The sequence below is a fragment of the Pinus tabuliformis genome, chromosome Q (genome assembly GCF_031772625.1).
Source record: "Pinus tabuliformis cultivar Carrire ecotype Pingquan chromosome Q, CPIR1, whole genome shotgun sequence".
NCBI lineage: Eukaryota > Viridiplantae > Streptophyta > Pinopsida > Pinales > Pinaceae > Pinus > Pinus tabuliformis.
Window position 1 is genome coordinate 495,546,108 of NC_142296.1, and position 144,179 is coordinate 495,690,286.

The following is a 144,179-nucleotide window of genomic DNA, read 5'->3' on the forward strand; positions in this document are numbered from 1 at the left end:
CTAGTAGATGAAAAACTACCAGCACGCTCGGAAACTGCAACAGCTTCAGGATTATAACCTGTTTCTAGACCTTGGTAATCTGGATGGACTACCAACGACGATTCTCCTTCTTCAAGTGAACCTACTTTACTGCCACCAGGAGTTACAAGGACTTTCAAACCTTCGTAATGACCCGGAACCTCTTCAGGAGGTTCGCCCCGAAGTCTACGGGACTTCCTCAACAAATCGGCCACGGTAACAATCTCAGAAGACTTGCCCCGAAGTCTACGAGACTGTCTTGGTAATTCAGCCACAGTTAAAAACTTTTGACTACTGCACATGCAAACAAAGTAAAATCTCAAAGCAAACCACCTAAAGTCTCTAAAGAACCAAACAAATTTGAAATACATGCCTAAAGAATCTAGGGCGTCAAACCATACACAAACAGTAGCCTTCCGGACCGAAAACACTAGTTGGAGATGAAACCCAACATCACCGAATTCAGTACAGAAGTGGTGGGCGGAACAGTTACCCCAACAACCTACTTAATGAATAGACCGGCACAAGTTCCTCCACTTTAACCGTCTCGAGTGAAGTGAACCCCCCGGAAAATCCAAGTGAGTCTAGCCGATGTCTGCTCCAGGTACAGTGGGATCTTCCCTCCACCGTCACCTCGGTAGAATCCTAAAGATAATGGTCACTAAGGTTACCAACAGCAACAAATGCACCTGGGGGAACAGTCTACGACCCGATAGCACGCAAGGGCAGAGTAACAAGCTCAATCCCCTTGCCGGTTCCTTGACAATAATCCAAGGTTTACCGACAAGTGACCCCAGGCTCCTCGACAATAATCTGAGGTTTACCGTTTGTAGTACGTGCGTATCTGGCGTCTTTCCCAATGAAGGAGGATTGATCCCCTCACTGGTTCGGACACGGTCTCGTGCTTCTCCTTTAAGAGGAGCTTTCCCAGAGTATAAATGAAACAGTTGGATTTATCCTACCACAAGATGAGCTACTTGTTTGGTTTTACTGTCTTGGAGAATTAATTACTCTCCTACTCCAAGACACTAGCCTGATCTATATTGGTGTTTCAGAGCCCTAGTAAATAAAAAGTTACTAAGTTGATTTTACTTTAAGCGTTAATTTTATGGCTTTTCTTTAAGACAAAAGGTAGTGGAGATGAAACTGATGGTGTGTAGACTCGACCGAAATCCACTAAAAAGATGCACTTAGGATGATTTATACTAATTTTTCTTTTTCGATGAATTTCCTAGCTAAGAGAGTTGGAGAATGCAAAATTGATATAAAAACAACTTTCTTGGCAATGAAAATCAAAGAAACAAACTCTTTATCTTTTCAAAAACATACAATGCATGACCACTAATCACTTCACGAAAATTCCTTTTTCTTTCAAAGACTCAAATGCTACCAAAGCAAACTTTCCTTCAAAAGATATTTTTTGTATTTTTTCCTAATTAATAAAGCATGTAAAACTTACTTTAACAAAAATCAAAGTTAAAAAAGCTATGGCAATCAAATCAACTCAAAAGCAAATCTAAGAGAAATGCACCTAAAAGTAAATCTAACGAGGCAAAAGCCTACTAAAGATGATTCCTGGATGTTTTACTCAGTCAAAATGTAACTAAGGACTAGTTAATGCAGAACCAAAAACCAGTCAAAAACAAAAATCAAAATCTTTTGTTCTTTTTCTCAAGAATAAAATTCAAAGTTCAATCAAAAAACTTTTTCGAGATTCGCAAAGAGAAAACACAAAGGTAGGTTTCTCACAAGGGTGGATTCTATGAAAGGCCCGACTCCTAAGAGGACTGAACAAAACCAGGGAGATCCAAGGTTTGACAACCTCTAACGCCAAAGTCACTATAGGACCAGTCAAAAAATCAAAACCTAAGGCAAAATCTCTATGAATTTCACTAAAACTCTCGACACTGACGAAACAAGCTTAGGTGAAGATTGATGGCAGAAAACCAGTGGATCTGGGTAGAAAAAACAAATTAAAACCAAAATCTAAAAGGCAGAAAGAAGAAAATTGAAATTTTCTTAATTTTGACAGGGTACGCAGGCGACCTGTTTGCACAGGTGCGGGTATGCTCTGTGCACAAAGCAACAGTGCGTACAGGGACGCACTGTGCTCAACGCAGAGGCTGCGTACTTCTAGCAAAACAAAGAGAAACTAAAATCTAATTTAACCCTAAGATAGCCCACCCAAAAACACAGTCAGACAGCCAAAAACCAGAAAACAAACGACTTTTCTCAGATCAAAATTTCATACAAAGGAAAAAACATTCATATCAATGGAGTCCCCAGTGGAGTCGCCATTTTGTCATGCGGAAAGAGTCGATAGTGCAGACACAACCGACCTCCCTAGAAGCAAAGGCTTTCTAGTGACAAACAAGACAAATAAACACTACTTTTCTCTAAACATGCATCGAAAATACAAGTAATCAGGTGAATGTAACATACCTTTAGTCCAACGCTTTGTAGTAGTCCAGCTTCGCCGATCCGGATGAGCTCCTCCTTCTCTTCGAAACCTGCATTCACTAACAAGCCAAAATATTAAATAGCACCTGATAAACTCATAAAACAATACATATCCATCATACAGACCAAGGAGTATATGAAACAAATCATGAATAACAATCTGTTGAGAAAAATGAGTTCATTTGTATTAAGTGGAAACAAAAGAAACCATTACAACCTGAGCCTTGGTGTTGTGTAGGTCCCTCCTAGGGTCCAGCAAGAGTTTTCCTTTACTTTGATCAGCTCAACCACTCTCAAATAAGGCTAGGAAAGGATGGGAATCTCTCCTCTCAAGCTTTACAAGGGAGTCCTAATTCCAGCAGCATCTACCCTTAGGAATGTTCAGCTTTCAACCTCCCCTCCCTCTGGCCCAATGCCTGTATTTATAGTGCTCTAGAGGAAGTTATTTAGGTCCACCATCAATGGGATAAGCCTCTCTTTGGATGGGATAGCTCCCCTCTTGATGGGATAAGTTCCTCTTTGATAGGGATACATGAACCATCTGGAGGTGCTCCATACACGTCAAACAAGCTTCTAGAATGCTCTAGAAATGACTACAAGTAACTTTTTTGGAGTGAAACTTGCGCCTTTTGACCTTTATAGGAGTACGCACCCTCCCCTTTACATACAGAGCGTACAAATACGCAGGTATTATGAACTTGGGGTGCGTACACGCAGGTAAGGCTAAGAGAAACTGCGTACCCAGAGATATATAGATTTTTAATGACTTTCTCTCTTTCTTGGAGTTTTGACATGGAGAGCAGAGGTATGAGGCTTGCCAAGGAGGATAGTATGACAGTTGATGGAGCCATACTAACTGCAAATAGTCATGGTGACAAATTTTAGTGTAACAAATGTCATGGACCTGCTGGCGAATATGTTGGATGCGCTCAATGAAGCTGGTGGCCTTATCTGTTTCGGACTGGACATGAGCTGAATTTATGTGAGTAGCTGCAAGTGGCATGGCCACATCAATGGGGCACAGTGGCTGGAATCCGATCTGAGATGATAGACTGTGGGATCCCAAAGTGCACCCACACCCGTTCAAAGAAGAGTTTAGCAGTGGTTTCTGCTGTGATATTCTTCTTGCAGGCCGCCATAATGGCCATCTTCGAGAACATGTCGACGACCACAAAAACACAGTCATTTCCATGCTTAGTGGGAGGAAGGCCTGACATGTAATACATGGAGATGGATTCCCAAGGTCGACTAGGGGTAGGCAACGGGGTATAGAGGCCGTGCTTCTTAATGGTTGGTTTGGCAATGGCACAGGCAATACATGATCTGATGTACTTCCCAACATCCTGTCAAAGATTCGGCCAATAGAAATAATTTTGCAGTACTGCCACTGTTTTCTCGACCCCGAAATGCCCAGCAGCCCGACTGTAGTGTGCTTCCCAAATCATCTTGGCATGCTCGCTTGAAGGAACACAAAGGTGACCCAAGTGGCATAACAGGGCATCCTGGAGGTGAAAATCTGGAACATGCCGACCCTCCAAGAGTGTCTGGTATGTGTGGCCGAATTCTGGGTCGCTTTTGTAGAGAAGTGGCCAATCAGAAGTCTCGTGCCCACAAGAGTTGAGCATGGTGGTTAATACCATGATCGGTGGTCGACTGAGGCAATCTGCAACATTATTGGTGCTGCCCTTCTTATACTTGATATTCAAGTGGAACTGTTGCACGTATGTAGACCACTTCTGATGGTGATCATTCTACAATTTCCCTTGGGTCTGTATGAACTGCAGGGGTCGGTGGTCTGTGTGGATGACCATTTCCTTCCCCAAAATGTAATGCTTCCATTGTCGGCAGGCCTGTACAATGGAATACATCTCTTTATCATAAGTGGGGTACTTGCGGACTGTGTCTGAAAGTGTTCCACTGTGATATGCCACTGGATGTCCATGTTGAGTAAGGACTGCCCCAATAGCATAGTCAGAGGCATTTGTCTCGACCTCAAATGGTTGTTGTAAATCTGGTAACGCGAGCACTGGTGCCGTGCAGAGGTGATCCTTCAACTCCATGAATGCCTTCTGTTGAGATTCAGACCAAAAGAATTTTGCTTTCGCCCCTCCCTTGGTGACTTGACTCAAGGGCCAAGTAATATGAGAAAACCCCAACATGAACCTGCGGTAAAAGTTGGCAAGACCTAGAAAGCTACGGAGCTCTGTTAGAGTGGTTGGAGATGGCCAATCCCGAATGACTTGGATATTGGCTGGATCGACATGCACCCCCTGTTCCTCAATGATGTATCCCAGATACTGAACCTGGGTCATGCCAAAAGTGCATTTCTCCAAATTGGCACATAGCTTGTGTTGCCGCAGTGTTTGGAGAACCTTTCGGATGTGGTGGAGGTGCTCTTCCCAACTCTGGCTGAAGATCAGAATGTCATCCAAGTATACTACTACAAAGGAGTTGGTGAATGGCCACAAGATGTCATCCATTAGCCTCATGAAAGTTGCAGGAGCATTCGTCAATCCGAAAGGCATAACCAACCATTCGAAAAGGCCCTCCTTGGATTTGAAGGCAGTCTTCCACACATCAGAGGGTTCGATTGGTACCTGGTGATATCCTGACTTCAGATTGATCTTGCTGAAATATTTTGCCCCCTTTAGTTGGTCCAAGAGGTCATCAATCCACGGGATCGGGTACCTATTACGGACAGTGATCTTGTTCAGCGCCCGATAGTCAATATAGAGTCTCCACATCCCATCCTTCTTCTGTACCAACACGATCGGGCTCCCACAAGGCGATGAACTCGGACGGATGTGACCTTTCTGCAGGAGCTCCTGAATCTGCCTCTTGATTTCATTTTTCTCTAGAATGGAGCGCCGATAAATTGGTCCATTGGGTAGCGGCGCACCTGGGGTGAAATCGATGGAGTGCTTGACCTGACAGTGCAGAGGAACCCCTGCAGGGGAGGTGAAGATGTCCTCGTACTCCTCCACAACCTTGTCCATCTGTAGTTGTCGTGGAGAGGGACCCCGTCTGGAGGCCGCGACCACCGTCTTCTTCTTTCCTTGAGGGCGTATCATTAGGAAAACAAATTTCCTAGTTTTGGAAATGATCTTACTGCATTGTTTTGCAGTAATCAAAGAGATGGCGGTAGGTGGTGCTACCTCTGGTATCCCGTACAACTTATTTCCCAATGTAATAATAACAACACGGGGCCTTGATTCATACACAGCATGTCACTTCCACAAGTATGGCTGTCCTAATAATACATCACGAACTTCAAGGGGAGAAATGTCACACAATACCTCATCCATGAAGGGCTTGATGTTGTATGGAAGGCGACACTGCTGGCTCACGCGAAGATCTCGTCCTTGGTGAAGCCACCCAATGGTGTATGGTTGTGGATGTGCTGTGGTCGGTAAGCCCAACCGCATCACAACCTTTGCCGAAATGAGGTTCTTTTGACTCCCGCTATCAACAATGAAATGTATCGGGGAGCCCTTTACCCACATCTGGGAGTGGAAGAGACGCTCCTCCTCCTCTGGATCTTCGGGTTCATTTTTCTGGATCTTGGCGGTAGCAACAATGGCGTTGGGATCCGCATCAATGATCTGCTTCCCTTTTTCATTCCCCTTATCAGGTTCTGACTCAGAGTCGGAACATGCATCTGATTCTGAAACCTTTAGCTCAGCCACCAGTGACTGCTTGGCCCGACACTCACTTGTGTTGTGAGTGGAGCTCTTACGGAATTCACACCATTTTCCAGTGTCCTTTTTCGGCTTCGCGGCGCTGTTCTTTGCTTGTAGCTTCGGCGAGTTGTCTTGGGCTGTCCCGCCTTGGCTTTGTCCTTTGTTCTGTGGTTTAGGGGCACCTTTCCCCTGCTTTGGATTCGCAGATCCAAAGTCTCGCTTCTTTTGTTTAAGCTTCTGCTCGACCTTGACGACATATCGGTATGCTGCGCCGAGCGAGGAGATGTTCAGGAATTGTATTTCTTCCTGAATGTACTTGTGCAGGCAGCCACAGTATTTGAGTATCAAATGTTGCTCCAAATCCTTGATACCCAACTTTGTGCGAAGGGTATGGAAAAGATTGGTGAACTCCGGCATGTCTTGGTCCCTTTCCTGCCGCAGCGTGGTCTAGTTTATGTATTCATCCTCATAGCTTCCGACAGGGTAGTACTGCTCCTTGATGGCATCCCGGAATGAATTCCAGGTGGGTGCGGCTGAAAATAGTGAGCCAGTACTTTCATCCTTCTGCTCGCAGTAGGTTTCCCACCAGTCCTTGAGGTGGGGGGCTGCTTTGAGAAGAGCGAAAACAATCTTTTCTCGACTCAAAAATTCATGAACAGAAAAATAACCCTCTAGCAGATTTAACCATTTATCTACAGCATTTGCGTCTATCTGACCCTCGAATATGGGGATTTCAAAATTAACTTGTACCTTAAAGGGTGTGGCGTTTCCAGAGTAGTTGCTGGAAGCCGATGCGTCGCTTCTGGGTAGCCGCTGAAGGATCTGGGCAAAGTTGTCCATCATCGCGTTCCGTTATCGCTCGAGGGCTTCTTTGAGCAAGATTTTGATGGGATCTCCTGCCCCTCGTCTTTCTTCTCATCCGCCATGGGAGGCCGTCGGGATTTGCGAGGCTGGTCTTGCAAAGGTTCAACAAGTTCAAGCCCTAACTCCTTATATCCCGACCTTGTTGGGGACATGCAAAGAAAAACAGAGAAAAAGCAGACTGCTCTGATACCACTGATCCGGATTTAAACAGGAACACAACGAATTACAGAGATAACCATATACACAAATATGCAACAGAAATAATACTTCATTTCATTAATGGAAAATACTGAAATATGCTTACAACCAGAAATGGAAATAAACCAGCTAGGTCGCTGGTAGCTTATCTCTGAGAAGAGATGTGGTGGCTACATGCCTCTGAACTGTGTTACAATGAGGCTCAAAGGCCTATTTATTGTTGAGAAACAATGGAAAACCCTTAACATTCCAAAATCTAGCCCTACGAGATGAAACGCCAAACTGTGCGCCCCATTTGGGTAAATTGGTACATCAACTTCCCGGGGTCGTAACTTTGGCATACGATCTCCGTTTGACGCGTACAATAGCTCGTTAGAAAGATCTATCCGAGCACTATCACTTTGGGAAGGGAAAAATCAGTCCATGGACCCATGTTGCCCCCAGATTTCCCAAAAAACGTCGAGCGGCTCCAGAAGTTCAGGACCCGAAAAACTGCTAAAAATAGTAAGTTGTGCTAGAATTAAGGAAACTGAAAATGCTGAGAGAAACAATGGTGGGGGTCCAGGTGGACTTGGCAGGTGGCCACCAATATCCCCCTGGATCATTCCTCCCCCCTTAGGAAGCAATGGTCCCCATTGCGTTGAGTTCCTCCATGAGATGAGGAAACTTTTGCTGAATTTGTTCCCTGGTGAGCCACTTGCCTTGCTGAAGGAGTTGGCCTGCTTTGACAACTCGATACAGTTGGATATTCTGTTGGCGAGTGTTCTTGATCTGTGTGTCCATGATCCGATCAGTTGCAGCTTGTTCCATGCAATCTGGATTTAATTCTGAGCTCAAATGCATTGCCTCCCATAGCCTTAGTAATGGTGTAAGGACCATATCGGAGTGGTCTCAATTTCCGATAGGCTCCAGTAAGGCGTTCCTTTTCAAATGCAACCAGACTTTGTCGCCCACCTGAAACTTGTGTGGCACCCGATGTTGATCATGTCGCTGCTTGTACTTGGCATTTGATTTCTCAAGAATGTCATGGACCTGCTGGCGAATATGTTGGATGCGCTCAATGAAGCTGGTGGCCTTATCTGTTTCGGACTGGACATGAGCTGAATCTATGTGAGTAGCTGCAAGTGGCATGGCCACATCAATGGGGCATAGTGGCTGGAATCCCAAACCCACCTGAAAAGGGCTATGGCCAGTGGAGCTGTGAAGAGCTCGGTTGTAGCTGTGTTGAACATAGGGGAGGCTCTCGTCCCATGTGCAGAATGTGCACAATCATCCTATTGACAACCTCTGTCTGGCCATCAGTTTGAGGATGGAATGCTGTGGACTTCGTGAGTTTGGTGTCCAGCATTGACCAGAGATTGGACCAAAATGTGCTGAGAAACCAACTGTCCCGATCTGAGATGATAGACTGTGGGATCCCAAAGTGCACCCACACTCGTTCAGAGAAGAGTTTAGCAGTGGCTTCTACTGTGATATTCTTCTTGCAGGCCGCCATAATGGCCATCTTCGAGAACCTGTCGACGACCACAAAAACACAGTCATTTCCATGCTTAGTGGGAGGAAGGCCTGACATGTAATCCATGGAGATGGATTCCCAAGGTCGACTAGGGGTAGGAAACGGGGTATAGAGGCAGTTCTTCTTAATGGTTGGTTTGGCAATGGCACAGGCAGTACATGATCTGATGTACTTCCCAACATCCTGTCGAAGATTCGGCCAATAGAAATAATTTTGCAGTACTGCCACTGTTTTCTCGACCCGAAATGGCCAGCAGCCCGACTGTAGTGTGCTTCCCAAATCATCTTGGCACGCTCGCTTGAAGGAACACAAAGGTGACCCAGGTGGCATAACAGGGCATCCTGGAGGTGAAAATCTGGAACATGCCGACCCTCCAAGAGTGTCTGGTATGTGTGGCCGAATTCTGGGTCGCTTTTGTAGAGAAGTGGCCAATCAGAAGTCTCGTGCCCACAAGAGTTGAGCACGGTGGTTAACGCCATGATCGGTGGTCGACTGAGGCAATCTGCAACATTATTGGTGCTGCCCTTCTTATACTTGATATTCAAGTGGAACTGTTGCAGGTATGTAGACCACTTCTGATGGCGATCATTCTGCAATTTCCCTTGGGTCTGTATGAACTGCAGGGGTCGGTGGTCTGTGTGGATGACCATTTCCTTCCCCAAAATGTAATGCTTCCATTGTCGGCAGGCCTGTACAATGGAATACATCTCTTTATCATAAGTGGGGTACTTGCGGACTGTGTCTGAAAGTGTTTCACTGTGATATGCCACTGGATGTCCATGTTGAGTAAGGACTGCCCCAATAGCATAGTCAGAGGCATCTGTCTCGACCTCAAATGGCTGTTGTAAATCTGGTAACGCGAGCACTGGTGCCGTGCAGAGGTGATCCTTCAACTCCATGAATGCCTTCTGTTGAGATTCAGACCAAAAGAATTTTGCTTTCGCCCCTCCCTTGGTGACTTGACTCAAGGGCCAAGTAATATGAGAAAACCCCAACACGAACCTGCGGTAGATGTTGGCAAGACCTAGAAAGCTGCGGAGCTCTGTTAGAGTGGTTGGAGATGGCCAATCCCGAATGACTTGGATCTTGGCTGGATCGACATGCACCCCCTGTTCATCAATGATGTATCCCAGATACTGAACCTGGGTCATGCCAAAAGTGCATTTCTCCAAATTGGCACATAGCTTGTGTTGCCGCAGTGTTTGGAGAACCTGTCGGATGTGGTGGAGGTGCTCTTCCCAACTCTGGCTGAAGATCAGAATGTCATCCAAGTATACTACTACAAAGGAGTTGGTGAATGGCCGCAAGATGTCATCCATTAGCCTCATGAAGGTTGCAGGAGCATTCGTCAATCCGAAAGGCATAACCAACCATTCGAAAAGGCCCTCCTTGGATTTGAAGGCAGTCTTCCACACATCAGAGGGTTCGATTGGTACCTGGTGATATCCTGACTTCAGATCGATCTTGCTGAAATATTTCGCCCCCTTTAGTTGGTCCAGGAGGTCATCAATCCGCGGGATCGGGTACCTATTACAGACAGTGATCTTGTTCAGCGCCCGATAGTCAATACAGAGTCTCCACGTCCCATCCTTCTTCTGTACCAACACGATCGGGCTCCCACAAGGCGATGAACTCGGACGGATGTGACCTTTCTGCAGGAGCTCCTGAATCTACCTCTTGATTTCATTGTTCTCCAGAACGGAGCGCCGATAAATTGGTCCATTGGGTAGCGGCGCACCTGGGGTCAAATCGATGGAGTGCTTGACCTGACAGTGCAGAGGAACCCCTGCAGGGGAGGTGAAGATGTCCTCGTACTCCTCCACAACCTTGTCCATCTGTAGTTGTCGTGCAGAGGGACCCCGTCTGGAGGCCGCGGCCACCGTCTTCTTCTTTCCTTGAGGGCGTATCATTAGGAAAACAAATTTCCTGGTTTTGGAAATGATCTTACTGCATTGTTTTGCAGTAATCAAAGAGATGGCGGTAGGTGGTGCTACCTCTGGTATCCTGTACAACTTATTTCCCAATGTAATAATAACAGCACGGGGCCTTGATTCATACACAGCATGTCGCTTCCACAAGTATGGCTGTCCTAATAATACATCACAAACTTCAAGGGGAGCAATGTCACACAATACCTCATCCGTGAAGGGCTTGATGTTGTATGGAAGGCGACACTGCTGGCTCACGCGAAGATCTCGTCCTTGGTGAAGCCACCCAATGGTGTATGGTTGTGGATGTGCTGTGGTCGGTAAGCCCAACCGCTTCATGACCTCTGCCGAAATGAGGTTCTTTTGACTCCCGCTATCAACAATGAACTGTATCGAGGAGCCCTTTACCCACATCTGGGAGTGGAAGAGACGCTCCTCCTCCTCTGGATCTTCGGGTTCATTTTTCTGGATCTTGGCGGTAGCAACAGTGGCGTTGGGATCCGCATCAATGATCTGCTTCCCTTTTTCATTCCCCTTATCGGGTTCTGACTCAGAGTCGGAACATGCATCTGATTCTGAAACCTTTAGCTCAGCCACCAGTGACTGCTTGGCCCGACACTCACTTGTGTTGTGAGTGGAGCTCTTATGGAATTCACACCATTTTCCAGTGTCCTTTTTCGGCTTCGCGGCAATGTTCTTTGCTTGCAGCTTCAGCGAGTTGTCTTGGGCTATCCCGCCTTGGCTTTGTCCTTTGTTCTGTGGTTTAGGGGCACCTTTCCCCTGCTTTGGATTCGCAGATCCAAAGTCTCGCTTCTTTTGTTTAAGCTTTTGCTCGACCTTGACGACATATCGGTATGCTGCGCCGAGCGAGGAGATGTTCAAGAATTGTATTTCTTCCTGGATGTACTTGTGCAGGCAGCCACGGTATTTGAGTATCAAATGTTGCTCCGAATCCTTGACACCCAACTTTGTGCGAAGGGTATGGAAAAGATTGGTGAACTCCGACATGTCTTGGTCCCTTCCCTGCCGCAGCGTGGTCCAGTTTATGTATTCATCCTCATAGCTTCCGACAGGGTAGTACTGCTCCTTGATGGCATCCCGGAATGAATTCCAGGTGGGTGCGGCTGAAAATAGTGAGCCATTACTTTCATCCTTCTGCTCGCAGTAGGTTTCCCACCAGTCCTTGACGTGGGGGGCTGCTTTGAAAAGAGCGAAAACAATCTTTTCCCGACTCGAAAATTCATGAACAGAAAAATAACCCTCTAGCAGATTTAACCATTTATCTACGGCATCTGCGTCTATCTGACCCTCGAATATGGGGATTTCAAAATTAACTTGTACCTTAAAGGGTGTGGCGTTTCCAGAGTAGCTTCTGGAAGCCGATGCGTCGCTTCTGGGTAGCCACTGAAGGATCTGGGCAAAGTTGTCCATCATCGCGTTCCGTTGTCGCTCGAGGGCTTCTTCGAGCAAGATTTTGATGGGATCTCCTGCCCCCTCGTCTTTCTTCTCATCCGCCATGGGAGGCCGTCGGGATTTGTGAGGCTGGTCTTGCAAAGGTTCAACCAGTTCAAGCCCTAACTCCTTATATCCCGACCTTGTTGGGGACATGCAAAGAAAAACAGAGAAAAAACAGACCGCTCTGATACCATTGATCCGGATTTAAACAGGAACGCAACAAATTACAGAGATAACCATATACACAAAGATGCAGCGGAAATAATACTTCATTTCATTAATGGAAAATACTGAAATATGCTTACAACCAGAAATGGAAATAAACCAGCACGGGCGATGGTAGCTTATCTCTGAGAAGAGATGTGGTGGCTACATGCCTCCGAACTGTGTTACAATGAGGCTCAAAGGCCTATTTATTTTTGAGAAACAATGGAAAACCCTTAACATTCCAAAACCTAACCCTAGGAGATGAAACGCCAAACTGTGGGCCCCGTTTGGGTAAATTGGTACATCAACTTCCCGGGGTCGTAACTTTGGCATACGATCTCCGTTTGACGCGTACAATAGCTCGTTAGAAATATCTATCCGAGCACTATCACTTTGGGAAAGGCAACATCGGTCCATGGACCCATGTTGCCCCGAGATTTCCCAAAAAACGTCGTTTAGGGCCTCAAAGCGGCTCCAGAAGTTCAGGACCCGAAAAACTGCTAAAAATAGTAAGTTGTGCTACAATTAAGGAAACTGAAAATGCTGAGAGAAACAATGGTGGGGGTCCAGGTGGACTTGGCAGGTGGCCACCAATATCCACCTGGATCATTCCTCCCCCCTTAGGGAGCAATGGTCCCCATTCCGTTGAGTTCCTTCATGAGATGAGGAAACTTTTGCTGAATTTGTTCCCTGGTGAGCCACTTGCCCTGCTGAAGGAGTTGGCCTGCTTTGACAACTCGATACAGTTGGATATTCTGTTGGTTAGTGTTCTTGATCTGTGTGTCCATGATCCGATCAGTTGTAGCTTGTTCCATGCAATCTGGATTTAATTCTGTGGGTTTGAGCTGTTCTGCAATGTCGGATGTGTCTAGCAATGGTGGAAAGTATGGCCGAAGGCGGTCCACATTGAACACTGGGTGCAGGCCAAGGAATGGGGGAATGCTGAGCTCAAATGCACTGTCTCCCATAGCCTTAGTAATGGTGTAAGGACCATATCAGAGTGGTCTCAATTTCCGATAAGCTCCAGTAAGGCGTTCCTTTTGCAAATGCAACCAGACTTTGTCACCCACCTGAAACTTGTGTGGCACCTGATGTTGATCATGTCGCTGCTTGTACTTGCATTTGATTTCTCAAGAATGTCATGGACCTGCTGGCGAATATGTTGGATGCGCTCAATGAAGCTGGTGGCCTTATCTGTTTTAGACTGGACATGAGCTGAATTTATGTGAGTAGCTGCAAGTGGCATGGCCACATCAATGGGGCATAGTGGCTGGAATCCCAAACCCACCTGAAAAGGGCTATGGCCAGTGGAGCTGTGAAGATCTTGGTTGTAGTCGTGCTAAACATAGGGGAGGCTCTCGTCCCATGTGCGTGGATGCTTTGAGTTATACATGCGCAGAATGTGCACAATCATCCTATTGACAACCTCTGTCTGGCCATCAGTTTGAGGATGGAATGCTGTGGACTTCGTGAGTTTGGTGTCCAGCATTGACCAGAGACTGGACCAAAATGTGCTGAGAAACCGACTGTCCCGATCTGAGATGATAGACTGTGGGATCCCAAAGTGCACCCACACTCATTCAGAGAAGAGTTTAGCAGTGGCTTCTGATGTGATATTCTTCTTGCAGGCCGCCATAATGGCCATCTTTGAGAACCTGTCGACGACCACAAAAACACAGTCATTTCCATGCTTAGTGGGAGGAAGGCCTGACATGTAATCCATGGAGATGGATTCCCAAGGTTGACTAGGGGTAGGCAACGGGGTATAGAGGCCGTGCTTCTTAATGGTTGGTTTGGCAATGGCACAGGCAATACATGATCTGATGTACTTCCCAACATCCTGTCGAATATTCGGCCAATAGAAATAATTTTGCAGTACTGCCACTGTTTTCTCGACCCCGAAATGCCCAGCAGCCCGACTGTAGTGTACTTCCCAAATCATCTTGGCACGCTCGCTTGAAGGAACACAAAGGTGACCCAGGTGGCATAACAGGGCATCCTGGAGGTGAAAATCTAGAACATGCCGACCCTCCAAGAGTGTCTGGTATGTGTGGCCTAATTTTGGGTCGCTTTTGTAGAGAAGTGGCCAATCAGAAGTCTCGTGCCCACAAGAGTTGAGCATGGTGGTTAACTTCATGATCGGTGGTCGACTGAGGAAATCTGCAACATTATTGGTGCTGCCCTTCTTATACTTGATATTCAAGTGGAACTGTTGCAGGTATGTAGACCACTTCTGATGGTGATCATTCTGCAATTTCCCTTGGGTCTGTATGAACTACAGGGGTCGGTGGTCTGTGTGGATGACCATTTCCTTCCCCAAAATGTAATGCTTCCATTGTCGGCAGGCTTGTACAATGGAATACATCTCTTTATCATAAGTGGGGTACTTGCGGACTGTGTCTGAAAGTGTTCCACTGTGATATGCCACTGGATGTCCATGTTGAGTAAGGACTGCCCCAATAGCATAGTCAGAGGCATCTGTCTCGACCTCAAATGGCTGTTGTAAATCTGGTAACGCGAGCACTAGTGCCATGCAGAGGCGATCCTTCAACTCCATGAATGCCTTCTGTTGAGATTCAGACCAAAAGAATTTTGCTTTCACCCCTCCCTTGGTGACTTGACTCAAGGGCCAAGTAATATGAGAAAACCCCAACACGAACCTGCGGTAGATGTTGGCAAGACGTAGAAAGCTGCGGAGCTCTGTTAGAGTGGTTGGAGATGGCCAATCCCGAATGACTTGGATCTTGGCTAGATCGACATGCACCCCCTGTTCATCAATGATGTATCCTAGATACTGAACCTGGGTCATGCCAAAAGTGCATTTCTCCAAATTGGCACATAGCTTGTGTTGCCGCAGTGTTTGGAGAACCTGTTGGATGTGGTGGAGGTGCTCTTCCCAACTCTGGCTGAAGATCAGAATTTCATCCAAGTATACTACTACAAAGGTGTTGGTGAATGGCCGCAAGATGTCATCCATTAGCCTCATGAAGGTTGCAGGAGCATTCGTCAATCCGAAAGGCATAACCAACCATTCGAAAAGGCCCTCCTTGGATTTGAAGGCAGTCTTCCACACATCAAAGGGTTCGATTGGTACCTGGTGATATCCTGACTTCAGATCGATCTTGCTGAAATATTTCGCCCCCTTTAGTTGGTCCAGGAGGTCATCAATCCGTGGGATCGGGTACCTATTACAGACAGTGATCTTGTTCAGCGTCCGATAGTCAATACAGAGTCTCCATGTCCCATCCTTCTTCTGTACCAACACGATCGGGCTCCCACAAGGCGATGAACTCGGACGGATGTGACCTTTCTGCAAGAGCTCCTGAATCTACCTCTTGACTTCATTGTTCTCCAGAATGGAGCACCGATAAATTGGTCCATTGGGTAGCGGCGCACCTGGGGTGAAATCGATGGAGTGCTTGACCTGACAGTGCAGAGGAACCCCTGCAGGGGAGGTGAAGATGTCCTCGTACTCCTCCACAACCTTGTCCATCTGTAGTTTTCGTGCAGAGGGACCCCGTCTGGAGGCCGCGACCACTGTCTTCTTCTTTCCTTGAGGGTGTATCATTAGGAAAACAAATTTCCTGGTTTTGGAAATGATCTTACTGCATTGTTTTGCAGTAATCAAAGAGATGGCGGTAGGTGGTGCTACCTCTGGTATCCTGTACAACTTATTTCCCAATGTAATAATAACAGCACGGGGCCTTGATTCATACACAGCATGTCGCTTCCACAAGTATGGCTGTCCTAATAATACATCACAAACTTCAAGGGGAGCAATGTCACACAGTACCTCATCCATGAAGGGCTTGATGTTGTATGGAAGGCGACACTGCTGGCTCACGCGAAGATCTAGTCCTTGGTGAAGCCACCCAATGGTGTATGGTTGTGGATGTGCTGTGGTTGGTAAGCCCAACCGCTTCACGACCTCTGCCGAAATGAGGTTCTTTTGACTCCCGCTATCAACAATGAAGTGTATCGGGGAGCCCTTTACCCACATCTGGGAGTGGAAGAGACGCTCCTCCTCCTCTGGATCTTCGGGTTCATTTTTCTGGATCTTGGTGGTAGCAATAGTGGCGTTGGGATCCGCATCAATGATCTGCTTCCCTTTTTCATTCCCCTTATCGGGTTCTGACTCAGAGTCGGAACATGCATCTGATTCTGAAACCTTTAGCTCAGCCACCAGCGACTGCTTGGCTCGACACTCATTTGTGTTGTGAGTGGAGCTCTTATGGAATTCACAGCATTTTCCAGTGTCCTTTTTTCGGCTTCACGACACTGTTCTTTGCTTGCAGCTTCGGCGAGTTGTCTTGGGCTGTCCCGCCTTGGCTTTGTCCTTTGTTCTGTGTGTTAGCTCTCAGGTTGTTCCCTTTGACTCCTAAGGGAATACGGCCGAGGCAACCACAGACCAATCTTTGGATCACAGGTTCTAGCCTACCTACAATCAGAGGGGGCTCTCTCTTTAGAATTTAGCTTTGTTTTAATAATGTTTTTAGGCTAGTTATAATGCACTGAATTTTGTTTAAAGTTTTGGTTGAATGATATTTTCTAACAGCTAAAATGTAATCTTCAGGGGTTTCAGTCCATTGGGCATTGGAGTCTGTGATTATGTGTTGTTTGAGGTGTTGAGTGAGAGTGATGAAACTGCAGGGCCATATGGGTACTCATGAAACAATCTTCAAATTGTGGAATATGGACTATTTCCAGCCAGTGAGAAGGCAACTAAGAATCTTTCACTATACTGGTGATATGGAGAAATGAAATATTACTCAGGAGCAGATCAGAATTCCTGAACAGTATTTACTATGTAAGATTCAGTGTAAATGTGAGCAATTAAGAATTTCACATTTATGACTAATTCTGAAGAAGACATTCATAACAGCAGAGATTGAGTTTAGGGTGTTCAATGAACAAATCCTGAACTATTCTTTTTCTCTAATGCTAAGCCTATGAAACATACAACATAAGTGGATTATGAAAGAGTGAAATACATAATAACATGGTTCAGAAAACTTATTGTGACATGAAATAGCGCAGGAATCCTGTAGCAGCAAGCAAGCTCATCACAACACTCCAAACAACTCAAAACATCAGAAATTCCATTAGTTTCTTCTATTAAAGTCTGAAATTACAGTATATCTCTTCAGAAGAAAAATCAACAACCCCAATAAGTTTATGCGTGGGGATATATATACAATCGTTTTACAAAATATCTTAACGATGAGTCATTTGCTCAATAACTGTCTTTACCAACTTTCAAGAATAGCAGATGCAGTAGTTATTGCTACTTTAAATGAACAATGAATGACTGTTCACTTCTGTCAGAAGTTCTTTGACTTTTGGGGGCAACTGGGTCTGTCGGGTGCTTCGCATTGATTCTGAGAAATATGCCCTTTACTGCTTTGTCATGGTGCGGCTATCTCAGCCCCGTCATCTGCATCTGTCGGTCCTGCTTTGGTGGCCAAATTTGATTGCTGAGTTGGCCTTTTCCACTCCTTTCCCAGTCAGAGCAAATATATTAATTTTCTGAAAATGCTGACTTGTGATCGATACACAAAAATTTGGTGAAAAACCCGTTTCTTCACAGCAGTGTTTGTATCATGCCCATCCACCATTCCTGTGTAGGCAATTGGTGTCTTAGGATTTTGCCTAAAGTCTCATCTACCTCAGTGTATTTGTAATAGTTTGGAGGTACTTCAAAAAGATGTCTAATCTCATTCACAATAAAGAATAAATTCTCCAGTTTGTCATATAGACTTTGCCTAGATGGAGGCCCTGTTTCCTCTGGGGCACTTGCTGATGTAGTGATCTGGTTTGTGGCATATGTGTTGACTCTTTTGGCATAGTTTTCATGAGATAGTAACCTTCCTTCACTGGTTACCAAGCTGGGAAGACCTCTGTTATGTAATGCTGTAATTTTCTCAATGAATTTGTTCCCATCTGCCTGCATTTCTTGGCACCTTCTGTCCAATGTCTGTACATGATTTCTCAAGGTAAGCACCCTCTTTACCAGTAAAATGGTATCAGTTCTGCTGGTGATACCCATTGCTTCCAGATGGGGGCCAGTGCGATTGTTAAGGACATTGATCATCCTATTGGCTATTTCAGGAATATTTCCTAGAGATGCTCTTGCTCTTTGATTTTCTAATTGGGCCCTGCCTATGAGATCCATATGCTCGTGGATAGTTTCAATATATTGCCACTGGTCTATAATAGATTGACCAATATTGGCCCACAGGATTTTCTTGATTTCAACTACAACCTTATCAAGAGAGAGCTCTTTTTCCAGTTCCTTTATTCTCTTCTCAAGAGCCCTTACCTCTCTTGTTTTTTCAGCTATGCTCTGCTTTGATTTATCATACTTTTCTTCAATGGCAGCCAATTTATCCTTGGTCTCTTGCAGTTCGGCCATCTGTGCTTCTAAAGCTTCAAGATCCTTCATCATGTTCTGCATCTGAGGCTGGGTCCCTGTTCTGGTGTTGTTGCTGGCGCTGATATTCTTGCAGCTGGTACTGATGTTGAAGGGCCTGCCTTTGATGTTTGTTCGGTGGGAGGACCTGTTGCAGATGTCTGTGCTGGCTGCATTGGTATTTCAGCTTGTCTTGTTTTCAATGCTACCTCCAATGCACTCTCTGTTTCCATCAATCTTTTGTATAAACTCAGGAGTAAAGCAACCACATCCTGATCCTTCTTTTGCTCTGCCACCTCTCCAGTCTGAGGGTGAAGGGTAGCTGGCAGCTTGATATGCTTTCTCATAGCTGCTATATCTTCATCTCTTTTCTTTAATAGTGCCTGCACACCCTTAGGGTCCTTTGGATCATGACCCAACTCTATAATGATCTCTTCCAAGGACTTGATTCTGTTGTCCTTGGCTTGAGATGATGCCTTTTCTAATTCAAGCTGGGCAGCAGTATTGTGTAAAGAATTTTGTAATTGGTGTGCCAGTAGGGTCTTATCAGCTAATGTGGAATAGAGCATCTCCCCGGTTTGCCTGTGTAGCTCAATCTGATCCATGGGGTGGATGTCTTTGGCAAAAATTTCCAAATTAGTTCTGATATAATCGGCAGCTGTTTGAGGTTGCTGCATAGTAGGCCTAAAATGACTAAGAGTCATTTTTTGTTCTTGAATGTCATAGGCAGACATTAATCTCTGCTGATTAGTTGGTGCCATTTTCAAGAGTTGGTTGTAGATTTGGTATTTGAGGGGCTCATTGCTTTTCTTAATATATATGAACTGTTGCTTGATGCTAGAGTCTGCCTTAGATCGCTGCCTTGAAGAGCTCACCTCTGGCCCATGTGGCATGTCCTGTCCTTGCTGTAAGGAGCTGGCCGATGTTTCAATGCTAGGAGGGGGCATAGTATCAATTGGTCTCTCTGGTAATTCCTCCTCTGAAAAGGGATTTAGCCTCTGTCTTTTTTCGCCTTGCTGGTCCGTTGAAGTAGTAAGAGGAGTGTCCTCTTGCCTATCCCTTTTCCTTGTTCTTTCCTCATTAGCAGGTGTTTGTAAAACTGAGGATTCAACTGTTACCTCCTGCCTCGGAGGGATTTGCTCTTGTGTTTGCTGTTCTGTGGAGGCAGGTTCCTTGGCTGTACCTTCCTGCTGCTCTACTTGCTGTTCCACATTTGGAGGTGACTCCTCTTGTTGTACTGCTTTGCCTTTGGCCATGTTTGCTGCTTGATCAGTTGTTTTGGCAGGGTGCTGGGGAACGATGGATGAAGAGGCAGCTTCTCCAAGATGCTGAGGGCCTGAAGACCAAACTTGTCCAAAATATTCCAAGTCAACTAACTTTTCTAAAGTTTTAATGGCTCTTTCTGCTAATTCTTCTTCAGAATAATCCTCCACTAAGGTGCCTTCCCTCCACTCTAGTTGGTTAGCATGTTTTTCAATTTCTGGAATGCTAAAATGATCATAGGTGGCAAGCCTATACTTGATTCTTCTGAGGCTTATGAAATGGTTAGGGTCATAGGGTGCCCAGTAGAAGCTTGTCTTGAGAAGGAGGCCTTTTAGCATTTTGTCTGCCTCTTCCCAAGCTTCTTCCCTCTTATTAAAGATGAATGGACCCAATTGATGCTTAATTTTCAGCTGTGCCTTTTTGTTTCTGCTATGGAAGTGAATCATATCTGCATTGCCGAACTGCCTGAAGTATTCTAGTGCAAAGAGTCTCATGGGAACATACTTTGGTAGCCTGTATGGTGCTAACTCATAGCCATATATTCTGATCACTGTGTGGTCTCTGTAAAAGTACCAATCTCCAATGTTATAGTTCTTAGAAAGTTGGAGGATTTTCTGCATATCATCAGTGAGTCTAGGAGGAGGGGAACTCTGCAGCAGTGACAAGGCTGGGTGAATGAAGAGGTCAATAAACTCACAGTAATTGTATGGTGAGTAATGAATATGATGGCAGACTGATGTCCAGAACATTACAGATCTTCTGTTTCCCTTTGCATCTAGTTTCTTGAGAAAAAGAGGAAAGCCATCAGGTTGATTGTATAATAGCAGATGATATATATAGGAGGTGTACTTGAATACCCTCTCTCTCTCCAAGTTCATGAACTTTGTTGGCTATAAATGTAGCATAGTCATACTGGACAACAGGGGGCTGTCCTGGGGTAAAAATGGATAGCACTACCAATGTTGTCTCATCCACAAACTCACTGGTTTTGAACCCTAGGATGGAGAATATCATGTCTACTAGCAGTCTCCCTATGTCATTGAACCAAACATGCAGATAAGGGGGAGGCTGTCGGGGCTGGAAATCTGGAAGCATAAACAATTGGCCAATTCTTGTAATTTGTGAGTTGGAGAGCTTGGCACCCTACTCTAGTAAAAGCTGCATAGTAAGAGGAACCAGTGGCTTTGTAGGTCGAAACTGTAGTATTTGGTTGATGGCTTCAGGAGTAATATGGAATAAGACAGAACCTGAAGGACTCAGAACAACCCTTTGATTGGGGTCATAGTTTGTGCAACACTGGTGAATCAAGTCAGGGAACTCATTGACCTGAGGGAGATAGTAGATTGGCAAATGGGATTTCCAGATTCCCAGGAGGTCTGTACCATCTCTGTGTTTCTTCCTTAACTCAAAAACTGTTTCTATGTGGTATTTGTTACATAGCTCTACAGTTTCTCTCATCTGATAATCTCTGTCTACAAGGGCCAACCATTCTAGGTCCTTATGTGGGGCATTCAATGGTGCAATGTTTAATGCCACAGGGGTCTCCATTGTCAACTGATACTTGGAATTGTATTTGAACTTGATTTTGGGCACAACAATACAGAGCAGTGGATTTCAATGAGCCGGGCAATTTGCAGAGAGAACAAGGTAAATTGGGGTGAAACTGAGTTGAAATGCTCCTAGGAGAGATTTAAAGAGCAAATGTTGGGACTGAGAATTGCTTTTCGATGGATTTGTCTGGCAATGGTTTAGATTTGCGAATGCGCAATAAGCTGTGAATTTGTGATAATTGTGCACAATGGGGAACCTCTGAAGGAGAATTTAGGATTATAGTGGGGAAATGAAGCTCCAGTTACTGAGGATTCCTAGTAATTCCTATGTTTTCCCTCTTTTCTTTTTTGCTTTAGTGAATTAAGCAAGGACCAAGGCATGCAGAGGGAAACTGATAAATACCTGGGCACAATATGACGATGGTGTTGAAAGTCAGGTGGACACACAGCGCCAGCAGCGAGAGAGCAAGCTTCAAAGTTGGCAGATAAGCAACGTAAACAGTCATGCAGGAGCACAATGCGTATTTCGACGAAAAAAGGGGAAAAACGATATTTTGCGCACTTAAATAAAAAATTTGGTATTTGGCGCCTTTTTAGTGGATGACGTCAGTTGTTCGACAAGGTACGGAGGAGTGACGTGGCGGCTGGTGGTTGGGAGTGACGTGGACGGGCGATGTGGCGGACAGGTCTGAGGAATGGCGGGGAGTGGGGTGAGGTAGAGCTGATGTGGAGATGACGTGGGGCGGGAGCGGGACAGTGGTAACAAAAGCGGTTAGTGGTATTTATCGGACCGCTAAGAGTACGGGCCCGGTAATGGTCAGAGGTCGCCCGCTCCAGTAACAGGCGGGCACGCGTCCTCAGTCCTACGTCACCCTCTGACAAATTTTGGGCGGTAAAGGGCGGGCGGAGGGAGCGGTCCGAAATCGATGTGGGCCATCGGATGGGAGGGCCCGGATCCGACAGACGACGGGCTGTGGATGTGTGAAGGCGATATGGCGGGACCCAGGGATTTTTAAATATTTTTTGTTTTTTGGTGGGGCGCGCCGAAATACAAACTTTGGAAAAGCGGAAAAAGTGGGTTTTTACAAAATTTATACAATGGCGGGGATAATGCAATGTTGTGGGTTTGCAAAGTGGATAAGGGTAGGAACGGGTTATTGAACTAACCAAGTGTTAATCCAATCCCCAATCTTCAAAATGAACCAAATACAAGAACCCTTTGATTCTGTAGCATTCTCCAAACTTTTGAAAATATGGCTATAATGCCCAAAGGGGGGGTATTTATATATTTTTTGGGCTATTTTCACAATAGTGCTATAGTAGTAGGGGAAAAGGGGCACTTAGGGAGTTAGATAATAGGGTTAGAAGTCAATGTGAATTGGGGATACGAAAGATTGGAAGTGAGGGATAAAAAACTAAGTTTAGTGAGTAAACCTAGATTTTAGAAGTTGATGGGGAATGATTTTACACAAGAAATGTGGCTTCTTGTTGGAGAAGAAGGTGAAAACTTGTCATGCATTTTTCCAAAAGAAATACAAGGAGGACTATTTTTAGGGAGGTCCTATAGTCCTCTAGGGGATGTTAGAAAGAGATTCTTTGGGGGAAAACAGGGGGAGTTAGACATGCTTCTATATTTTGCCTTCAAAATGCTGCATAGATACCTTTGCAACTACTAACATGTGCCTTCTTGATCAAGGCCAAAACTGAATAGGATCAGGATTCTGCAACTTCTGGCTACCTACCCCACTTAGAACCTAGCATTTTTTGTTACTTCAGGGAGGGTGAACTTAGACTTGCAAACCCTCATATGCTCTTTTCTTTTTGCTGCCCTCCTATCTAAATCTACCCTTATATCTTCCAAGGGCCCAGATTAAGCTAGTGGGCTCCTTCCTTTCTCTATCCAGCTAGTCATCTGTCAAGCTTGAACTGTTTGAACAGGTACTCATTCCCTACTCTAAAACAGGAAATTTAAAACATGGCAGGGCCCAGTTTGAACTGTTGAGCCATCCGTCAAGATAGCAGTGGCATTTTGATTGGCCACTTTGTTGGTCTTTCTTTGGGGTTCATTTAAATTATTTTTTCTTTTGACCAGTTCCTTTTCTTGCCTTTTGATTATTCTTTTAAGGCATACCCTCTTTACATTTTTTAACTTTTTGCTTTGTTCACAAAAATGGAACCTTTGTATCATCAAAGATGATCATTTTTAGCATTTCCACTGTCAATCATGAAATATGAAACCCTATTGGTATAGGAGGCTAACAGTGGCTCCACTTGGGGATGACTTTTCCAGATGAAAAGTCAAGATCAGCAGGTTAGATTGCCTTCTTTTTCACCCTTTTTGCAGTTTAACCTTTCCATTTGTTAAAGACTATACATCTGAATCCATGAAGCTTGCATGAAATACCCATTAAGCTGATCTACTGTGAAATTACAACACTGTTCTTACCCTGTTTGTCTGAGCGCTTTTCATCTCCTAGATAGTTTCCAAGTACCTTCTCTTATTTTCCCATGACAAAATGAGTAATATATATCAGGAAGAATGTAGCACCTTAGTCTTTCTCAAAATTTTACTTCATTTGGACCCTCATCTATCCGTTGTAAACATACATACTGAAAATACAAATATTTATGTACAATATTCAATTGAGCAGTGCTTGATCAGAGGGGGTCAAAATAATGCTTAAGCATCCTCCCATTGACTGGGCCTTCCTCAGTGTTCGAGCCATCCAAGCTCTTTAGAAAATAGGTGTTATTACCTTGTACAACATAAACTACATAAGGTCCCTTCCATAAGAAATCAAATTTCCCATGTTTTCCTTTGTCCTCCCTCCTGGAATCCCATCTTAGCACTTTGTTTCCTATAAAGAAGTCTTCAGCTTTGGTTCTTTTGTCAAATATTCTTTTGAGCTTTTCTTGCAGTATTTGGGTTCTTTCATAGACTTCCTCTCTTGTTTGCTGTAGGTGAATTGTCTGATTGATCCTTCTTTGAATGTCATTTGGCTCAGCTTGTATTTCTTGCAGCAACTTGATTACAGGAACACCTAAATATGAAGGAAACCTTGCTTCCATTCCATAAACTAGTTCATATGGAATTGTACCAATGGATCTCTTGGTGGTCAATCTATCTGCCCATAGTGCATTCACCAACTTCTTATGCCAATTCTTTTTGTTTTCCTCCAAAACTTTCTTGATGATGTTGATGAGGCTTTTATTAGAAGACTCAGCTAGGCCATTACCTTGAGGATAGTAAGCAGTGGAATGACCTAGGGTCATATGATACTTGTGACAAAAATTGATCATTTTTTTGGACTTGAAAGCGGAAGCATTTTCTGTGATAATTTTATCTGGACAACCAAACCTGGACATGATGTTGGTTTCTAGAAATTGTATGATAATGGAGTCATTGGCCTGCCTACAAGGGACAGCCTCTATCCATTTGGTGAAATAGTTTGTAGCAGTCAGAATCCACCTATGCTGGCTAGAGGATGGGGGATGAATTTCACCAATAAAGTCTAAACCCCATTGTTGGAATGGTCTCTTAGTCGAAACAGGTTTGAGTGGTAAAGGCAGCAGCTTTCTCTTGCCTTCAAAAATTGGACATTTGTGACAAGACATTACAAATTTCTTTACATCAGTAAACAAGGAGGCCAATAAAATCCAGCCCTTAGGATTTTATCAGTTGTGGATTTCCAGTATAAGTGTTCTCCATAGTCACCTGCATGAAATTCTTTGAGGACATTGTCAGTTTCATCCAATGTTAAGCAATTAAGTAAGATTCCTTCATGATTTCTCCAAAACAAAACACTGTCAATAATACAAAATTTTGATGCTTTCATTTTCAAGAACCTTTTCTTAGTTCTAGACAACCCTGGAGGAGCTTGCAGTTTTAACAATACAAAACATATATCAGTATACCAAGGGGATTGCATAATGGCTTGTTTGATCTGTGGAGTCGCCATCTCCTTGTTCATTGTCCAGTTCGTTAATGTCAAGGGCTTGGAAATTGGTTTCAGCCATCAGCTTGGCTAGACCTTGTCCTTTTATCAGTTTGGTAGGCTTGATTTCCATGTCATATTCTAATATTTTGGAAATCCATTTGCCCCTCCTACCTTCAATTCCTTCTTGGGTCAAAATGTCCTTCACTACTGCATTTGGGACATAGGAAATGATGTGGGAGTACAGGATATAGATTCTAAAGTCTTTGATTGCTTTTACCAATGCATAGGCTTGTTTTTCCATAATCTGATATTTCAAGGGGGCATCCCTAAGGGTTCTGCTAAAAAATGCAATAGGTTTTTCACAGCCTTGGTCATCTTTTTGTAACAGAACAACAGCAATTGTATGCTCAGATGCAAAATAAAAAATGATGAAATCTTTATCAAATCTAGGGCTTGTTAGGACTGGTGTGTTTGTCAATGCTCTTTTAATATCCTCAAAGGCTTGTCTAGCTTCCATGGTCCATTTGACCTTGGAGTCCTTTTTCAGCATATTGTTTAACAGTCTTGTGAGCTCGGTCAAATTGGGAATGAACCTTCTTAAGAAGTTGATTTTTCCTAGAAAGCTTTGTAGTTCTTTGATGTAATTCTTGGATTTAGGTGACTTGTTAGAGATAGCCTTGAATTCTGTCTGTGTCAATTTAATGCCATGATTTGAAGAGCATATGTCATTGGAGTTTGGCCTTCTCTCCCCCCAATGACAGGTACATTTCTTTGTCCTTAATTTGTATGCCATGTCCTCATACACAATTGTGAAAACTGCCTGAAGTGTTCTCCTGACTTCTTGGAATCTGATTAGTTGAGAATAAAGTAATTTGATCTTCTTGTGTAAAGCCACTAGATGTTCATGAAACCCTTAGATATTTTCTGTGAATTGTGTGTGCCTGTTGTTGATCATCTCCAGTGGTTGAGTCATGTTTGCCAGAGAATTCCTCTTTTTAGATGGTGAAGCCTAGTTTTTTATGTTGTCTGGAACTGCAGGTCATTCAGCAGTAAAAGTATGATTGGGTTTGAAAGGCAGCTTGCAAGTGCTGGCAAAGGTTGCCAAAGGCATGTAGATTGAGTTCTCTGACAATTGTGATTGTGAAAATATCAAGTCTGAATAGCACCCTTATATGCTCCAGCCAATTTGTGGTAAAGTTTCCTTTCATTTGTTGTATGATCAGGAATCTCCTAAGATTTTTGTTCTTGAGTTTCAGACCTAGCAACAGGGGGTGCACCGAAAGTTTAACCTGCATGACCCTCAGCCTGGTCATTGTGCATATTGTTGACTCCTGCCCCAGCTCCCTTGTTTGAGATTTTCAAGACTTGAATTGGGGTGTTTAGAAAATTGTATCTGGGCAGATGCAAGTTGCTTGATACATCATACTCCTTCTTTATATCAGTTATCCTCCCCAAGTCTGTCCATACCTTTGCATGATTGCATCCTTTTCTTGAATGATAAGGGTTCTTCCTTAAGTGGTTCTTCTTTTAGCTCTTGAGGTTTCTTTTACCAATTACATCCATTATTGTCTTGGTTGGGTATTCTACACTTAACAATCCTCTGACTTGGCTTTCAAATGAGAATAGATATTTATAAGGTCTAGTGATATCTGTCTTTCCATTACAGATTTGGGCTGAGAATCAAACATTGCATTGTGGCTTATCATGAATGTTTAAACTGACATAGAAGGGTTGATTAATCAGGGCCACTCTGGTTATAGGACATTCACAACATCTTTATTGTCTGAACCTTGTTAATGCTGGAAACTGATTACTTATTTCTGCTTAAAAGGCTTTTCTACTTGAATCTTGGCATTAAGTGCAGGTTTCAGCTGGGTTATCAGTGGTCTTTTGTTCATAATGATTTTGAATGAAATTGGTACCATAGTGGACAGTCTGTTGTTATGAGTTCCACAGTGACTCTTGCCAGCTGGAAGAGCAATTGGTCTTTTTTGGCTGCTTACTGTCCCTTGGTTTAAGAGGTTCAGGATCTATCGTTCTAGTCCTTAATTTGTACTTCATACACAGCTGGTTTTCTCCCTATCGTGTATATTCAGATGAATGTGTGAGGTCATCTTTTTCTTTTGATCTGCTTCATAGTCCTGATAAAGGACGCTATGAGTCAGGTATAGAATTTGCAGCAAGTGCTCTGAACCAAGTTCTTACTTCACCTGTTAAACTTTGTACAAAAATTTTCATTCTCACATCATCATCATCTATCTCATAATTTTCAAAGTAATCTTGCATTTTCTTGGTATGCTGCAAGGCAGTGTATGTATTGGTTCCATCAAAATAAGTAATCTTACTTTGGTAGTCCTGAGGCATAGCCCCAGGATTACCAGGTAGCTGAAGAGGAGCATAACGATTAGCCATATTTGCAGGGATAAATGGGGCAACAGGTAGAAGGGGAACAACTGGAACAATGGGGATAACAATAGCAGTTTGTGTATTGGGTGGGGGTGTGGATAGTATGTTTTGGGAAGTGGATGAGGAAGAGGGGGAAGAATGGGTTATATGAAGATGAACTGATGGTTTGGCAGGGGTTGGGATATAACTTTGCTGAACTGCCTCAGGGCTGGACTCAGCAGATTCTTCTGGTTCCTTTTGGTTCCTGAGAGTCCTGGGAATCAAATTAGGATTATCGAAAACAGGTGGAGGATTTGGGTCAGGATTTGACCTGGTATGCCTAGTTCTCTTTTTAGGAGCCAGCTTCTGAACTTGTTTTTGGTATTTTTGAGAATATTTTTAGAATGATCAAGGGATTGCTTAAATTTTGAAACCACTATCTAAAGCCGACAACAGTTTGAAACATTCGTTCTTTCCCCAGTGGAGTCGCCAGTTATGTTAGCACTCAGGTTGTTCCCTTTGACTCCTAAGGGAATACGGCTGAGGTAACCACAGACCAATCTTTGGATCACAGGTTCTAGCCTACCTGCAATAAGAGGGGGCTCTCTCTTTATAATTTAGCTTTGTTTTAATAATGTTTTTAGGCTAGTTATAATGCACTGAATTTTGTTTAAAGTTTTGGTTGAATGATATTTTCTTAACAGCTAAAATGTAATCTTCAGGGGTTTCAGTCCATTGGGCATTGGAGTCTATGATTATGTGTTGTTTGAGGTGTTGAGTGAGAGTGATGAAACTGCAGGGCCATATGGGTACTCATGAAACAATCTTCAAATTGTGGAATATGGACTATTTCCAGCCAGTGAGAAGGCAACTAAGAATCTTTCACTATACTGGTGATATGGAGAAATGAAATATTACTCAGGAGCAGATCAGAATTCCTGAACAGTATTTACTATGTAAGATTCAGTGTAAATGTGAGCAATTAAGAATTTCACATTTATGACTAATTCTGAAGAATACATTCATAACAGTAGAGATTGAGTTTAGGGTGTTCAATGAACAAATCCTGAACTATTCTTTTTCTCTAATGCTAAGCCTATGAAACATACAACATAAGTGGATTATGAAAGAGCGGAATACATAATAACATGGTTCAGAAAACTTATTGTGACATGAAATAGCGCAGGAATCCTGTAGCAGCAAGCAAGCTCATCACAACACTCCAAACAACTCAAAACTTCAGAAATTCCATTAGCTTCTTCTATTAAAGTCTGAAATTACAATATAGCTCTTCAGAAGAAAAATCAACAACCCCAATAAGTTTATGCATGGGGATATATATACAACCGTTTTACAAAATATCTTAACGATGAGTCATTTGCTCAATAACTGTCTTTACCAACTTTCAAGAATAGCAGACGCAGTAGTTATTGCTACTTTAAATGAACAATGAATGACTGTTCACTTCTGTCAGAAGTTCTTTGACTTTTGGGGGAAACTGGGTCTGTCGGGTGCTTCACATTGATTCTGAGAAATATGCCCTTTACTGCTTTGTCGTGGCGCGGCTATCTCAGCCCTGTCATTTGCATCTGTCGGTCCTGCTTTGGTGGCCAAATTTGATTGCTGAGTTGGCCTTTTCCACTCCTTTCCCAGTCAGAGCAAATATATTAATTTTCTGAAAATGCTGACTTGTGATCGATACACAAAAATTTGGTGAAAAACCTGTTTCTTCACAGCAGTGTTTGTATCATGCCCATCCACCATTCCTGTGTAGGCAATTGGTGTCTTAGGATTTTTCCTAAAGTCTCATCTGCCTCAGTGTATTTTTAATAGTTTGGAGGTACTTCAAAAAGATGTCTAATCTCATTCACAATAAAGAATAAATTCTCCAGTTTGTCATATAGACTTTGCCCAGATGGAGGCCCTGTTTCCTCTGGGGCACTTGCTGATGCAGTGATCTGGTTTGTGGCATATGTGTTGACTCTTTTGGCATAGTTTTCATGAGATAGTAACCTTCCTGCACTGGTTACCAAGCTGGGAAGACCTCTGTTATGTAATGCTGTAATTTTCTCAATGAATTTGTTCACATCTGCCTGCATTTCTTGGCACCTTCTGTCCAATGTCTGTACATGATTTCTCAAGGTAAGCACCCTCTTTACCAGTAAAATGGTATCAGTTCTGCTGGTGATACCCATTGCTGCCAGCTGGGGGCCAGTGCGATTGTTAAGGACATTGATCATCCTATTGGCTATTTCAGGCATATTGCCTAGAGATGCTCTTGCTCTTTGATTTTCTAATTGGGCCCTGCCTATGAGATCCATATGCTCGTGGATAGTTTCAATATATTGCCACTGGTCTGTAATAGATTGACCAATATTGGCCCACAGGATTTTCTTGATTTCAACTACAACCTTATCAAGAGAGAGCTCTTTTTCCAGTTCCTTTATTCTCTTCTCAAGAGCCCTTACCTCTCTTGTTTTTTCAGCTATGCTCTGCTTTGATTTATCATACTTTTCTTCAATGGCAGCCAATTTATCCTTGGTCTCTTGCAGTTCAGCCATCTGTGCTTCTAAAGCTTCAAGCTCCTTCATCATGTTCTGCATGCTGAGGCTGGGTCCCTGTTCTGGTGTTGTTGCTGGCGCTGATATTCCTGTAGCTGGTACTGATGTTGAAGGGCCTGCCTCTGATGTTTGTTCGGTGGGAGGACCTGCTGCAGATGTCTGTGCTGGCTGCATTGGTATTTCAGCTTACCTTTTTTTCAATGCTACCTCCAATGCACTCTCTGTTTCCATCAATCTTTTGTATAAACTCAGGAGTAAAGCAATCACATCCTGATCCTTCTTTTGCTCTGCCACCTCTCCAGTCTGAGGGTGAAGGGTAGCTGGCAGCTTGATATGCTTTCTCATAGCTGCTATATTGTTGGTAAGGTAAATCCCCTCTGCGGACAGAGGCGATCCCACTAGCCTATCACAGAACTAGCCACAAACAAACCACACTGCTACGCAAGTTCCTAGTTATGCATCAAAGGTGAATCAAGAAGACTAACCTGGAGTCCAACGCTATGATTGAAGCGGAGTTGATATCCTCGATCCCTTGCTCCAACAGATCATAACGAATACCTGCACATGCAAAGGAAGAGACGGATACCAACATAAAAACTACCAAGGCACAACTATATTTCAGTCAGAAAGGAAATAAATCAACATATCACCATGACAGATAATGAGATTGGAACTATAATAGCAGTCGCTCATCAATTAATAAACAGGAAAAGTTACAACCATTGTTCTGACGTCGACCCTTCTCCTGGCTGGGTGAGTAACTATATGTGTCTTGACATGCATCTCCTCTCCGGCAGCATAACCTCTCTAGCACTCATTAGCATTCTCTCCATGACCAATAATCATCACTACTATAACTCAATTACCAAATCACTAGCATAACACTAACACCAACACTCTCGCACTCTAGCACTAGCTTGTCCAATGCATAATGACAAGCTTATATAGATGGAGAAGGGAGGAGGTTGCGATGAACCGGGACACCTTTCACGGATTTAGCAAAAGCCATAAAGATGGATAAAGCTCGACAAAAACTGATTTTCTATCCTCAGAAAAGCTCCATGTAATGAAGGAAACAACAGTCGGACGTGCATTAAGGCAAAAAGCACGACTAAATTTGGTTGGCGCGACTGTTGCTCTAAGATAGAGCGCCAATGGTCGCGCCCTCTTTTGAGGATCTCCATCATTGGCGCGGGTAGGATACTGTGGACTTGCGCCAATGGAAAAAGAGCACTTTTTAGGGATGATCTGCAGAAGGTGTCTTCAGGGAACATGGAGTACATACTCAGGGGAACATAATGCAAGTGTTTTTAGACTTTGTCACTTCTTATAACTCCCGGGATGGGTCCTCCAAGGTACGACAAGAGGAGTAACAGGGATGGTGACAAATTACTGTGTAACAGATGCCCCCTAAAGCATGAAGTCCGAGAGGTGGAGAGGGGTGAAATGCTTTACAAGAACACACACAGAAGAGCACACAAGAGCACATATAGTTACTGCCGCCGAGGAGCTGTATTAAGAGACATGACTGATAGTTCAATTACAAGATGTATGTGGCATGGTCGCAGCCATCCATAAGAGAGTACATAAATAATCTGGATCCATAGTATGGACGCAGCCATCTGGTTAGGATCAATGAACTGAATCAGGTATGGTCGCAGCCATCCAGTGAATGAGTCAAGTACCAAGAATCACGCCTGGATTACGACAGACACAATCCAGGGTCTTGCGCTCCATCTCGACCCGAACAAAAGTACAAGTCCAAGCATGTGAATATATGAGTTGAAGTCGAACATGCATGAACATTGCCTGATTACCAGTCAATAATGGAAACTGTTAACAGACGCGAGAGGTACCACCAATAATGACAATGGCCCTCAAGGTACTATAGGTACAATCTACGGCGTGTGAATCAATGAGCTGAAGTCGAACACCCGTAGAATCATTCGATCGGAGGCCAATGATGAAAACCTCACGTCGAACACGAAGAACCTGCCATTGAGGCATGCAGGCTTCAAGGCACCGGAAGGGAGTCTCTAGGTCAACTTCCTGGATAATGAGCTGAAGTCGACAGGGAGTGACCTTGATCGAAGGTGGGCCATAATGTTTCCCACATCATCGACACGAGACAGAGAGATAATGTCGTGAATCAAGATTGTACGAACTATCAGAGGGAGGTTGTTTATTTGCAGAGGTCAACTTCTCTTGAACATATCGGCGGCACATTAACGGAATTGGCAGTATTTGACATCAAGGTATCAAGGGTCATGATGACGAGGCAATGAATGGATGAGAGGCCAAATAAGGTACCCAAGTCCATGGAAGCAAGTGAAAGATATGAGATGAAATATCCCCACCCTGGACACGAAAGCAAAAAGTGCCATGTTCAAGAGCGACATACTGCCGTTACGGTAACAATTATGGTTCAAAAATTTTATTTTCCCCCACCATTTCTGGCGAGTACCCCAGTTATTTTTAACAAGCTTGATGGGGATAGCATATGCTTGTGTTGTGACAAAATCCGATGTCATTAAGTTTAACGAATCTGACAAAGGAAGAACTCGACGTCTTTTCTTGTTTAGAGAGTTTGAAAAGACAGCAGAAAAGGAAACTCCAGGGATGTCCTTTTTCGTACAGTTGTGTCTCTCGGGCCCGAAAAAGTATAAAATAATACCCGAAAGAACCGCCCGATCATTACGATCGAGGAGTACTTTTCATGATTAGTGACTTTGACCTGAAAAAGTAAAAAAGCGGTCAAAACCACGTCGTTTCGTAACCACTAACGAGTTTGAAACGACAAAAACCTGGTAATCTTTTTATGTTTTAACGGTCGACAAAAAGAACTTAAAAAGACCGCCCCTTATTACCATTTAACGAGTCAAGAGGAGCGACTCGGCAATCTTTTCCTCTTTAAATGGTCAGAAAAGAGCTGAAAGCGGACCTCCATTTTTATTTTCTTTAACGAGTCAAAAAGGAAAAATACTCGGCAATCTTTTCATATTTTACGAGTCAGAAAAGAGCGTAAAGGCGACTCGTCCTGAAGGAACAAGTGGTATAAAGGATAGCAACTGGTTCCGGTAATGGTGGAACTTGCTCGAAACATGTAAAGGTTAAGAGGCTGGCTAATAAAACCACTCATCGCTGCGGTTCCTCGGGAAAGGAGAAACAACCAAGTCAAAGCATATGATCGGCCAAAGAGATGGTGGCGATGGAATGAAACAACCAAGGCTCATCTAGCAGAATTTTAGCGGATAAAAGGCAATCACGGGATGTAACTGGGTTCATTTTTACACAAGCTTGAACCATGAAGAACTTTGCTTGGATTCGGTTTCATTTTTACACAAGCTTGAAATGAAAAACTATGCTTGGGTTCGGTTTCATGTTTACACAAGCTTGAAACGAAAAACTATGCTTGGGTTCAGTTTCATTTTTACACAAGCTTGAAACGAAAAACTATGCTTGGGTTCGGTTTCATTTTTACACAAGCTTGAAACGAAAAACTATGCTTGGGTTCGGTTTCATGTTTACACAAGCTTGAAACGAAAAACTATGCTTAGGTTCGGTTTCATGTTTACACAAGCTTGAAACGAAAAACTATGCTTCGGTTCGGTTTCATTTTTACACAAGCTTGAAACGAAAAACTATGCTTGGGTTCGGTTTCATGTTTACACAAGCTTGAAACGAAAAACTATGCTTGGGTTCGGTTTCATGTTTACACAAGCTTGAAACGAAAAACTATGCTTGCTATAAATTTGCATGCCCCCAGCATGATAATGCAAATCGAGGTACATGCCCCCCAAGCTTCATGGCATTCACGGAGTGGATGGAATGAGCTTCACTCTCAAGATCTATCAAAAGACTCGATTTGGAAAGGGAGGTGTTTCATTTTTTAATGAGGTTGACACAGTAAAAGAACTATCCTCATAACCCTTGTTTCATTTTTTAACGAGCTTGACACAAGAAAAGGAACTATGCTCCGACCGAACTTCATCATAATGAACAGGAAGTCGGGGCTTCCAAGAGTTCCACTTCCGGTGGAAGGATAACGTCTCGGAAGTCAGGACCCAATGCCCCCAGGACACTATGCACGATGGCAGCATCACTGGATATAGGCACGGGATAAGTGGCCACGTAGTTGACCTGCGGTGGGGCAGATGCAACTGGTGGATGACAACCAGGAGGGGATGACGATTGCGTAGGAGGGACCCGTGGACGAACGAACGATAATTGATCGATAGTCACAATTCTTCCATCGTGTGGAAAGCAAACCACACGGAAAAGTGAAGAGACAAGGGCCCCCATGGCATAAACATAGTCACGGCCAAGGAGAAGATTGAAGTCTAAAGCACCTTGGGTAACCCATACGTCTAGATAGACGGTCTTGCCTCCCAAAGTAATAGGGAACTTTGGAAGGAGCCCTAATGGTTGGCTAGTTCTTCCGTTAAAAGCAGTCAGATTCGATGCTACAGGCACAAGCTGTGGGGAACCCAAAGCTTGCCAAATAGTGGCAGACAGAAGACTAACAGATGCGCCCTCATCCAAGACAGCGCCAGGTATTGCCTTGTCATAGGCGTGTACCGTGACCCAAAAAGGCACATGAGATGGGAGGCGGAAGGTAGTCAAACGTCTCCAGTCGAAGGAAGCGACTGAACTACTTGGTGGGGGAATCGTATGATTGCCCCCCTGCTCGAGAGAGAGCGCAGTAGGACTCTCAGGTGTAGGGGTATTTGCGGATGTAGGAGAATCTGAGGAGACGAGAAGAACAGGAGAATGATGCTCTTCCGAAATAGAGTGGTCGGCGGGTGGTGAACGCGAGTCGACACTCTTTCCGACCAATGGTTGGTCTGGAACAGGCTTAGCAGAGCCAGATTCAGGAAGAGGAGGCTGGACAAGAGAGGAATCTTGGTTGATTTCTTTGTCAGCAGGGGAACGTTCTGCAATTGCAGAAAGACGTTGATAACCAGTAGGAAGTTGGGTTGAGGGAGCTGTAAGACTTTCCAATACAATAGAGGCTCTATCCATGAATGGAAAAAGGTGAAGGGGATGATTGCCTTCACAAAGTTTACAAGGGATTCGAATCTTCTCTTTCCCCTTACCGTTTCCAGGTGATAAGGTAACATCGCCATAATCTACCGAGGACGATGCAGGGCGGTCCGGATCATGAGACCATACTTCTAAAACCCTGGGAATACCAGGACAATCGCGGAGAAGATGGTTTTCCTTGCATAACTTACAAGGAAATTTGACCTTCCGCGGAGGAGCACAAGGTGGCTCGACTTGGGTTATACCTTTAACCTCTGGTTTAGGGGTCTTCTTCTTCTTTGTCTTCTTCTTCTTTTTCTTCTTAGCCACCTGGTTACTTGAATCCAGAGGTTCACCAGGTGAAGTAGAAGATGAGGACGCAGTAGTAGGCGAAGAAGGGGAAGGGACCACCTTGGAATCAGCAAGACGTTGTTCAGGTGGAGGAGGTGGTGGTGGACCCGAACTGAATGGAGGAGCACTAGAGGGTATCTCAGGCTCCTTCCCGGTAGATGGCGGGTAATCTTTTGTTCGAGTACTGATATTGATGGGTATCGTTCCAGCCATGAACACTTGAGAACCAAAGGAAGAGGGAGGCTGAGATGGGTCAGCCACCATTTGAGTTTTTTGAGTTTGCTGTGAGGGAAAGGGTTCTTTAAACACCGCAGGAGTCCCAGAGGTGCCTTTTAACAAACGACTAACTTCGGACCGCCTCGGGCAATCCTTGGTATAGTGATCCTCATCACAGATAAAACAAGGATACTTGGGTTTGCGTTTAGCGCCGTCCTCAGGTTGAGGTTTTGGGGTTTCCTGTTTAGGTTGTTCTGGCTTATTCTTCGGTTTCCCTTTCTTCTTTGCTTTCGAGGCTTTGTTTGCCGTGGTGGTTTGGACGACATTGACCTCGGAAGTAACATTCGAAGTGGGTATTACCTGGGAGGTGGGTGCATTCGGAGCAGAAGTTATCACACTCGAAACCACCGAGTTTGAAAACAACCATACGGGCAAACCGATGGTTAACCCAGGCAAAGACAAAGTTGCGATATACTGAACACCAACATTTCCAACAGAAGGAAATGGGCGAGGGTACCCATCAGGAGGAACACCTTGGCCGGTGGGCACCGGAAAGGCTGCCATTGAACGAGAAATAACCCTACTCAAGCTAACGCAAAAAAAATCTAATTGGGTAATATTATCGTGGCCAATAAATTTTAAGACACTGAACTTAACCTTTTCATTTTTTAAGAGTCGAGAAAAGGGTAAAAGATGACTCTAGTCTCCTTCGAATATTTAATGAGCATGAAGTGACAAGACGCTCACAGGCACCTTTTCGTTTAGGGAGTCCGAAAAGGATCAAAAGTGACTGCTCTGGAATTCTAGGTAGAGGGTGTGCCAAACTTTTCGCAAAACCACAGAATACTTTTTAGGGTACGGGTGGTCGATCTTCGTGAATGCTGTGTTCACTGCATTGCGAATCGTAGGGTGGCAGACACGGCTTCCTATGGATAAAGGCTTTATTCCTATAGGGGTCTCCCAATATATACTCGACGGTACGTGGGAGCACAGTCCGTATTGGCAGCTACCGTTTCACCGTGGAGGAATCACCCAACCACTCGACGATAAACTACCAGGTTTAACGACGCCGGAACACGTCTCTAACCTAGACCTCTAGAGTGTTTGCGTTATGTTCCAATGCGTTGTTATGTTCATTGAGTTCATTTTAAAGTTTATCTTTGATTATGTTTCAGTTTTTTGGTCCTACCGTATGTGATATCTCGAAAACTTCTTACATGCAAACTATATGTCGGAATTAAATCATTTGATTCGATGAATTCTATCTACAGGAGGGTTGAGATCTTTTTCACAAACGAAATGATCACTTCAACAAAGAACAAAGATCCTAATGCAGCTAATAACAAGAAACGAAATTTTGTCTTTTTCTTTTTAATAGCAACAAATAACAATAAATACTAACTACTATAATGCAAGAGATTTTTTGTTTTTCTTTCCTTTAAGATGGCATGATGCATGTAAACAAATTCTAAGAGATATGCACAATCCAAGTTCAGTCAATGAAATAGCACCAATTCTAAAACACAAAATGAACCATGCAAGCAAGGAAAAACACAAAAAACTAGTGAACTTCAAAGAGGCTAGAAGTGAAGTATTCAGAGTATAGAAGATCAAGCCTTAACAAAGCACTGGATAAGTGTAGAACAATCAACAAGCTGACTGGATGATCAAGAGACCGAAACTTCCCACAGAAGGCTAGACATGCAAAGTCACTGGAAATAAGCAAACAGCTGAGGGATACAGGCTAAAACCAGTCAAGCAGAGGTTCAACACAGTTCCAGAGGCTGAAAGAGATATATAAAGAGACTGAATGAGCTTTCCACCCACACACAGGCAAAATTTACAGAGCTGGCGCGACTGTCAGCCTGCAACTTGCGCTACCACAGAATTGGCGCGAGTTGCTTTTGAGCAACGTGCACCAACTGGCGCGACTGTCAGAGAAATAACCGCGCCAATTAAGCTTGCCAACTAAAAGGATAAAAGATACGACCTCAGGTCGGGTTGACAGTGCTCAGATGGGTCAAACAGTAAAGAATCAACTCAAAACTGACTCAGGAAGCTCATGCACTCAAGCAAGCAGAAGAAAATTAACATGCAAGACAAAAATCAAAGAGTTACTCCCCAGCGGAGTCGCCAATTTGTTGGTAAGGTAAATCCCCTCTGCGGACAGAGGCGATCCCACTAGCCTATCACAGAACTAGCCACAAACAAACCACACTGCTACGCAAGTTCCTAGTTATGCATCAAAGGTGAATCAAGAAGACTAACCTGGAGTCCAACGCTATGATTGAAGCGGAGTTGATATCCTCGATCCCTTGCTCCAACAGATCATAACGAATACCTGCACATGCAAAGGAAGAGACGGATACCAACATAAAAACTACCAAGGCACAACTATATTTCAGTCAGAAAGGAAATAAATCAACATATCACCATGATAGATAATGAGATTGGAACTATAATAGCAGTCGCTCATCAATTAATAAACAGGAAAAGTTACAACCATTGTTCTGACGTCGACCCTTCTCCTGGCTGGGTGAGTAACTATATGTGTCTTGACATGCATCTCCTCTCCGGTAGCATAACCTCTCTAGCACTCATTAGCATTCTCTCCATGACCAATAATCATCACTACTATAACTCAATTACCAAATCACTAGCATAACACTAACACCAACACTCTCGCACTCTAGCACTAGCTTGTCCAATGCATAATGACAAGCTTATATAGATGGAGAAGGGAGGAGGATGCGATGAACCGGGACACCTTTCGCGGATTTAGCAAAAGCCATAAAGATGGATAAAGCTCGACAAAAACTGATTTTCTATCCTCAGAAAAGCTCCATGTAATGAAGGAAACAACAGTCGGACGTGCATTAAGGCAAAAAACACGACTAAATTTGGTTGGCGCGACTGTTGCTCTAAGATAGAGCGCCAATGTTCGCGCCCTCTTTTGAGGATCTCCATCATTGGCGCGGGTAGGATACTGTGGACTTGCGCCAATGGAAAAAGAGCACTTTTTAGGGATGATCTGCAGAAGGTGTCTTCAGGGAACATGGAGTACATACTCAGGGGAACATAATGCAAGTGTTTTTAGACTTTGTCACTTCTTATAACTCCCGGGATGGGTCCTCCAAGGTATGACAAGAGGAGTAACAGGGATGGTGACAAATTACTGTGTAACAATATCTTCATCTCTTTTCTTTAATAGTGTCTGCACACCCTTAGGGTCCTTTGGATCATGACCCAACTCTACAATGATCTCTTCCAAGGACTTGATTCTGTTGTCCTTGGCTTGAGATGATGCCTTTTCTAATTCAAGTTGGGCAGCAGTATTGTGTAAAGAATTTTGTAATTTGTGTGCCAGTAGGGTCTTATCATCTAATGTGGAATAGAGCATCTCCCCGGTTTGCCTGTGTAGCTCAATCTGATCCATGGGGTGGATGTCTTTGGCAAAAATTTCCAAATTAGTTCTGATATAATCGGCAGCTGTTTGAGGTTGCTGCATAGTAGGCCTAAAATGACTAAGAGTCATTTTTTGTTCTTGAATGTCATAGGCAGACATTAATCTCTGCTGATTAGTTGGTGCCATTTTCAAGAGTTGGTTGTAGATTTGGTATTTGAGGGGCTCATTCCTTTTCTTGATATTTATGAACTGTTGCTTGATGCTAGAGTCCGCCTTAGATCACTGCCTTGAAGAGCTCACCTCTGCCCCATGTGGCATGTCCTGTCCTTGCTGTAAGGAGCTGGCCGATGTTTCAATGCTAGGAGGGGGCGTAGTATCAATTGGTCTCTCTGGTAATTCCTCCTCTGAAAAGGGATTTAGCCTCTGTCTTTTTTCACCTTGCTGGTCCGTTGAAGTAGTAAGAGGAGTGTCCTCTTGCCTATCCCTTTTCCTTGTTCTTTCCTCATTAGCAGGTGTTTGTAAAACTGAGGATTCAACTGTCACCTCCTGCCTCGGAGGGATTTGCTCTTGTGTTTGCTGTTCTGTGGAGGCAAGTTCCTTGGCTGTACCTTCCTGCTACTCTACTTGCTGTTCCACATTTGGAGGTGACTCCTCTTGTTGTACTGCTTTGCCTTTGGCCATGTTTGCTACTTGATCAGTTGTTTTGGCAGGCTTCTGGGGAACGGTGGAGGAAGAGGCAGCTTCTCCAAGATGCTGAGGGCCTGAAGACCAAACCTGTCCAAAATATTCCAAGTCAACTGCCTTTTCTAAAGTTTTAATGGCTCTTTTTGCTAATCCTTCTTCAGAATAATCCTCCACTAAGGTGCCTTCCCTCCACTCTAGTTGGTTAGCATGTTTTTCAATTTCTGGAATGCTAAAATGATCATAGGTGGCAAGCCTATACTTGATTCTTCTAAGGATTATGAAATGGTTAGGGTCATAGGGTGCCCAATAGAAGCTTGTCTTGAGGAGGAGGCCTTTTAGTATTTTTTCTGCCTCTTCCCAAGCTTCTTCCCTCTTATTAAAGATGAATGGACCCAATTGATGCTTAATTTTCAGCTGTGCCTTCTTGTTTCTGCTATGGAAGTGAATCATATCTGCATTTCCGAACTGCCTGAAGTATTCTAGTGCAAAGAGTCTCATGGGAACATACTTTGGTAGCCTGTATGGTGCTAACTCACAGCCATATATTCTGATCACTGTGTGGTCTTGGTAAAAGTACCAATCTCCAATGCTATAGTTCTTAGAAAGCTGGACGATTTTCTGCATATCATCAGTGAGTCTAGGAGGAGGGGAACTCTGCAGCAGTGACAAGGCTGGGTGAATGAAGAGGTCAATAAACTCACAGTAATTGTATGGTGAGTAATGAATATGATGGCAGACTGATGTCCAAAACATTACAGATCTTCTGTTTCCCTTTGCATCTAGTTTCTTGAGAAAAAGAGGAAAGCCATCAGGTTGATTGTACAATAGCAGATGATATATATAGGAAGTGTACTTGAATACCCTCTCTCTCCAAGTTCATGAATTTTGTTGGCTATAAATGTAGCATAGTCATACTGGACAGCAGGGGGCTGTCCTGGGGTAAAAATGGATAGCACTACCAATGTTGTCTCATCCACAAACTCACTGGTTTTGAACCCTAGGATGGAGGATATCATGTCTACTAGCAGTCTCCCTATGTCATTGAACCAGACATGCAGATAAGGGGGAGGCTGTCGGGGCTGGAAATCTGGAAGCATAAACAATTGGCCAATTCTTGTAATTTGTGAGTTGGAGAGCTTGGCACCCTGCTCTAGTAAAAGCTGCATAGTAAGAGGAACCAGTGGCTTTGTAGGTTGAAACTGTAGCATTTGGTTGATGGCTTCAGGAGTAATATGGAATAAGACAGAGCTTGAAGGACTCAGAACAGCCCTTTGATTGGGGTCATAGTTTGTGCAGCACTGGTGAATCAAGTCAGGGAACTCATTGACCTGAGGGAGATAGTAGATTGGCAAATGGGATTTCCAGATTCCCAGGAGGTCTGTACCATCTCTGTGTTTCTTCCTTAACTCACAAACTGTTTCTATGTGGTATTTGTTACACAGCTCTACAGTTTCTCTCATCTGATAATCTCTGTTTGCAAGGGCCAACCATTCCAGGTCCTTATGTGGGGCATTCAATGGTGCAATGTTTAATGCCACAGGGGTCTCCATTGTCAACTGATACTTGGAATTGTATTTGAACTTGATTTTTGGGCACAACAATACAGAGCAGTGGATTTCAATGAGCAGGGCAATTTGCAGAGAGAACAAGGTAAATTGGGGTGAAACTGAGTTGAAATGCTCCTGGGAGAGATTTAAAGAGCAAATGCTGGGACTGAGAATTGCTTTTTCGGTGGATTTGTCTGGCAATGGTTTAGATTTGCGAATGCGCAATAAGCTGTGAATTTGTGATAATTGTGCACAATGGGGGACCTCTGTAGGCGAATTTAGGATTATAGTGGGGAAATGAAGCTCCAGTTACTGAGGATTCCTAGCAATTCCTATGTTTTCCCTCTTTTCTTGTTTGCTTTAGTGAATTATGCAAGGACCAAGGCATGCAGAGGGAAACTGATAAATACCTGGGCACAGTATGACGATGGTGTTGAAATTCAGGTGGACACACGGCGCCAGCAGTGAGAGAGAAAGCTTCAAAGTTGGTGGATAAGAAACGTAAACAGTCATGTAGGAGCATAGTGCGTATTTCGGTGAAAAAAGGGGAAAAAACGATTTTTTGCGCACTTATATAAAAAATTTGGTATTTGGCGCCTTTTTAGTGGATGACGTCATCATGACGTCATTGGTCCGACAAGGTACGGAGGAGTGACGTGGCGGCTGGTGGTTGGGAGTGACGTGGATGGGCGATGTGGCGGACAGGTCTGAGGAATGGCGGGGAGTGGGGTGAGGTAGAGCTGATGTGGAGATGACGTGGGGCGGGAGCAGGCCAGTGGTAACAAAAGCGGTTAGTGGTATTTATCGGACCGCTAAGAGTACGGGCCCGGTAATGGTCAGATCTAGTAACAGGCGGGCACACGTCCTCGGCCCTACATCACCCTCTGACAAATTTTGGGCAGTAAAGGGCAGGCGGAGGGAGCGGTCCGAAATCGATGTGGGCCGTCGGATGGGAGGGCCCGGATCCGACGGACGATGGGCTGCGGATGTGCGAAGGCGATACGGCGGGACCCGGCGGGGATTTTTTAATATTTTTTGTTTTTTGGTGGGGCGCGCCGAAATACAGACTTTGGAAAAGCGGAAAAAAGTGGGTTTTTACAAAATTTATACAATGGCGGGGATAATGCAATGTTGTGGGTTTGCAAAGTGGATAAGGGTAGGAACGGGTTATTGAACTAACCAAGTGTTAATCCAATCCCCAATCTTCAAAATGAACCAAATACAAGAACCCTTTGATTCTGTAGCATTCTCCAAACTTTTGAAAATATGGCTATAATGCCCAAAGGGGGGAGTATTTACATATTTTTTGGGCTATTTTCACAATAGTGCTATAGTAGTAGGGGAAAAGGGGCACTTAGGGAGTTAGATAATAGGGTTAGAAGTCAATGTGAATTGGGGATACGAAATATTGGAAGTGAGGGATAAAAAACTAAGTTTAGTGAGTAAACCTAGATTTTAGAAGTTGATGGGGAATGATTTTACACAAGGAATGTGGCTTCTTGTTGGAGAAGAAGGTGAAAACTTGTCATGCATTTTTCCAAAAGAAATACAAGGAGGACTATTTTTAGGGAGGTCCTATAGTCCTCTAGGGGATGTTAGAAAGAGATTCTTTGGGGGAAAACAGGGGGAGTTAGACATGCTTCTATATTTTGCCTTCAAAATGCTGCATAGATACCTTTGCAACTGCTAACATGTGCCTTCTTGATCAAGGCCAAAACTGAATAGGATCAGGATTCTGCAACTTCTGGCTACCTACCCCACTTAGAACCTAGCATTTTTTGTTACTTTAGGGAGGATGAACTTAGACTTGCAAACCCTCATATGCTCTTTTCTTTTTGCTGCCCTCCTATCTAAATCTACCCTTATATATTCCAAGGGCCCAGATTAAGCTAGTGGGCTCCTTCCTTTCTCTATCCAGCTAGTCATCTGTCAAGCTTGAACTGTTTGAACAGGTACTCATTCCCTACTCTAAAACAAGAAATTTAAAACATGGCAGGGCCCAGTTTGAACTGTTGAGCCATCCGTCAAGATAGCAGTGGCATTTTGATTGGCCACTTTCATGGTTTTTCTTTGGGGTTCATTTCAATTATTTTTTGTTTTGACCAGTTCCTTTTCTTGCCTTTTGATTATTCTTTTAAGGCATACCCTCTTTACATTTTTTAACTTTTTGCTTTGTTCACAAAAATGGAACCTTTGTATCATCAAAGATGATCATTTTTAGCATTTCCACTGTCAATCATGAAATATGAAACCCTATTGGTATAGGAGGCTAACACTGTGGTTTAGGGGCACCTTTCCCCTACTTTGGATTCGCAGATCCAAAGTCTCGCTTCTTTTGTTTAAGCTTCTGCTTGACCTTGACGGCATATCGGTATGCTGCGCCGAGCGAGGAGATGTTCAGGAATTGTATTTCTTCCTGGATGTACTTGTGCAGGCAGCCATGGTATTTGAGTATCAAATGTTGCTCCGAATCCTTGATACCCAACTTTGTGCGAAGGGTATGGAAAAGATTGGTGAACTCCGGCATGTCTCGGTCCCTTCCCTGCCGCAGCGTGGTCCAGTTTATGTATTTATCCTCATAGCTTCCGACAGGGTAGTACTGCTCCTTGATGGCATCCCGGAATGAATTCCAGGTGGGTGCGGCTGAAAATAGTGAGCCAGTACTTTCATCCTTCTGCTCGCAGTAGGTTTCCTACCAGTCCTTGACATGGGGGGCTGCTTTGAGAAGAGCGAAAACAATCTTTTCCTGACTCGAAAATTTATGAACAGAAAAATAACCCTCTAGCAGATTTAACCATTTATCTACGACATCTGCGTCTATCTGACCCTTGAATATGGGGATTTCAAAATTAACTTGTACCTTAAAGGGCATGGCATTTCTAGAGTAGCTGCTGGAAGCCGATGCGTCGCTTCTGGGTAGCCGCTGAAGGATCTGGGCAAAGTTGTCCATCATCGCGTTCCGTTGTCGCTCGAGGGCTTCTTCGAGCAAGATTTTGATGGGATCTCCTGCCCCCTCGTCTTTCTTCTCATCCGCCATGGGAGGCCATCGGGATTTGCGAGGCTGGTCTTGCAAAGGTTCAACCAGTTCAAGCCCTAACTCCTTATATCCCGACCTTGTTGGGGACATGCAAAGAAAAACAGAGAAAAAGCAGACCGCTCTGATACCACTGATCCGGATTTAAACAGGAACGCAAAAAATTACAGAGATAACCATATACACAAAGATGCAGCGGAAATAATACTTTATTTCATTAATGGAAAATACTGAAATATGCTTACAACCAGAAATGGAAATAAACCAGCTAGGGCGATGGTAGCTTATCTCTGAGAAGAGATGTGGTGGCTACATGCCTCTGAACTGTGTTACAATGAGGCTCAAAGGCCTATTTACTGTTGAGAAACAATGGAAAACCCTTAACATTCCAAAACCTAACCCTAGGAGATGAAACGCCAAACTGTGGGCCCCGCTTGGGTAAATTGGTAAATCAACTTCCCGGGGTTGTAACTTTGGCATACGATCTCCGTTTGACGCGTACAATAGCTCGTTAGAAAGATCTATCCGAGCACTATCACTTTGGGAAGGGCAACAACTGTCCATGGACCCATGTTGCCCCCAGATTTCCCAAAAAACGTCGTTTAGGGCCTCAAAGCGGCTCCAGAAGTTCAGGACCCGAAAAACTGCTAAAAATAGTAAGTTGTGCTACAATTAAGGAAACTGAAAATGATGAGAGAAACAATGGTGGGGGTCCAGGTGGACTTGGCAGGTGGCCACCAATATCCACCTGGATCATTCCTTCCCCCTTAGGAAGCAATGGTCCCCATTGCGTTGAGTTCCTCCATGAGATGAGGAAACTTTTGCTGAATTTGTTCCCTGGTGAGCCACTTGCCCTGCTGAAGGAGTTGGCCTGCTTTGACAACTTGATACAGTTGGATATTCTGTTGGCGAGTGTTCTTGATCTGTGTGTCCATGATCCGATCAGTTGCAGCTTGTTCCATACAATCTGGATTTAATTATGTGGGTTTGAGCTGTTTTGCAATGTCGGATGTGTCTAGTAATGGTGGAAAGTATGGCCGAAGGCGGTCCACATTGAACACTGGGTGCAGGCCAAGGAATGGGGGAATGCTGAGCTCAAATGCATTGTCTCCCATAGCATTAGTAATGGTGTAAGGACCATATTGGAGTGGTCTCAATTTCCGATAGGCTCCAGTAAGGCGTTCCTTTTGCAAATGCAACCAGACTTTGTCGCCCACCTGAAACTTGTGTGGCACCCGATGTTGATCATGTCGCTGCTTGTACTTGGCATTTGATTTCTCAAGAATGTCATGGACCTGCTGGCGAATATGTTGGATGCGCTCAATGAAGCTGGTGGCCTTATCTGTTTCGGACTGGACATGAGCTGAATTTATGTGAGTAGCTGCAAGTGGCATGGCCACATCAATGGGGCACAGTGGCTGGAATCCAAAACCCACCTGAAAAGGGCTATGGCCAGTGGAGCTGTGAAGATCTCGGTTGTAGCTGTGCTGAACATAGGGGAGGCTCTCGTCCCATGTGCGTGGATGCTTTGAGTTATACATGCGCAGAATGTGCACAATCATCCTATTGACAACCTCTGTCTGGCCATCAGTTTGAGGATGGAATGCTGTGGACTTCGTGAGTTTGGTGTCCAGCATTGACCAGAGACTGGACCAAAATGTGCTGAGAAATCGACTGTCCTGATCTGAGATGATAGACTGTGGGATCCCAAAGTGCACCCACACTCGTTCAAAGAAGAGTTTAGCAGTGGCTTCTGCTGTGATATTCTTCTTGCAGGCCGCCATAATGGCCATCTTCGAGAACCTGTCGACGACCACAAAAACACAGTCATTTCCATGCTTAGTGGGAGGAAGGCCTGACATGTAATCCATGGAGATGGATTCCCAAGGTCAACTAGGGGTAGGCAACGGGGTATAGAGGCCGTGCTTTTTAATGGTTGGTTTGGCAATGGCACAGGCAGTACATGATCTGATGTACTTCCCAACATCCTGTCGAAGATTCGGCCAATAGAAATAATATTGCAGTACTGCCATTGTTTTCTCGACCCCGAAATGCCCAGCAGCCTGACTGTAGTGTGCTTCCCAAATCATCTTGGCACGCTCGCTTGAAGGAACACAAAGGTGACCCAGGTGGCATAATAGGGCATCCTAGAGGTGAAAATTTTGAACATGCCGACCCTCCAAGAGTGTCTCGTATGTGTGGCCGAATTCTGGGTCGCTTTTGTAGAGAAGTGGCCAATCAGATGTCTCGTGCCCACAAGAGTTGAGCATGGTGGTTAACGCCATGATCGGTGGTCGACTGAGGCAATCTGCAACATTATTGGTGCTGCCATTCTTATACTTGATATTCAAGTGGAACTATTGCAGGTATGTAGACCACTTCTAATGGCGATCATTTTGCAATTTCCCTTGGGTTTGTATGAACTGCAGGGGTTGGTGGTCTGTGTGGATGACCATTTCCTTCCGCAAAATGTAATGCTTCCATTGTCGGCAGGCCTGTACAATGGAATACATCTCTTTATCATAAGTGGGGTACTTCCGGACTGTGTCTGAAAGTGTTTCACTGTGATATGCCACTGGATGTCCATGTTGAGTAAGGACTGCCCCAATAGCATAGTCAGAGGCATCTGACTCGACCTCAAATGGTTGTTGTAAATCTGGTAACCCGAGCACTGGTGCCGTGCAGAGGCAATCCTTCAACTCCATGAATGCCTTCTGTTGAGATTCAGACCAAAAGAATTTTGCTTTCGCCCCTCCCTTGGTGACTTGACTCAAGGGCCAAGTAATATGAGAAAACCCCAACACGAACATGCGGTAGAAGTTGGCAAGAGCTAGAAAGCTGCGGAGCTCTGTTAGAGTGGTTGGAGATGGCCAATCCCGAATGACTTGGATCTTGGCTAGATCGACATGCACCCCCTATTCATCAATGATGTATCCCAGATACTGAACCTGGGTCATGCCAAAAGTGCATTTCTCCAAATTGGCACATAGCTTGTGTTGCCGCAGTGTTTGGAGAGCCTGTCGGATGTGGTGGAGGTGCTCTTCCCAACTTTGGCTGAAGATCAGAATGTCATCCAAGTATACTACTACAAAAGAGTTGGTGAATGGCCGCAAGATGTCATCCATTAGCCTCATGAAGGTTGCAGGAGAATTCGTCAATCCGAAAGGCATAACCAACCATTCGAAAAGGCCCTCCTTGGATTTGAAGGCAATCTTCCACACATCAGAGGGTTCGATTGGTACCTGGTGATATCTTGACTTCAGATCGATCTTGCTGAAATATTTCGCCCCCTTTAGTTGGTCCAGGAGGTCATCAATCCGTAGGATCGGGTACCTATTACGGACAGTGATCTTGTTCAGTGCCCGATAGTCAATACAGAGTCTCCACGTCCCATCCTTCTTCTGTACCAACACGATCGGGCTACCACAAGGCGATGAACTCGGACGTATGTGACCTTTCTGCAGGAGCTCCTGAATCTGCCTCTTGATTTCATTGTTCTCCAGAATGGAGCACCGATAAATTGGTCCATTGGGTAGTAGCGCACCTGGGGTCAAATCGATGGAGTTCTTGACCTGACAGTGCAGAGGAACCCCTGCAGGGGAGGTGAAGATGTCCTCGTACTCCTCCACAACCTTGTCCATCTGTAGTTGTCGTGCAGAGGGACCCCGTCTGGAGGCTGCGGCCACCATCTTCTTCTTTCCTTGAGGGCGTATCATTAGGAAAACAAATTTCCTGGTTTTGGTAATGATCTTACTGCATTGTTTTGCAGTAATCAAAGAGATGGCGGTAGGTGGTGCTACCTCTGGTATCCTGTACAACTTATTTCCCAATGTAATAATAACAGCACGGGGCCTTGATTCATACACAACATGTCGCTTCCACAAGTATGGTTTTCCTAATAATACATCACAAGCTTCAAGGGGAGCAATGTCACACAATACCTCATCCGTGAAGGGCTTGATGTTGTATGGAAGGCGACACTGCTGGCTCACGCGAAGATCTCGTCCTTGGTGAAGCCACCCAATGGTGTATGGTTGTGGATGTGCTGTGGTCTGTAAGCCCAACCGCTTCACGACCTCTGCCGAAATGAGGTTCTTTTGACTCCCGCTATCAACAATGAACTGTATCGGGGAGCCCTTTACCCACATCTGGGAGTGGAAGAGACGCTCCTCCTCCTCTGGATCTTCGGGTTCATTTTCTGGATCTTGGCGGTAGCAACAGTGGCATTGGGATCCGCATCAATGATCTGCTTCCCTTTTTCATTCCCCTTATCAGGTTCTGACTCAGAGTCGGAACATGCATCTGATTCTGAAACCTTTAGCTCAGCCACCAGTGACTGCTTGGCCCGACACTCACTTGTGTTGTGAGTGGAGCTCTTATGGAATTCACACCATTTTCCAGTGTCCTTTTTCGGCTTCGCGGCGCTGTTCTTTGCTTGCGGCTTCGGTGAGTTGTCTTGGGATGTCCCGCCTTGGCTTTGTCCTTTATTCTGTGGTTTAGGGGCACCTTTCCCCTGCTTTGGATTCGCAGATCCAAAGTCTCGCTTCTTTTGTTTAAGCTTCTGCTCGACCTTGACGGCATATCGGTATGCTGCGCCGAGCGAGGAGATGTTCAGGAATTGTATTTCTTCCTGGATGTACTTGTGCAGGCAGCCACGGTATTTGAGTATCAAATGTTGCTCCGAATCCTTGATACCCAACTTTGTGCGAAGGGTATGGAAAAGATTGGTGAACTCTGGCATGGCTTGGTCCCTTTCCTGCCGCAGCGTGGTCCAGTTTATGTATTCATCCTCATAGCTTCCGACAGGGTAGTACTGCTCCTTGATGGCATCCCGGAATGAATTCCAGGTGGGTGCGGCTGAAAATAGTGAGCCAGTACTTTCATCCTTCTGCTCGCAGTAGGTTTCCCACCAGTCCTTGACGTGGGGGGCTGCTTTGAGAAGAGCGAAAACAATCTTTTCCCGACTCGAAAATTCATGAACAGAAAAATAACCCTCTAGCAGATTTAACCATTTATCTACGACATCTGCGTCTATCTGACCCTCTAATATGGGGATTTCAAAATTAACTTGTACCTTAAAGGGTGTGGTGTTTCCAGAGTAGCTGCTGGAAGCCGATGCGTCACTTCTGGGTAGCCGCTGAAGGATCCGGGCAAAGTTGTCCATCATCGCGTTCCGTTGTCGCTCGAGGGCTTCTTCGAGCAAGATTTTGATGGGATCTCCTGCCCCCTCTTCTTTCTTCTCATCTGCCATGGGAGGCCATCGGGATTTGCGAGGCTGGTCTTGCAAAGGTTCAACCAGTTCAAGCCCTAACTCCTTATATCCCGACCTTGTTGGGGACATGCAAAGAAAAACAGAGAAAAAGCAGACCGCTCTGATACCACTGATCCAGATTTAAACAGGAACGCAAAAAATTATAGAGATAACCATATACACAAAGATGCAGCGGAAATAATACTTCATTTCATTAATGGAAAATACTGAAATATGCTTACAACCAGAAATGGAAATAAACCAGCTAGGGCGATGGTAGCTTATCTCTGAGAAGAGATGTGGTGGCTACATGCCTCTGAACTGTGTTACAATGAGGCTCAAAGGCCTATTTATTGTTGAGAAACAATGAAAAACCCTTAACATTCCAAAACCTAACCCTAGGAGATGAAACGCCAAACTGTGGGCCCCGTTTGGGTAAATTGGTACATCAACTTCCCGGGGTCATAACTTTGGCATACGATCTCCGTTTGACGCGTACAATAGCTCGTTAGAAAGATCTTTTCGAGCAATATCACTTTGGGAAGGGAAACATCGGTCCATGGACCCATGTTGCCCCCAGATTTCCCAAAAAAACGTCGTTTAGGGCCTCAAAGCAGCTCCAGAAGTTCAGGACCCGAAAAAATGCTAAAAATAGTAAGTTGTGCTACAATTAAGGAAACTGAAAATGCTGAGAGAAACAATGGTGGGGGTCCAGGTGGACTTGGCAGGTGGCCACCAATATCCACTTGGATCAATCACAAGGTTACCTCAGGTGCAGGGGAAGGACTACATTTATGTAGTGGTTGACATGCTCACAATGTTTGTACACTTCTTCGCCATACCATTTCAATATCCAAAAACAAAAGTAGTGGATTTATTCTTAGGAGAGATATTCTGATTGCATGGACTGCCAAAGGCCATTATCAATGACCAAGAAAGAAAAGTCATGGGAGATTTTGGTAGGAGTTGTTCAGGTTGGTTGATATAGTGTTAATGCCAAACACTAGTTACCACTTGCAGATAGATGGGCTGATTGAAATAGTCATCAAATGGATGGGGGGTTATCTAAGAAACTATTTGTCAAGCCAACATAAATCTTGGATAAAGTGGTTACACTCAGGAGAACAATTTTATAACACCACATATCACATGTCAATTGGGATGACACCCTTCAGAGCCTTGTATGGGTATGATGCACCAACGTTTGTGGATCATGTATTTTGAGAGAGTAGGGCACCTAAAGCTAAGGACTAGATACAAGAGAGACAAGACATACTACGACTCTTCAAAGATAATTTTCAGATGGATTAGAATCAACAGAAGGTTCATGCAGATAAGCATCGGGTAGAGCGTGACTTTTAGGTAGGGGACCTGATATATTTTCATTTACAACCTGACCAACAATCATCACTTAAAATGAAGGGGCAAAGAAATTGAAACCCATATTCTATGGAACGTATAGGATAGGTGTCTTATGAGGTAGAGCTACCATAGGGGTGAAAGATACATAGTTTTTTTCGATGTTCCATGCCTCAAGAAGGCCTTATGGAAACGTGTTGTCACCTTTACTGAGCTTACTCCATTGGGTGAAGAAGGTCAATTGATTTTGGTTCTAGAAGAACTTTTGGAGGTAAGGGAATGAAAGCTAAGGAGTAGAACCATTAAAGAGTACCTGGTTAAGTGGAATAATTTACCCATCAAAGATGCCACATGGGAAGGAGAACATGTGCGCCAACAACCTGGATTGAAGTTTCCTGAGGACAAACAATCTTGGGCGGGGAGAAATGTAATGTCCCCATCTACTTAGGAGACACAAGGGGAAGATTTTTCTAGCCTAATTAAGTTCTCGTAGGCTAAGACAGGGAAAAATAATCAAGGGAACACTATTTTCCTAGGAGGAAACATTATAAAATCTAAGTGGGGGAAAATGGGACATATGTACTAGACTAACAAAAAGTCACCTTTAAATTATAAAGTGAAAGAAACCACTAAAGTGACTTTAGTAAAATAAAAGGTAAAAAGGTGACAAAAGGGTCAAGTGAGTTATAAAAAATGGAAATGAGGAGTCTCTCCTCATTCTTGCATTTGGCCACTTGAAAAATAGATTTTTGGACAACTATTGAGAAGATAGTCTAGTGTTTTGGAACTTCTCATTCTAGTTGTTGATTTTTGTGGTGAAACTATACACCCTAGCTAGTATTGGAGTGGAATCACTCAGGTTCTGACATTACACTTCATTTTTTAAAAAGAACAAGGCATTGGTAGAAAGGGATCAAATCTGAAGGCCAAATTTGTTACAACTCAAGGTTGATTACCTTCTTTGATTAACAGGTTGAAAGCATTCCATTTAGGAGGGTTGAGATTAGGCTTTGTGAAGGGGCCGAGTATCGACTTTAGCTAGCCAAGTTTGCTGTAGGATTGACCTGTGTTTCTTGGTTCCAGTTACTCTATGAGGGCTGAGTTCTTGAGCTTTTGGAGCTTAGATGGATTGTTGTGTGTGGGGGATAATTTTTTGAGTATGAAAACTAGATTTGAAGGTTGAACATGTTTTGTTGTCATTGCTTAAGAAATCCATTTATTGTTGGTACCTTTCTGAGTTATTTCTGGAGGGGAATAGGAATTATATTGTTGTTACAAGAATTTATTAGTGGTATGTAAATTTATGATTTTAATACAAATTTCACATTGTTGTTTGAAGTAAATTTTAGCATTGTGTTTACTTGTTTTAGACAAAATATAAAATAAATTCACCTACAACCATATGCATGCAAACTGTTTGATGAAATACCTCAGTGACAAACTAAAACAAACTCATAAATTTTAGTGGGGGATTTTGAAATATTCCTAGGGGGGTATTTTACATGTCTCATGAGACAAACTAAGTCTCAAAACACGTTTAAAAACTATCTCAGCTATTACCTCCATGTCAACTACTCTCTTGTTTATGACACCCAAATATATTACACTTTGGTAAACCATACTTAAGTTGACCTATACCAAGTCTGCCACTATCAAGGCAATGAAAGTTTGTCAAAGAAATTTAAAAATTTTATCTTTATTTATGGTTTCCTAATATATTTTTTCTATTTGATCTTATGTCAACGAGGATCATCGTTCATTTCACATTTCACATATTGAGTTTCCAACCCTTTTCTCTCAAGCTTTGGCTTATAGAGATGCATCATGTCTAATTTGTTAGATCTCAAGAGAATATTAAAACCAAATATATTCCAAAAACCTTGTCATAATTCATAAACTTAATAGTAGTGACAACATATTAATCTCTATACATATCTTCATAAGGTTGATGACACTTTTTTATCAATTGGGTGTAACTCAAGTAGTTGCGGGTAAAAGTTGTCACCCTCCCCACCTATGTTCAAATCACACTGACATGTTTTTATCTTAGTGAGTTGATTGTTGATGAACCATATATGATCTATTCATGTGGAAAAATTGAAGAAATTGATATGCAGGGCGCATTTCAGTGGTAGGTCCTAGTTTGGAAAAATGTGGTTTGAAAACAGAGACACTTTAAGGCATCAAATGTCGTCTTTTGAGGTTTTGGAATATAGAACTTGTGCACACACCCTCAACATTGATCTACACAACAATACCTCTCCAATTATGTGAAAATCACCTTAAGCAAATCTCCTATGTGAAAGTTATGCCTCCACAAGTTGACCTACCTTATTGACCAATATCGTATCGATGGATGCCATGTCAATGCCACCATTACTCACACAAGTGGACCTAGCCACATAGCTCCACGTGTGGAATTTCAAGAATATTATATAAGGTCAAAAAATTCATCATAGTAGAGGGTTTAGGAAGTAAAAACACTACCCCTATATCACTATCTGCCATGTTAAACATTGAGCCATTAGGATGAAAAGGGGTTACATTCTTTAGCATTGTATTTTGTTTCATATCTACGCAGAACAATTGATAAGAGTATTTAGTGATCATATTATAGAATGAGGAGGACTCTGTAGCAACCATTCAAGACAAAATTACAAAAGGTAGATCCATAGAGAGTTTCCATTCCTTTGGATGTGCATTTTACGACTAAATAAAAGAGAGTAGAGAATAAGTGTCACCTTTTAGTTGGGTTTTCTCACATATTGGGTTTCCATGATAAATATGTCCATTTGTGTAGATGATTTGTTTATGCACCTATTCTTTCCATTTCTTATTTCAAGTATCTCGTAAATTTGAGCAAAGCTAATAATTAATTGATTTAAGATCTAAGAAAATAAACATGCATAATCTAAGATTTTAGAATATTATAAGATATGTTGTGAAAAAATATTTTAGTGGAATATCCACCAAAATTTATAGATCACTTCACCTTTTAACTCTAATTCTTCACTGAAATTGGTCCTAATACTTTCCAATAGATTTCTCAACCAAAGCTAAATTCTCTTGCTCAAGTATTAGGGTTTTTTATATAGGGGGATTTGTTGTAGCGCTATTTTGTAAAAAAATATGACTTCATTAGACCATGGATTTGTAGTTTGATTTGAGAATAACTTCACACGTATGTGAGAAAACTCAGTTCATGCTTTGACATTACCTTCATTTGATGTTCCATTTACCTCAAATTTATCAACCTCATTGATATTAACTTTTCCTAGGCTAGGAATTAATATTGGAATGAACTCCAACCTTAGTCTCTATGTAACTGAGCATCTATTAATAACCACTCTTGTCCATTGATCTAGGTTAAGTCCATAAGGGATGCTTCCAAACCTAATACCATTAAGGGTTTCCTTTCTAGGGAAGGTCTTGAATGCCAAAAATTATCATCATTTATATGAGGAAGGAGAGTACTAATCTAGAATGAAATACCAACATAGGTACATGCCACTTTATCCAAGGCTTGTAATTAAAAAAATATATCGCATAGATAACAACCTCAAGAAAGAGAGACAACAAGGAATGACACAAAAATTTTCAATGATGTTAGTAGCAGAGTAAGGAAGAATTCTCTCATAACAACTCAAGGGCTTGCACCCTATTATTGGTCAACACTACACCCCTCTCTTTTCATCTGAGAAATATGCATTAAGGTATCTTAGGGTCAATACATTATAACACATGGTTTTAAGAGTTAGTGAACCACCAAAAAATAAATACTTCATTTTCATATCTCTAGGTTTCAAATGGGGACAATAAGATATGAGAACCATTGATTATCCCCACATCAACAGAGCACACAATTTGAAAGGATGTGATGGTATCAAATCCCCCTTTGTTATGTTCCCTTCATTATGTCAAAAGAGATATAGGAAGGGTAAGTTGTCTCGTGACAAATATACATCAATTATAGATCAAGGCCCTAACCTACCTCCTCTTATACATGGTTAGAAATGGCTCTTCATGGTTTGAATGATGGCCATTTTTTAGGACTAACACAACTTGTATGCATTGTTGATCAAAACTAAAATCAATGATGGACAACATGTTAGGGAAATATTTGTTTCAAAGTTTGTCTAGAATGAACTTATTGTTTGATTAAAAATGATAAATGATAGGGGAATGACCCACTAACACATATTCTTATCAACATGACAACACTATGTCGATGTCACCTAATCATCATATAAATTACATTTTGACACTTGGAAACCCGAACGACTCACTAAGGGACATGTTGACCTAAAGAAAATAAGTGTTTGTAGTCAACTTAGTGCACTTGGTATTATGTGGATTGATTATTGCATTACAAGATGGGAGTTGCATTGAGAATATATGCATTATATGCTCCACTATGTTGATGATAATTGGTAAAGAAGGTAGAACCGCCACTAAAACAATCCATGTTTGATGAAATAAAAAAGGATTCCTGGTACAAACCCTAATAAATGACCTAAAATCAAAACATGGGATAAGATCATTTTTAATGACTTGTAACCCCCACATAAATCATGTCATGACACATGGCCACTGGAAAATTATATGTAGAATATCATGTGCACAATGAATATAAGAATAATAAATAGAAATATTAAAATTTTGAAAAGAGAGAAACAAAAAACGCATGAAGCATAAGATGAAGACCTAAGTTTATGTTGGAAACCTTTCATTGGGAAATCTGTATTAATTCCTTGACAAGCTATGGTCAATCTGGCCAAAATTGGCCACTTCAAGCACCTTAGAATGGAGACAACAAACCTTGAAATATGCTTCAAAAGTGAATACCATGGGATAAATTCATGTACCACCAAATAACGTGGGCTCGTAAACTATCTACAATAAACCCATCAAGATTAACAAATCACCCTTGATTGAGTCAACATTAACCTAACAACCCTATCTTTAAACTTAACTTGGTACAAAAATTAATCCCCTTTAAGTTTCAATAGCTAACTAGAATTACAATAATCCAACCCCCTTCAATTTTATCATCTAGGTTTGTGGGATCAACCACCAACTTTGCAACATTACACTATTAATTGATTGAACCATAATTTTCACAACTGATTTCTTCATGTCTTCCATACATTGGCCTCCATATGTTTCTGCTAATGATTCACCTCAATTATCATGATATTTTTATAGCTACCAATGCTACTCTCTACAATATATATGAATATTATTGTGCTTGTTCCTATCAACATTGACTCCTAAATACATTTGCTAAAGGCCACAAAGTCCCCAACAACAACTTCTACAAAATAGTTGGAGACAATCAATTTCCACAAAAAATCCAATAAATCACCTTTTCCATTGCTATATCATAGATATCATGCCATTATAGTATATTTTGCATTGTCAACAAGGGTAACAATGTGTCAAACAATCTAAGAATGAGCAACCAATCAACAAATTATAAAGGTGTCAACAACAAAAACTATAGAGGTCCATTGAGGAGGTCCTTTTCTTCAAACTGCTTGTTCATCCATATGATCAATCTCTATAAAAATAACATTTTTTGTAACAAACATCTAAATCACTCCATTTCATTATCATCATATGCCAATAGAGATTAATATATAAGAGGCTCAACCAAATAATTAGAGTGCATTTTGTCACCAGTAAAAACCTTTTCTTCTATGAGATGCCTTGCTATCTTGGTTGTGATTTTAGAATTCAATAACACAGAGGAAATTCTCTATGTCATAAATGAGCCAAATAGAAGTGTCATATTCTTCTTTTAGTTATCCATCCAACTAATACATCCCTTTCTTCACCACCATTGCTAGTAACCTTGGGCTTTCTCCAGACCTCATACAACCCCAAGATTCTATAATACTTTCACTCTCCATGGTTAACTATTAGAGGTGCCTTCTCTTGGTTTGTTGTGCTCTAGCCACCTCTACTTCCATTTATTCTCTCTGTACAAATTCCTTGTAGATTCAAACTACAGATTGCAATATGCTAAAACAATTGACTTGAATATACTCTACTCATTAGCGGAAATAATAAACAATCGATGAAATTATGAAGCATAAAAGAGAAAGAATTCAATCACACATAACACAATAATTTTCTAGGGAAAGCCACAGCTAAAAGTCCCTGTTATCTATATATTGTATTAGTCAGAAAATATGAGAAGATTACAATGCTTTTCTCAAGGCTAAGCAACCTCTGCACTATCTCAAATTGTCTCACTACTTTTTACAAACGAGCTCAAGCCAATACTTAGCCAATTCTTCTGCATGCCAAGATCCTATTTCTTTGTGCAGTTTCCTAGGGAATCAACCCATATTTAACTGTGAAATTCCTTATCCATAACTGCGCAATCCATCATAGGCCTTCCTTTAATTGTTTGCACCACCTATACAATTCGAATGATTATACAACTGATAATACACTGTCCCTAAATTCCAATCTCAACTGGGTCTTTATCTGATATGACATGCATGAGTTAATTATGAGTGAATCTTCAGTTTATAGGTTGAACAATGTTGGTTACACCCCACTACTATAGGTTAAACCCAACTACTATATCTCCCACTAATTCTTCTGTCAGTTGGAACTAGTTTAACTAAATTTAACTTAGTTAAACTTAATTAAATAATTATAACTCAAAAGAACTCAATGTGGACCCCTAAAATTTAGGAACCACACTACATGACTCTAGATAGACTCCCAAATCAAATTAACCGATCCAACTAAGTCAAATTAACTTAGATAACTATTACAAGTTGCTATGAGAATTAGAATTACAATTTAATTCCTAATTTAATTCAAGGAAAAAATTAAATTAGGATTTTATTGTTGCATTTTTCAATACTCCCTCTCAACAAGAAAGGGATTATCTGCTACCTTGATATTGCCTTTGTGAAACTCTAATTTGCATCTTGACAATGCCTTTGTCAAAATATCCGCATCTTGCTCCTTTGTAGGAATGTACTCTAATAACATAATTCTTCTTTACACACAATCTCATAGATGGTGATACCAGATGTCGATATGCTTGGAACGATCATGAAAAACTGGATTCTGAGAGTTTGATGCAACTCTAATTGTCATAATAAATCACTGTAGGATCCATCTATTGATCGAATAACCCAACAAGGATATTCCTCATCCAGATAGCCTCACAAGCTTCTTGACTAGAAACCATGTACTCTTCTTCTGTTGAACTGCGTGAAACTGATCTCTACTTCCTGCTGTACCAGGAAACTATTGCTGACCCAATATTGAAGATTCCCCTTGATGTTCTCTTTCTATCGGATGGACTCCCTTCCCAATTTTCATCTGTGAAGCCTTGAAGCCTTAATCCCTCTAGCCATCTGTACCTGTTACACAACAATTTGTCACCCTTTGTCACCGTCCCTGTTACCCCTCACCTGTACACTGGAGGACTCATTCCAGGACCTGTGAAAAGTGACATGACCTGAAACCACTTGCATCATATTCCTCTTAGTATGAGCTTCATTTGCCCTGAAGACATCTCCTGCAAAATCTTCATGAAAACAACTCTTTTTACATTAGCGCGGGTTCACAGTTCACTGCTCGCGCCAATGAGGGAAATACTCTATAAAGGGTGCGCCATTGGCGCTCTGTCCCAGAGTCGCACTCGCGCCAACCGAATTGAGTAAAGTTTTCAACGACCAAACTCCCGAAGGTTCTCTTCAACCCATTCACCAACTGAATCTATGTTGAGCTAGGATGGTTTGGCTTCGAATCTCCATAGAAAGGAAAGTGGTTTGCCACCTTTCATGGAAGTTTCTAAGTGATAAAGCCAATCCCATGAACAATGTGGTTGATCCTATCTCTTTCCCTCTCCATCAATAAAATCTTGCCTCTATGCCTTGAGCAAGCTAGTCACAATAGTCACAAGAATTACAATAGTTCCAGGAGTTTAAGAGTTTGAAGCTGCAAGAGCCTTCTTTGCACCCATAAGGCCAAATCTAAGTAAGGAGATTCTTGTCACCCAAAGAGAGAGAGGCTTGTTCCTCACCCCAACGAGCTTTGCAAGACTTGTGTAGCTGATCACCCAGCCAAAGGAGGATTTGACGTCAAAACAATGGTTGTATTCTTCTTTGTTACTTATCAATAATAGATGACTATCATTATGGTTCCACTCTCATTGTTTCATGTTTGATGTTGAGTTATATCTTTTCTGACTGATATATCATTGCATCTACTAGATTTTACGCTTGTTTTTGTGTTGTTCTTTGCGTGTGCAGGTATCCTATCACGGAGATCGTGCGGATCGTGACCGGCCAAGGCAAAGGAACGAAGGCGACATCTCTTCGACGGACACTAGTGTTGGAATCCAAGTAGGTTCTCACCATCCACTTTGTATTTTCAATTAGGAACTTGTGTGATAGCATTGTGTGATTGTTGCTAGACCCGGTCTGGGCTAGTAGGGATCGTCTCTGTCCGCAGAGAGGATTTACTTCCTGCTGTACCAAGAAACTATTGCTGACCCAATACTGAAGATTCCCCTTCATGTTCTCTTTCTATCGGATGGACTCCCTTCCCAATTTTCATCTGTGAAGCCTTGAAGCCTTAATCCCTCTAGCCATCTGTACCAAATACCAAACTAAGTGGCGCCTATGAGGTATCTCAACACATGTTTCGCTACCTTCCGATAAAGCTTGGTTGGCTTAGCCATGGCTTGACTAAGCTAGTTAACTACAAAACACATGTATGATTGTGTGTTCACCAAATACATAAGTGAACCCACAAGTTGTCTATAAATAGTAGCCTCCACTGCTTCACCTGAAGTAACATCCTCCTTCCTCCAGTTACCTGCTAGAGGAGTTTCCATGGGTTTGCTTCTCTCCATGTGGAACTCCTTTAGTATCTCATTGGGCATACTTGCCGTGAGAGACAAACAGTTCCTCATCTCCTTGCCATACTTCCATACCAAGAAAGTAATGCATGAGCCCCAGGTCCTTCATCTCAAATTCTCTTGCAAGATCCTCTTTTCAAGATTTTATCAGCTTCTCATCACCTGTTAGAATCAAATCATCGACATATAATACTATAATAAACAATTTACCTTCAACCATAATGTGGTAAAGGTTTGCATATGCTTCACTTTTGATGAAGCCCAACCCGGTGAAATAGTTTTCAATCTTGGTGTACCAAGCATGGGATGCTTGATTTAGTCCATACAATGATTGCTTGAGTTTGTACACATGCGACTCTCTATTGAAGGTCTCAAATCCTTTCGGCTACTCAATGTACACCTCTTCCTCAATCATGTCATTGAGGAAGGATTTATTCACATTCATTTGATGCATATTCCATCCCATCTGCGATGACAATGATAAAATATATCTGATTGATGAGTACCTTTTAGCTGGAGCAAAAGTATCATCATAATAAATTATCTCCACCCGAGAGAACCCTTTGGCAAAAAATATGACCTTGTGTTTCTCCACATTCCCATCTGCTGCTTGCTTTACCTTGTAAATCCATCTGGAATTCACCACTGAATTTTCTACTCGTATTGGGACCACTTCCCAAACACCGTTTCTGATAATGGAGTCATACTCCTCAACCATGGCATCAACCCATACTGGTTGTTTCATTACTTCCTCAAATGAGGATGGATCAACCTCTACACTCTCACTCACCACCATAGGCATGTAGCTAGTGTACCGATATGGTGACCTTCTCTACCTGCGCTGTGATGTGGGTGCTTCCACATTCTCTCTAGCATCATGCATACATTTTTTCAGCCTCTCTGGTGCACTTCCTTCCATCTTTGGAAGTCTCTTTATGAGTGGGTGCTTCCACTCTTTTCTCCTTTGCATGTGGTTTCTCCACATCATCTCGAGGTTCCACCTTTAGAGCTAAAAGATCCTCATCTGCATATAACTGAAGCTACCTCTCAAGTGAACTTCTCATGGCCTTCTCTTCATCAAACTTCACATCTCTACAAATCACTGTCATCCTGGTAGATGACAAGTACACCCGATAGTTGTGAGGTGTATTAGTGTACCCCACAAATATGTCAAATTCAGTTGTTGGCTCTAGTTTTTTTTCATTCATCCTTGGTAACATGATAGTAGACTGATGAACCAAAGATCCTGAAGTGTGCCACATCTGGTTTCTTACCTGAAAAATATTTTTCTGGTGTACTCATCCCGAGGATTTGATGAGGGCTTCTGTTATGCAAATAAACATCTGCATTACATGTTTCAGCCCACAAGTGCAATGTAGGTCTTGATCATGTAACATTTCCCGTGCCACTCCCAGAATACTTATGTTCTTCTTTTTAGCCACCCCATTCCGTTGTGGGTTATGAGGTGCTAATAAGTCCCATCGAATGCCTTTTGATGCTAATCCAGGTGGATATTTGTGGCCAACTGCCTATTCCAGCTAGACCCCCCCGTCAATTTCATTTGTTTCCTTAATTGTAGCATAGTTTACTATTTTTGGTGTTTTTTGGGTCCTGAACTTCTAGAGTCATTTTGAGGCCCTAAACGACGTATTTTTGGAAAAATTGCTTCAATTATTGTTATGGAAATCATGTTAGTAGATGTAGTCCTTGAAGAGATCTTTCTAATGAGGTATCATATGCATCAAACAGAGATAATATGACCAAGTTACAACCCTGGGAAGTTGGTTGCCCAACTAACCCCAATGGGGCCCATAAACTCTTGGTGTTACATCTCCTCGGGTTAGGGTTTTGGTTGTTTAGTGTTTTCTCTTATTGTTCAATAATAAAAAGGCCCTTGAGCCTCATTTTAACTCAGTTCAAAGACATGTAGCCACCACATCTCTTCTCAGAGATAAGCTACCACCGCTCGACCTATCTTATTTCCATTCTGTTTGTAAGCATAGTTCAATATTTTTATATTAATGAAATGAACTATTTTTCTGCTGCAGCTCTGTGTCTATAATTATATCTGTAAGTTGTTGTGTTCTTGTTTACATTCAGATCAGTGGTATCAGAGGGGTATGCTCTTTCTCCGTTTTTCTTTGCATGTCCCTAATGAGGCCAAGGTATAAGGAGTTAGGGCTCGATTTGGTTGAACCATTGCAGGATCAACCTTGCAAAACTTGACGACCTCCCATGGTGGAAGAAAAGAAAGATGAGGGGGCAGGAGATCCTTTACAAATGTTGCTCAAGGAAGCCCTCGAGCGACAGAGGGACGCGATGATGGATAACTTTGCTGAGATCCTTCGATGACTATCCATAGGTGATGCATCTTCATCCAATAGCCACTCTGGAGGCGCCACTCCTTTTAAGGTACAAGTTAACTTTGATATTCCCATATTCGAAGGTATGATAGATGCAAACACCATAGATAAATGGTTAAATCTATTAGAAGGATATTTTTCAGTTCGTGACTTTTCCAATCATAAAAATATTACTTTTTCACTTCTCAAAGCCGCCCCACACGTCAAGGACTGGTGGGAAACCTACTGTGAACAAAAGGACAAGAGTGAACCGTCTTTGTTTTCAGTTACACCCACCTAGAATTATTTTTGAGATGCCATCAAGGAACAATATTAACCTATCGGGAGCTATGACGATAAATAGATAAAGTGGACCACACTACAGTAGGGAAGGGACCAAGATGTGCTAGAGCTCACAAATACTTTCCATACCCTTCGCACGAAGCTGGGTATCAAGGATACTAAACGACATTTGGTGCTCAAGTACCACGACTATATACACAAGTACATCCAAGATGAGATGGAGTTCCTGGACATTTCCTCGTTTGGCACAACGCATCGGTATGCTGTAAAGATTGATCAAAAGTTTAAACAGAAGAAGTGGGACTTTGGATCTGCGAATCCAAAGCAAGGAAAAGGTGCCCCCAAACCATAGAACAAGGGACCAAGCCAAGGCGGGGCTACCCAGGATATCCCACCGAAGCTTCAAGTAAAAAAAACACCATGAAGATGAAGAAGGACACAGGAAAATGGTGTGAGTTCCACAAGAGCTCCACTGACAATACAAGTGAGTTTCGGGCCAAGCAGTCACTCGTGACTGAGCTGAAGGCTTCTGATTTAGAAGCAGGTTGTGACTCTGAATTAGAACCCGATAAGGGGATTGACAAAGGGAAGCAAATCATTGATGTGGAGCCTAGTACCACCGTGGCCACCACAAAGATCTAGAAAATTGAGCCTGAAGATCTAGAGGAGGGGGAACACATCTTCCATGCATAGATGTGGGTGAAGGGTTCTCTGTTGTAGTTCATTGTCAACAACGGGAGCCAAAAGAAACTCATTTCAGCATAACCCTTGAAGAGTCTAGGCCTAAAGACTACAACACATCCAAAACCGTACACCATTGGGTGGCTTCACCAAGGATGAGATCTTCGTTTCAGCCAACAATGCCGTCTTCTCTACAGCATCAAGCCCTTCGCGGATGAGGTACTGTGTGATGTTGCTCCTCTTGAAGTTTCTAATGTATTGTTTGGACAACCATACTTCTGGAAATGACATGCTATATATGAGTTTAGACCTTGCTCTATGATTATTACTTTGGCTAATAAGTTGTATAGGATACCAGAGGTATCCCCACCTACTGCCATCTCTTTAATCACTACAAAGAAATGCTGATATGATAATCACCCCTATGAGTGATCTCAGTTAAGAATTATTGAATGAAGGTATTACAGACTCGTGCTAGTGTGTGTTTATGTTATTTAGGCAATAGATCGATCAAATTGCAAATACACAGACACTTGAAATGGAAAACAACAGAGAAATATAGTAAGAAAATATAAGAACACAAGAATTTAATAAGGAGTTCACCCTATCCTCTAGGGCTACATCTCCGGTCCAGCTCTTAGTGGTGGCCTTGTGTCTTAAAGCAGAGAATTACAATGAAGGAGCTCAATAGGAGTCTCCTGAAACAAAATTTCTTAGTAGGGTGGTTCTTGGATTCCCTAAGCCACTAGAGTGCACAGACTCTTTTCCTTACTAGCTCCTTGACCTCTCTAGTCTTTAATGGAAGGAGCCCAATGTGGTGCTCAGTCCTGATAGATCCTCTTAGGAATGGCTTGAATCTCTCAAGCTCTTTGGTGCTCGACGTTGCCTTTGGTTAGCTCGGCCCTCTGTATTCTTTCTGCTTTTTGCTTCATTGTCTTTTCTTTGTTTCCTCTGTCTTCTTCCCTTTTATTTTCTTCTCCGTATTCTGTCTTTCGTGTCTTCTGCTTTGTCTGTTCATGGATTTAAAGCTAGTCAATCTCATGGCTGTTCGATTCCTCTTCCACCTCCATCGGATCGCCTGTTGCAGCTTCGCTTGGAGTTCCTTGTCTCGGCGCCATCATCAAGCTCACAGGGAGTGGCCACTTGTCCTCCTACAACTGCGCCAACTTTGTTCCTTGTCGGTTCAATTCTTCGGTTATGCCGGGAAATAACTCATCCACCACCTCTGCATCAAATCGGACCTCAAATTATTATAGATCGTGGCTTAATCCCCTGTTAATTATGGTTTTCCCATCAGGCACGATCTCAACTGCTAGATCTGGAGCCCCCAGATTCAAAGCCATTCGCTCAGTTCGTGTGGTTGACTTGCTCGATTGTTAACGCGTGATGAGCGACAGTTTTCTCTCTCCTCCGCTTGCCATGCGTCGAGCGCTAAGTGGAATCGCTCCATTTTTTCCAAATCTGCTTACCGCCCAAGGGTGCCCCTGATCAATACCGCTGGTTTTTGGAGCATGAGTCCCGCCTTTTCCTTTAGCCTTTTCCCCACGGTTTTCCCAGCTCTCATGCGATCGAGTGCTCGAGGCCTCTCCTTCTCGAGGGGTTTTGCCCAACGATGCGCACTAATCACGGATCAAAAACTGCCTCCTTTTCCTGATTCGGGCTTCCCAGGGGCTAGTTTTGCCTCCTGCGCAGTCTCCATGGGCCTCAGTCAGCGCGCTTTGACCGAGGTCCTCGTTGTTCCACGCTGGCTGCCAACTGCCACTGTTCAGAGGTGTTTTTGATCGCTCTATGCTCTTTGAATTCGAAGTTTTTGTCCTGACTTGATACAGTCATGGTTCTCTGATTTTTCTTCATGGATCCAATTCGGATCACGACCTTCCCACTGGAAAAGCTTTTTGACCACCAAAATTTGGTTTTCAAGCATCGACTAAGTTAGGTTATTGTTGTGTCACTTGCCCAATCTCAATCCACTTTGCACTGCTCGGCTTTGAACCTTTGAGCCCTACTCTGAGGTACTCAACATCTCCTCTGTGTGTCGTTCTCACCTTCCTGCCCAGAACTGTGTCTTCCTGCAATTCATTAAGATATTCATGTAGCAGGTCATCAATAGAAGGCAATTGACTCTGCTCTTCGGGATCCTCAATTAGAGAGGGTTCAAACAATCTCAAGCAATCTGCATTTACAATTGAGTAGATGTGCATGTAAGTTGGTAGATCAAGGCAAAAAGCATTTTCACCAATCTTCTCAAGTATTTTGAAAAGTCCATACCTGATGGGCTTTAGCTTCTTACCTTCACCTTGCATCCTCTCCTTACTAATGTACAACCAACCTTGGTCACCAACTTGGAAACTATGCTCCATCCAATGCCTGTCATGCCTAGCCTTGTATTTGGCTTGGCTCTTTTCTAGTTGTTCCTGTACTGCCTAGTGGATCTCCTGGATTTGTTCGATGAACCTAGTTGCCCTGTCCACATCACTGTGTCCCTAAACTGTGGTATCTTTACCAAAGACAAAATCCAAAGGAGACCTCGGTGTGAAACCAAAACAGGTCTCAAAAGGAGATCTCTATGTAGAAGAATGTTTTTCTCTATTGTAAGCATGCTGCACATAACACAAATGTTCATCCCAAAGCTCAGGATGTTTGCTGCAATATCCTCTGAGTAACTGGATCACTGTCCTATTAACTAATTCTGTCTGGCCATCAGTTTGTGGACGAAAAGCTGTGCTTTTCTTCAATTTGGTGTCCATCAGTTCCCACAGACTTGACCAAAACTTCCCCACAAATCAGGTGTCTTGATCAGATACAATGGAAGTGGGTAATCCAAAATGAACCCATACATGTTCAAAGAACAGTTTTGCAGTTTGTTTAGTTGTAATCTGTTTGTTACAAGGTATCAAAATACACATTTCGCTAAACCTATCCACAACAACATATAGATAATCATGACCCTTCCTAGATTTAGGCAATCCTCCAACAAAATCCATGGAAACACTTTCCCAAGGGTGAGAAGGTACTGATAATGGAGTGTACAAGCCTAGTTTTCTGTTGTTGGGCTTGCTTTTAGCACACATAGTACACCCCCTTACATATCTAGAAACTGTCTCATTCGTTTTTGGCCAATAACAAAATCTTTGCAGCTGTGCAACTGTTTTACTTACCCCAAAGTGACCTGATATCAGAGAAGTGTGTGCTTCTCTAATTATATTTACTCTCTCAGTTTGTGGAATGCAGAGTTTCCCACAATGGTATAAGAGTCGGTCCTTCACATGATAATCCAATTCTTGCACTCGTTTACCTTGACTCAAAGTTGCATATGTATCTTTAAAGTCTATATCTTGAGCATATTGTTCAATGTAGCTTTCATGTAGCACAAAATTATGCTTAAGTATAGTAGATGCATTTATAATGGGTCTAGATAACATGTCTGCAACTTTATTATGTATGCCCTTTTTATATCTAATGACTAAATGAAACTGTTGTAGAAAACCCATCTACCTGTAGTGTCTTGATTGCTGCAACTTAGTTTGGGAGTGTAGATATTGAAGTGGTTGATGATCAGTATGTATTACTGTCTCTTTGCCCATTAAATAATGTTTCCACTTTTTCACACTCTTTACTAATGCATACAATTCTTTATCATATGTAGGATAGTTAACTACTGTAGGATTAAAAGTCTCATAATGATAACATATGGGTTTACCATGTTGTGTCAACACTACTCCCATGGCATAGTCACTGACATCCGTTTGGATCTCAAATGGTCTTTGTAGATCAGGCAGTGCTAGTACAGGTGTTGTACTAATCTTCTCTTTCAAGGTGTCGAAGGCTTTCTGATGTTTGCCTCCCCACTGAAACACCTTGTTCAATCCTGTTAAAGCATGTAAGGGAGCTGCAATTGAGGAAAAGTTAGAAATGAACTTCCTCCAATACTGTGCTACTCCTAAGAAGCTTCTCACTTCTATAGTAGACTTGGATTTAGGCCAGTTTACAATGACTGCCACTTTAGAGGGATCTATTTAGAGATGTTTTGCAAAATTCACATTTTGAGAGCTTAACGTGAAGTTTTTCTCTTTTCAAAACATCTAATGTCTGCTTAACATGATTTAAGTGTTCTTCCCACGTTTTACTAAAAATCATAATGTCATCCAGATACATAATAACAAAATCATCAAGAAAAGGCCTGAGTACATCATTCATTAATGTCATGAAAGTAGAAAGAGCATTAGTTAAGCCAAAAGGAATAACTAGCCACTCATACAATCCCTGCTTTGTTTTGAAATCAGTCTTCCATGCATCTTGCTCTGCAACTTTGACCTGATGGTGTCCATTGTGCAAGTCTAGCTTGGTGAAATAAACAACTTCCTTCAATTGATCTAAAAGATCATCTATGTGAGGAAGGGGATAATGGTTTTGATTGTTATCTTATTCAGTGCTCAGTAATCAATGCACATTCTCCACGAGCCATCTTTCTTTCTCACCAAAATGATTGGTGACCCATATGGTGATGTGCTAGGCCTGATGAACCCCTTCTCGAGCAACTCCTGCACCTGCTTCTTGATTTCAGCATTCTCTAAAGCAGACAACCTGTACATTCTAATGTTAGGCAATGGAGCATCTTGCTGCAAAATAATATCATGTACTATTTCCTTTTTGGGTGGCAGACCTTTAGGTTCTTGAAACAAGATATCATACTTTGAAACAACCATTTCTAAATCAGCTTGTTGTTTAGCATTACAACCCTCAAATACATTGGTTTTATCAGGTTTCTTTTCCTTTACAACCATCAGTAAGAATTGTCTGCATGAATTTATCATTCTTTTCATCTGTCCTGAGTTTATGAGAGTATATTTATTCTTGAGCTTATGAGCTCTTACAAAGTATTCGATTCCATCTTTAACAAGTAGATACTTGTTCTCAGCTCTATAGAAAATAGCTTTTCTATCATACAAGTAAGGACTTCCTAAAAAAATTCCACATATATCCAAAGGAATTATGTCTAACTCAACCTCATCTACAAATGCTGACCAAAAAGAAAACTTGAGTTTGCACTGTCTAGTCACTTGCAATTGTGCTTTATCATTCAACCATCCTAATGGGTATCGTTTCTTGTGGGGTGTAGTTGACAATCCCAATTTCTTTACAATTGCTTCAGAAACTAAATTTACTTGTGAGACACTATCAAACAAAGTATCAATCTTTTGATGGTTGGAAATAACTCGAATATGGAAAAGCTCATGTTTTTTTCTCTCATTTTCTTCATCAATAATAGATTGACTAGAATTACTAGTAGATGCTTCAGAATTCTTACCTTTTATACCTGTGGCTGTAATGGTTGTTTCATCTCCCGAGTCTGACCCCAAATCTTTTTGAATAGCTACAACAATCTTCTTCTTCTTGCCATCGAAATTCTTAGGTCTCAGCTCTAGATGTAGAATCCAACAATGCTCATCATCATGCCCATCCTTTTTACAATGAGTGCATGAAGCTTTGCTTTTTTGTGCAGTGTTAGCCTTCCTTGCTTTCCACTTTCGTTTTATTTTCTCCTTGCTTTTGCTTGCAATGGGTTAGGATGGTCCCCCAACTTCTGGATGTCCATTCTTTCCTCTAGCTTCTAGATGAGTAGCTTGTACAGATACCTCATCTATACTAGTGGGCTTGAACATGAGGATAATATGCCTCATGTAGCTGTGTAGACTACCAATGTACTTCAACAGAGTCTCTGGTGAGTCTAATGAGATTCCTAGAATCAATGCTCTCTTCCTAAATTCTTGAGTGTACCCTTGCACACTTTTCGCTTTCAACTGCCGAAGAGTTTGCCAACTCATCATGGCTTGTTGCATGTAGGCCAATGGATAGCACTGTTTTTTGATTACAGACACAAATTCACTCCAGACAGAGACAGTCTTACCATGTCTTTTCATGTTAGCCTGGGTTTTTCCTTCCCACCAAACCAAGGCAGTGCCTCCTAGGTGTAGGCTTGCCAGCTAAATCTTGCTCTTGTCTGAGTCGATGTTCTGTACTCTGCAATAAATATCAGTTTGTCTAATCCAATTGTCCAACTTTTCTGCATTTAGCTCTCCATCATAGATAGGCAAATCAAATTTAACATCCAGTTTGATTAAAGATGCTTTCTTGTTATGCAAAAGGCTATTAGGAGGTGTGAGAAAGCTTTCCTCTTTCTCTTTTACTTTTGAGTGGTCATGGAGGTGAGACTCATCTTCTTCTTTGTCTTGTGTAGAGCCTGATGAATCTTCATCCTTGTGCTTTCTAAAGTCCCTATACATTTCTTCTACCATGGACTTTATGGCTAGGAAAATTTCTATGAATTTAGGGTCTGGCCCCACAGAACCTTCCTCTGTCATTATCTTCCGAGGATAGACTCTCCCAATTTCAGGATTAGTTTCAACCAACTCTCCTTCTCCTAATTTGAGCTTTGATCTAGTGAGCATTCAACATCTAAAACAACACAACTTGTCTAACCTTGATAGCCTAAAGCTTTGATACCAATTGATCTGATAATCACCCCTATGAGTGATCTCAGTTAAGAATTATTGAATGAAGGTATTACAGAATCATGTGCTGGTGTGTGTCTATGTTATTTAGGCAACGGATCGATCAGATTGCAAATACACAGACACTTGAAATGGAAAACAACAAAGAAATACAGTAAGCAAATATAAGAGCACAAGAATTTAATAAGGAGTTCACCCTATCCTCCAGGGCTACATCTCCGGTCCAACTCTAAGTGGTGGCCTTATTTTATTGTGTCTTAAAGTAGAGAATTACAATGAAGGAGCTCAATAGGAGTCTCCTGAAACAGAATTGCTTGGTAGGGTGGTTCTTGGATTCCCCAAGCCACTAGAGTGCACAGACTCGTTTCCTTACCAGCTCTTTGGCCTCTCTGGTATTTAATGGAACGAGCCCAATGTGGTGCTCAGTCCTAACAGATCTTCTCAGGAATGGCTTGAATCTCTCAAGCTCTCTGGTGCTCGCTGCTGCCTTTGGTCAGCTCGGCCCTTTGTCTTCTTTCTACTTTTTGCTTCACTGTCTTTTCTTTGTTTCCTCTGTCTTCTTCCCTTTTCTTTTCTTCTCCATCTTCTGTCTTTCGTGTCTTCTGCTTTGTCTGTTCATGGCTTTAAAGCCAGTCAATATCATGGATGTTCGATTCCTCTTCCACCTCCATCAGATCGCTTGCTGCAGCTTCGCTTGGAGTTCCCTGTCTCGGTGTCATCATCAGGCTCATAGGTAGTGGCCACTTGTCCTCCTGCAACTGCACCAGTTTTTTTCCTCGTCGGTTCAATTCTTCAGTTACGTTGGGAAATGACTCATCCACCACCTCTACATCAAATTGGACCTCAAATTCTTATAGATCACGGCTTAATCCCCTGTCAATTCTAGTTTTCCCATCGGACGCGATCTTAGCCTCTAGATCTAGAGCCGCCAGATCTGACACCATTCGCTCATTTCGCGCGGTTGACTTGCTCAACCATTAGTGCACAATGAGCGGTGATTTTCTCTCTCCTCTGCTTGCCACGCGTCAGGCGCTAGTGGAATCGCTTTGTTTTCACCAAATCTGCTTACCGCCCAAGGGTTCCCCCGATCAACACCGCCGGTTTTTGGAGTGCGGGTCCTGCCTTTGCCTTTAGCCTTTTTCCCCATGGTTTTCCTAGCTCTCATGTGACCAAGCACTCAGGGCCTCTCCTTCTCAAGGGGTTTTTCCCAGTAATGCACGATTAGCACTAAGCACTAATCACGCTTCAAAAACTACCTCCTTTTCCAGATCCGGGCTTCCTAGGGGCTAGTTTTGCCTCTTGCGTAGTCTCCATGGGCCTCGGTCAGCGTGCTTTGACCAAGGTTCTTGTCGTTCCACGCTGGCTGCCAACTGCCACTGTTCAGAGGTGTTTCTGATCACTCTATGCTCTTTGAATTCGAAGTTTTTTTCCTAACTTGATACAGTCATGGTTCTTTGATTTTTCTTCATGGATCCAATTTGGATAAAATGCAGTAAGATCATTTCCCAGATTCAGAAATTTGTTTTCCTTATGATTCACCCCCAAGGCAAGAAGAAGGTTGTGGCCATGGATTCTAGGCAGGGCTCCTCTATACAACAATAACAGATGGACAAGGTTATGGAGGAGTATAGGGATATTTTCGCCTCACCCACAGGGGTACCTCTACACTGTCAGGTCAAGCACTCCATTGATTTGACCCTGGGCGCGTCTCTGCCCAATGGATCGACCTATCAATGCTCTATTCTGGAGAATGATGAGATCAAGAGGCAGATTCAGGAACTGTTGCAGAAAGGGCACACCAGGCCAAGATCATCACCCTGTGGGAGCTCGATTGTATTGGTACAGAAGAAGGATGGGACTTGGAGGCTCTGTATTGACTATCTGGCGCTGAACAAGATCACTGTCCAGAATAGGTACCCAATCCTGATGATTGATGACCTTATGTACCAGCTCAAGGGGGCTAAATATTTCAGGAAGATTGAATTGAAGTTAGGATATCACCAGGTGCCTATCAAACCCTCCGATGTGTGGAAGACTGCCTTCAAATACAAGGAGGGCCTTTTCGAATGGTTGGTCATGCCGTTCTGATTGACGAATGCCCCTGAAACCTTCATGAGACTAATGGATGACATCTTGTAGCCCTTCACTAATGCATTCGTGGTGGTGTATTTATATGAAATATTGATATTCATCTAGAGCTGGGAAGAGCACCTCCATCATATTCAACAAGTCCTTCAAACCCTTCGGCAACACAAGTTATGTGTTAACTTGGAGAAATGCACTTTTGGCCTAACCCAGGTTCAATATCTGGGGTACATCATTGATGAGAAGGGTGTACATATGGACCCATCCAAGATACAAGTCATTTGGGATTGGCCAACCCCAACAACTCTAACAGAGCTCTGAAACTTTTTCGATCTTGCCAATTTCTGTCATAGGTTCATGTTGGGGTTCTCTCATATCACTTGGCATTTAAGTCAAGTCACCAAGGGAGGAGCGAAAGAAAAGTTATTTTGGTTAGAAATCCAACAACGAGCGTTCTTCAAGCTGAAAAATCACCTATGCTCTGCATCAATGCTCACATTACCAGACCTGCAACAACCATTTGAGATTGAGATAGATGCCTTCGACTATGCTATTGGTGCGGTTCTTACTCAACATGGGCATCCAGTGGCTTACCCCAGTGAGACACTTTTAGACACAGTCTGAAATTACCCCACTTATGACAAAGAAATGTATTCCATTGTATAGGTCTATCGTCAATGGAAGCATTACATTCTAGGGAAGGAAATAATCATCCACATAGATCACTGGCCTCTACAGTTCATACAGACACAAGGGAAGTTGAAGAACAATTACCATAAAAAATGGTCCAACTATTTGCAAAATTTCCATTTGAATATTAAGTATAAGAATGGAAACACCAATAATGTCGTTGATTTCCTTAGCCAACCACTGGTAATGGCACTAATCACTATGCTTGGAACCTGTGGGCATGAGACATTGGGGTGGACCGCATCTTTACAAGAGCGATCTAGAATTTGGCAACATATACTAGACACTGCTCAAAGGGAAGGAAGTTCCAAATTTTTGCCTTCAGGATGCACTATTATGCCACTTGGGACACATATATGTTCCTTCAAGTGAGCGTGCCAAGATGATTTGGGAGGCGCACTACAACCGTGTTGCTAGACATTTCGAAGTAGAGAAAACAATGGTGGTATTGCAAAAGTATTTTTATTGGCTGAAACTTCGTCAGGATTTTGGGAAGTACATTAGATCTTGCATCACCTACGCCATTGCCAAACCAAACATCAAGAAGAAAGGCCTGTATTGTTATAGACATATTTGGGCACTGCAACCCCAATCGCATATGTCCATAACCAAGGGCTTCTAATCCCCTAAAAGTGTTGTTTCATACCATAAAGGAACAAGGTCAACTGATTACATCTTTTCCCAGAAGTTCTCTCTGAAAAACTGCTCAAAACTGGTCAAAATTGGACCATACAGACTACTCCATGCTGAGGGTGCGATGCATCTCACCTATCACATGCAAAGGGTGCGATGCATACTGAAAATCCCTTCTGTAGGGTGCAATGAGCAAGAGCAGAAAAATGGCAGAGGCAGTTTGCTAGGTGGAAACCCAGAGAATCTTCTAGAAACTGCTCATTTGACACTTGCCTCTCTGAATTCGCCCAGGGATGAGAAAGAGATCATGAAATATCCAAGTGGAACCAAGAACTATCAGTGAAATGACACTAATCAAAATCCCAAAAGCTGACTCACCCACCTGCAATTAACTATATATAGATCACTCATCCTAGAGATCAAGAGGCTGGAATTTTGTATTTTGTAAGGAAGTGCTGTTGGTTTCTTAGTGAAACATTGTAGTGTTGGGTGATCTAGCTTTTCATGAGGTGAAGAGGGCTTTCATGCTGGGAGGATGGCGTTGGATCAGACCGCTGGGTTGTAATCCTCTCTTCTACTACTTCTATCAATAAAGCTGTTTGAGTTTTCCTCCATAGACTTGTATATTTCTGAATATTGTATTGGTGTATGCATATGTATGGTTAATATACATCTGATCCTATATTGTTTATGGTTATGGATCTCTATGATTTGATGGTATTATGCTGCTTTGACTCTACAGGTGTTCTTTGAAGCGGGACAAGAGAGGAAGGAGTGGCGAAACTCTGTCAAAGGAGGGAGGAAACAAGCAAGGAGACAAGCGAAAGACTGAGGTTGGTCATCTCTGCTTCTCTCTCATCTATCTCTCATAAAGGAAAACACAAGTAACTTTGGTTTGTTTGTTTCTAAGATTGCTACCCATCTTAGTGGGACTAGCAGCTCTGAATGGACACTAGTTTTCCCAAAAACAAAATGGCGACTCCACTGGGGAGTGAATAGTTTGATTGTTAGTCACTATTGTTTGCTTCATAAACTACAGACGTAGCCTGAAGTTAAGCCAGCTAGCCTCCGAACTACTTTTTCTATGCAACTGCAAAGTAGATCAACATTGCTTCAGTCAATCTCCGGGTTAGTTTATGAACTGAACATCTGACTTGCAAACATCCTAAGTGCCGTAGTGGTAGCTCAAATAACCTCATTAGATTAGCCCCTATACTTTGTGTTTACTGTCTATCATTAGCTCAGCCTAAATCCTTGAACTTAGTTGCAAAATGTGAGTGAAAACCAAGCTCAGTCTCGTCCCTGGACCATTGCACTATCTCTCATTGGAAACCTGGATGCATCGCACATCCTGTGTGTTGCAGGTGAGATGCATCCCTGTATCCCTGTGTTACAGGTGCGATGATTGAATGAGACTGTTTCTGCCTCCATATTTTGGTTTTTCCTTCATTGTTTTCAGCTCTATTCAGTAATTTTGCTGTCTATGATCAGTATATCATTGTTGAAACTCTCTTCCTTTGCATTATTCAACCTCCATTGATAAAGAATTGTGAATGTTTTTTTATGTATTTTTCATCATTTACAGTTCTCCTTTGCAAACAGTAGCTTAATTGAACTGTCGTCTTTTGATTTGAAAGTGTCGCAAGTGTCATTTTCAGTCAAAGAAAAGAGTGTCATAAAGTCTTCCTCTTTTAGATAGTTGATTACACTTTTGCCATTGTATTTGATTTGAATCATCAATTCTTTGAAGTGTCGAAAGCAGTTTTCAAGTCGAAATTGAAAGTGTCGTCTAAATCTTCCTTTCGTTTTTGAAAAGAAATTGCTAAAGTGTGGCTTTGAGGAAAGTGGTGAGTTCTAGTATTGCAACAATAATGCTGCAACTCCTGGGACTCCCTTCTTTACTTTTATCAACCCAGTAGTTCGTAACAAACTTGGAAGCGTCGGTGCTGTATGCACAAGTACTAGCTCTTGCCGCCGCTGTCACTTGGTCAGCTGGCACAAGTCCGCTATTAGCTTAAGCCAACTTCTATGAGCTCTGAGAAGAATCTTTTTAAATGATGGATGAAAGCTAACTCAAAGAAGGCTGATCTACTTGCAGAAGGAAATTGGAAAGCTGAAAGGAAACGTAAACCCTAGCAAACCCTAATTTTACCAGCTAGCCCTACTGATGCAAGGAAGAGGATGCAAGCCACTGAAAGAGATGCCATTAAATTCTAGGAAGATGAATACATGCATCTAAGATACTTCTACAGTAACATCTGAAAAAAACATCTTTTTGTATTTTTGAATAAGTTGCCAGAATTATTATGCATGCGATTTGATTGTTTTTGACTGTGCAGAGGTGGATTAGTGAGAGGAAATGCTTGGAGGAGGTCGGGAAGGTTCAGAGAGGGCCTAAGGGGTCCCTAACACCCTTCCAGAGAGTTTCACAGAGTTTGGCTATCAAGAAACCTCATTCGTGAGCCTCTACAGGAAGTCTGCAGGGGTTCTATAGGATGTCTGTAATTTTCTATAGGATGTTTGTAATTTTCTACAGGTTGTTCAGAAATGGGATTTTGGAGGATGGATGGAGAGGGAAAGGTGAAGGAGTGAGTATGGAGGTAGGATAAGGGTTTGAGGTGGTCCAAGACTTGGTGGATGGAGTTGAGGACAGATGTAGATGGTTGGATTTGTTCAAGGAGGACTAAAGCAATGTTGCACAAAAATTAGGGTTATGTGAGCAAATGACAAACGTGAGGCAAGAGTCCGTGTCAGGGGATGGAGCATATGGGATTGGTGGAGTATGGGCAGATAGAGAAGTGGTACAGGTGCTCTGCAAGTTGTTTTTCCAACTGAACCAACGAAGACTTGTAAAATCTGAGACCTAGTTACGTTGACCTAATCTGATCTAGCTAACAGTAAAGAGAATGAACAGAAGTTTTATTTGCAAGGAAACCATGTATATTAACTATGCAACGAAGCATTCAAGAATCTGAACATGTAACCAACTTCTGCAAATGAAAATCAAACACTAATGATTGCATGGCAAAGCAAAGTCAATGTTTTTGTGGGCAGCAAGGTCACCTTGATCCCAGCTCCTGATCCCACTGAGGGAGAGGTGAAATCAGAGGTGTTTGATGGCCCTTTTCTGAAGCTTTTCCCTGTTAATAACCTATCAACTCAATATGAACATCAAAAGTCTTTCTAATCATCAACAGTGACTTAGTTAATCAACAAGATTTAATCTACTTAACAGAAATGAATTTGCAAATACATAAAGAACAAATAACAATACATAAAGGAGGCCTTGGCACTCGGGTTGGGCCCAACCCAAATAGCTGCCGGCTCCTATAAAGAACTCAGATCTGATGCCAAGTAGAGCTGCTTCTCATTACTCAAAAATAATCATCACAAGAAAGTTATACAACAGTAGCTACAAGAAAACAAGCTGAGAAAAGGACAACACTATAGTGCAAATACCAACAGTTCCAAAAGTAAACTACGAAGGTTGAGGCCTTCCTATTTATACACTACGAGGGGCCTAGCAGCCCTCCTAAATTCAAGGGACTCAGCTATTCCAACTTCTAGTAAATAGTCAATCTTCCCAAAGCTGCTCGGCTGCCTTTAGAATTCATTTTGGTGGCCTGTTGAGCTCGGAGTTGAGGGTGGAGATTTCGAGGAAGGGCCATTTAATGCAAGAGACAACCTCCCTACAAATCCTCACCTCAAGCTTGGCTGTCACCTGTCCCATAATTGCTTGGTTTTGCTAAAAAATTTGTCTAAAAAACCTGAAATAACCATGTATTAGCCTCCTTGGTAGAGTGACCATCCTTATTCGTTCAAATAACATAAACATACTAAAAAAACATGCATAATCTATGAAAAATGGAGGATTGAACAAGGACAATTAGGCAAAATGAGCCCAATAAGTTACCCAATTCGGGGCTCATCATCACCCCCCTGCTAAATGGGTTGCTCATCCTCTGAGCAACTAGTCCAGCTCATCATCCTTTATGGCTTTGATCGCCTCCCTCACGTCCCAGGCCTCTGTGGTGATATCTTCTTCCCGGTCGTGGAATCCTGCTTTCCTTTCCACTTCCTCCCATTGTCTACCTTCCTCCTCTTCCTTAACTCCTTCTAGCAATCCCAAAAGCAAAGAAGGACTGAATTTTAGGCCAATATAATTGGCATGCAGATTCTGCATCAACTGTTTGTAGAGAGGTACCCTTGCCAAGGCTTCCCTCATCCTGGTGGGAGAGTGGTATTCCTTTATCTTCAAGCTGTGAGGCAGTGTGTTCCACCGCCTTGTGCAGGCATGCATGCAATTTTCTCCCAACAGTCTCTCCATGTCCTCAAAGTGGCAATAGCTTGAGCCTGTTGCTCAATGTATTCCGGTAGATCCTGTGGGCTGTTGGCCAAGTGCTGGTGGGTGCTTATCACTGCTGAGGGGTCATCCAGCTCTGCTCTAATCATTAGTGGCTCACTGAGTTCTCTGCCTATGATGCTGTGGACCTATGCTGCTCTCTTCTCCTCATGGCTCATCCAAGAGGCCATGGCCATAAGTTGGACATCTCCTATCACAGTGTTTGGATCCCATGCGTTCATGTTCTGAAGGGCGAAGTTGTGCAAGTAGAACTCTAATAATTTGGCCCTATCCTCTGATGAACTACTACCACATAGAGCTGCAAAATGGTGATAATTTTGGAATGGGGTGATGCCCCTTTGGGCCAAGGTGTTGATCTGAAACTGTAACCACTGATCCTTGAGGTATAGGGCATAGGATTTGGTAGGCTGCCTACACTATAGAGCTTCCATTGCGCAGCTGGCCATGCAGGCCAGTTGGGCCTCCTTTTCTTGTACCTGCTATTTCAGAGACTGTATCTCCAGGCCTGCTTGCAATTCTTTTTCCTGTAGCTGTCGATTCAGTGTCTCAATTTCAGCCTGCATTCCTTCCCTTCTCTGTTGTTCATCAGTGGTATCTTTGGCTGTTGTGGGCTCCTCCTGTTGCTGTCGTTCTCCCAAGATGTGAGGCCTGTCTTCCTTCCTATGTCCCTGTAACTGTAGCTGCTGTCTAAGCAGCTCATTTTCTTCCTGTAGCTTGACCCGCTGGCTGCTCTCCACATGGCGTACCATAGCCAATTCCCTTCTTGCCTCTTTGAGTTGTTCCTCCAGAGGACCTATATCTGCCACACCCTTGGACTTAACGATCTTCATCCAAGTGTGGGTCCTTACTCTCTCTTCTTCTAGTGCAAGGAAAAGTAGCACTGTGAATTTTTGAGGAATGATCTTTCCGGCCTCTAAGAAGTTATAGTAGGAGCCCAAGCTGGGCTGGGGGCTAGGTTCTACAATGTTCTCCACATTTTCTTCCTCCTGTGGTGATTTAGCTGCCTCACCTTCCATTTCTTCGGTCTCCTTTAGCCTAGCCAGTGTTTCCTGTAGAATAGTCTCAGCATCCTGTAGAGAGGCCTTTGTGTCCAACATTTTCATTCTTTCTCTCCAGGTGGATGTCTTCGGGTTTCCCTGTTCATAAGTGATGGATGCCTTGGAGGGAGACCTCTCCTTTTGTGTAGCTGGGGTGTCCACAATCGTGATTGGTTCTTTTGACAGGGGCTGGGGTCTGTCAGTCTTTATCCTCACGCTCCTTCTTGCCTTAAAATACATGGAAGGCTCCCTCTTCCGCTTCCCTTTCTGCTTTGGAGATGTGCTTAGGGTGGCCAGCATAGCTGCTGCCTCTTTGGCTAAAATCTCAGGTGATTTTTCCTTCTGTTTCCCTTTTTCCAGACTTCCTGTAGAAAGTCCTGTGCTGACTGTTTTCTAGCTTCCTGTAGAAACGGTTTTCTAGCTTCTTGTAGAAATGGTTTTCACTGTTTTGGCCTGCTTGGCTGGGGGTGCCTTCTCTTTTAATTTTTCTATGGTTGCCTTAGGTGTGCCCTCACTTGCTTGGACTTTTTTAGTCCTCTCTGCCCTGATTTGCAATCGTTTCTCCCTTGGTGTTTGTGCCTTTATTCCACCCACAGTTTTGGCCTCAACAGCTTGGCCTTTTCCTTCGTTCCTCTTCTTACTCCTTCTGTGGTGGTCTTTCCTGGGTTTCCTTACCCTTAGCTTTCTCCTCTGCCTCAATATGATCCCTTTCCTCACTGCTGGATGAAGTGAGTTCCTCGGCCAGAATCCGGATATCATCATCCTTGGACATATTGCGGAAAATATCCCAGGAGAGAGGGACAGTATAGGTATGGAGGTCATCTTCCACTAGAAGCTTGATAAGCCCATGATGGGCCAGCTGGTCTGGTGTCCCTTCCTTCAATTTTGTGCCACACTTAATTAATGGTTGTAGGAGGAAATAGGGGATGCTTAACTTTTGTTCTATGGGTAAATCCATCTTATGTCTGAGTTCAGTTAGCAACCGGAAGTGATAACCATATACAATACTGAACCGCCCCTCACAGGTAATGTATTTCATGATCTAAAGGCTGACCTCACTCCAAAATGGATGTAGGCTGGCTCTTTGGACCCCATTCTTATCCTCTGAAAATTGTTCCTCTGGTAGGAAGAATTCCTTTTTTGCTTTTTGGCCCAATGCCCTCTCCTCTTTGCTCCAGGGTATCCCCAATGGCAGATCAGTGACTCGACTAATGAGTTGTGGGGTAAGCTTTAAGGTCAACCCTCTGAAATTTACGGTGGCCAGTATCTTGGATTTAGGCTGCAGGGACATTAAGAACTCTTCTGTTACCTCATCGTCATGACCTTGAATTCTGTCACAGAAGGTCATCCAATTGGCACGGGTAAATAGGTCTACCACCTCGGGAGTTTTTCCTGGAATTTGAGGGTTCCTTTCTGATAAACCCTCCTGGCATGGTGAGAATGCTCTGTTTTGGCTTGTGCTCTGATCAGAAGGGGAATTCTGCGTATGGTTTCCTCCCCAGAACTTGGAAGACAGTATCCCTCAGGTGTTTATACTTCACTTTGCACCAATTCCCTGGTTATAATGCTGTTGCTGCCCAAAACTCGACTGTCAAAAGGGAATTAGGCTCTCACAGACAGAGTGCAAAGCTTAATTTTTATCCCCAACCACATAAAAGTCACATTCTTTATGCACAGGTTAGCCCTTACAGTGGTTTATCGTTTCTATAGGAGGAATTTGTTAACAGGAACCGTGGAGGAGAATGTGACGCAGAACCAACTGAAAAACATTCCGTGTATCACACAGGCAAACTACTATTCTTGACCCACAGGCAGATTTGCTTCTAATTATCCTACTCTAGACAGTTTAATTCACCGCCTTTCGAAATATCATGCATGAGAATGGTGTTTTCGGGTCTACCTCTCTTCGAAACTCCAATTTCGACGCAAAAAGTCCAGGTTTCTCTGTTCCGGGAGGCTATGCCATGCTTCCTGTAGAGCTCCTTCCCGTAGAGAGTTTTTCTGGCTTCTGGATGACGTCACAGCGCTTCTGAACGAGCCTGGGACACAGGAGGATTTTGGAACGGGCCGAGAAGCTCGGGCTAACAAACTGCAGAGGAGGAGGACGCGTACTTTGCTGAAAGACGGTTGCAAGTGTAAATGACAGTGGTTCATCGTGAGTTCTTCGGCCAAGAAATTTGAATTACGGTGCAATTCATGGCGAGGGGGTGAGGTGTCCAGGCCGATCCATTAGCCAACGTCACGGCCATCATTCTTCGGCGTGTCTCTGACCGCCATTTTCTTTCTCTGCCATTAACCACTGCCATCACTGCCAATCCGCTGATTCTCCCCGACTGGAAACTTCCCACGTGTCGGCTCCACATCCCTTTGGCGGATTCAAGCGTAACCGAGCTCGTTCAGATCCCACGAAACCATTCGACTGACTGTGGGTGGCCAGTTGACTGGCCACCGAATTCGTTCAATCCACACCATTTCACAGACATGCAATTTTCAGAGTATAGTTTATGCAATTTAACAAATAAGGTTAGACACTTACCTGTGTGGCCATGGACATATTCTGCAGGATTCGGGAGGTGGAACGATCGTTTTGCTCACTGCTGCTTCGTGCACAGGCGCTGGAATTCCTTCTTTCATTGGCTGATGCTGTATGCAAGGCTTCGGGACCCGATCCTCTGGTTGTGAACGCTGCATGAACAGCTCTGTCTTTTCTCAGATGCCGAGGAGGTGTTCACGTCCAAGTGGAGCTTGTTGCATGTCTCTTGCGTTGATTTCAGCTGCTATTGACTCCATAGTATGTGCTCCAGACGGATTAGCTGCTACAGGATTCCTGTAGGACATCCTGTAGCTGCTTCTCCTCCTAGGATGCATGCTGAAACGAGCAAGGTTGTATTCACGGATGAAGGGTCCTGATGGAGCTTTGACAGGTAGAGTGTGCGAGCCTTTGTGTACTTGATTTGTCGCTCGGGAAAAAAATTTCAATCTGAGGAAAACAGGACTCTTTGTATGACTGTGCAGGAATACATAACCAGATTGTTGCAATGGCGGTGGAAAGAGATGAAACCGGTGATGGATGGAAGAGAGGGGTGGCTGCAGGCCTCATCAATAGACTTTAAGCTTTAAATCCCTTTCCAGAATCGATTTTGGCCTACCCGAAGGCTCTATAGGATGTTTCCTGTAGGAATGCAGAACTTCCTGTAGAAAGCCCCAAAACTTCCTGTAGAAAGCTCAGAACTTCCTGTAGGAGGTTGAATCTCAACCCGAATGTGTTCAAATCATGGAAAAAGTGAGTGGCCCTGGAGGGAGTATCTGTGAGGATGTCCGGTAGCTTGGTACGGACCCCTGTCCTCGTTTTGCGCGACCTTCTTTATCTGCAATGTATTCCCTGCAACCTGCAATAATTCCAGAGATTAGACCTGTTTCTTTTTCTTTTCCTCTTTTTTCTTTTTTCTCTTTTTTGTTTTGTTTTGTTTTGTTTTGTTTTGAGAGACAGCAGGGGTGCCTCCATGAGGTTTTCACCCCCACTATCTGCCCTGGGCGCCTCAGCGAGGTTTTCACCCAAGGATATTTTTTATTCCATTTCTTTATTTGCTGAGAGACAGCTAGGGCGCCTCCATGAGATTTTCACCCTCACTGTCTGCCCTGGGCGCCTCAGAGAGGTTTTCACCCAGGGATCTTTTTATTCCCCCCCCTTTTTTTTTGATGATCAAGGTGTGGCCGGACTAGAGGCAGAACGCTGCTCTACTACCAACACTGATTTTTCCACAGTTTCAATGAACTCCTGCCTCGAATGGGGTTTCTTGTATATTTTCAATCGATGCCCATTGACAAGCATGGGATGGCTTCTTCATCAATGGTCTTGATAAGGACTGAACCATTGTCATTGCATTTCTCCACTGTATATGGTCCTAACCATCTTGTCCTCAGTTGTCCTTTGAAATCCTTGTATCTTGAGTCATACAGCAGCGCCCAATCTCCTGGCTGGAATTGCTTTTCATTAAGGTGCCGGTCATGCCATATATTCCTCTGGAGTTGAACTACTTCTGAGTGGAGGAGGGCCTACATTCTGTGTTCATCTAATGCATACAACTGCAATAATCTTTCACGTTGAGCATGGCTAAGATCTAGGTCTAGCTGAGCTGCCACCCTCAATGTGTTGTACTCGAACTCTATGGACAGCAAAGCTTTCTTCCTGTAGACCAGCTCATAAGGTGTGAAACCTGTTGTAGTCTTCCAAGTGGTGTTGTAGGCCCAGGTGGCCTCAACCAGGCGATCTGCCCAATCCTTTCTGCTGCTTCTCACCACCTTAGTAAAAATCCCTTCTAATGCTCTATTAGTGACTTCCACCTGTCCATTTGCTTAAGGATGATATGGGGTGGAAGTCCTATGCTTGATCTTATGATGAGCGAGCAAGTCCTCAATCAAGTTGGAGGTCAACTGGCTTCCTTGATCATTGACTAACTCTCTTAGGTAGCCAAACTTGTAGAAGATATTTTCCCTCAAAAACTCAGCCACCTTTTCTTCTGTTTCTGCTTTGATTGCCTTTTTTTCCGCCCACTTGGTCAGATAGTCGGTGCACACAATGATGTAAGACCTTTGCTTTGAAGGAGGGTTGATAGGACCCACAAAATCCATGCCCCACTTCTCAAATGGCTCGAAGGTCACTTGAGGTTGGAGAGGCATTTCATCCCTTAGAGTCGGTTTCCCCATCCTCTGACATCGGTCACACTGGCTGATGTATCTTCTGACATCTTGATGAAGAGTAGGCCAATAGTAGCCTGCCTGTAGAATTTTGAAGGCAGTCCATTTTGCTGCAAAGTGGCCTCCACAAGTTCCATCATGACAGGTTAGGAGGATGTCAAAGACTTCCTCCTCCCTAACACACCGCCTCAAGATTTGATCTGGGCCAAGTTTAAACAGGTTGCCCCCGATCCAAGTGAATGGGGCACTCTTCCTTACGATTTTTCTCTTCTCCTTTGAGGATAGATGCGGAGGGAACTGTGCTGAGACCAAGCAATTTGCTATATCAGAAAACCATGGAGAAAGTACTGAGATAGCAAAAAGATGTTCATCTGGCATCTGGTCATCCACTGTTCCTTCTTCACCTGCAGGCAAATCCAATCTAGACAAGAAGTCAGCAACAACATTTTCCTTACCTAGCTTATCGAAAATAGTCAAATCAAATTGCTGCAACAAAAGTAACCATCTAATGATACGAGAATTTACATCAGGCTTATTCATTAAATATCTAATCACAGCATGATCAGTGTGTACAAATGTTCGATAACCAGTGATGTAGTGTCTGAACTTGTTTAGGGAATGGACTATAGCCAGGAACTCTTTCTTGGTTACAGTATAGTTCATTTCTGCCTTGGACAGGTTTTTGTTGACAAAGTATATGGCATATGGCAGTTTCTCCTCAACTTGTCCTAAGGCTGCCCCTATGGTTTTGTTCGAGGTGTCAGTGTGGATGTGGAAAGGTAGGGCCCAATTTGGACCTCTCAAGATCGGGGCGGACACCAGATTATCTTTCAACTCCTCTAGTGCCCCCTGAAAGTCGTCAGTCCATTTGAACTCAACATCCTTCCCTAAGAGTCCAAACAATGGTGAGGCTAGCTTACTGAAATCTTTAATGAATCTTCGATAATATCCTGCTAAGCCTAGGAAACTCTGAACATCTCTTACCTTTTAAGGAGGTGGAACCTTTTGGATGATAGCAATCTTGTTAGGATCCACCTGTAACCCTTGCCAAGAAATGGTATGACCTAGCACGGTCCCTTCAGTCATCAGGAATTCACATTTTTTGGGACTGAAGACAGGTTCATCTCAATGCATTTGGTTAGAACTTTTCCCAGATTAGTCAATGCTTCTTGGAAGTTGGACCCATAAGGAGTAAAGTCATCCATATAGATTTCTACCGAATCATGGACCAACTCAGAAAAGATGCTCAATACTGCTCTCTGGAAAGTGGCAGGAGCGTTGCATAGCCCAAAGGGAAGGACTCAGTAGGCGAAGGTACTCCGTGGACAAGTGAAGGTGGTTTTATCTTGGTCCTCCGGGCTTATTTGGATCTGATTATACCCGCTGAACCCATCTAGGAAAGAGAAGAACTTCTTCCCTGCTAGTCCATCCAACACTTGATCTATGAAAGGCAAAGGGAAATGTTCTTTCTTGGTGGCTTTGTTAAGTTCTCGGTAATCTACATAGATCCTCCACTTCCCGTTCTTCTTGGGCACAAGCACTAGAGGTGAGACCCACTTACTATCGGAGATAGGGTAGATGAATCCTGCATCCAACTATTTTTGCAATTCTTCTTTGACAATGTCTTTAAGGGCTGGATTCATTCTCCTCTGAGGCTGCCTGACTGGTTTACAATCTTCTTTAATGTAAATGTGATGGGTACAGACCGAAGGATGGACTCCTTTCATCTCCTTATAGCTCCAAGCGAAAGAATCTAAATGATTGTTCAGTAAGCTACACAGCTCCTTCTCCTGGGAAGGAGATAGGGAGGAGCTGATCTTTAAAGTTCTTTCGAGACCAAACTCCACATTCTTAACTCTGGGAGAGGTCGGATCAGTCACACAGAGGTCCACTAAGGTGCTGGCTTGGGTATCTTCCACCAATTCCTCTAAGGACAGTGCACTGCGAGGCGAATTTTGAATCAAAGTCTCAATCAGATCATCCTCGGTTTGAGGGCCTCCCCTAGTGGTTTCTATTGTGCACAATGGTGCAGAGTAGACCTCATCCTCATCTCCTTCTTCCAACCAGAGTGGTAAGTCATGTTCTAGCAGAGGTTGGGCAGGAGGATATAGGACTAGCTGCTTGGACATGGGTCTATTCTTGATGGTCATGCTTCTAGCTCGACAACTGATGTAAGCATCCGCAGTGGCTAACCAAGGCCTTCCCAAAATGAGGGAGTATCCAGTGAGCTTTGCCTTTGGCTGAAGGACCAAGAAGTTCGTAGGGTACTCCCAGGAGTCAACAGAGACCAAGACATCTTCCACAATCCCTTCGGGAGTCATGGTGGAGCGATATGCCAACTGCAGGACTGTCGAGGTCTTCCTTAAGGAACTCTGAAGGTTGAGTTTAAGCATGGTGTTACACTAAAATTTGTCACCATGACTATTTGCAGTCAGTATGGCTCCATCAATTGTCATACTGTCCTCCTTGGCAAGTCTTATACCTCTGCTCCTCATGTCAAACTCCAAGAAAGAGAGAAAGTCCTTAAAAAGTCAATTAACTCTGGTTACGTAGTTTCTCTTAACCTTACCTGCGTGTACGCACCCCAAGTTCACAATACCTGCGTACTTGTACGCTCTGTCTGTAAAGGGGTGGGTGTGTACTCCTATAAAGGTCAAAAGGCGTGAGTTTTACTTCAAAAAAGTTACTTGTGGTCGATTCTAGAGCATTCTAGAAGATGGTTTGACGTGTATTGAGCGCCTCCAGATGGTTCATGTATCCCTATGAAAGAGGAACTTATCCCATCAAGAGGGGAGCTATCCCATTGAAATAGGGGCTTATCCCATTGATGGTGGACCTGATTAACTTCCTCCAAAGCATTATAAATACAGGCATTGGGCCAGAGGGAGGGAAGGTTGAAAGCTGAACATTCCTAAGGGTAGATGCTGCTGAAATTAGGACTCCCTTATAGAGCTTGAGAGGAGAGATTCCCATCCTTTCTTAGCTTCATTTGGAAGTGGGTGAGCTGATCAAAGTAAAGGAGAACTATTGCTGGACCCTAGGAGGGACCTGCACAACACCAAGGCACTGGTTGTAATGGTTTCTTTTGTTTCCAATTAATACAATTAAGTTCATTTTTCTCAACAAGTTGTTATATATAATTTGTTTCATATACTCATTGGTCTTTATGATGAATATGTTTTATTATATGAGTTATTCAGGTGCTATGTAATCGTTTGCTTGTTAGTGAATGCAGGTTTCGAAGAGAAGGAGGAGCTCATCTGGATCGGAGAGGCTGGACTGCTACAAACAACATTGGACTAAAGGTATGCTTTAAACACCTGGTTGCTTGTATTTTAAATGCATATTTAGGGAAAGATAGTGCTTGATTGTTTTGTTTGTCACTAGAAAGCCTTAGTTTCTAGGGAGGTTGGTTTTGTCCGCAAAATTGACTCTTTCCGCATGACAAAATGGCAACTCCGCTAGGGAATCCATGGATTTGATTGATTTCTCTTTTGATTGATACTTTGATTTGAGAAAAGTCGATTTCTTTCTGGTTTTTGGCTGATTGACTGTGAATTTGGGTGGAATAGCTTAGGGTTAAGCTAGATTTTATTTTTCTTGGTTTTGCTAGTAGTACGCACCCTCTGCGTTAAGCACAGTGCGTACTTGTACGCACTGCAGCTTTGTACACAGAGTGTGGCCGCACCTGTGCAAACAGGCTGCCTGCGTAGCCTGTCAAAAGTTGAGAAAATTCCATTTTTTCCTTTTTGCCTTTTAGATTTTGTTTATAATTTGTTTTTTGCTGCCAAGATTTACTGGTTACCTGTCAGAAGTCTTCATCTAAGCTTGTTTCATTAGTATCAAGGGTTTTAGTGAAGTTCATAGAAGTTCTAGCCCTAGGTTTGATTTTTGCATTGGTCCTGTAGTGACTTTGGCTTTAGAAGTTGTAAAACCTTGGATATCCCTGGTCTTTTCAGTCTTCTTAGGAGTCAGACCTTTCGTAAAATCCACCTTTGTGAGAAACCTACCTTTGTGTTGTCTCTTTGCGGAATTTCGAGAAAGCTTGTTTGTTAAAGCTGTGAATTTCATTCTTAAGAAAAAGAACAAAAGATTTTGATTTTTGTTTTTGACTGGTTTATGATTCTGCATGAACTAGTCCTTGGTTGAATTGTAACTGAGTAAAACATCCTGGAATTATACTTTGTAGGCTTTTACCTCATTAGATTTGCTTTTAGGTGAATTTCTCTTAGATTTGCTTTTAGGTAAAATTGATTTGATTGTCATAGATTTTTTAAATTGATTTTTGTTAAGTAGTTTTACATGCTTTGTTAATATAGGAAAAAATACAAAAATCTCTTTTGAAGAAAAGTTTGTTTTAGTAGCGTTTGAAGTCTTTGAAAAGAGAAAGGAAGTTTTCGTGAAATAATTAGTGGTCATGTGTTGTATGCTTTGGAAAAGATAAAGAGATTGTTTCTTTGATTTTCATTGCCAAGAAAGTTGTCTTTATATCAATTTTGCATTCTCCAACTCTCTTAGCTAGGGAATTCATTGAAAAGGAAAGATAGTATAAATCATCTTAGGTGCATCTTTTTAGTGGATTTGAGTCGAGTCTACACACCATTAGTTTCATCTCCACTACCTTCTGTCCTAAAGAAAAGCCATAAAATTAACGCTTAAAGTAAAATTAACTTAGTAACTTTTTATTTACTAGGGCTCTAAAACACCAATATAGATCAGGCTAGTGTCTTGGAGTAGGAGAGTAACTAACTCTCCAAGACAGCAAAACCAAACAAGTAGCTCATCTTGTGGTAGGATAAATCCAACTGTTACATTTATGCTCTGGGAAAGCTCCTCTTAAAGGAGAAGCACGAGATCGTGTCCGAACCAGTGAGGGGATCAATCCTCCTTCATTGGGAACGACGCCAGATACGCACGTACTACAAACGGTAAACCTCAGATTATTGTCGAGGAGCCTGGGGTCACTTGTTGGTAAACCTTGGATTATTGTCAAGGAGTCGGCAAGGGGATTGAGCTTGATACTCTGCCCTTGCGTGCTATCGGATCGTAGACTATTCCCCCAGGTATATTTTTTGCTGTTGGTGACCTTAGTGACCATTATCTTTAGGGTTCTACCCAAGGTGACGGTAGAGGGAAGATCCCACTGTACCTGGAGCAGACGTCAGCTAGACTCACTTGGATTTTCCGGGGGGTTCACTTCACTCGAGACGGTTAAAGTGGAGGAACTTGTGCCGGTCTATTCATTAAGCAGGTTGCCGGGGTAACTGTTCCACCCGCCACTTCTGTACTGAATTCGGCGATGTTGGGTTTCATCACCAACTAGTGTTTTCGGTCCGGAAGGCTACTGTTTGTGTATGGTTTGACGCCCTAGATTCTTTAGGCGTGTGATTCGAATTTGTTTGGTTCTTTAGAGACTTTAGGCAGTTTGCTTTGAGATTTTACTTTGTTTGCATGTGTAGTAGTTAAAAGTTTTTAACTATGGCTGAATTACCGAGACAGTCCCGTAGACTTCGGGGCCAGTCTCCTGAGATTGTAACCGTGGCCGATTTGTTGAGGAAGTCCCGTAGACTTCGGGGCCAACCTCTTGAAGACGTCTCAGGTCATTACGAAGGTTTGAAAGTCCTTGTAACTCCTAGTGGCAGTAAAGTAGGTTCACTGAAGAAGGAGAGTCTTCATTGGTAGTCCATCCAGATTACCAAAGTCTAGAAACAGGTTATAATCCCGAAGCTATTGCAGTTTCCGAGCTTGCTGGTAGTTTTTCATCTACTAGTGATATAGGTGAAGAACCTGAGATATCTGAACCTGTTACTCCAACTTCTAGTGCTCCTGATTCACCTAGGGTAGAAAGAGTCATCACAGAAAATCTTCCTTCTGGTTTGATAGCTATTGAAGAACTTGCTCCAGAAGAAGAAATAGGCATCCCTATCCCTGAAAATCAAACTACTATTGATCTAAGGGAGCGTGAATCCATTTTTTACAGTCCACCTAGAAGTACTACTTGGTATCTTTCTTTAACTAATTATTTGGACAACTCAGGGTTAAGTTTTTCTCCACCTCGTGCTCCTTATCCACCTGGAGGTATTTATACTCCTGTAAATATGTCTGGTCAGTCGTCCATGTTTACTCAATCTCCTGAATCTTTTTTGTACGGCGGTCCTTCTGTTCCCTCTGGGTATCAGTCACTTTCTGGTACTTTTCCGGGAGCATCTCCTCAACCCATTGAACATGGGTTATTAACTGGAAACAATGGTAATAAACCGTTGGGCGTAGGAGACATTTACATGATTTCAGGTTCAATTCCCAGTTCTCAACCTCAAGGTGGCCAGTTACCGCCTGGGGGGAAGCCTCAATTAACGCCTGGGGGGCAACCTCAAGGTACACAAATTGCATCTGGGGGGCAACCTCAAGGACAGTATGTACCCGTGGTGCAATACATTCCTCAAGGTCAACCCCAGCCTCAATATGTACCCCAAGATCAACCTCAATATCAATTTATACCTCAAGGTCAACCCTAGTATCAGTACTTACCTCAAGGGTATCTACCCCAAGGTCAGTACTCGAGTCAAGGTTTCCAAGCATCCCAAGGTCAATCTTATGTTCAAGGTACAGGAAATGTACCTTTCAGTTATCAATCCTACCCTCAATCCAGTTATGGATCTCAATATCAACCTATTATGGGTAAATACCCCGGAATGAACATAGTGTGGGATCCATCGCAAGTTCAACAGGTATTGCAGCCAAGTGTACAGTTGTCATCTCAAACTGGACAACCCTTAGTTTCTGGTTCACCCCAGCAACCAGTCCAGTCTAATGTTCAAACTTCTGTACCTTCGGTAGTTTCTCAGTCTGGGCCTATTGCACCTAGTACTCCGTCTCAAACGACTGCTGCAACTACCGCAACATCTGTTCAATCTACCCCCCTTACTTCTGGAGTATCGACAGCTCCGGTTTCTACTGCCTCTGTAACTACTCCTCAAACATCTTTACCATCGTCTGGATCCACGATTCAAACTACGGTTCAGATGCTTGTAGGACAACCTGGTTTAAGTACGGTTGTCACCAGTCAACCACAATTCACTTATCAACCGTACCAGGGACAGTACCAATACGGGTCTGCTGTCCAGCAGCCAGTTTACCAGTATCAACCGTATCCTGGGTACACTTATCAACAACCACAACAACCCCAGTACGGTCCGGTTAATCCTAGTTTTGCGGGAGGATACAATATCCCGAACGCGATTCCTATTCCAAGTTATCCTGGATATCCTCCTCCTGGGACTGGTCTCGTGACCCAGAGCTTTAGGGATCCTAATCGGCAGTTACCGTTTATCGCAACTTTGGATTTACCAGACTTGTCGCGCCTAACGAACGATCCAATAAATTATCTTCCGTTTTGGCCGCCAATGCCAAATAAGTTGCCCAGTGACATACCCAAGTTCGAAGGTAAGTCTGGAGAGGACCCGTCGAATCATGTGATGACTTACCACCTCTGGTGTGCCTCTAATTCCATCTCGGATGATTCAATCCGCTTACGTCTTTTCCAGTGTACTCTCATTGGTCTCGCGGCCAAGTGGTACATTGAGTTACCACAAGCCTCTTTTTATAATTTTAGCCAGTTAACTACCTCGTTCTTAACTCATTTTCAGTTGCCGGTCAGATATGATAATGGCACGGAGTTACTAACTTCATTAAAACAATCGACGTCCACTTATATTTCCGATCATATTCATGAATGGAGACATCAAAGGCGGTTAGTGAAAGTTTTTATCCTGGACCAAATCTTAGCTGAATGGTTTGTTAAATCATTGTTACCGAAGATTACTGAAGACGTAGCTAAGGCCGGAGTAGTTACTAAGGAGCAAGTGATTGCTCAAGTGCAGTACCTTGACTTAGTTTATACTTAGTGAGGTACGTTACACGAAAAGATCCCAGATCTTCCTAAGTCAAATCAAATCGCTGCTGCTCCTTCGGGGTCTCATGTCGCTGATGGCATGATTGGTACGGTGAATACTAAAAGCAAGAAGAAGTCCTCAAAGAATTCTTTGCCTATTATAACCTTACCAGACTCCCCGACAGGAGATTCTTCTGCTGAAGTTTCCGCTGATATTCACGCTGTAGAGTCATCTACGGCTAAATCAAAATCCGGTGGGAAAAAGAAAGGCAAGAAGAAGAATAAAGCAGACAAAACTCCAAAGGAGAAAACTGAAAAGTCAGAAACCAATGACGAAAAACGCAAACCTCGATATCCTTGTCTTATTTGTGAAGAGGATCATTTTACAAGAGATTGCCCTCACCGGGCCGAGGTTGTGAAAATCGTCAAGGGTTCCCCAACTCCTGCTGTTTTGAAAGACCCATTTCCAAAGCAGGAGAGTAAGATGATAAGTTCTTCCTCGAGTGCCAGTGAAGAACCCATATTGATGATGTCTCATGTAAGGATTGCGACTCGATCGCAAGATTATGGTAGTAAAAGTCCTGTTGATGGCAAAGAAGCAGAATCTTCTCATTCTAATCCATCAACCTCAGCTCCCGGTTCCGATCCACTACAGATTGAGAAACCTAACCCGGACTTAGTAATCAAACCGCCCGCCAAGGGTGTACTTCGAAGGTCTGCTTTCAATCCACATGCGAGAGCGGCCCAGAATTACAACATTGTTGAGGATTTAGCTGTTTCACCCTCAGCAATGTCGGCTTTTGGAAGTGCTGCAATCATGCCCAGCACAACGAAAATTACTTTTGTCGGCTATAGGAGCTGTTGATGTTCAGGACCCAAACCTAATAATCTTTGATCTAGAAAATAGTACACCGCGTTTGCCTCATCAAATGGCTTTCCAGATCCCAGTGATAATAAAAAACAGGCCTATTCATCGGACTGTAATTGATGAGGGAGCTTCCACGTGTATTATGTCAATACAGTGTTGGAGATCGCTTGGTTCTCCTTCACTAAATCAATCCCCGACAATTCTTAAGGCCTTTGATGGCCGTGGGTTTCATCCGTTTGGCATTCTACAGGATTTGCCTATAGGGGTTGAAGGAAAAATCGTTAGTCTAGATGTGGAGGTGGTTGATGCCCCTCTAGACTACAACCTTCTCTTGGGTCGAAGTTGGTCTTACGCTATGACAACGGTCGTTTCATCGGTCTTCAGAGTAATAAAGTTTCCATATAATGGCAAGATCGTAATAATAGACCAGCTGGCTTACTTTTCATCCGACCCATCCTCATCAGAGAGTATCCAGCATGTCGGTAAAACGACTATCCCTTACAAGGATGTTGGAGTAGGATTAGTTAAAGATGCCGGTTTACTGGGAACTTTTCCTTTTCCTCCAATCAACGCATTGTCTTCGTTTGCATCCATTCATATGATTACATCAGACACCATTGTTTATGACGATCCTTGGATCGTTCCTTCTGAATCTGAGATAGACTCATTTGGTGATGCTATGCCTTTGAGTCCATATGAAATTGCCTATGAAGCCGTGCAGTCTTTTACCGTCTCGCGTTCAACCAAAATCAACCAAATGAATGTGGTCCGTGAGGAATCACTTTTCACGTCAACCTCGGAGTTAATAGCGTTTCCCGAAGTTGTGTCATCTGACGAGCAACTTCGTGAAGTCCTGTGTGTAGACGATTTAACATGGGAAGATCTCCATCACAGATCTTCGTTTTTACCTGAGGATGATCGTTTTGAAAATGATTTCTCATCAATCTTTACAGCTGAATATGTCAAAGACGCTCAAAATCCAATGAAACATCCTGATTCAGAGCTGAATTTGGGAAACATTTCTCGCACTATTCCCATTGACATTTCAGTCAAGCCCGGAATTGTTGAGCACATTCATATAGGTGCCTCGTGTTCAGATGACGAAATTCAGACATACAAGGCCCTATTTCAAGAATTCCGCAACGTGTTTGCCTGGTCCTATGAGGAAATGCCAGGAATTGATCCTGCGATTGTTGTCCATGAGATCAAGACTTACCCGGACGCTAAACCCGTCCGGCAACGTTTGCATCAGATTCACCCACGAAAAGCGGTTGCAATTAAAGCAGAAGTCGAGAAGCTGTTGAAAGTAGGTTTCATTTATCCGATCCCGTTAACGGATTGGGTATCGAATATTGTTCCGGTTAACAAAAAATAGGGAACAATAAGAATATGCATCGACTATAGGGACATTAATCAAGCTTGTCCAAAGGACAACTACCCAACACCCTATATCGATCAAATAATTGACGATTGTGCCGGCAGTGAAATATTTTCCTTTATGGACGGTTTTTCCGGTTACAATCAAATCAATATTCTACCTGCCGACCAACCAAAAACAGCCTTCATTTGTCCATGGGGGACATTTGCTTATTGCAAATTGCCTTTTGGACTTAAGAATGTTGGAGCAACTTTTCAAAGGGTGATGTCTTATGCGTTTCATGACATCAAACACATTGTGCAACCGTATCTCGATGATTTACCTGCTCATTCATTACATCGAGCTGATCACCTTGTCCATTTACGAGCAATCTTCATGAGGTGTAGGCATTATCGAATTCGTTTGAACCCACACAAATGTGTCTTCTGTATAGAAGTGGGACGATTGCTGGGATTTGTAGTTTCAAAAGCCGGCATTCGCGTCGATCCCTTGAAGGTCGAAGCTATCATCAAATTGCCTCCTCCTTCGAGTCTTTGCCAACTCCAAAGTTTGCAGGGGAAAGCAAACTTTTTACGACGATTCATTACTAACTACGCCGAGGTTACGAAGGGTTTTACCCGGTTGTTGAAACAGAACGCTCAATTCTTTTGGGATGAGATAGCTCAGAAATCTTTTGATGCACTCAAGCACGCGTTGACCCATGCACCGTTGCTGCATCCTACCAACTACAACCAGGATTACTTTTTGTACCTCGCCACCGCTCATTCCACCATTGGAATGGTCTTAGTACAGGAAGATGAATTTGGAACGGAACATGTGATCTATTACCTTAATCGGACATTAAATCCAACTGAACTCAAATATTCAGATGTGGAGAAATTGGCATTGGCAGCCGTTCAAGCTGTCCAACGTTTTCGTCACTACATTTTACTCCGTAAAACTACAATCATTTCGGATTGCAACCCTATGATCTACATTTTGACTAAACAATTGCTAAGGGGTAAGTACTCTAAATGGATCGTTATCCTGCAAGAGTTCGACTTGGAGTTTGAGAAATCTAAGTCTAAGAAATCTTTAGGTTTTGCAGAGTTAATGTGTGACTTCCCGCGTGCTGACACGGAAACTGTGGCAGAGGAACCCATTGCGGACGAATCTTTGTTTCTCATCAGCACTTTAGATTCGTGGTATGGGGATATCATCGTCTATCTCGAGACCCAATCCTTTCGGCCCGAAGTTTCAAAGTCGAAACGTCGGAAAATTCGATTCTAGTCCCAACAGTACAAAATTATTGGAGATACTCTTTATCGCCGTGGGGCGGACTTGGTTTTTCAACGTTGTTTAACTCACGAGGAAGCTGAAAGGATTCTGAATGACTGTCACTCTGGAGCGTGTGGCGGTCATATGTCTGGGTATGCCACAACCCAAAAGATATTGCGCGCTGGCTACTTCTGGCCGTCTTTGTTTAAAGACTGTATTACTGCGGTCTGGAAATGCCACAACTGTCAAGTATTTGATCGCAAGATGCGCGCTCCACCTGCTCCTCTCCACCCTATAATTGCCGTTGGTCCTTTTGCCAAATGGGGTATTGATTTTATTACATGTAACCCTCACTCGGCCGGGGGGCATGCGTATATCATCCTTGCGGTAGATTATTTTACTAAGTGGGCCGAGGCGATGCCTACATTCGAGGCAGCCAGCAAGACAGCTACAATTTTCGTATTCAATCACATTATTGCTAGGTTTGGTGTCCCAGAAGTGATAATCACCGACCATGGGCACCATTTTTGAAACGTTATGATGACAGAACTTACAGGTCAGCTTGGTTTACGTCACGATAGCTCAACTCCTTATTATCCACAAGCGAATGGTCTGGTTGAGTCCATCAACAAAGTTTTAGTTATCACAATCCGATGAATCATTGGTATTCATCGGTCGAATTGGCACAACATGTTATTTTCCGCGCTTTGGGCGTACCGAACCTCAGTGAAAACATCAACAGGGTTCACTCCTTTCCAACTAGTTTATGGTTGGGAAGCTGTGCTACCCATTGAATGCGAAATCCCGTCACTGCAAATGGCCATTGAATTACTTCCAGCTACTTCCGAAGAGGAGAAGCGTTTGTTATACTTAGCTCAATTAGATTAGACTTGACGTGATGCTGCATTGACGATCGAGACTCACGCAAAACGTATGAAAGCTCAGTATGATCGAAATGTGACCCCTCGAAATTTTTCGGAAGGAGACCTAGTGCTATTATATGATCAAGCTAACGATAAATTAGGTGCTGGAAAATTCGTTCCTATGTGGCATGGGCCCTATATTGTCAAGCGAAAGCTAGCAAAAGGGGCCTATGAGCTGGTAGACTTTGACGGGAACTCTTTGGGTAAACCCAGAAATGGACTTTACCTAAAGAGGTATTATGCTTAAATGATGGGTATGGAGATTTTAGTTAGGTTAGGTTTTTCTTTCTAACTGGTGTGTTTGTTAGTTTAGACAGTGTGCTTAGCTTAGAAAGTGTGTTTTTCGTCGTTATTATGCTTATCTTGGTTTTACCCTTGATGTTTGCAGATGTCAATGCCTCTCCAAACATACATTGGATTTGCTGATGGTGCTTGTCGTAGTACACGGAATATCTCTTCCGCAGCTTGGGTTATCTATTCGCCCTCTGACGAGTTAGTTTCTATGCATGGGGTGAGCCTCGGTCAAACAACAAACAACATTGCAGAATACAGTGCAGTGATTGAGTTATTGTCTGAATCTATCTCATTTGGGATTCGGAGTTTGATAGTGAGGTTAGATTCTGAACTCGTTGTATTACAGCTTAATAGAGTGTATGCCATTAGAAATCCAGTGTTATTAAGGTTATTTTTGAGAGTGCGTCTCTTGGAACGTGAATTTGATTACATTGAATATCAGCATATTCCAAGGTCTTTAAATACATTAGCAGATGCAATTGCTTCTCGAATGTTAAACAAACATTTGCAATAATCATACATGTAAATTTAAAAACATTTCATCACACATGTTTAACAAGATAAGCCGGTAATAATGATATATATAGATAGGAGTGTGTCAAAAAATACATCGTCTTCGATCATAGGTTGAAAAACACCTTATGATCGGCAAATTTGATAAGTACACAAAACCAAAATGTCACACGTGTCTACAAAAATGACCATCCAATCACTGGTGATGCTCTCTATACGACACCACTGCACGAGCCACCCTACACAAGAACCTCCTAAAAGGTCCTGGGACTGCGACTACATAGCGCTGAAAAATGATAAGAATATCATCTATAGTAGTCTCTGGTATGTCTGTTGTAAGATGCTCTAGGTCTTGTTCCAACTCAGCTAGGGTCTCTGTGGCCTCGTCCCGTGGGGCCGGTGCCGCTGCAACTGGTAGTCTCCTCTCGAAAGGCCGGAGATTGGCTGGACGACGTGGGCCTACATCTGCATTTTGAAAATTATTACTGTCAGTTTTGAGACGATATAAAAAACAAAAAAAATAGATAATTTAAAAACTTGTGAAAAATGAATTACCTGTGTCATCCCATTGTTCTCCCGGTGGAAGAACCATGTCCGGATCTCCACGAAAATCAACTCCGGCATAAGGAAAATCCTGTATAGAAAAGACCTGGTCCTCTAAGCAGTGAAAGTACTCCGGAGTAAATCAGACAACCTCCGTGCCCTCATTAGGATGACGGGCCATAAACGCAACCCATCGCATCAATTTAGGCTCTCGGGGAGGCCCAACCTCAACAGTGAACTGCTGTGGGATCAGCATCGGAACCCTCTCTAAGGAAAAACTCACAACTAAAGGCCCATAACCAAAAGTCTTTAGCTGTCCGTTTTTGGTTCTAGTTAGTTGGCCCTTTAAATTGGCCAACACAGCATCACACCAGTTGAAAATGGTGCCTCGATAGCAATCAATCGCCATCCGCATCTGGGATCCAGTGGCAATGTGTAAAGTGGCAGCCCCGCAAAGTCTAGTAACTGTAAAAGCAATCACCATAAGTTCAGGTCGGGATATAGTTTTGATCTCTATCCCCTTCTCCTGAGACTGAGTGTTACACCACTCTTGTCGGAGACTAGCGATGGACTGGCCACCCGGCCTAGTCCCGAACAGAGTCAAGTGTTCACCTCTCTTGGGCAAACCAGTGAGGAAGTAGATATCTGAGGGCTCTATCTCGAGCTGGTGCCCTCCAATGTAAAAACACTGGTCCTGAACGTTCCATCTCTCTACCAGCCACTATAGAAAGCGCACCTGGGCCCTCATGCCAGGTATGGCCTAGTATTTGTAAAGGCCGCATGCCTTCAAAGCATCAATGGATGGTTGATGATTAATGGCGGCCAAATCAACATCTTCGTGCTCTCTCTCGCGCCAATCAAGCATGGTGGGCAATCTACACACCAGAAAACATCCATTAGAAACCACAAAATCAAAAATTATTGGTCCAATTTGGAGAATTTGGGGTTTGTAAACCCTTTGCGCGGAGTACGTACCCCGCCTTTAGGAACAAAGCGTGGGTACGCGTGTTCCTTTAAGGCAATTTGCGTAGGCCCGCCATTTTCCCAACTGAGAAAATGTCGGGGTACGCAGGTCCCTAGTGTGGCACCTGCGTACCGTGAAAGGCGGATCTTGAAACCCCAAACCCTCCAAAAAATGACATCTAGGGCCTAAAAACAAATTCTAAACGGATGAAAATGAAGAGGAGGATGTTGTAGAATACCTGAAAGAGACGGCGTTCGATTTCGACGGTCTGATTCTCCGCAATTTCCACGGGAAGTTTCTTGTCAAAAGCCCTTTTTCTCTCCTCAACAGTAAAATGGTAAAAATGAATTGTTAAAAGCCCTTTTTATAGGTTTTTTGGGTAAATAAATGGTACATTTGTTTATTTTTCACCATGAAAAGGTATTTTTCAAAGTATTTTTATCTATCTTTAAACAGGTATGAGTAATGTGTTGGTTTTTGTGCAGGATAAAGGATTTTCAGGGAAAATTGTCATTTTTTACAAACAAAAACATCAGAGTCATCTTTAAGCCCTTTTCTGACTCCTAAAACATGAAAAGATTGCCGAGCGTTTCTTTTACACTCGTTAAACCAGAATTAAAAGACGGTCCTCTTATAGCCCTTTTCTGACCGTAAAAACAGGAAAAGATTGCCGGATTTTTGTCGTTTCAAATTCGATACTGGAAATAAAACGACGTATCCTTGATCGCTTTTTACTTTTCAGGTCAAAGACACTAATCATGAAAGTACTCCTTGGTCGTAAAGATCAAGCGGTTCTCTCAAGTATTATTTTATACTTTTTCGGGCTTGGGAGACACAAATTTACGAAAAAGGTCAACCCTGGAGTCTTCTTAAGTTTTTCAGACTCTCTAAAATTGAAAAACGCCAAGTTTCTCCTATACTGGACTCGTTAAAATTTCACAGTAAAGGACCTGTTCGATTACAAACAGGAACAGACCACTCCTTCTTAGGGTTCGAATCTAAACTAAGTTGGACTCATCCGAAGGATGAGCTTATAATCAAGCATATGTTATCCTCCTCAAGCTTGTAAAAAATAAAGAGGTACTTGCCAGAAATGGTGGGGGAAAAGAGAGGAAAATGAGCCTATTTGTTATCTTTTGTCTCAGAAGAAACCTTATCACCACTCTTGAACACGACACTTTTCATTCACCTGGGTTGGGAAATCCTTTGCCTAACAGTTGACCAAACCACATTGAAAATCTTTCGGGTATTAACTTTGGGTCAATTGTCACCAAGCCATCTGTCGTGTCGTTATGTGTTCAAGAGGTCACTGCAAATAAACCATTCATCTACAAAATACCCGTCATCCATTTTGACCATCCCTGAGTCAGTCCTTACAGCGACATTTCTTCAACTTGATCTATGATTTCGTGTTGTGGGCTTGCCTGCAACGGGTCGCTTTCTATCGACATCAGCACATTATCTAGAAAGATGACCTAGAAATCGTCAGTACCTTGAAATCTGCATGCATCAATGGTAGATTTCTCGCCTTTGACGACAATTTACATCATTGACTTTCGATCGAAGGATTCCGTGATATGTTCGACATCAACACATTCATTCACATCTCATGGATTGTACTGGGTACTTTGAGAACCATTGACATCACTGGTAGTCTCTCTCACACTTGTTAACAGTTTACATCATCGACTGGTAATCAAGTGGTTTCTACCATGTTCGACATCAACTCATTTATTCGCATGGATAGAATCGTACTATTTCGGGAAGTAGAAATGAAGACCCTGGATCTAGTTTCCCATCCAGGCTGCGAGGAGTTTTGTATTCATTATATAGTAGACTAATCATAAACAGATGGCTGCGTCCATACTGTGTCTACATGAGTCTATAAATATGATGTACTGCGAAATCATTCCTATATCAGAGCAGTAGTTAGTTTGTTAGTTAAAGTTTTCAATCTGAGTATGGGAATTCCTACCTCAGCGATGATATGATCTTATATATGTATTTTGTGTTGAATATTTGCAGGTTCCGACTGGGCTCTCCACAAGATAATCCTTGAAATGATAAAGTACTTCACCCTTCCTAGATGATATGAAACCCTAATCTACTACAGTCTTCGCACTTTAGGGGGCAATCTGTTACACTAAAATTTGTCACCATGACTATTTGCAGTCAGTATGGCCCATCAACTGTCATACTATCCTCCTTGGCAAGTCTTCTACCTCTACTCCTCATGTCAAACTCCAAGAAAGAGAGAAAGTCCTTAAAAATTCAATTAACTCTAGTTACGCAGTTTCTCTTAACCTTACCTGCGTGTACGCACCCCAAGTTCACAATACCTGCGTACTTGTACGCTCTGTCTGTAAAGGGGTGGGTGCGTACTCTTGTAAAGGTCAAAATGCGCGAGTTTTACTTGAAAAATGTTACTTTTGGTCGATTCTAGAGCATTCTAGAAGATGGTTTGACGTGTATTGAGCGCCTCCAGATGGTTCATGTATCCCTATGAAAGAGGAACTTATCCCATTAAGATGGGAGCTATCCCATTGAAAGAGGGGCTTATCCCATTGATGGTGGACCTGATTAACTTCCTCCAAAGCATTATAAATACCGGCATTGGGCCAGAGGGAGGGGAGGTTGAAAGCTGAACATTCCTAAGGGTAGATGCTGCTGAAATTAGGACTCCCTTATAGAGCTTGAGAGGAGAGATTCCCATCCTTTCTTAGCTTCATTTGGAAGTGGGTGAGCTGATCAAAGTAAAGGAGAACTCTTGCTGGACCCTGGGAGGGACCTGCACAACACCAAGGCACTGGTTGTAATGGTTTCTTTTGTTTCCAATTAATACAATTAAGTTCATTTTTCTCAACAAGTTGTTATATATAATTTGTTTCATATACTCCTTGGTCTTTATGATGAATATGTTTGATTATATGAGTTATTCAGGTGCTATGTAATCGTTTGCTTGTTAGTGAATGCAGGTTTCGAAGAGAAGGAGGAGCTCATCTGGATCGGAGAGGCTGGACTGCTACAAACAGCGTTGGACTAAAGGTATGCTTTAAACACCTGGTTGCTTGTATTTTAAATGCATATTTAGGGAAAGATAGTGCTTGATTGTTTTGTTTGTCACTAGACAGCTTTAGTTTCTAGGGAGGTCGGTTTTGTCCGCAAAATTGACTCTTTCCGCATGACACATGGTGTCCCTGGTCATCACATTAATGGCAGCCCCTATATCAATCAAGGTATGGGGGATAATGGTGCCATTGATGTGGAAATCAACTACAGGACTCCCAGGGTCCAAATAATTTGGACAGATTACTTGCCCCAACATTAGATCAGACAGTTGTCCTATGACATTGATAGTCGAGGCATCTCTCTTTCTCCTGCCTGGGTGCCTGAAACACTTCTCCTTAATCAATTTTTTGTATATCGGTACATCTTTGATGGCCTGGAGAAGTGGTATTTTCACACACAACTGTTTAAGTTCTCCCAGAAGTTCGGTCTCCTCTGGGTTTGGTTGTGTGGTTATTGTCAGTCGCTCAGGAAAGGGTGGAATGGCTTTGGGTTCACTTTCTTGTTTCTCTTCCTCGTCCTCTAGGGGAGGAGGTTGGCGATCTGGAAGGGTCTTCCCGGATCGCAGGTTGATCTCCTGGATCTCCACAGCATAGGTAGGGCATGTTGTCTCCCCAGTGTATACCTGCTGGGCCTGTCGGTTGTTGGGGTTTGGGTTCAGTTGAGCAGGCATCTGGGGTTGTCTTGGAGGAGCAGGAGGTAATGGTTGTGGCTGAGCCGGTGGTGGAGGCAGAATGGTGGGAGGAGAGTTGTATTGGGGCCTCCACCCCAGTTGAGGTGCATTCCACTGAGGTTGCGGCTGGACATGTGAGTGAAACGAATGAGCAGTGGGTTGAGTATGGTATTGAGGTGGATAAGACCACGGAGGAGGTGCGGACTAGGAAGGATGAGCAGGGGGACCCCAAGAAGGCATGTGAGCAGATTGGTTATGGCTATAATAAGCTTGGGATGTCCCTTGCATCCCCTGCTGGTAAGGTCTGGGCCCATGCGGCCTCCTTTGGTTGAGGAAGTAGAGAGGTTCAGTGGTTGCCTCAGTCCCTTGGTACATGGCTTTAAATCCAGGCAAGGTTGGGCATTGGTTCGTGGGGTGGTTTTCCTCACAAATGAAACATACCTCTACTGAGTGCAATGGACACTCGTTCTTAGGGTGCTTACTCGTACATCTAGGAAAAAAAATGGCCAAATCCCTCTCAACTTCCTCTTTATTTTGTTGGATTCGGAAGGTATCGAGTTGCATGGCAATGGTCTGTCTCATCTCACTTTTGAGGTCTTCCATCTGATTAGCAAACTCATGCTTGGAGAAGGTAGTACTAGCTGAAAGTGGATTCCCCCTACCTCTTTTCCGGGCTGCCCTGGAGTGGTTTCTAAACATAGTCTTTATGTCCTCATAAGGTAGTTGGTAGATGTCTCCTCTATCTAGCATGTGAAGGGTATCTAGAAGGTCTTCACGGACTCCTCGGAGCAGAACCAGCTTTAGAGATTCTGGTTCAAGTGTGCACCTAGCCCGTTTATAGCTAAGTTGGAACCTTTCCTCGTAGTCTTCTAAAGACTCATCATTTCCCATGGTCATCCAAAAGATTTCTCCTTTTGTTTCCTTTGACCTACAGTAGTCCCGGTATTTGTTGTTAAAGGCTTGCTGCATCTGAGCCCAAGTGGTGATACTGTTTCCAGGTAACCCCATGAACCAGCGTAATGCTGCATCCTTGAGGGTAGAGGGAAAGAGTTTCAACTTTTTCTCGTCTTCTGCATAGTCATAAGTTCGACAAAGGACAACAAACTCAAACAAGAAGGTATCAGGGTCTTCAGTGGTCAATCCATGGAAATGAGGTAAGGCTGAGGGACTTATGTTCTTCATCTTCATGTCCCCATTGGTCTCTCGGATGGGGAAGGTACCTTCTATCCTCTCATCATCGTCTCTACCGTTTCTGTTTTTAGCCATGGTCTCAAAAGGAATGTTTTCTTGCTCTTCTTTTGTTATATGATCTTTGTATATCTCAGGAGGTTCACCTATAGGTTCTTCTGGGTCACTGCCACCAAAGAAGAGAGAAGGGTGACTCAGTGAAGTGGTGGGGGTGTTGGGTAGGAATTTTCCGGTATTATCTCTGTTCCTATGAGGCATGAAAAGATTTTTGGTTGCTTTTGTTTTTTTCTGCTTGTACCTGCAAAATTGAAACAGATGGAATTGCAACTAACTAAAATCTGTCTTGCGGAAATGAAAATGCAGAATTGAAATGAAAGCAGGAAAGGACTAATCTATTTTGCTGAAATCAAATTGCGAGAATGAAATGCTAGACTACGCTTGCAGAATTGAAATTCTATTCTGCGCTTGCAGAATTGAAATTTTGGAATTGAAAGGCTAATCTATGAAAGCAGGAAATGTCTAATTTACTTTTGCAGAAATGAAATTGCAGAATGGAACTGAAATAAACTACTTAGCAGAAGGTTAGAGTAGGAAAATAGAAGAAAAGCAGCAATCACAAATACTCTGACGCTTCCTCGGTAACGACGCCAAAAAGAGTGGTGAGTTCCAATATTGTAGCAATAATGCTGCAACTCCTGGGACTCCCTTCTTTACTTTTATCAACCCGATAGTTCGTAACAAACTTGGAAGCGTCGGTGCTGTATGCACAAGTACTATCTCTTGCCGCAGCTGTCACTTGGTCAGCTGGCACAAGTCCGCTAGGAGCTTAAGCCAACTTCTATGAGCTCTGAGAAGAAGATTTTTAACTGATGGACGAAAGCTAACTCAAAGAAGGCTGATCTACTTGCAGAAGGAAACTGGAAAGCTGAAAGGAAACGTAAACCCTAGCAAACCCTAATTTTACCAGCTATCCCTACTGATGCAAGGAAGAGGATGCAAGCTACTGAAAGAGATGCCATTGACTTCTAGGAAGGTGAATACATGTATCTAAGCTACTTCTACAGTAACTTCTGAAAAAACATCTTTTTGTATTTTTGAATAAGTTGCGAGAATTATTATGCATGCGATTTGACTGTTTTTGACTGTGCAGAGGTGGATTGGTGAGAGGAAATGCTTGGAGGAGGTCGGGAAGGTTCAGAGAGGGCCTAAGGGGTCCCTAACACCCTTCCAGAGAGTTTCACAGAGTTTGGCTATCAAGAAACCTCATTCGTGAGCCTCTACAGGAAGTCTGCAGGGGTTCTACAGGATGTCTGTAATTTTCTACAGGATGTCTGTAATTTTCTACAGGTTGTTCAGAAATGGGATTTTGGAGGATGGATGGAGAGGGAAAGGTGAAGGAGTGAGTATGGAGGTAGGATAAGGGTTTGAGGTGGTCCAGGACTTGGTGGATGGAGTTGAGGAAAGATGTAGATGGCTGGATTTGTTCAAGGAGGACTGAAGCAATGTTGCACAAAAATTAGGGTTATGTGAGCAAATGGCAAACGTGAGGCAAGAGTCCGTGTCAGGGGATGGAGCAGATGGGATTGGTGGAGTATGGGCAGATAGAGAAGTGGTACAGGTGCTCTACAAGTTGTTTTTCCAACTGAACCAACGAAGACTTGTAAAATCTGAGACCTAGTTACGTTGACCTAATCTGATCTAGCTAACAGTAAAGAGAATGAACAAAAGTTTTATTCACAAGGAAACCATGTATATTAACTATGCAACGAAGCATTCAAGAATCTGAACATGTAACCAACTTCTGCAAATGAAAATCAAACACTAATGATTGCATGGCAAAGCAAAGTCAGTGTTTTTGTGGGCAGCAAGGTCACCTTGATCCCAGCTCTTGATCCCACTGAGGGAGAGGTGAAATCAGAGGTGTTTGATGGCCCTTTTCTGAAGCTTTTCCCTGTTAATAACCTATCAACTCAATCTGAACATCAAAAGTCTTTCTAATCATCAACAGTGACTTAGTTAATCAACAAGATTTAATCTACTTAACAGAAATGATTTTTCAAATACATAAAGAACAAATAACAATACATAAAGGAGGCCTTGGCACTCAGGTTGGGCCCAACCCCAAGAGCTGCCGGCTCCTATAAAGAACTCAAATCTGATGCCAAGTAGAGCTGCTTCTCATTACTCAAAAATAATCATCACAAGAAAGTTATACAGTAGTAGCTACAAGAAAACAAGCTGAGAAAAGGACAGCACTATAGTGCAAATACCAACAGTTCCAAAAGTAAACTACGAAGGCTGAGGCCTTCCTATTTATACACTATGAGGGGCCTAGCAGCCCTCCTAAATTCAAGGGACTCGGCTGTTCCAACTGCTAGTAAACAGTCACTCTTCCCAAAGTTGCTCGGCTGCCTTTAGAATTCGTTTTGGTGGCCTGTTGAGCTCAGAGTTGAGGGTGGAGATTTCGAGGAAGGGCCATTTAATGCGAGAGACAACCTCCCTACGAATCCTCACCTCAAGCTTGGCTGTCACTTTTCCCATAATTGCTTGGTTTTGCTCCAAAATTTGTCCAAAAAAACCTAAAATAACCACGTATTAGCCTCCTTGGTAGAGTGACCATCCTTATTCGTTCAAATAACATAAAAATACTAAAAAAACATGCATAATCTATGAAAATGGAGGATTGAACAAGGACAATTAGGCAAAATGAGCCCAATAAGTTACCCAATTCGGGGCTCATCAAAAAGATAGTTCAGATCTGTACTTAGTTTTCTTTTTATCATTCTCACATTAAGGAAACTGAAAAACAAATACATGCATGTGCATTTTCATTTAGACTGCATGCGGAAATTGATTTAGGACAGTGCATCTTAGTGTGTGCTCTCTGCTCTATGTTGAAAGAATTTTACTTCTCTTTCCTTAGTAGCTAGGACTTTCATTGCTAGACGAAAGTAAAAGACTGTTTATCATCTTAGATTGCATATTTAGGAATCGTATATCTACATCACGCAGTGAACGTTAAAGGAAAACTTCTTAAGAAAGATCAACTGTAAAATAAACCTCAATGAACATAAAAATGATTTGGAACCTAATGCACAACATCTAGAAGTCTAGGCTAGAGACGTATTCCGACATCGTAAAGCCTGGTAACTATTGTTTTCATCGTAGGTTGGGTGATTCCTCCTCTTTGATATGACAAGTTCCAGTATGGACTTGTGCTCCCACGTACCATCGAGTATATATTGGGAGACCACAATAGGCTATATCCTTTATCCTTAAGAAGCCATGTCTGCCGCCCTATCGATCGCAATGCAATGAACACAACATTCGGGAAGATTGACTGCCATACGTAAAAAGTATTTTACAGTTTTGTGATTGGTTTGGTAATCCCTCTGTCTAGATTTCCAGAGTAGTCACTTTCATTCCTTCTCAGACTCCTTAAAAGAAAAGGTCCATCTGAGCACTTGTCACTTCAATCTCATTAAAAATCGAAGGCGACTAGAGTCATCTTTAGCTTTTTCTCAACTCTTAAAAATTGAAAAAGCAAGTTGTGTCAAAGCGTCATAAAATTTATTTTAATCGGAATAACATCAATGTTCCCTTGTTGGTCTTAGGTTGAGAAAATAGAGTCCACCAATCAAGGATTTCCCCTTGGGGGGAATCCTAGTCCTTTCTCTTCTTGGGGAGATGTTGGTGCTCCACACATGGCTACATTGTCCCTTCTAGGACTCACAATTGGCCTACCAGTATGGTTTTTCTTGACCTCTGTCATTCAAAACACCGTAATTCCTCAGCAATCAAATCAGCAACCAGATGATACTAAAGTCGCTCCCCCACTTTCTACTTCGTTTGTTTGTCCCTCTTCTTCTTCCTCTTCCCTTGGTGAAGCTAGTAATACTAAAAACCAAGTAACTGAGAAGAAGAAGAAAGGGAAGGAGAAGAAGAAGAAGAAGCCAATGGCGAAAGGGGGCAACCATGCATCGTCTGGCGAAAACCCACACATTGCACCATCCAAACCTAAATCTCCATGTGTCATTTGCAAAGGAGACCACTATCATTGAGATTGTCCTTGCATCCCGTAGATCTTAAGAGACTGGTCTCCCGCTTGCACAATCCAGTGTCTTCAACCTCTAACGATCATGTTAAGAGCACAACATCAACTAGTGAAAACGAAGTCAATGGATAGAAAGGAAGATCTAAATTTCCTTGTAGACTGTGTGAAGGCGATCATGCCCTCCACCGTTGTCATTTCCTGGACGAAGCTAAAAGAGTCTTGGATAACCGTCTTGCTTCACCGCAGTGACTTCCTCCTGGATTCAAGAAACTCTTACCGATTCCATCGCTAGTTGAAAATCTGACTGACACACCTTTGTTGTCGGTCGAAGCACCTATCATTGAAGATAAACCCTCTGAGTCCACACCAGACCAAAGTCAACAGGTTGAGACGGAAATCAACCCAGTCTTGTCTTCAAAAGGTCCACCTTTAGATGATACAGCCATCAAAGAGAATGAGAATGACACCATTCAAATTCTTTTTGTTAACACAGAATCCGATGAATATGGGGGCAATCTACCCATTCCTTTACTGTAGGAAGGAAGTTCGTCAGAGATTCATCCGGCCATTTATTCGGTCCCTCCTCCAAGCAATCTAGTCGTTTCCTTCGATTGGAATCTACTAGGGAGACCCCGCCTACCATCTAATGTACCATTCCGAATCACAGTGCAAGCTTACAGAATGATCATGGCTGGTACTATCATAGATGAAGGGGCTTCCATGAGTATCCTTTCCTCAACTGCTTGGAAAGTGATTGGTTTGCCATCGCTTCTGTCTGAGATTCAAAATCTGTCAAGCGTCAACAAAGGAACCAGTCGACCTTTAGGGATCCTTCCAAACTTGCCTATAACTTTGAGAAGGAAAACCGTTCATCTAAACGTAATGGTAGTCCAAGGGCATCTAGATTACAATCTACTTCTTGGGTGTGACTAAATTTACAACATGGGAGCTATTGTTTCCTCACTCTTTCGAGTGATGTGTTTCCTGTATGAAGGCAGAATGGTCGAGCTCGTTGACTAGCTTTCATTCCCCGGTTCAAACACGACTACTAGTCAAATGCCATCCCTAACTAGTATTTTTGCACAAGGAATGTCTCATCAACCTCCAGTCCGTCCACCTCTTGAGCATGAGTGATCTGGTGAATGTGACTAAACCTAGGGGGCATGCGCCCTGGTCTACTTCGACAGGAAAACCCCAGGTATAAGGTAGGTTTCCGCGTAGGATATACGACTAGTCTGACACACCCGTCCATTTAGGAAAATGGGATTAGACTGGAAAAGGATTCCTTCATTAAAGGTTATGTGAGTGGAAGCTCCCACCATTCACCTTTGTCTATTTCAATGGACAGAGCCAAGGAAGTGTTTTGTCTGCAAATGCGGATGAAACAACCTTGCTTTAATACAAGAACTTCCATATGGTAACTTGGAAACTCTACTTCTCTTTATACTTGGTGTTATGCTCCTATACCAATAGGTGTCATATTTCATGATTGACTTGATAAGCTCTGTAATATGTTCATACCTTTTCTTGTTGCAAAGGTTTTCCATATTTTCAAAAAATCAAAAAATTTAAAAAATGTAAAGAGGGTATACCCTAAAAGAAAAATCAAAGGGTGAAAAGAATAAAATGGTCAAAAAAAAAGTGAGAAAAATGTACCCAAAACAAAAATAGACCAGGAAAGTGTGCAAGTCCAAATGCCATTACTTTTTCATTTTCCGTAATAAGCAATTGTGTGCAACTTGTTACTCATGCCACAATTGATGAATAGTCAAACAAATTAAACTTGGCTAGTTCATATTTGAATTTCATGCTGTAGAATAGAGAATAAAAATCTGACCAAACAGTGTACACTTGGCAGATGAGTAGATAGGTAGATTTAATAAAAGGAGCTCAACAATGTAATCTGAGCCCTTGGATGTAATAAGTGCAGACTTAGGTAGGCTTGCCATGTAAAAGAAAAATAAGATTGATAAGGGTTTGCTAGTGTAAGTGCACCCAAATAAAGAAGAAAAAATGCCAGGCTAAAGTAGGTAGGGTAGGTAGATAGTGTTACAGAATGATACTTGTGATGGATCATGTCTCTAAATGTGTTAACTTTTGCTTTTATCACAAGTGCAAGGAAGGCATCATACTTGATGCAGTTCAAGCAAGACAAGGTCAAATAACTAACTTTCATTCACATTTCCCTAAAGATTTCACTAATTCCCCCTAAAAGTATTAAGGTCTTTGAAAATCATAGGGGCTCAGAGCCTATTACCCTCAAGGTAATGGTCTAGCTGAATCCTCCAATAAGACCCTAATTAATATTATTAAGAAATTATTGGAAGAAAACAAGAAAAATTGGCACAAGAAACTTACTAATGCACTATGGGCAGACAGGCTCACTACAAAGAAATCTATTGGAACTAGTCCTTATGAATTAGTTTATGGCATGGAGGCTGTATTTCCTTCATCTTTAGGAGTTCCTGTGATGAAATTGCTTCAAGAAGCTCAAGTGGAACCCAATGATATTCAAAGGAGGATTAACCAGACCATCCATTTGTAGCAGACTAGAGAAGAAGTGTATCAAAGATCCCAAGTATTACAAGAGAAACTTAAGAAAATATTTGATAAAAGAACCAAGGCAAAATATTTCTACCTTGGAGAAGTTCTAAGATGGGATTCCAGGAGAGAAAATAAGGGAAAACATGGGAAGTTTGACTTTCTATGGAAAGGACCTTTTATTATCCAGGCCTTGCAAGGGAATAATACTTACTTTCTGAAGAACTTGGAGGGGACAGAAATAGAAGAAGGGCCAGTTAATGGTCAGACGCTGAAACATTACTTTGATCCAACTTTTTAATGTAGTCTTACTTTAACATGTACATACTATATCCTTGGTAATATCTCAGTGTGGATTGGATGGTAACTTGTTGAAGTTGAAGCCCAAAGAGAAGGCCCTAAGCTTCACAAGTGTTACTATCATATATACAATAAAGAAACCAGTAGAAGGAGATTTCAAAGCACAGTCAAAGTCATTCAGAAGGCCATATAACCTGCTGTTCTTGACTTTCCATAAGGAAAAGCCATCCTCAAGTGGAGCCAGTGTTATGCTCCTATACCAATAGGTGTCATATTTCATGATTGAATTGATAAGCTCTGTAATATGTTCATACCTTTTCTTGTTGCAAAGGTTTTCCATATTTTCAAAAAATCAAAAAATTTAAAAAATATAAAGAGGGTATGCCCTAAAAGAAAAATCAAAGGGTGAAAAGAATAAAATGGTAAAAAAAAAGTGAGAAAAATGAACCCCAAACAAAAATAGACCAGGAAAGTGTGCAAGTCCAAATGCCACTAATTTTTCATTTTCTGTAATAATCAATTGTGTGCAGCTTGTTACTCATGCCACAATTGATGAATAGTCAAACAACTTAAACTTGGCTAGTTCATATTTGAATTTCATGTTGTAGAATAGAGAATAAAAATCTGACCAAACAATGTAAACTTGGCAGATGAGTAGCTAGGTAGAGTAAATAAAAGGAGCTCAACAGTGTAATCTGAGCCCTTGGATGTAATAAGTGCAGACTTAGGTAGGCTTGCCATGTAAAAGAAAAAGAAGATTGATAAGGGTTTGCCAGTGTAAGTGCACCCAAATAAAGAAAAAAAAATGCTAGGCTAAAGTAGGTAGGGTAGATAGATGGTGTTGTAGAATGATACTTGTGATGGATCATGTCTCTAAATGTGTTAACTTTTGCTTTTATCACAAGTGCAAGGAAGACATCATACTTGATGCAGTTCAAGCAAGACAAGCTCAAATAACTAACTTTAATTCACATTTCCCTAAAGATTTCACTAATTCCCCCTAAAAGTATTAAGTTCTTTGAAAATCATAGGGGCTCAGAGAATTTCTCTAACTTTTAGAGGGACCGGACCCTCGTCCCAATGATTTGAGAGCCTAAGTACTTAGAATCATCCATAAACCATTCATTTTATTTCATAAAGTTTTCCCAAGTGAAATCCTATTTTACTTAGGAATAATGCACCATATCACCTAAAAAACCCCTTTTTATCTTTAGCCTAAGTTTGAATATATACATTGAATGTTTTAACTTAACGCTTTACACTTCATAGTCATATTAACTATTAACATATATAAATATATAACTTTTGCACCATATAACCCTTTTCCCGTATTATTTAACTATATTAAACCTCAACGATTTATACATATACCGCCCCCGGTTGAATACAACCATAATCAACAGTTAAATGGGATTAACGAATTTTTCAGAAATTCGTTAATAACCAAAGTTCCCAACCCCACCGAATGGAATTAATTAACCCTCTAGGTTAATTAATAACCTATCTATCCAATCGTATTCCACCCGATATAATTTATTAGTTGTTAATTATATTGGGCCGCATACATAAACTCCCGCCCTACTTCACCTCCCGTCTACCGTCCGATCGCTCCCTTTTCATCCAATGGTTGACATCGATATCGCAACCCCTGGTGACTGCGCTTTAACGCGCAATCACCAGGCGGTTTTCCACCTGTACCTCCGCCATGCGTCACTCAGTCAATGTGATCGCTCGCCCTTCGCCTGATACCGCTTAACTGCAAAAGCGGTGCGATCGCTTACCGCTTACCACCCTCCACAAACGACAAAATGTCACATCGCCGCTTACGTCATCTATCCGATAAATCCAAAAAACCCCGCCAACCTCATGTTTTGTTAAATAAACGAACAAAACATCATTTTCACTACCATACGCTGCAAACCGTGCTCCCATGCAAAACAACGTCCAAGTCAACTGTTCGAGTTTTCAGACCACCACTTGGTTAAGAAACTTGCAGCGACACCACCCAGAATCTGTCATCCTTCCATCTTGGCACTGTTCACCTTCTTGATACAGGTATTTATCCAAGCTGCACTAAAACCCTGCAATTTTGGTTTTCTACTTAAAATTCTGCAAGAAAGGGCCAAATTCAGGTCTATTCCACGTTTGTGTTGGCAATACAAAGCTCCCAGCCTACTGTCTTGCCTATTTTTCACAGAATTTCCCCCAATTCCATTTTGAATCCACAAGAACCAAAATGGAAACCCCTATAGCCCTGAATGTCACACCCATGAACGTTGCCCACAAAGACTTAGATTATCTACCTCTGGCCGATAAAGATTTTCAGATAAAAGACTTATCTGGTGATGGTAACCATCTGAGGATCTTCTGCCAAATCAGAGATAGTTATTTGAATAGGTCTAACATTTTTGGACTTTGGGAATCTAACCTTCCCATGTATTTCCTCTCCTTAGTCCATGTTTTCACAGACATAATTCATCAATGCTGTGCTAATTATGATCCCAACCATAGAGCTGTTATGTCCCCATTCCAAACTGTCTTTTTTCCCATAACTGCTAAATCCATCAACGAAATGTTGCAATTCCACTCCAGTTAGCCCCTCACTCCTATTTCCATGGGATATTTACTTGAAAAAGCATCTCAGTTGTCCCAATCAGAAGTGAATCGTATTGCTCAGACCTTCATGCAACCAAAGCACCATCCCAAAGGCCCACCCCCTTATCTGCAGACTTTCTTCACTGAAATTGGAAGACTCATTATTGATATGATAGCCTTGATTATGGGGTTTAATTCTAGTGAATATGTGGATGATATCACCCTAGTCTTATTATCAATCTTTACTCTGGGATAGCCCCCTGCTGTCAGATATGACTATGCTACCTATATTGCAAACAAGATCCATGATCAATTCCTGAATTTGGATAGGGAAGGAGTATTCAAATACACCTCTTTCATATACCATCTCTTGTTATATTACCAGTCAGATAACTTTCCATTCCCTATCAAGAAACTGGACACCAAAGGAAATCCAAGGTCTGTTATCTTTTGGAGTTCAATATTTCATAATACCGTTGAGTCCCCTTACACTTATAATGAGTTCATTGACTTATATGTACATCCAGCAACTAGTCTGTTGATAGGAGTTTCCCCTCCTAGGTTTAATGGTGACATGAAGAAAATTCTCCAACTCTCAAATCAGTACAAGATAGGTGACTGGTACCTATATCAAAGTCACATAGAAATTAGGATGTATGGGTGTGAAATTAGCCCTTTTAAGTTACCAAAGTATGTTCCCATGAGATTATTTGCATTGGAGTATTTCAGACAGATCATAAATGCAGATTTAGTCCATTTTTGTAGTGCAAAGAAGAAAGCTCAACTAAGAATTAAGAACCAGCTAGGCCCTTTTGTCATCAACTCTAGAGATGCATGGAAAGAAGCTGAAAAGATTTTAGAAGACCACCTTAGATTAAGAAAGAGTTTTAGATGGGTACCATATGACCCCAACAGTTTTATATGTGACAGAAGGACAAAGAACAGGTTATCCCCCTATATTCATCATAGGATCCCAGAAATTGAGCAATTTGCAAACTTGGATGAATGGATAGAAGGGACCCTAGTAGAAGAGGTTAGTGAGTAGGTCAATATGGAAAATGCTATGAGAGATCTCAAGAAAACCCTTGACTTGGATTCTTTTGGGCAGGTACCATTCAAGTTATCAGCAATTAGTACATCCACTGCCAGAACCTCTCAACAGCCTCCACAGGAAGACAACATACCAGTCACAAGAACATCCAAAGGCAAGGAAGTGGTGACCACAGAATAGCCCACAATGATAGATCAGCCTAGAGTTTCCAAAGAATAGGGTCAAGTGCCAACTCCTCCAGCTCAAACCAAAGCAGCAGAAAGCCCAATGTTGCAAACTCCTCTAAATGAGAAAAGAAATAAGAAGAGGGACAAGGAAACCACTACCCCCACTAGTGGACCTACAGGACAGCTTGGAACAAAGAGGCAAAGACTGAATCCTGTTTCAGAAGAGGAAATGATTGAAGAAACAACAGATAGTCAAAGAGTAGAAAGGGTAGTTAGCCAAAAAACTTCCCCATTGGGGGGGACACCCACTAGCTCGCAGAGGCAGGAGCTAGAAAGACAACACAATGCAGAAGTCTCATCCACCAGACCACCAAGTAAAGAAGCCTCAGATATCAAGAAGACATTCACAGAAATAAAGGCCAGAAATGATCCAGTAAGACTTCAAATTTACAATCAGTATTTGAAAATGGCCCCCACAAACCAACAGAGATTAATGTCAACCTATGACATAAAATAGGGCAAAATGGTAATGAGGTACTTCAAGCCAAAGGTGCAACAACCCTAGTCAGCAGCAGATTACATCAGAACAAAATTGGAGGTATTAGCCAAAGATATTCATCCTATGGACCAGATTGAACTTCACAAGAAAATTAGAGAAATGGTCTATTCCACACTGGCTGATAAAGCCATGATGGCCCACAAGCTACAAAATTCCTTGGACAATACAACTACTCAACTACACTTGGAGAAAGCCTCCTCTCTTTCCAATGATAACAGAATAAGATCATTAGAACAAATTATCATTGGATTGGGACATGATCCCAAAGATGTGAAAGGTGTAGAAGCACTAATCAAGAAGAAAGAAGAAGACATCGCTGCCCTGAGGAAACAACTGAAGCTACCTCCTTCTAGGCATCCACAAACTACTGAGGTTATAAAGCAGAAATCTGATGAAGAGATGATGGATCTCCTCTTGAAACTCAATGAAAGATTAAATGACAGAGAGCAGGCATTAGAAAAAGCACTGAAGGAAAGGCAGGGAGAGTCAACCTCTTAGCCTCCTGATGTAATCCCCATAGTCTCAACAGAAGTCCCTTCTACACTTGGAACTAAATTAGCCCCAAACATCGTAGTAGCCACAACAGAGGTGGTCATAGGTACATCAATAGTAGGAACAACACCAGGTAGCAAGGCCAATTTGAGCACAAAAGAGCTAATAAAGGCAATGGAAGACATGAGGCTACAAGTGTCAGAGTTGAAACATGTAAAAGAACAATTGGCTAAGGTAGAAAGAAATTATGATATCTCCAAAATAAGTGTTGCAGAAAAAACAAGGGTGTTAAGGGATAAATTCCCCTAGGGTCTTGGGTTTATACCTTAGCAGATCAGAGGTTATCTACACAGAGAAACACACATTCCATATAGTCATGATGCTAATATAAACAAATTGAACAAAATGAGGTGCACCTGGGGGTCCTTCGTTTGGGAAGATCTAGCCAGGGTCCAAACCCTCTTAGAGTTCCTTTTGCTTCTTCAACCTGCAAAACAATCAATTCAAGAAAGTACAACAATACATTGACCAAGCATCATAAAGAAATCATCTTCATAACATGTTAAAAGGTATTTAGTTATGCAATTATAACAACCATTCTTATATGAATCATAACATTGATATCATAAACATGAAGAAGATTTATATCAAGAACAAGACAAGTGTTTTGTTTACTATAGATAACTAAAGTACAAAAAGGAATGATTTCACCTGAGTCGTCCTTTCATAGGCTCCAAGCGGAACCGTCCTCCAAATTCGTCCAGTTTCAAGCCTTCAACAAACTCCTTCCATGACTTACTCCATGATATCTCAAGTAGTAGAAATACATCATCACACAAGGAAACAAGGGTTTCGTGTAAATGGGGGAAGTGCTGGAAGCACTAGGATCTTCAGACATGGTCAGGGATAATCTCAGCAGAGTGATCTTTCTCTCTATTCTCTTCTCCTTAGGCCTTCCCATTGAAGCCTTTTATACTTCTCCCAAAGTAGTTTTTTAGTTGGGAATTTGTTGGGAACAGTTGGGCCATGGGCACTCATAGGTAATCAACAGGTGAAACCCCTGAACTCCACTCGAAATTAAGGAGATTTAATTTTTTTAAGTGTTTTAAGACATATGCATGGGTTGGGTATACATAAACCCACGTACACACGCGTTTAGCTCAGGGAAATGTCATGTATAGGGAGTAAAACACTGTTTTTTAAATTTTGGACTAGGTCTGGAAGGAGGGGTTGCCCTAGGCCATGAGTGCAGCATCACAAACATCAAGAGTGAGGTTTGGAGCTATAACAAAGGGAGATTAAAGCATTAGAGAATAAAGTGAAACATTAGAAAAGGATCTCACTTTTGACAAGCCTCTGACAGAAATCAAGAAAATCCTGTGGGCCAACACCACTCAATCCATTAATGATGTTTGGCCATCCATCCAAGTGATCTATGAGAAGATTGACTTAGTGAAAGCAACACATGGAGAAATTCAAAAGACAAGAGCTTTGTTAGGACAGATGCCTGAACAAGCCAACAGGCTCATACATTTTTTGAATAACAGAAATAAGGAACAACTGGAAGAGCTTGGCATCTCAGACAGGAGAGACACTATTTTGGAAATCAAGAGAGTGTTAACCAAGAAAACTTTGATGCATAATTTAGAAAGAAGATGTCAAGATATGCAGGTGGAAATCAATTCTTTTATGGAAAAGTTCACTATTTTGCAGAAGAAAGGGCTGCCAAGTCCTTTGGTGATTAATGACCGATTAATGAAGCACATAGATTATGTAGATAAATTGAATAAGTATGCTGGAGATCAAGCAATGACTGGGGAAAAATTGGGAAGAAAACTTGAAGAACTTCATTCGTAGTAGGTCACTCTTGAACATGACACTTTCACTCCATCACCATGATTGAGTTGGGTTGGGTTATTCCGTTCGCTGGTCATATCACCATTGGTCCTCCTTACCATCCATTTTTAGGGTTAACGCTACCGATCCGTTTTTAGTGTCGCCGATATGTTCAAGAGAAGTCGCTCAGAGAATTCACCAACCCATATTACGCCTCATCTGCTGCAATACCTTCACTCTCCATTTTTCATGACCGCCACCCTGAACCTTGTATCATCAGATCATTTTCACCTCCACAAAATCATTTTCTCCATTCTGTGTTGTAGATGTGGGATTCATTAAGGCCCTCCTATAACGGGTCACTTCTTGTCGACATCAGCTCATTATCCAAGAAGTCGACTTAGGAACAACCCTTTCAGTACTTTGAAGCTTGCATGCCTCAATGGCAAGTTTCTCACTTCCGACGATAGGTTTACATCAATGACCTTCGACCGAAAGATTTTGCGTGGTGTTCGACATCGACTCATGTATTCACACCACGTGAATTGTACTGCAGTACCTTGAGGGTCATTATCATTATCGGTGATTCCTCTCGCGCCTGTTAACAACTTACATCATTGGCTAGTAATCAGGTGATGTCTTTCCATGTTCGACACCAAAACATCTTTTCACATGGATGTACTCCGGGTGAAGATTGAACGAGTTTGAAGACCCCGGATCTAGTTTCATCCATCCGGGCTATGATATATTCAGGAAAATAAAGACATCAAATGTACATCATAGCTGCACAAATAATCATCCAAGCCAAGGGATGATGGCTCTACCAGAATCATTAGTCTACCACACAGACGATTGTCTGTCCTATGTACATGAAAATGAATTTATAAAGCTGAGCATGGGAATGCCCGCCTTAGCTAAATCATGAAAATATTATGAAGATAATGTATTGTATTGTATCTTATTACAGGTCACCTTCCAATTCGAAAAACCTCGGATCCTCATGATAAAGCATTTCACCCAACATCAAAAGATTTACGACCTCATGTTTTAGGGGGAAACTATTATAGAAATATTTGGGCACTGCATTCCCAATCACATATGTCCATAAACCAAGGGCTTCTAAACCCCTAAAAGTGTTGTTTCATACCATAAAGGAACAAGGTCAACTAATTACATCATTTCCCACAAGTTCTCCCTGGAAAACTGCTCAGAACTGGTCAAAACTGGACCATACAGACTGCTCCATGCTGAGGGTGTGATGCATCTCACATGTCACGTGCAAAGGGTGCAATGCATACTGAAAATCCCTTCTGTAGGGTGCAATGAGCGAGAGCAGACAAATGGCAGAGGCAGTTTGCTAGGTGGAAACCCAAAGAATCTTCTAGAAACTGCTCATTTGACACTTGCCTCTCTGAATTCGCCCAGGGATGAGTAAGAGATCATGAAATCTCCAAGTGGAACCAAGAACTATCAGTGAAATGACACTAATCAAAATCCTAGAAGCTGACTCACCCACCTAGAAATATCTATATATGGATCCATCATCCTAGAGATCCAGAGGCTGGAATTTTGTATTTTGTAAGGAAGTGCTATTGGTTTCTCTGTGAAACATTGTAGTGTTGGGTGATCTAGCTTTTCATGAGGTGAAGAGGGCTTTCATGCTGGGAGGATGGCGCTGGATCAGACCACTGGGTTGTAATCCTCTATTCTACTACTTCTATCAATAAAGATATTTGAGTTTTCCCCCATATACTTGTATATTTTTGAATCTTGTATTGGTGTATGCATATGTATGGTTAATATACATCTGATCCTATATTTTTTATGGTTATAGATCTCTATGCTTTGATGGTATTATGCTACTTTGACTCTACAGGTGTTCTTTGAAGTGGGACAAGTGAGGAAGGAGTGGTGAAACTCTGTCAAAGGAGGGAGAAAACAAGCAAGGAGACAAGTGAAACACTGAGGTTGGTACTCTCTGCTTCTCTCTCATCTATCTCTCATAAAGGAAAACACAAGTAACTTTGGTTTGTTTGTTTCTAAGATAACTACCCGTCTTAGTGGGACTAGCAGCTCTGAATGGACACTAGTTTTCCCGATAACATGTATAATCCTCTACCTACTCTTAGTCGACCTTTGGAATCTATCTCTATGGATTATATGTTGGGCTTTCCTTCTACTAAGCACAAAAACGATTGTATTTTAGTGGTCATCGACAGATTCTCTAAGATGGACATCATGACGCCCTACAAGAGGAGTATCATAGTAGAGGCGACTACTAAGATCTTGTTTGAGCAAGTGCGAGTACACTTTGGGATCCCACAATCCATTATCTCAGATTGGGACAACAGATTCCTGAGTACATTTTTGTCAAGTCTCTGGTCAATGTTGGATACAAAACTTACTAAGTCCATGACTTTCCATCCCCAAACTGATGGCCAAATAGATGTTGTCAACAAGATGACTGTACACATTCTACACATGTAAAACTTGAAGCATCCATGCACATGGGATGAAAGTCTCCCCTATGTCTAACACAACTACAATAGAGCTCTCCACAGTTCAACAGGCCACAACCCTTTTCAGGTAGGGCTGGGATTTGAGCCATTGAGCCATTGATGTGACCATACCATTTGCAACCCCTCAAGTAGATTCGACTCATGTGTATACCGAAGGTTAAAGGGACAACAACTTCATTGAGCACATTCAACACATATTCCAACAAGTCCATGATATATTGGACAAAGCCAATGCTAAGTACAAGAAGCGCCATGATCAACATCGAGTGCCGCACAAATTCCAGGTGGGCGACAAAGTTTGGCTACATTTGCAGAAGGAGCACCTTGCTGGACCCCACCGCAAGCTTCACCTGCTCCGATATGGGCCATACACTATCACCAAGGTCATCGGTGACAATGCCTTCGAGCTCAAAATCCCACCGTTCCTTGGTTTTCACCCATTATTCAATGTAGATCACCTTCGGCCATACTTTCCACCATTGTTGGAAACATCTGACATTATGAAACATCTCACACCAATAGAGCTCAACCTAGACTGCATGGAACTAGCCACAACTGATTAGATCATGGACACACAGATTAAGAACACTCAGCAACAGAGGATACAACTATATTGATTTGTCAAAGCAGGCCAACTCCTTTACCAGTTCAAATGGTTCACTAGGGATCAGGTTCAATATAAATTTCCTCACCTCATGGAGGCTCTGCACGCAATGGGACCATTACTTCATAAGGGGGGGAAGAATGATCTAGGTGGATATTGGTGGCCACCCACCTATTCTACCTAGACTCCCCAGTCAGTTTCATCTATTTGCTTAATTGTAGCACAATTTACTATTTTTGGTAGTTTTTCGGGTCCAAAACTTCCTGAGCTATTTTGAGGCCCTAAATGAAGCTTTTTTGGCAAAATTTCTTTAGATATTTCTATGAAAATCACATCACAAGCTATAGTCATCAAAGAGATATTTCCAATGAGTTATCATACACATGAAACAGAGATAATATGACCAAGTTACGACCCCGGGAAGTTGCTTGCCCAACTAACCCCAACGGGGCCCATAAACTCTTGGTGTTACATCTCCTCAGGTTAGGGTTTTGGTTGTTTAGGGTTTTATCTTATTTCTTAATAATAAAAATGTTGTTGAGCCTCATTATAACTCAGTTTAGAGGCATGTAGCCATAACATCTCTTCTCAGAGGTAAGGTACCATCGCCCAAGCTATCTTATTTCCATTCTGTTTGTAAGCATAGTTCAATATTTTTCTATTAATGAAATGAAGTGTTTTTCTACTCCATATCTATGTTTATGATTATATCTGTAAGTTGTTGCATTCTTGTTTAATTTTGGATCAGATGCACAAAATTTCTTGAATTCATTCAACACATATTCTCCATCATTATTGCTTCTGAGAGCTTTAACTTTCCTTCAAGTATATTTCTCTACAAGTGCTTTAAATTCACAAAATTTAGCGAACATTTGATATTTCTTTTGCATGAAGAAAATCCAACACTTACAAGAAAAATCATCAACAAATATTACATAATACCTGTACTTCGTTGTGGATGCCATCAAGAACGGTCCACACAAATCTAAGTGAACTCTATCAAGAATCACTTGTGCTCGACCGTCTTTATCATGAAAGGAAGCTTTGGTGTACTTGTTTAGTCAATTTAGTATGTCCTAAATTGCTACATTAATTATCAATCCGGGAGTCGTAAACTGATGAAGTGTGGCGCACTATATGTGCAAGACAACCTCTTTCTTACTTTTTATTATTGTCAATTTTATATTGTTTTGGGGTTTTGTCTTTGTTTGTCTCCTAATGCAAATGGAAATCCTATTCCTAAGTTTTAAGAATACTTTAGAGGGTAAGTATGGATGTAGATTTAAGACAAGGTTTTATGTCCCTTATGATAACTTCCAAAACTTAGCACTTCAAAAGATCTCAAAACATGCTAGTGATAAAATTAGTAATTGAACAGGAATGTAAATGTGCAACTACTTAAATCAAACAAAAGATGAAATACTGATCATGAAATCACTGTCTCTGCTGCCCATCTAAATACAGAAATAAAATATAAACTATTGCACTCAAACAAACCAAAAATTGCAGACTAATGAAAGTAAGATCAATTTACTTCACTTATAATCTGATAGCTCGCCAAGTAGCTTTTCGGGGTTAGGCCATGGCTCCGGAGATAACATCAAATGACATGAAGAATTGATATCTAAATTACCTACTTGTAGATTAATGAAAGTAAAATCAAATCACTTCACTTATAATCTGATAGCTTGCCAAGTAGCTTTTCGGGGTTAAGCCATGGCTCCGGAGATAACGTCAAATAACATGAAGAACTTGATATCTAAACTACCTACTTGTAGAATGAAAGTAAAATCAAATCACTTCACTTATAATTCGATAGCTTGCCAAGTAGCTTTTCAAGGTTAAGCCATGGCTCCGGAGATAACGTCAAATAACATGAAGAATTTGATATCTAAACTAGCTAACAACAACAAATAAATAAGACTGAAATCAAAGCATAACTGAAATTGAAAAGCTTAAAAACAAAGTTCAGCAGAGAGGCCAATCTCATGTCACTATTTGATGCAAAAATTATATGAAAAAGCTCGAGCATGACCTATCCTGAAACACACTGATCAGTGCTAGCAAAAGTATGCAATGCTGGAAAATCATGTACAGGAATGAAAGATTAACACCATAAATGAATTGTGAAACATATACAGTTAAACAAGCTATGAAATATATACAATGGAAATAAGAAAACGATGCATGAAAACTTTACAGAAATGAAAAACAAAACCTCAGCCAGTAGGGGCCCCTTGCACGGCCTTTGGATAATACGCTGTCAACCCAAAATTACCTTCGAACAGTCATAAGAAACAGAGTCTTTATATTGCAAAACAGAGGAAATGTCTTCTCATTACAATAGCAGGACTAATGCTACAACAACAACATAAAAACTAACAGCAAGACTAACTATTTGCATTTGCAAATGTGTTATTTATAGAGGAAATTGTATAACTATTTCTCGATGAGGAATCTTCAGCAGAGGACATGTAAAAAGACAGAACCGGTGAGTTTAGCGTCTTGGTTGCCATGATCATTCAATCTACAAAAGGTGGATGTTGGATTTGCGTCATGGAGATGGTCTGCAGTTGTCAAGAGGGATCCACGGATCTAGGAATGGTCTTGGACCTTTCACGTGCTGAGAACATAGACCTATTTGCTATAGGACTCCTTGTTTGACCATCCTTTGACCAAGGCTTTCCTTTACGAATTCGACTGAACAGATAGGACCTTGTCCATGTCCAGATCATTCCTGAACTGCCCACGTGCCTCGTTTTACTTGCCGACACCTGTAACCTATAGATCAATAAAAATAGTTGCGGAATCACGAGTCAGCTGCGGAAAGTGGCTGCATTCCGCAGCTGATGAGCAAAATCTAAGTCAAATAGAAAACACAAAAATATAGTTAGAAAACCACTTAAATGCACTCCTAGAATTAATATGTAATGATCTTTGATAGCTTATGAGGCGCTGGTGTGGGAAAAAAGGTTTAGGAAAGTATGTAGAAGAGAGGTAGTTTTACAGCTTAGCATACCCCCACTGTGAAGGTGTTGCATGTCCTCATGCAACCAAAACTGTGACCATCCTCCCTTCAGTTCATTTGTTCTGAGACCTCTGCTAATACATCTAGCCTTCTTTTCTTCTTCCTTGGTATCACTGTCATCCTGGGCTTCCTCATTAGGCACCTGTATTTGAGGTTGATAAGGGCTCTGCTCAACCTCCTGTTCTTTTTCTTCAATTTCCTATTTTTCTTGTGCCACAATCCAAGATGCAACATGGTGTTGTCATGGATAATTTTATCCAACTTTCTCTGTTCTTTCAATGTTTCATTTTCCCTTTTGATGTGTCTATTCAGGACTTCTAGTTCAAAAACTTCCTATTTTAGTGATTGGATTAAAACTTCCTGGGCTGTATTAGGCTGAGTAGATGAAGTGCCTTGGTCTGTTGCAGTTTTCTCCAATGATTCAATAAAATCATACATTTCTTGCTGAGTTGGATCTATTTCAGGTGTAGCCTTTCTTGGATTGATCTCAAAATCTGGTTGAGAAAAAGGAGAATGTTGTGGGCTATGGTCAGGAGGGATTGATGGTGATTGTTCTGGTGTTTCCCCTCCTAAGTCTATGAAGTGGGCCTTTTTAGTTTGCACTTTCTTCAATTTACCTTTAAGTCTGGAGCTCCTCCTTAGATTCTATAAGCTGGTGTCTCCTTTCTCTACACTCTGTTTTTCTTTCCCTTTTTCCTTTGCTTTAGCTAATTGTTCTTTAAGGCGGATTAGTCTTTCAGAAAGTATCTGATCTTCTTCTGAGGAAGGTTTTGGGGTTTGATAGACATCTTCAACATTTATTTTCCCCTTTAGTTTCACTTGCTTCCTAACCTCAATCAAAGTTTCAGATAGCTTTTCTTCCTTACTAGTTTCTTTAGCTATGCTAGTAGGAGTATCCTGAATGTTTACACTTGTTTTTCTTCTCCTACTTTTCCTTGCTGAGCTACCTTCAGGTGTTTCAGGTGGGTCCTAAAAGAAGTTTCTAATCAAGAACTGTTCCCATGTGTCCTTTCTTTCCTTTTTTCAATCAGAATTTTAACAAGGCCGTGATGGTAAAGGTGGGGCTCTACGTAATCCAGATTCTTTTGTACAGTTGTGGACATCTTTTTCAGGCTACTCAATAGGAAATAAGGCAAATTGATGGTTCGATTTTCCAGAAAATTCATTAGTAACCTGATGTGGTACATGTACATGGACCCAAACCTTCCTTCACACGTAATAAACTTCTGAATTATCAATAATAAACTAGTCCACTTTTCCTCTAGAGCAGAAACAGGGATTCCACATTTGAAAACAATTATATCCATACCTAGGTTACACAAAATAATCCTCCAGGCCCTCTCGTCAAAGTCTTTGTTTTTGAACCACTGTTCTCCCTCCTATGGGAGCTCCATTGCTGCTGTAATGGATGCCTCTGTGACTGAAAATTTGAGATCTCCAACCTCAACTTCGACGCCGTTAAAAGACCTTGCAAATGTCTTCGTGACTTCTTTATTGTGACCTCTAAATTTCTGGATAAGTTGTAGCCACCGTGCTTTCCTTAATATGCTTTTTAACTGTGGATAAACCTCCATGAATTTAGGCCCATCTGGCTCTGTTCTTATGTTATGAAACCAGCTCACAAAAAGATAGAAAAGAGAAATCCACGCCTTAGAATTCAGCCTCTTCGAGGGGGCAACCTCCTTTACATTACATAAATGAACAATTCTTGCATGATACAAATGAAAATACCTCATTTCTATATATAGGAGTCTAAGTGGTCCCAATACAATCAAAGCCTACATAACAATAATATTGTAGGGCACAATAGTAACAATGGTGGGCTTCTATGTGGCATAATAGTAACAATATGGGCACTACATGGGTACATCAATATAATAAGTGGGTTATACTAATAACAATAAGGGGTTACACTAGTAGTATAGGGGCCTAACATGCCCCTCTCCTTCAAAAAGCGTTGTCCTCAACGCTTGAGTAGTTCTTGATGCTTCTATATAAAATTCTTGTCCTCCCATGTGGAATATTCAGCGGGTAAGTTCTTCCACTTGATGAGATACTCTGAAATTGATCGATTTCGTAGCTGTCGGGTTCTTGTTTCTGGGACTGCTCCAGGTTCCAATATGATTTTTCCTTCCTCTTCAATTTCTGGCAATATTGCTTGAATTGGGATCTTTTGCAACTTTTGAATAACTGGCCATACTTCTTCGTTCTTCTTCTATTCATCCGTTGCTTCGTTTATCCAATTTGGTTGGATAATATAAATAGCACAAAACAATGCTTCCACATCCTCATCCTTGAAGCGTCTTCCCATTCGGTAAGGTTGCCATTTTTTAAGTGCATGTAGTATTGCCAACATTTCCTTCTCATAAATAGCTTGCTTGAGATGTAGCAGTAAAAATACCCAATCACTCACATCACAACATTTTTCACTACGATGTTGATCTACCTGTTGTTTCATTTGATTTTGCACCGAAGTGGCGTTATCCTTTAAAAGTTGGAGAACTTGTTGTTGATGCTCGATATGATCTTTCTCTACTTGAACCTTTTTCTTATTGATATGTCCTTCTATCTTTTGAGGAGTGGTAATTTCTTCCAGTCCTTTACAAGATATGGTCGGATTCATTTCTTGATGCTCGATGTGATCTTTCACTTCTTGAACATTTTTCTTCTTGATGTGTCCTTCTATCTTGATAGTTTGAGGAGTGGTAATTTCATCCATTGAATTACAAGATATGGTTGGATTCATTTCTTCTTTCTCGATGTGATCTTTCACTTCTTGCACCTTTTTCTTCTTGATATGTCCTTCTATCTTGAGAGTTTGAGGAGTGGTAATTCTTGCCAATGCTTTACAAGATATGGTCTGATTCATTTCTTCTTTCTCTGGGGTGGTGTCCTGACGTATATCCTCTTCTTTTGATGTTTCTTGATCATTTTCTTCCTCCTCTTCATATTGTATGTAAAATAATTTCTTCTCAGCACACCTATGACCTTTAGTGCATTTGCTATCACAATTGTAACAAAGCCCTTTTTCTCTTTTTTCTTCCAATTGTTGTGGTGTAACCCTTGTAGGTTGTGGAAGGCTAGGAGAAACAACACTTCCATCTTTATAGTTGTGAGGGGTATGCTTCCTGGTTTCCATAATTTTGCTTTCCATTATGTCACAAATCCCTTTTACTCTTTCCAATTGTTGTGGTGTTGCTCTAAAGAAGGTGTTGCTCTTTATATCCTCATAATGTGCTATCATTTCCTCCGTGAAAATTGACCACGTAACAAGTTTTTTACGAAAACAAAGCCCTTTGTACCATAAAAATTGATCTGGTTCTAAATATGAAGATGCAATACATACCTTTTGTAACAGTTGTACACCATGTATATCAAAATATTGCTCCATCTGAAGTATCCAATTTACCGGATCCTTGCCATCAAACTTCCTCATCTTGCTTTTTCTTGATTTAGGAGCTCTACCTTGAAACGACTGTAACTCTGTACTTTCAAATCTTTAAGTTCTGAACTTGTGACCTGTAGTATCCCTCTATGTCCTCTTTCCAATGCCACAAGTCTGATCCAAATTGGATTCTCCAAGAAAACGTTATGCACAATCTCCCGTAGTGACCTGATTATAGACTAGTTCAGTAGAGAGAACTTGTATGAAGTGCCACGTGTCACTGTTTCAACCTTTGACTCTGAAAAATATATAAACAGAAACTACAGTCCGTCCTCTTTCTGTAACTTCTTACGAAATTTCAATCCGATGCTCAGAAAGAAAGTTATGACGATTTTCCCCAGGTCACCTGTTTTGAATGTAATTCAGGAGACTGCAACAAGGCCAACTTCCGTAGATCATATCTCCGTAAATATCGCACGAAAAGATCTGAAATTCAGACCCAAGGTTCAGCGCCAATGCTTCTCAAATGGGTTTTGTTTGCGACGTCTGAAACGTTACAGAAAACAAGTTATAGCGAAAATGCCACGATGACCTGTTTGGAGCAGCGAAACCCTAGAATCCAAAGCTCTGATACCAAATGTTATGAAACCAGCACACAAAAAGATAGAAAAGAGAAATCCACGCCTTAGAATTCAGCCTCTTCGAGGGGGCAACCTCCTTTACATTACATAAATGAACAATTCTTGCATGATACAAATGAAAATACCTCATTTCTATATATAGGAGTCTAAGTGGTCCCAATACAATCAAAGCCTACATAACAATAATATTGTAGGGCACAACAGTAACAATGGTGGGCTTCTATGTGGCATAATAGTAACAATATGGGCACTACATGGGTACATCAATATAATAAGTGGGTTATACTAATAACAATAAGGGGTTACACTAGTAGTATAGGGGCCTAACATCTTACTAGAAGGCCCATTCCTTCCTCCTGCTTTAAAAATACCTCTGTAAGTGATGGATTATAAGTGATGGATTGACAGAGGTGGAACGATAGTGTGAGCAGAAGATGGAGAAGGATTGCGGAGAAAACCAGTAGTTATAAAATGAAAGAACACAGAGCATGTAGTGAAAATGAGTTCACGGAGCGGAGGTTTGTATAAACAGGGCAGAACTGACAAAGGAAACTGAATGGAAGAGTATGGAGACAGAGTGAGTTTGGCAGAATTTTGAATTAAAAGGCTACGGAGTGGATGTTAGCACATTCATAAAATGACTGCGGATTTGTGCGGTAGAGAAGAGCTGTGGTCAAATAGATTACGTCTTCATAATTAACCGGTTCAACAGGTGGAATGCAGACGTACAATTAAGTACGAGTTAGATTCGGAAGCGGATCATGAGGCCGTTGGAAATTGATGCGGAGTTCGTGGTGGAGTTATGCAAAGGTCATGGAGGAGTTATGGAAGCTATCAATTCGAATCATTACACATAATGGAGCCGGTGGTTTCACAACTATACAGATTATGTGTTTTAAAATGCTATTTGAAATTAATTTTTCTCATACCTTAGAATCTTACCACTTTCGTTCGCTGACCTTTGATTGGCTGCTTCTTGTTGGTGCTTTAGGTGCTAACATCTTCAAAATATCTTCCTCTTCCATACCTGCATTTGGTTTTCATCATTACTTGGCTAACATCTGACTGTCACTGTAGGGTAACAGAGTATTAGCTGCGGAATCAGTATTCAGTTGCGGAATCAGAATTCGGCTGCGGAAACTGACACAGTGAACATATGACTTGGTGGAGTGAATGGAAATGGATGGAAATGAATGATGATTGAATGAATGATATATGAAAATTGGACATCAAAGGACTTTTATTGGCGAAATGTGATGGCGAAATGGAATGAAATGAAGTGAAGTGAAATGACATGAAACAAAACAATTATGAATGAAATGAGAGGGATTTTTTTTTGGAAAATATAGGGCATCAGAAGTTTCTGATTTTCGCCTTGTATTTTCTGTATAAGACTGCCAATCAGTGAATGGTTTTCAGGATTATACATTTTTTTTTTTTTAAGAAACAGTGAAAAGAACAAAGACTAGGCTGGTGAATAAGAAGGATTCTTCTTCACCAGCCTTATTGCAGAATTATCTTGAAAGATTTTGACAAATTCCTCCTTTGAGAGTGGCTTATGATAGATCTTCAATCTGTGACCATTCACAATGAGAGGAGTTTGATACTTATCAATGGTTTTGATTCTTACCGCTCCATTGCTAAAAACTTTGTTAATCTCATATGGCCCAAGCTAATGAGTATGAAATTTACCTTTGAAATCTTTGAACTTGGAATCAAATAGAAATTTCCGATCTCCTTCCTGAAACTTTTTCTCCTTGATGTATTTGTCATGCCACTTAGCTCTTTGATATTGAACTAGATCAGTTCTTAGGATTGCTTCTTGTCTGATCTCATCTAGTTCATTCAACTGCTCCATTCTATGCTTTTGAGCTTCTGATAGATCCATTCCCAATTGAATTTCCATCTTGAAGGTCCTAACTTGGAACTCAATGGGGAGCAGAACTTCTTTCCCATAAACAAGTTCATAGGGAGAATGTCCTGTTGTGTTCCTCCATGTAGTTCTGTAGGCCCATAAGGCTTCAGGAAGCCTTTCTGCCCAATCTCTTCTGTGTAGATGAACAATCTTGGTAATGATGCCTTCAATAAATTTGTTTGTGGACTCTACTTGACCTCCCTGATCTGTCAAAATTTCTCTTGGAACACCAAAGCGAGTAAAAATATCCTCACAAAGAAAACTAATAACTGAATGCTCAGTAGCAGAAAATAATGCTTTGGCTTCTACCCATTTAGTGACATAATCAGTACATACCAATATATACTTTTTCTGTTTAGATGGTGGATTAATAGGTCCAATAAAGGCTTCTACCCATTTAGTGACATAATCAGTACATACCAATATATACTTTTTCTGTTTAGATGGTGGATTAATAGGTCCAATAAAGTCTAAAGCCCATTTTTCAAAGGGTTCAATGAGTACCTATGGTTGTAATGGCATCTCATTTGAGAGGGTAGGTTTCCCTACTCTTTGGAAGCTGTCACACCTTTTCACATATTGTTTTGCATCTTTGAAGAGGGACGACCAATAATATCCTAAAGAAAGGATTTTATAGGCTGTCCTTTTGTCAGCAAAGTGTCCACCGTAGGGTTGATCATGACATGCTTTGAGAATATCAGGCATTTCATCTTCCCTGACAAATCTTTTGATCACAAGATCTGGCCCTGTTTTAAACAATTCGTTAGAAATCCATGAATATTTTGAACTCTCCTGAATAATATTTCTTCTTTCACTAGGAAATAAATGTGCAGGTAGTCTTCCTGTAACCAAATAGTTAGCCATATCTACATACCCAGGAGTCTTAGTAGTTACTACAAATAAATATTCATCAGGAAACTTGTCCTCTACAGGAGAATCTTCTTTATTATTCTGAATCCTAGACAAGAAATTAGCTACTGTGTTTTGTTTCCCTGGTCTATCTAACACAATAATATTGAATTCCTGTAAAAGTAGGAGCCACCTTGTAACTTTGCCATTAGTAATGGGTTTGTTCATTAGATATCTAATTGCAGAATGATCAGTATGAATAAAAATTTCATAGCCTGTTATATAATGTCTGAACTTATTGATTGCATGAACAATAGCTAAGAACTCCTTTTCAGTCACAGTGTAATTCAACTCAGTGGGAGTTAAATTTTTACTAGTATAGTAAATGGCATAAGGAACTAAATCTTTTTGTACCAACACAACTCCTAGAGCTGTATCTGAAGTATCTGTAGAAATATGGAAAGGAAGTTTCCAATTTGGTCCTCTCAAGATAGGTGCTTAAGATATTCTTCTTTTCAAAAGCTTCAAATGCTGATTGGAAATCAGGACTCCATTTGAATTCACAGTCTTTTGTAAGTAGTTTAAAGAGTGGAGATGCTATTTTGGTGAAGTTTTCTATAAATCTTATATAATATCCAGTAAATCCCAGAAAAATTTTGACATCATTTTGACAATTTGGAATAGGTTGTAGAAATTTTTGAATAATATGACACTTATTCACAGAGATTATCCCGATTATACACTATTTGCGGAATGCATGCATAATACATAACCTCCTCTACATTGATCATCAATTTGTAGAATCAAAACATTCGCATGTGCACATTGAACACATCAATAACACATATCAACACAATATGTAACTCGAGGAAAGCATACAGCTGAAAACCCCACACTATCTGTATATTATAATGATTGAGAACATGTAACAATACATAGTACAATACTCCTCACAAGTACTCAGTACTATCTCCACCTGTTACAGACAAAAATAGCTTAGATCTGAATCAATCACAGGTTCAAATCTCTTCCACTGCTTGCCTACCTCCACTGCGCAATCCTGCATGAGAATAGATGAGAATGGCTGAAGTAAACTCATATTTCCTTGGCTGAACCACACAATCCTCATTGGCAATACTCAATCCATTGATTGTGCAAATCTCATGCACAACTATAGTCACAATTGATAGCAATCTCAACCTCTAACACCTGTCTCCATTGAATTGTCCATGCACTGAGTTAACTGATGTATTCTTTAGTTGCTTTATGAGTTAATAATTAGTGAATTAATTAACAATTAATTCACATCACTCATCACTAGTGTATTTGCAGTTAAACTAAATACAACTAGTTCAACCAAGTCAAACTGAACACAACTCCATCAACTCCTCAATCAACTCCACCAAACTCAACCACATGAGTTCTAACTGAAGTCCATCATGCAATAGCTCAACTGACCCATAAGAAAAGCGTATTTCCTTCTAACAGTTGCATGTGCCACATCTGTAGCTCAAACTGAAGTGCTCCAAGAGGATAAGATAATGTTTATAGTCCAAATATTATTATGAGCTAATAATATTCGACTGTTCTATTTTTAGCCTGGCAGTCTAAAAATAGAAACCGCCCATATGTCTAAAAAATAGAAGTCCATCTATTTTTACCAACATGACCAATCATCCACAAATAACATCTTGCAACTCATAGACCATGATCCACATGTCTAAAAATAGACATAGTCTAGAAATAGACTTTGCGCCAAAAATAGCCTGCGGGCCCACTTAGTGAAGGCGACTCCTTTCCACTAAGCTCCATCATCTTGTTGCATTTCCCTCTCAACAAGATATGGATTATCAGCAACCCCTATCCTGCTTCGGTGGTACTCGAATTTTCTCCTGGTGAGCGCCTTCATCAAGATATCAGCATCCCGATCCTCCGTTGGAATGTATGAAAGTAACATGATTCTCTGCTGCACACAATCTCTGATATGATGGTACCTGATGTCAATGTGCTTAGATCTATCATGAAATACTAGATTAGCCGAGAGTTTAATGCAACTCTGGTTATCACAATAAATCACAGTAGGCTCCAAGTATGAACCGAACAACCCGACCAGGATCTTCCTCATCCATATAGCCTCGCATGCAGCCAAAATTGCTGCCATATACTTGGCCTCTTCTGAACTAAGTGCCACGGGATATCTGCTTCCCGCTGTACCAAGAAACTGCTGTCGACCCGATACTAAAGACCCCTCCAGATGTGCTCTTTCTGTCCATTGGGCTCCCTGCCCAATCTACATCCGTGAAGCCACATAGCTTCACCTCATCCTCCTGTCTGTACCACAATCCATATCCCGACGTGCCTCTGAGATAATGCAATACATGCTTTCCTGCCTTCCAGAAGAGCTTGGTTGGCTTAACCATAGCTTGTGAAAGCTGGTTAACAACATAGCATATATCGGGTCGTGTATTGACCAGATACATAAGCGACCCCACCAACTGTTGATAAATAGTGGCATCCACTACTTCTGCTGAAGTAGCATCCTCCTTCCTCCAACCTCCAGGAAGAGGAGTATTAACAGGCTTGCAGCCATGCATGTTGAACTTCTCCAGTATCTCCCGAGCATACTTACCCTGAGAAACAAATAGTCCATCACTGCGCTACCAAATTTCCAATCCCAAGAAATAATGAAGGAAGCCCAAGTCCTTCATCTCAAACTCCTTAGCAAGATCCTCCTTGCATGAAAGTATCAATAGCTCATCACCTGTTAGAATCAAATCATCTACATAAAGTACAATGATAAGCTACTTACCCTCCACCACAATCTGGTATAGGTTAGGATTTGCCTCACTCTTGGAGAATCCAAGTCTGGTCAAATAACTGTCTATCCGTGTGTACCAAGCACGCGGTGCTTGTTTCAACCCATACAACGCTCTCTTGAGCCTGCACACATGCGACTCGCTGCTGAAGATCTCAGAACCTTTGGGCTGCTCTATGTACACCTCCTCCTCAATGACTCCGTTGAGGAACGCAGTCTTCACATCCATCTGATGAATGTGCCACCCCATCTGCGCTGAGAGAGAAAGAATCATCCATATGGAAGAATACCTTGCGACAGGTGTAAAGGTCTCCTCATAATCGATCCCCTCTATCTGTGAAAAGCATCGGGCAACAAATCTTGCCTTGTACTTCTCCACACTCCCGTCAGCGGCCTGCTTCACTTTGTAGATCCATCTCGAACCCACCATTGGTTTCCCCTCCGGTCTTGGGACAATCTCCCATGCACTGTTTCTGACAATTGAATCATACTCTTCCACCATGGCATCTACCCATGCGGGATCCTCCACAGCTTCCTCGAAAGAGGATGGCTCAGTCACAACACATTTGCTCACAAGATCCATGTGTCCAGTGTACCGATCAGGTGACTGTCTCTGTCTGCGTTGAGCTGTAGGTGGTCCTACAACCTTCTCTGCATCTTGAGCCAGTCGCTCAGCTTCTGTAATGCGCTTTTGCCCTCTGATGGTTGGTGCTGCATGAGTGGTCTCTTCCACTCCATGAAGTTCGTCCTATGGCTGATCCACGTCCTGAAGCTCATCCTTAGGAACTAATAACTTCTCATCTGCATGCAAGTGTTTCTCCCTCTCAAGCGAACACTTCATGGCTTTCTCCTCCTGAAATTTTATATCCCGTCGCACGACAGTGTTGCGACTGTCAGGCAAATACACATGATAGTTATGGGGCGTATCAGCGTACCCCACAAATATCCCAACCTCTGTGGTTGGCTCCAGATTCTTCCTGGCATCCTTTGTCACATGCATGTAAACGTTAGAACCAAAAATCCTCAAATGAGAAATATCAGGTCTCTTACCAGAATAAGCCTCCTTGGGTGTACTCATGCCAAGTATCCTGTGAGGACAATGGTTTTGCACATATACTGCAGTATTGCATGCTTCCGCCCACAAGTGAAGGGGTAGGCCTTGATCATGCAACATCGCCCATGCAGCACCCACGATCATTCTGTTCTTCCACTCAGCAACCCCGTTCTGCTGTGGGTTATGGGGAGCTATGAGCTCTCTTCGAATCCCTTCTGTGCTGCAGAAGTTCTTGAACTTGCCAGAGATGAATTCACCACCATTGTCACTCCTAAGAGCCTTCATCTTCTTCCCCGACTCCTTCTCGACCAGTGCTTTGAACTCATAGAACTTTGAGTATGTCTCGCTCTTCTTCTGCATGAAGAAGATCCAGCAATTTCGAGAGAAATCATCAACAAAGATCACATAGTACCTGTGCTTTGCTGTCGAAGCTACTAAGAAAGGTCCACACACGTCTGTGTGAATTCTCTCAAGGATCGTTGTGGTATGACTATCCTTCTCGTGAAAGGTGGCTTTCACAAATTTTCCCAAAGTACACCCCTTGCACTGATCTGACTGCGCAAGAGTGCCTTTAGGAAGCCCAGTAGTAATTTGCTGCAGTATCTTCAAGGCTCCATGGTGAAGGTGGCCCAATCTCCTGTGCCACAGCTCGCCATCATCCCAGCTCACCAATCCTTCCGCCTTGCATGCCATTGCTGCACAACCATCTACATGCAACTGATAAAGGTTCCTGACTCGAACCCCTATCTTCCGGGTTTCTCCAGTTGTCTTACTGTGTAGGAAAGCCTTTCCCTAGCTGAAAACAACATCATATCCCTTGTCTTCTAACATTGCCACAGAGATAAGATTCTTCTTCAATCCTAGAACATGCATCACTTCCTTCAATACGAAGGGTTTACTAGACTCCCTCTCAAAGGAAATGGTACCGATACCGGTGGCACTGTATCTTCCATCATCGCCCATCTTGATGTGCACTCCAAGATCTTTCTCCTCTAGATCAGAAAATAAATCTCGATCTCCTGTCATGTGAAAAGACGCACCACTGTCCAAGAACCATACCGATCCCATCACACTTGATACCAAGCATGCGATCAACAAAAAATCAAGCTCAAACTACGAGGCTAAGGCCTCTCCCACTGCAGATCCAGCAGCTTCCTTATTTTTCTTCTTCTGCGGACAATTTGTGGCATAGTGTCCGTGCTGTTGACAGTGAAAGCACTTCACCTTGGACATGTCCTGCTTCTTGCCTTTTGCACCGGAATGAGAAGCTTTCTTGTTCTTCCCCTTCTTTGCTTTGGCAGCCAAAGCGAAATTTTCTTCATCAGTTGCCTTTAATGAAGATCCGTCCCTGGTATTCCACCTGATCTCCTCCTGCACAAGATCTGACCAAAGTCTCTCCCATCCTGGCAATTTCTCCCGACCATTGACAGAGTCCTGATAGGAATTCCAACTCTTCAGAAGACCAAGGAGAGCTAAGATCACCAAGTCCTCATCATCGACAGTCACCCCCACACTTCCCAGCTCATCCCTACACTGAGTGAACTTCGTGAGATACTTGGGCATGCTGTCTCCCTTCTCGCACTTAATGTTTCTGAGTTTATCCTTGAGCACCAACTTCATCTGGTCACTCTTCCTTTGGAATAGATCTGTCAAAACTTTCCACATCAAGTATGGAGAAGCCTTTCCATGCAGGCTGGACACAATGTGATCCTTCACGCCCTCCAACAGAATCCTTCGACACTTTGCTGTCTTCTTTTGCCAAGCCTCAACTTGAGCAGTATCAGTAGGCTTTGGGACCTCAGACTCTATGAATTCATATAACACTGCCTCCATCCTATCTTTCCATGCAATATAATTCGAGCTGCCCTCAAGAGCATACTCCAATCGCAATTCATTGAAAGACATTTCAACTTTGACACCAAGAAAACACTGCTGCAAATTCGAATTCCACCAGCTCAAAACTCAACTGCTTCTGATCTAAAATTCGTGAGAAAAAAATATTTCTCATACAGAGATTGACTGTATGGGCTTTTACTGGATATCTCACCTTCCAAAGAAAGGATGAATCCAGAGGCTACCTAGCCCGATTACAGACTCTGCCTGAAGAAATAAAATGTAAACACTTTCTGAATAATAGATCTGATGATCAACAACTCTAATACCATGTAGAAATTTTTGAATAATATGACACTTATTCACAGAGATTATCCTGATTATACACTGTTTGCGGAATGAATGCATAATACATAACCTCCTCTATGTTGATCATCAATTTGCAGAATCAAAACATTCGCATGTGCACATTGAACACATCAATAACACATATCAACACAGTATGTAACCCGGGGAAAGCATACAGCTGAAAACCCCACACTATCTGTATATTATAATGATTGAGAACATGTAACAATACATAGTACAATACTCCTCACAAGTACTCAGTACTATCTCCACCTGTTACACACAAAACTAGCTCAGATCTGAATCAATCACAGGTTCAAATCTCTTCCACTGCTTGCCTGCCTCCACTGCGCAATCCTGCATGAGAATAGATGAGAATGGCTGAAGCAAACTCGTATTTCCTTGGCTGAACCACGCAATCCTCATTGGCAATACTCAATCCATTGATTGTGCAAATCTCATGCACAACTATAGTCACAACTGATAGCAATCTCAACCTCTAACACCTGTCTCCACTGAACTGTCCATGCACTGAGTTAACTGATGTATCCTTTAGTTGCTTTATGAGTTAATAATTAGTGAATTAATTAACAATTAATTCACATCACTCATCACTAGTGTATTTGCAGTTAAACTAAATACAACTAGTTCAACCAAGTCAAACTGAACACAACTCCATCAACTCCTCAATCAACTCCACCAAACTCAACCACATGAGTTCTAACTGAAGTCCATCATGCAATAGCTCAATTGACCCATAAGAAATGTGTATTTCCTTCTGACAGCTGCATGTGCCACATCTGTAGCTCAAAATGAAGTGCTCGAAGAGGATAAGATAATGTTTATAGTCCAAATATTATTATGAGCTAATAATATTCGACTGTTCTATTTTTAGCTTGGCAGTCTAAAAATAGAAACCGCCCATATGTCTAAAAAATATAAGTCCATCTATTTTTACCAACATGACCAATCATCCACAAATAGCATCCTGCAACTCATAGACCATGATCCATATGTCTAAAAATAGACTTTGCGCCAAAAATAGCCTGCGGGCCCACTTAGTGAAGGCGACTCCTTTCCACTAAGCTCCATCATCTTGTTGCATTTTAAACATAGGTAACTTGGCAATGACTTCAAATTTTGATCTATCAACTTTAATCCCATCCCCTGAAATATGATGTTCTAAAACAATACCTTCAGTAAACACCATAAAGCATTTTTCATGGCTTAATGAAAGGTTTGTTTCTTTACATCTTATAAGGACTTTTTCCAAATTTTCTAATGCCTCTTTAAATGAATTACCATAAACTGTAAAATCATCCATATATACCTCTACACAATCATGGATTAGATCAGAAAAAATTCCTAGTACTGCTCTTTGGAATGTTGCAGGTGCATTACATAATCCAAAAGGAAGCACTCGATAAGCAAAAGTTCCCCATGGACAGGTAAAGGTGGTCTTATCCTGATCCTCAGGTGCTACTTGAATTTGATTATAACCACTAAAACCATCCAGAAATAAAAAGTACTTTTTTTCCTGCTATGTTTCTAATACTTGATCGATAAAGGGAAAAGGAAAGTGATCCTTCAAAGTTGCTTTATTCAATTCCCTGTAATCAATGCACACCCTCCATTTACCATTCTTTTTGGGTACTATAACCAAGGGAGAAACCCATCGACTATCTGAAATTGGGTAAATGAAGTTTACATTGAGTAGTTTTTGGAGCTCTTCCTTCACAATCTCCCTAAGATTTGGATTCATCCTTCTCTGAGGTTGTCTGATTGGTCTACTGTTTTCCTCGATATAGATATGATGGATGCAAGTCTTAGGGTCAATACCTTTCCTATCAGTATACTCCCATGCAAATGCAGTAGAATGTTTTTGCAATATTCTAGTTAGCTCTTCCTATTGTAACTTTTCCAAATTTTTGTTGATATTCAATGTTTTACCTGGAAAAATTTCAACTGTAGAACTACCAAACTCTTCCATAGAATAAATATACATTTGCCTTGATGAAAAATATTCAATATCAGAACCTAACTGAAATTGTGTGCGGTCATATTCTGAAGATGCTTTAAAATTTTCTAATGTGTTCAAAATTTGACTATCTTCACTAACTTCAGAGATAGTAAAGACAGGTTGTATAATATCTTCATCATTGACCCATTCATTGTCTCCTACTTCTGTAATTACTTTTTCTGGAGGATACAAATTGAATTTCTTTGTTGAACTACCATCAGAAATGTACATATCCCTAGATCTACAACTAATGAAAGCATCAACTGTGGCTAGCCAAGGTCTTCCTAAGATGAGTGGGTGCCCTCCTAGATTACTCTTGGGAGTCAAAATCATGAAATCTACTGGATATTCCCAAGAATCTAAGGAGACTGAAATATCTTCTAACACACCATCTGGTTTGATTATTGATCTATTTGCAAGTTGCAGTAAGGTGGGTGTAAAAAGAAGATTAGGAAGTTTAAGTTGTTCCATAGTCTGTCTACTCATAATGTTTATAGCAACCCCTAAGTCAATCAAAGTATTTGGAATTTCTATCCCATTTATGTTTGTCTTGACAATTGGACTACCTGGATCCACATATTTCTGCATGGTAATCTTTCCCATCATGATATCTACAATTTTTCCTACCAGGTGGATTCTTTTTGTATCTCTTGGTTTCCTACCTGGTCTTTTGAAACTCAACTCCTTTATTGTTTTTTCTAGAATAGGAATCTTGATAATGGCTTGTAGTAAGAGAATCTTGATACAAACATTCTTTAATTCATCTAGGAAATCATAGTCAGGCAACAAGATTTGTTTTTCCACCCCTTTGTCAATCTGTAATGTTTCAGGGAAAGGAGGTGTGGATGAAGATGCAGGTTGCTCAACTATAGGGGTTGTGGGGGTTAACTCTTTTTCTTTTTCTTTTTGAATGATTGGGTTTTGAAGGGATGCTTCCTCAGAACCTTTATTGACTTTAAGAGAATCCTCCTCAGAGGCATATTGCTCTTGAACATTTTTAGAAGGTTTTTCCTTTTCTAAAACTCTACCGGATCTGAGTTGAACATCATTAAGAGGAACAATCATATAGGTAGGAAATTGTTGTCCTTCTACCATGTAAGCATTCTGAGGATTTTTGTTGTTGGGATTTGGTAATGGCTGGGCTGGTAGTTGATTTTTCTTTTGTTGAAATGGAAGCAAGAGTTGAGAATTTGGATTTTGTTGAGAAGGTTGTTGTTGTGGAAATGGCAATGAAAGTTGTGGGTTTTGATTTGGAAGTTGTGGATTTTGTTGTTGATTTTGAAAAGATGGAGGATATTGATAAAATTGAGCAAATCTCCCATAAGGATTTTGTACCCCTTGTGCCCATGATTGGTACGGATTTTGAGGTTGGGGCCAAGGTTGTTGCCAAGAATTCCAATTTGGTGGGAGCTGAAAATTCATAGGATTATTAAATCCTTGATTTTGTTGCCCTTGCCAAGGTATTCTTGAAACAAAACAAAGGGATTCTACTGAATTTGGATCTTCCTGAAAGATAGCTTTGAGCCCAGGAATTGAAGGAAAATCCTTGGTCTCATGACTTTTTGAGAAAATCAAACATGTTTCTACAAATTTTGCATCCAAGGGGCATTCCCTTATAGCATGTTTCTTTCTACATTTTGGGCAAAAGATGGCCAAGGCATCAACTTCTGCTTTCTGCTTGTTTTGAATTTTAAGGGTGTCTAGTTGTTCACTAACGCTGCCTAGAATATCCGTTTTGAACTCCTCAAGCATATTGCCAATCTTTGCCATACTTACTGATCCAATTGCAGATTTGTTTGCTCTAATAAGAGAAGGATCTCTAGGCCCTTTTCTAGTTTTAGATTTTCCCCTTGAGAGATGGACACATAGTTCTGCTATGTCATGTAGTGGAAGTTGAGAAATATCTCCCTTCCCCATCATGTTTAGAATATCTATCCGTTCATCTCTAACGACTTTCAATAGAAGGGCTTTCAAGGTTTCCTCGTCTAAATCACTCATTTTTTCTCTCTTTAAGTTGTATTGAAATCTTTCAAGTAAATCCTCCAAGTTCTCATCTTCTTTTTGCATCATTTTGAATACCTCATCCTTATGATTAGTGGGCATACAATAATCCAAATATCTATCCAAAAATGTTTGCTTCATTTCATTCCAAGTTCTAATAGATTGAGTGACTAATCCCATGAACCATTTCAAAGCAGCTCCTTTCAATGTTGAAGGAAAAATTTTGAGTTTTTGAGAGTCTTCCATATAGTCATAGGTTCGGTACAAGACTTCAAACTCAAATAGAAATGTTTCAGGATCCTCACTTTGCAAGCCATAAAAATTTGGGAGGACAGACTGTGAAATGTTTTTCATTGTTGTATGGGTTTCCTGATCGGCTATAGGGAATCCAAATGAGTTATCTCCTTCCCTATTTCCCCCATTATTACCTCTACCTCCTCCATTGTTACCGCCATTGTTTCCTCTACCACCACCTCCATTATTTCCTCTACCTCTACCTCTACCCCCTCCCCCAAATAGAGAATGTAGAAACTTTGAATAATTTAACACATATTCAATGGAGATTATCCTGATCATGTACTAATGCGGAAAACATACACAATACATAAGCTCCTCTACGTTGATCAAGAATATAGCAGCATCAATAACAATAAAACATCAAGAGCATTCACACATTAACACAGTATGTATCACGGGGAAAGCATCTCGCTAAAAACCCCACACTATCTGTATATTAATGATTGAGTCATGTAACATTACACAACATAATACTTCTCACAAGTATCTCCACCTCTGTTACACACAATACATCTCAGATCTGATCTCCAAATCTCTTCCACTGCTTGCCTGCCTCCACTGCTCAATACCTGCTCAAGAATTGATGAGAATTTCTTCCCAAACTCGATTTTCACCTGTAAAATAGTCACTCACTCTTTGTGGACGTGAGCAAAGGATAAAATGCGGGCCAAATACGTGAGCAAACTCATTGGCATACTCAATCTTTTGATTGTGCAAGATCTGGTGCACAACTATAGTCACAACTGATAGCAATCTGATTCTCTACCACCTGTCCCTGTTGAACTGAACATGCACTGACATGCAACTGAGTTAACTGATGTATTCTTTAGTTGTATTATGAGTTAATAATTAGTTTAACAACTCATCATTAGTCTATCTGCAGTTAGACTAACTACAACCAGTTTAACTAAGTTAAACTGAACACAACTCCATCAACTGTACCTCCAGTCCACTAAACTCAACTCACTTGAGTTCTAACTGAAGTCATGCATGCAACAACTCAACTGACTCATAAGAAAAACGAATTTCCTTCTGACAGCTGCATGTGCCACTTCCGTAGCTCAAACTGAAGTGCTCCAAGAGAATAAGATTAAGTTTATAGTCCAAATATTATTGTGAGATAATAATATTTGACTTTTCTATTTTTGACAGCCAGTCTAAAAATAGACTTGATCACTCACACTGTGATCACTCACACTTTCATCAAAAATAGAAGTCCATCTATTTTCCCAACTTGGTCAATCATCCATAAACATAGACATGATCCATATGTCTAAAAATAGACATAGTCTAAAAATAGACTTGCGCCAAAAATAGCATGCAGGCCCACTTAGTGAAGGCGACTCATTTCACTAAGCTCCATCATCTTGTTGCAATCTCAACAGAGAATACTCCCCATCTAGTACTTCTTCTGCCATGATAGTTTCCTCAGGGTCTTCTGGTTCTTCTATTAATGGCTGATGAGAGAGAGTCTCTTCCTTTCCTTTTTCTCCAGGTGATTCTACTTCTTCAACTACAATATGTTCCCCAATAGAAGTGAAGAAAGGTTCTTCTCCTAGAATATATTTAGTAGATAGTGTGGGAGAATCTTCTAATTCAGTTTCCGCCCCTTGAATTCCAGGAATCCTAAGGTTGGGAGTATGAGTTTGGGATGGAGGTGTATCTTGTCTATGCCTTGAAGTAGCTGGAGTTGTGAAAATCGAACTTTTGGCCCTAGCTATAAACCTTCCCCTAGAATCTCTTGCTCTATGCATGTCATTTTTTTTTAATGATTTTTTTTTAGTCGGGCTAATAATTCTCTTTCTGATCTTTCAGATCACACTAGGTGCAAGAAGAGAGCATACTCAAGAAATTATTGAACTAATAACTCTCTTTTCTGATCCTACCGATCACACTAGGTGTAGGAGGAAAGCATACTTCAAGAAGTTATCAATTTTTTCCCCTTTTTTTTTAATGTAAGAAATCGGCTACCTAGTTACACTTCCCCGACAACGACGCCAAAATGTTTAGTCAATTTAGTATGTCCTAAATTGCTACATTAATTATCAATCCAGGAGTCGTAAATTGATGAAGTGTGGCACACTATATGTGCAAGGCAACCTCTTTCTTACTTTTTATTGTTTTCAATTTTATTTTGTTTTGGGGTTTTGTCTTTGTTTGTCTCCTAATGCAAATGGAAATCCTATTCCTAAGTTTTAAGAATACTTTAGAGGGAAAGTATGGATGTAGATTTAAGACAAGGTTTTATGTCCCTTAAGATAACTTCCAGAACTTAACACTTCAAAAGATCTCAAAACATGCTAGTGATAAAATTATTACTTGAACAAGAATGTAAATGTGCAGCTACTTAAATCAAACAAAAGATGAAATACTGATCATGAAATCACTGTCTCTACTGCCCATCTAAATACAGAAATAAAATCTAAACTATTGCACTCAAACAAACCAAAAATTGCAAACTAATGAAAGTAGGATCAATTTACTTCACTTATAATCTAATAGCTCGCCAAGTAGCTTTTCGGGGTTAAGCCATGGCTCCGGAGATAATGCCAAATAACATGAAGAACTTGATATCTAAACTATCTACTTGCAGATTAATGAAAGTAAAATCAAATCACTTCACTTATAATCAGATAGCTCGCCAAGTAGCTTTTCGAGGTTAAGCCATGGCTCCGGAGATAACATCAAATAACATGAAGAACTTGATATCTAAACTACCTACTTGTAGAATGAAAGTAAAATCAAATCACTTCACTTATAATCTGATAGCTTGCCAAGTAGCTTTTTAGGGTTAAGCCATGGCTTCGGAGATAACGTCAAATAACATGAAGAATTTGATATCTAAACTAGCTAACAACAACAAATAAATAAGACTAAAATCAAAGCATAACTGAAATTGAAAAGTTTAAAAACAAAGTTCAGAAGAGAGGCCAATCTCATGTCACTATTTGATGCAAAAATTATATGAAAAAGCTCGAGCATGACCTATCCTGAAACACACTGATCAGTGTTAGCAAAAGTATGCAATGCTGGAAAATCATGTACATGAATGAAAGATTAACACCATAAATGAATTATGAAACATATACAATTAAACAAGCTATGAAATATATACAATAGAAATAAGAAAACGATGCATGAAAACTTTACAGAAATGAAAAATAAAACCTCAGCCAGCAGGGGCCCTTTGCACGACCTTTGGTTAATACACTGTCAACCCAAAATTACACTCGAACAGTCATAAGAAACAAAGTCTTTATATTGCAAAACAGAGGAAATGTCTTCTCGTTACAACAACAGGACTAATGCTACAACAACAACAACATAAAAACTAACAGAAAGACTAACTATTTGTGTTTGCCAATGCGTTATTTATAGAGGAAATTGTATAACTATTTCTTCGTGAGGAATCTTCAGCAGAGGACATGTAAAAAGATAGAACCCGTGAGCTTAGCGTCTTGGTTGCCATGATCATTCAATCTACAAAAGGTGGATGTTGGATTTGCATCATGGAAACAATCTGCAGCTGTCAAGAGGGATCCACGGATCTAGGAACAATCTCAGACCTTTCACGTGCTGAAAACAGAGACCTATTTGCTATAGGACTCCTTGTTTGACCGTACTTTGACCAAGGCTTTCCTTTATGAATTCAACTGAACAGATAGGACCTTTTCCATGTCCAGATCATTCCTAAACTGCCCACGTGCCTCGTTTTACTTTCCGACACATGTAACCTATAGATCAATAAAAATAGCTGCAGAAGCGTGAGTCAGTTGCGAAAAGTGGCTGCATTTTGCAGCTGATGAGCAAAATCTAAGTCAAATAGCAAACACAAAAATATAGTTAGAAAACCACTTAAATGCACTCCTAGAATCAATATGTAATGATCTTTGATAGCTTATGAGGCGCTAGTGTGGGAAAAAAGGTCTAGGAAAGTATGTAGAAGAGAGGTAGTTTTAGGGCTCAACAGTGCTTCCCCAATGTACACCCTTTGCATGTGTCTCTCTGCTCTAGTGTACCCTTGGGAATTCTTGTAGAAATTTTCTGAATGATCTTCAAAGCTCCATGGTGCAAGTGACCTAATATTCTATGATACAACTCACCGATGTCTCAGCTCTGCACCTTATCTGTTGTTGTGCTCAAATCAACACAGTCTTCTACATCCAATTTGTAGA